Source organism: Monodelphis domestica, chromosome 1 (assembly GCF_027887165.1).
Source record: "Monodelphis domestica isolate mMonDom1 chromosome 1, mMonDom1.pri, whole genome shotgun sequence".
Lineage (NCBI taxonomy): Eukaryota > Metazoa > Chordata > Mammalia > Didelphimorphia > Didelphidae > Monodelphis > Monodelphis domestica.
Genome location: NC_077227.1, coordinates 308,349,755 through 308,493,933, shown reverse-complemented (window position 1 = coordinate 308,493,933; position 144,179 = coordinate 308,349,755). Strand labels below are relative to the sequence as shown.

The window sequence follows — 144,179 nt, the reverse complement described above, 5'->3', positions numbered from 1 at the left end:
AACAATTACCAAATATTTAAAATAAGGAACATATTCTATTCAGGGTCCTTTACTAACATTAGTAGGTTAACATTACCAACCTTAAAGTTTTTATGATGAATAAATTAATTCTCTGTAATTCAAGAATTACATAGTTTGGTGTTTTGGTTAATGAAATATTCTTCCTAATAGTTCATATGGACTATATATTAAATCTATTTTTCAAATAATTCATCTGTATTGAAACAATATTATACTGAGCACAATTTATTTCTTTTTGACTTATCAGTTATCTTTACTGTGAAGTGACCAAGTGCCTGTTATATTTAAGAAGTTAAATTGACATAATGCTGGATTAAAGTCTACTGTAGTAATTACATTTTACAGTGAAGGGTTATATGCAGAAAAGCTAAAAAATAGTTCTGTTTCTTAATGCATTTTCTTTTGTACTGGAGAGGATGTGTGCTCAATTAGAAAGCTATATGATGTTTATAAAAGTCAAAGATGAAAATGTATTGTCATAAATGGAAAAAAATTCATATTTTTATTCCCTATGTGACACCAAAACTTAATGAAAGGGAACAAATAACTTTTCCACAAACAGTATGATAGAACTATTTTCAAAACTTTAGGGTTTATGTAAGGTCATATCTTTTATATTGCTTTCTTAAGAAGTTGCATCTGGAATAATTGGAGAACAAAGTTTTCCAAATAAGTTAATTTTCCAGTTAACTAAATATGCTTTTTAAACACTGTAACTTTTAAAAAACTTTTTGGGGAACATTTTCTTGGCTTAAATATTTTGAGCAGAATTTATTATTTTCTTAATAATTCAGTGTTTTAGTTAGGTACTGTACTGATGAAAATAATTTCTGTATTTGGTCTATCTCTCTTTAAAAAATGGATTTTCCATTTTAGATCCTATAGTTACAGGTGTCAGTTGTTTGGTAGCAAGGAATAATAATGAGTCAAACTGTAAACAGCAGCAAACTTTCCCTCGCTGTCCATTATTGTATATCTAATCGAATGGTAGTACCTTCAGAAGCTTTTGCAATATGTATGGCTTTTAGTAATTAAACTAAGTCTGTCCAGAGTCCGGTGTTTTTAAAGTTTTGATATCATCGTTTTTTAAAGTATTTCTATAATATCCTAACATCATCTCCTAATCTGCTGTGGAGACCTGCTAAAATTTTATCAGAAATAAGAATAAACCAGTACTAAGTGAAAACCTGAAGAACTATTTGTAGATTATGGGAACCTAGATTTTATGAGTTTTTTTTTTTTAACATACCTATAAATTCTAATTGAGATTTGAAAAAGTTTCCAAGTAACTACATAAAATGTATTTACAACACTTGTCTTTCCTTTCCTCCTATGTCACCCCATACAGACAAATAAATAAGTACGCATGCGTATGTACACATTTATGTATATTTGAGAAGTGTTATGGTATATATAAACATGTAGACAACCATAGTATACATGTGGGAATATATGTATGCACATATTTCTATACATATACAAGTGTGTATGTATTTCCACATAACTTTTAAGCTATCGCATAAAGGAAAATTTTTTTAATTTGAAGTGACAATCTGTTAAAAAGAAATTGACTTTTGTCCAAATGTTGTCTTTAAAAAATTTGCAATATTATCTGTGATTAAAATTCCTTTGTAATCCTCACCTTTTTTCTATAGTAACAGTATTCTTTAAAACAACCTAAAATAAGGGGGCAGCTCATGAAGAGACCTAGAGATAAGAAGTCTGGGCTCAAATCTGGCCTTAGACACTTTCCTAGCTGTGTGACCCTGGACAAGTCACTTAACCCCCATTGCCTAGCCCTTACTGTTCTTCTGCTTTGGAACCAATACACAGTATTGATTCTAAGATGAAAGATAGGGTTTGCTTTTTTTTTTAAAACAAAATTTATTTTTATTTTATTTTTTAAAATTTTATTTAAATGATTTAGAATAATTTTCCATGTTTACAAGGCTCATGTTCCTTCCTTCCCCTCTCCCCAACCCCCCTCCCATATCTGACATGCAATTCCACATGTGCCATCATTGATCAAGACCTATTTCCTTATTATTAATATTTGCACTAGGATGAACTTTTAGAGTCTACTTTCCCAGTCATAGCCCCATCAACCCATGTGATAAAGCTGTTGTTTTTCTTCTGTGTTTCTTTTCCCACAGTTCTTCCTCTGGATGTAGATAGTGTGCTTTCTCATAAAAAAAGCAAAATTTTAAATTAAACATTTTACTCATGATTTTAAGTTGTATTTTGTAGTTGGTATTTATTTGATTTAATGTGTTTTCCGAATAATTTGTATGCTATCAGCTAATTTTCTCTTTTGTCTTTTCAGTCCATATTTGCTCCATTTCTTACTTTGCAACTTGCATTCATGGGATTATCTAAGTACTTCCCAAAGGTAAGTTCATTCATATCTAAAATGTGTGTAAATCTTCTGATTCTGTTTCCATGAAGGTATATTCAGGTTTTGCTTAGGTAATTTTAAAAAGCTAATGACATAATATTTTTATAACTATTTCAATATTTCAATTGATTTCCTTTGTAATCCTAAGTATTTTTTTCATACATTTAAAAATATTATTCTGAAAAGGGATCTATAGACTTTACCTGATGATGAAAGGAGTACAAATACAGAAATGTTTAACAACTCTATGAAATGGATTGTGTGCTTCAGTATCAGTAATTTAAATTCAACAAGCATTTTTAAACACACACAAAGAAAAAATGAAAATGATTCTTGTGTTCAAAGAAATAAAATTCTATGGGTAAGTAGATATTTAATATTCAGTGACTAAAATCATCTCAAAAATAGCTAGGACCTAAAGGGGAGAGAAAAAAATATTTCTTGGATAAGATTTGGGTACTTTGACTATAGAACATTGAATTTACTTCAAGATATGAGCAATATGTTGTTTGATTTTGCTGACTTATTTTTTTCTCTTTCTTAAAAGTAAAAGATAGCTGGGGGCAGCTGGGTTGCTCAGTGGATTGAGAGCCAGGCCTAGAGATGGGAGGTCCTAGGTTCCAATCGGTCCTCAGACACTTCCCAGGTGTGTGTGTGACCTGGGGCAAGTCACTTAACCCCCATTGCCTAGCCCTTACCACTCTTCTGCCTTGGAACCAATACATAGTATTTATTCCAAGACGAAAGGTAAGGGTTATTAAAAAAAATACAAAAAATAAAATAAAAGATAGCTATCTAATGGGATATAAAACCTAAAGCTATCAATTAAATTTTTAAATAGTTTTTTAAATCACATTGTGATGACAGTAATAATAAGGCATTGTCAAGGGTTTTCTGTGACTGCAATATATCACCCTTCCTTGAAAAGAAGGAAAAGAAGGAAAAACAAAAGCATGAGACTAATATCAGGAAAGAGAAGAGAATAAAGTGTTGGAAAACATGATAGGATTGCTTTGTTAGAAAGATAGGATGAGTGTGCTTATTTAATAGAACCTTTGTTTTGAACTCTGAACAAAGCTCCTCCGTGCAAAATTGCATTTCTGTTTTTCTAAAGGATTTGAAAGGGAGTGTTTATTTTGTAAAACAAAAGTTTGAAATTTCAAATCAAGATGGCTAAATGAGAGTTTGGAAAAGATTTAGACTTACATCTCCTCTCAAAAGAAAACCATAGAAACAAGAAGAAAAGTAACTTTAAACACAATAAAATAAATGAATTATAAAAGAATTCAATTCTAGTGAAATACACTTATCATAATATATTTTTTGAAATGCAAATGCACAGATGCCAGGTTAAGAACCTTTAGCCATCTTTTGGTTTTCCCTGCTCTCACCATGTGACCAGCTTTTTTCTTTTTCAAACATAGGCTATCCATATAACATCCTATATACTTCTCCAAAATTCCCCTTTTGTAGTCTGTTGCAGGATGCTCTTGCCTACCCAGGTTCCTCTCCCATTGCCCCTTTTTTCTTTTAAATCCTTACCATCCATCTTAGTTCCAAGGCAGAAGAGTGGTAAGGGCTAGGCAATGGAGGTTAAGTGACTTGCCCAGAGTTACACAGCTAGGAAGTATCTGAGGCCAGATTTGGACCTTCCTTCTCTAGGACTGGCTCTCAATCCACTGAGGCACCCAGCTGTTCCCCCTCCCCCACCCCTCTTATTGCCTTTTAAGTGATTCTCCCTTTTAGGAAATGAGTATCCCATAACTCTTATCTTAATTGAAATAAAAACTTAAATTAGAAGTGTTGTCAGAAGCATCATTGTTTTAAGAGATATTGCTAAAAATGAACAATATCTCTAAAATTAAAGGAAAACACATTTTTTAAGTTAGAGAAATCACACATCCAAAAAAGGGACATCTGGAACCTTTGAGCAATGACTGTTTTTAAGAATAAGTTACATGAAGGGACTAGGTAGCTCTTTGCATAGAGAGCCAGGCCTGGAGTCAGGAGGGCCTAGATTCAAATGTGTCTTCAAACATTTACTAGCTTTGTGACCTTGGACAAATCACTTAATTCCAGTTGCTTAGGAGTTCTGACTCAACCAGGCTCAGGAAGATTCTGTCTCACACCCTATCAATCATTCCTGCACCCTGTAATTTCCCTTGCTACATTAGTCATTATCACTCTTCTGCCTTGGAACTGATACCTAGTGTTGATTCTAAGAGGGATATTAAGGGTTTAAAAAAAATTAAGTTATAGGCCTCCAGCAGAACAATGATAAAATGACCCGAAGGAGGAAAGATAAACTGTTTATAACTTCATGAAATAATGATTTGACGTAATAATTATGTATAAATAATCATATATATGAAAACAACTTAAATCCATCAGAAAGCAGAATAGCAAAAAGATCTAAGATTGACAGAGCTACAAAAGTAGTTTATGACATTGTTAAGATTTTATTCTAAAGATTTAATTTCCTGAAAAATATTTGTACCTATCCAAAAACATTCATTTGCTATATCTATTTCTGATGGCCAAAAAAATAATTAACATTTGAAGAATGACAGAAAAAAAAATTTTTTAACACCCTTACCCTCCATCTTTGAATCAATACTGTGTATTGGTTCTAAGGCAGAAGAGTAGTAAGGGCTAGGCAATGGGGGTTAAGGGACTTGTCCATGTTCACACAGCTAGGAAGTTTCTGAGGCCAGATTTGAACCTAGGACTTTCTGTCTCTAGGTCTGGCTCTCAATCCACTGAGCTACCCAGCTGTCCTGACTCTTAGCAAAGGCATCTCTAAATTTGTTGCCTGCTGATTTGTTCATATCTAACCTGTTAAGTGCCAATGGTTTTATATGAAATTTTGTTTCATATTATGTAAATAGAAAAAGTAAAAAGAAAAGAGACAAGTAGTTTCACTTAAACACTTTAAATTGAATTTTAAGTGAATTTTAACAGAGTAGAGCATTTTAATAGTTACAGTTATATATTCCTTGTCTGGAGTAGGCTTCATAAATTGATTATATTTAGTCTTTTGCTTTCAATCTTTTCTCATTTATAACTCATTTTTCAGAATTTGGAAGATTTTTGTTTTGTTTATATTGTTAGAATGAATTACAGTGACAGGTTAATTAAAATGCTGTCTGCTTGTATATCTTTTTTTTTTTTAAATAAAAAAAATCACAATATATTTTACTGCTTCCTATTTTCAGTTTCTCACTGAAGAATTGAACATTTGCTCATCTTTGAGCCATCTGCTTAAATCAGTTATAATTGCCATATATACATATAGAGAGAGAATCTTTAGCATTAAGGTTTTTTTTTTTACTAATAGCTGAATCAAGCCCATCAAGACCTGTAGTAAGTGATGAGCATTAATTTTTTTAATTATGATTTGGAGAACAGGAAAAATAAGGGCAATATCTTTTTCTTTAATCATTATAAAATCACAGTATTGCTACTGGAATGTTTTTTAATATTTTTTTTCTTGAGTACTAACTATGTGAAGGTATTAGTAGACTATTTTTTTCCTATATCCATTCACCTTGTAAATAATGAGTGGAAACATTCATAAAAATTAAATATATCAGTCATGATGAAAGAAAGCATGATGAATTTTCTACCAAGATAAAGTAAAGATCATCACTGAAGAAACAGATGTTTAAATAAGAGAAGGAAAACCTTAGCTTTTATTCTAGACTCCTTCATCATTTGACATTGTCGACTGCCTCCTTAAAACATTTTAGTTCCTTAACTTTTGTGATGCTGTAGTATCTTTGTTCTCTTCAATTTAAGAACCTTAGAGTTAGTTAGAGACTTCAATGGGCAGCTAGTCTTACCACTCTCTGAATAAAAATTCTTTCTATGATATATCCAACTAATGGTCATTCAGACTTTCCTTGACAGCTTTTTTCTTAGGGTAAGCATATCAATTTGAAGGTAGCTTGTTCCACTGTTAGAACAGCTCATTTGTTAAGAAGTTTTTTTCCTTACTACAAACTTCTGCATTTCAGCCTGTTTTTTTCTGTTTCTTATTCTACCTTGTGGAACTAAGGAGAACAAGACCTATCCCTCTTCTACATTGTGAATCTTAAAAATTCTCAGACCCTACTTCAGAACACTTGGTTAAGACCCCATTCTAAACAATGAAGGGACTTAGTCAGGAATGTGAGAACAATACTCCACCCATGCAAGATAAAGTTGTAAACTCTTTACTGAACAATGAAAAAGTACTTAACTCATACATAAAGTAAAGCTAAAAAACCTTAAGCTAAGTCTATTTTTAGGAAGGTGCTAAGTACCTATGAAGGTCAGGCAACTTGCAAACTTGTAAGGGACAAGCCATAACAAAAGAGGTGTGAGGTTTTAGTCTACTCAGGTGTGAATTACTAAAAGTTTAGTCTACTCAGGTGTGAATTACAAATGGTCTGTCCTTTGGAAAACATCTACTGTGATTGGTAGATGTGAGAACTTAGGGGAAGTGACATAGGAGAAAATTCTCTTTAAAAGGAGGTCAGAAGCTGAGAGAAAAAACTCTCTCTGAGAGAACTCTCTCTGGAGGGATTCAGCCTTGGAAGCTGGAGTGGAGCTCAGGAGCTGAACATTAGAATCTTGCTTGGGACAAATCTTGTGATGAGTGGATTAAAGACTGACTGGTCTCTCTCTTAGGGCTTGGGCCTAGGCTGGCCTGGGCTGGCCTAGCCCTTTTCTCATTGTTTCCTCTTACACTCTCTCTCTTTCACTAATTCCTTATTTGTATTAATTAAAATCTCCATAAAAACCCTGACTTGGGTATATTTCATATTTGGGAATTTTCCCCTGGCGACCACTTTATATTTGATTTAACTCAAGACAATGTCTTGAAACCATATTTTCGTGGTCTCAGTTTATGCCAACCGTTCTTTTAACTGTTACAACATGAAAGTCTTCAGATACTTGAAAATGGCTGTTATTTTCCCCCAGTTTTTTTCTTCTACTAACCATCTCCATTTCAACTCTCACATGGCATAATTTCAGTGCCCATCCATCCTGGTCACATTAACTATGGATGCTCTCCAGCTTTTCAGTGTCCTTAAAATGTAGCACCTAGAATTGAACTTTTAGTGTAGTCTGACCATAGCTGAAAAATAGTGGGCACAATTGGATGCCACATTTCTCTTAATGAAGTCTAAGTCTATTAGCTTTTTATTTTTTTATTCTGACATACTCTTGACTCTTCAAACTTGTCATCCCCTAAAAATCACAGATAATTTTTCAGGTGAACTATTTCATACCCTGCCCTTCTTGTATTTAATTAAAAAAAAAACAAAAACGAAGTTAACTTATCTATATCAAATTGCACCTTTTTAGAGTTAGCCCAGTGTTTTTTCCTTTCAGGATCTTTTTAGATCCTGATTCTGTCATCCAGTTCATTTACTGCCCCACACATGACTATAGCAGTAGAAACCAAGCACAGAATCCCTGAGCATTAAATGGAGATCTTCCAAGTTGAAATCAAACCACTAATTACTGTTTTTAATACTTGTCATTCAATTATTTCCATATCTCCCTGTCATCTAGTCTATATCCTGTTTGTTAATAAACTAGTCTTAGAAACTTTGTCACATGCTTTGCTAAAATGCAGATACAGGGGGCAGCTGGATGGCTCAGTGGATTGAGAACCAGGACTAGAGATGGGAAGTCCTAGGTTCAAATCTGGCCTCAGACACTTCCTAGCTGTGTGAACCTGGACAAGTCACTTAACCCCCATTGCCTAGCCCTTACCCCTCTTCTGCCTTGGAACCAATACCCAGTATTGATTCTAAGAAGGAAGGTAAAGTTTTTTTAAAAAAATACCCTTGAATATTTTTCATCTGTACTTCATCAAGGATAACTGAAAGTTCTCTTACTATATATCTTTCCACTAATCATTGGTATTAGTTTTCTATTAGATCATTCTCTTTGGAAAAAGAAAAATTAGAAGCAATTAAGAGTTATATTGCTCTTTCTTCCCTCACTTTTCTGCTCTTATTGTCCCTTCTATTTCTGAGCAAGTCCTGTTATATCTTTGACGCTTTTGTCTTTCCTATGTTTCTAATCATTCTTATCTGCCTTCTCTTTTAACTTTTGTGAGTCTTCCCCAAAATTAAGTCCTTGGCTCTTAGCTTTTTCTAAATTGCCCAGGTAGAAATCTCATCCACCTCTTTCTCATGATCTGAACCTTTCTATATAGGCTGGTCACATCTGTATCTTCAGTCCTGATATTCTGGTTTTTGATCTATTTCTTGGATGTTTCCATTCAGGTTAGTTTTCAGCTGATGTGTCTTAAAACCTAACATATTCATTGCGTTGAATATTTCCTCTAATACAAGTTTGAATCTATCCATCCTTTTCTATCCTGTATGAATCTTATCCATATTCTCATAATATTGGAAGCCTTCCTTCCTTTCTCCAAACATCAAGAGTATATTAATAGAGCACTTGAGCTATCTACCTATCATTTGTATGCCCATAATTAGTCCATCTACTCTTCGTAGCATATTTTTTTTTTCTGATGACAACTTTTATGCCAGTTTTTCAGAGTTCATCAATACATTATAGCCTACTCATATACATCATATACTTCTCCTTTGTCTTCTGATTGATGTACTTTTTCAATACTTAGAAATTTTTGTTCTATGTCTGGCCTGGCAGTAAAACAAAACTAATAGAATAATGATGTTAAAAAGAATGGGCCTTCATTTCTGGGAAAATGTTAGAGTCATTTAGGAAAGTTTTCAGTTTGCTGAAGGCAATCCAACAGCCTCTCCTCATGTTTAATTCTGGGCTTAATTCATTGTCCATTTGTATTTTTTGTCCCAGATATGATATATTGGTGGATGAGATCTATAGGTTTGCCATCTTCCAGACCAAACCAAACATTTATCTTTAAATCTTTGTTGATTTAAAAGTGGAAAAGATGTGGACTAATGTGGAATTCTTTTTAAAACTTTATAATTTCTATTCACCCCCTTATCAAAGATATCCCCTATGCATGAGAAAGTAGGCATATGACTCAGTAGTTGTTCATGTTCTTTCTGTCACTTTTTAAAAATTTTAATAATAAAGCCTAGGATTTTCCTATTCATGCCTTTAGCATCTTTCCCTTCCTCAGATCCCGCCAAACCCTCAAATTTTTTAATCTCTAAAAGGACTCTTATTTGAATATATACATGATTCAATTTGGCTGCTTTCCCCATCTTTATTCTCAAATGCCTCCTCTAGAAGTATATTTGGGACTATAATTCCAAGTGTAGTGACCTTGGTAGTGAAAATTGTATTATATAAAAGTATTTGTAGATATGTTCTATTTTTCTCAGTTCGTTTACCTTCCATGTTCATCTTTAAATGAGTTTGGGATGATTTATTTACCATTTATTATTTATTTATCTTGCCAAGCTTTCTTTAAATGATTTTAACCTAAACTAAGCTTTACTAGTAATAATTATCATCATTCCTAGTAAGATTTTGCAAAGAAGTTTATATTTTAAACTTATGTCACCTCCAGCTACCATCTTGCATTACATGTCAAGTAAGGAAAATGTTAGCTGCCTAATTTGACTTCTTAATCTTTTTTTATCTCCTTGTTATAAAAGCTGATTGATATCTATTAAACTCGTATATGAAATTATAATAGGCATTAATCTATTTTTTTGCTGTCCATTACCCATTTTCATTATCAGTTTCAATTGAGTTCTTTAAATTTGCATTCCTATCTTCATCTCATTATTTTTCTAGTGTTTTGCTAATTCTTATCTTTGCTGTAAAATCAGGTTGAGCTGATTCATAGGTGACTCTCATGCTAATATTGAGAATTTTTCTGTTGGTTAAAAATATCGATTTGACTTTTGCTAGCTGATGCTCACTGGGTCCATAAGCTTCTTTTCTTGGGGAAAGCAAAATCTTTGGCTTTTCTCATTCCTTCTTTCTGATCCATACTTTCCAATTTATTTCTCATTCTCATTTATTGACACCTTTTGAAGTCACAGAAGATATTCAAATCAAAAATACGAATTGATATAATATTTGGAGGATCAAAATCTTCCTAGAAATTCTTTCTATGTCTTCACCCTTTTCATAAATATTAGTGAATAAGGTACAGCTATTTCTATGGTAGTATTTTTTACAAGTTCCTGAGCATTGCGATACAAGGTAACCAAATGCCCAATGAAATAATGTTTCTGATTGCTTTAGGGAATATAATAAAACCAACTCCACTAGTTTCTTTCTTCACTGCTCTACTGAGTGATGCTTGTGAACCACCTTTCCTTTAGGTTCAACTTCTTTCTAATGGTTTCATTTATATAGATTATCTTGGATCAATATTGTAATGATTTGGATCTTTCAGCAATATACTCACTTGTTGACAATTGAATAATGATCTTACATTTAGAGAACCAGCTGCCAAATTGAAGTCTGGATGATTCAAAATGATTCTTGTCACCTTTTCTTGCCAGTCTGCCTTTATTACTGCAGACGTAGATAGGTGCTACACAGAACTAAGGCACTTGTATTCCTCCCAGACTCTCCTGCCAGCATCCTTTTTCTCTAAAGGGTATAACCATTTGCCTACCTAACCATTTTAAAAAAAAAACCATTACTTTCTGTCTTAGAATCAATACTAAGTATCAGTTCCAAGGCAAAAGAGTGGTAAGGGGTAGGCAATTGGAGTCAAGTTATTCACCAGGATCACATAGTAAGAAAGTGTTTGCCACCAGATTTGAAGCCAGGCTTCTTATCTTCAGGCCTGGCTCTTTACCCACTGAGCCACCTAGCTGATTGTACTCAGATTAGAAATTTCATTTGTCTTTGATTTTTCCCATAGTCCCTCATAACTATGGCAGTCACCAAGTTCAGTTAATTTTTTCCTTTCCTAGTTTTGTTACTGGACAGTTCATCCATTTTAAGTTTATTCATCTGTAAATGCAGATAAATAAATTACCATTGTGCTTAATAGTTACCAAAGGGATAAATGCAATAAGAAAAAGTCTTTCTAATCATGAGGAACTTAATTCAATGTAATTAGAAAGCTTATACATAATCATTCAGAAGGAAGGGAGAGAACAGTAGTAACAACTAGAATACACAGGAAAGGCTTCTTTGACGAAGTTCTATTTGAACTAAACCTTAAAGAAAGCTAAGGTTTTAAAGGACGGAAATAAGAGGATTCATTGTAGACAATAGAGTATTACCTTTTCAAAGACATGAAGGCAGAAAATAGAATATCAAATATAGGCAACTGTAATTAAGCCAATTTGTCTGAAATGTAAAATGTATAGAAGGAAGTAATATACTTTAAAATATCATCATGAGGCTAAAATGGGAATGTGAATATATATATATATATATAGTTTATATATGTGTGTATATCTATGTATGCATTTCTGTGTGCTTATATATGAAGGACTATGTAAACATTCACAGTCGGGATTTTTTGGTAAATAAAACATACAGCATAGTGTCAACCTTGCCCATAACAGGTGCTCAGTAAACATTTGTTGATTTTATTTTCTGACCATTAATGCTATAAAATTAAAATAGCTGTTTGCATAGGCAACTTAAAAAACCACAACTGAACCGTTTTCACCAGGACTTATGTCATTTGCTGAAAGTTGTGCTTGCATGTATTTATCCCTGCTTTTCTTTTTGTTTAGAGTGAAAAGAAGATGAAGACGACAGTACTAACTGCTGCTCTTTTATTGTCTGGAATCCCAGCTGAAGTAATCAGTCGTTCCATGGATACCTATAGTAAAATGGGAGATGTTTTCACAGACCTTTGTGTCTACTTTTTCACTTTCATTTTCTGCCATGAACTGCTTGTTTTTTGGGGCTCTGAAGTTCCATGAAAGCTGTAGAACCCAAAAGAATATCTTATAAAGCCAGTTTTCTGTTCTCTACTAGTCTAAGAGAAAGGAACCAGTTTATACTTTTATAGCACTCTTATTTGATAGGAGTTGTAAAACCACTGGATTATGAATGGAATGGCAAAGTCCCCAAGTTTAAAAGTTTTGTGGTTGTACTAGTCCTGATGTGAAGAATAGAGCACAAGTGTCATTCATTGATTGATGTATTCAGTTAGAAGGTGCATTTGTTGCCCTTGCCTACATTCCTTTCAGGTTGTATTCTTTCTTTTTTGGTCTGTGATAACATAACTAAGGTCTTTGTGCTCTTTGCAGAACTGTTAAATATTGTCTTAGCCTTTGCTAAGAATTACTTCTGGTATTTGTTTTTCCTTGCCTTAAAATAAACAAGTCCATCTTCTACATAAAATTAAATTAACTGTGTTTTCTAACCTTCTTATATAAAAATGTAACATCCATTAATTGAATGAAGTAAATAGTAGCCAATTTCTTCATTTTCCTCTTTGAAAACACTTCTTTAATCTTAGTCAAGCTCCTAGTAGTTAATCAAATAAAGGACTCCATTTGTACAAATAAAATTGGAAGAGGTTTGGGAAGTTATCTGTTCTGTTTCTGCTGTTTAATTAGGAAATGCTTTATTTTGAATGATCAGAAGAAATGTGACATTCTAAATCAACTTTCATTCTTGTTGATTTAGTCTTAAACTATCATTTTCATTCAATTGAAGTGAAGAATGATCTCTACTTTACAACTTATTAGCTCAGATCTGCAACCCAAAAGCAGAGAAAAGTTTATACATTTTAACCAATTTGATAAATTTCCACATTTGGGGTGGATTGGCTTTCTTTAAAGGAGTCTGTAAAACATGAAAAAAAGCTATTACTCATATTTCATTAGAGATTTTTGTGTGGCTTGTTCATTAGAAATATTCATTAAATTCAATAGTTTTTATGTTTACTTAAATCCAAAACCTTTTTTTTTTCCTTGTCCAATTTTTTTCTTGCCTCATAAACCCTAAATAAAGTTAATGGAGTAGTAGGACTATTCCTTTACTTTCTGTCCTTTGTACAACTTGATTCCAGCTCCTGACTCTTCTTTCTAGGAACCTTGAGCTTGGAATTCAGCATTATTTCAAAACCCCAACCTTGATCACCTGAGGCTATCTTAAGCCCTTATAGCTACCAGCCTTGCCAGAAACTCCATGCCATTCTACAACCTCTGCTCTATTCTGGGGCCACATATTTCTTCCTCTCATGAAGCAAATATGAGGAGTTTCCCTTTTTTGAAACCCAGTTAAAATATTTGTGGCCCTTCCCTTTGAAACTCTCAATTCTAGTTTTCTCTGTCATTCTGCCACACCATTTCTCCTTTATAAACGATATACATAGCTCATAAGAGTGACCATCAATAATGCACAAAAACTTATATTCAAGAAATGAGCATTAAAAATAAGAACTTATTGGAAACTAAACATAATTCAATCCCAAAAAACTGGTGAGTCAAAGAACAAAATATAGAAACTGATTTCCTCAAAATAACTACAATGAGACAGCATATCAAAATTTGTGAGATGTATCAGTCCTTAGGGATAAATATATATTTCTAAACACTTTTCACCATCAAAAGAAGTAAAGAAATGATCAGTGAATTGAATATGCAACTAAAATGTGGAAGAAAACAAAACTGAACATCAGATGCCAAAATAGAAATCCTAAAACTTAAAGTATAAATTAACAAAATTGAAAGAAAAAAATACCACTGAATAAATAAAAGTGGGACTCTTTTTTGATGGCGAGAAACAATAAAATACACAAAACACTACCTAATTTCAAGAAGTAAAGGAGTCAGCTGGGTGGATCAATGGATTGAGAGCCAGGTCCTAGGTTCCTCAGACACTTCTTAGCTGTGTGATCCTGGGCAAGTCACTTAATCCCCATTGCCTAGCCCTTACCATTCTTCTGACTTAGAACCAATACACAGTAAGGGTAAGGGTTTAAAAAAATTTAAAGATTCATAAGAAATGAAATTATTAGAAACTTTTGCCCAACCATAGTCTAATAAAGTCAGTCTAATGGGAAATAAGTATTTACAAAAATATAAATGACTAGAGAACTCAATCTGAAAAAAAATTTTTTTTGAACAAGTCATAAATGCACTCCAAAATAAAAAAGACACATTGGACAAAATTTGTTTGCAAGCAAATTCTATCAAATATTTAAAGAACAGTTCTAATAAATACTTTTGTAAAGACAGTGGATCCTACCAAGTTTCTTCTCTGATAGAAATGTGGCCTGGATACCTAAACCAGGAAAAGAAAAAAACAAAACCAAAGGCCAAAATCCTTACTGAATATGGAGGCAAAAGTTTGAAATAAAATAACAAAAAGTTTTTGCTTTGGCAGCATATATGCTAAAATTGGAATGATACAAAGATTATTATGGCCCTGGTGTAAGGATGACACACAAATTCATGAAGCGCCATATTTTTAATTATGCCCAAAGGGCAATAAAAAGAATTCATACATTTTGATTCAGTAATACTACTAGGTCGGTATCCCAGAGATTTAAAAAATGGAAAAGGTCTTGTTTGTACAAAAATATTTATAGTTGCTCTTTTTGTGGTAGCAAAGAATTGGAAACTAAAGGGATATCCATCAATTGGGTAATGGCTGAACATGTTTTGGCATTTGATGGCAATGGAATACAATTGTGCTATGTGAATGATGAACAAGATGATTTCAGAAAGAGCTGGAAAGACCTATGTGAACTGATGCAGAATGAAATAAGCAGAACCAGGAGAATATTATGCATAGTAATATTGTGGAATGATCGATTGTTATAGACTTTGCTACTAACAACAATACAATGATCCAAGCCAATTCTGAGGGATTTATAAAAAAGAATTCTATTCACCCCCAGAGAAGTGTTGGAGTAAAATGGTCGATAAAAATTTTTGATTTATCTCTCTTTTATTTGGGTATATGTTTGGAGATTTTGGTTTTATAAGATCATTTAATTACAAAATGAATAATATAGAAATACGTTTTGCATGGTAATACATGTATAACTCAGATTGAATTGCTTGTCAGCTCCAGGAGGGAGAAGGGACTAAGGGAGTGACACAATATGGATCATACAACTTTGGAAAACTTATGTGGACATTTTTTAAAATACAAAATCCAAATAAAAAAATAGCAAAGAGGCCACAATGACATATTAAGAAAATTATGGACATAATAGACTCTTAATAAAAAGGACAAAAAAGGCACACGATTCTATCAATAGATGTAAGAAAAAGTCTTTGATAAAATGAAAATATTTCTATTAAAATAAATGGTTCTTGTTCTTTCCTTAAATGGTAAATAGAATATAAATAATGAGGGTGGGTTTCAGGGAGACCTGACAAGACTTGTATTGTCATTGTCACTGAGTATTTTGAATTGTCACTGAGTAAAGTGAGCAGAACTAGAATAACTTATACAATAACAAAAATGTTGTAAGAGACAAATTTTGAAACACTAATCAGCACAATAGCCCCAATTCTAGAAGACAAGAAGTAATGAAGGAAATTATTATAAACTTTTGTCCAACTATATTTCAATAAAAAACAATGACAAGGGAAATGGATGCTACTTACCATCTGATAAAGAAGTGATGAATTTGAAATGAAGATTGAAATGTGGTTTTGGAGGTTTTTTTTGTTTTGTTTTTTTAACAAGGCCATTGCAGGAATTTGTTTTGCTTTAAGTTTGTATCCCAAATACTACTTTAAGAAATGATGAGAAGGGAGATTTCAGAAAAATCTGGAAAGACCTATATGTACTAATTTAAAATGACGTGAGAGGGGCAGCTGGGTGGCTCAGTGGAATGAAAGCCAGGCCTAGAGATGGGAGGTCCTAGGTTCAAATCTGGCCTCAGACACTTCCCAGCTGTGTGACCCTGGGCAAGTCATTTAACCCCCATTGCTTAGTCCTTACCGGTCTTCTGCCTTGGAACCAATTACCTTGATTCCAAAATGGAAAGTAAGGGTTTTTAATAAAAAAGTAAAATAATAAATAAAATGAAATGAAATGAGAAGAACCAGGAGATTATTGTACACAGTAAAAAGCAATATTGTATATGATGATTATTTATTAATGACTTAGCTATATATAGCAATACAGTGATCTAAGAAAATCTTCAAGGACTCGTGATGAAAAATTCCATTTACCTCCAGAGAAAGAATTGATGGAATCTGAATGAAGATGGAGACATATATTTTATTTCATTTCTTTGCTTTTGTCTAAGTGCTCTTTCACAAAATGACTAATGCAGAAAGATGTTTCACTCTATTAACACATGTAAAATGTATATCAGATTGCTTGTCATCTCAGGGAAGCAGTAGAGGAAGGAAAGAAGGAAGATGAGAATTTGGCTCAAACTTTTTTTTAAAAGGGTAAAAATTATTTTTTCATGTAGTTGAGAAATTTTTTTTTAATTTAAAAAGAGAATAGAGAAACTTTAAAATAACTACAGAATACATAAAATATTTGGTAGTCTACCTACCTAGATGTGGGAATTCTATGAATATGAATATATAAAATGCAGAAATATAGACAAATAAATAAAAAATGTTAGTTATGTACACATAGACCAAGCCCACATTATGAAAATGATATTTCCAAAATTAATTGATTTATTCTATGACATTTCCAAAATATCAAAGCATTCTTTCATTGAGTTCAAGACATTAATTTGTTCTTTGTTTAAAACATTTGTTCTAAAGGAACAAAAAGTAAAAAATCTCAAGGGAAATAATGAAAAAGGGAGGGAAAGAAGGGTCCCTGGTAATACCAGATCTTAAACTACATAACAAAGCAGTAATCATCAAAACTATTTGTTTCCAGTTAAAAAATAGGTTTTGATTCATGGAACAAATTAGACTTCTTTGATCCAGCCATATCACTGCTGGGTTTGTACCCTAAAGAGATAATAAGGAAAAAGACATGTACAAAAATATTCATAGCATTCTTTTGTGAATCTTATAATTTCTCAGACTTGTGAATGTTAAAAATTCTCAGACTCTACCTTAGAACATTTGGTTAAGACCATTCCCCATTTTAAACAATGAAGGTGCTTGATCAGGAATGTGAGAACTCTAACATTACTCCACCCATACTTAAGCATACTTTAGGGGAAGATAAAGTTGTAAACTCCTTACTGAACAATGAAAAGTACTTAACTCATACTTATAGTGAGGCAAAAGCCCTTAAGCTAAGTGTATTTTTAGATCTAATACAAAAGGGTGCTAAGTACCTATGAAGGTCAAATTAATCACTAAAAGGTCAGGCAACTTGCAAACTTGCAAGGGGCAAAAAGGTGTGAAGTTTTAGTCTACCCAGAGAAGTTGAGAACTAAAGAAGGTGTGAATTAAGAATGGTCACTCCTGTGAAAACATTTACTGTGATTGATAGATGTGAAAACTTAGGGAAGGTGACATAGGAGAAAATTCTCTTTAAAAGGAGGTCAGAAAGGCCTCTGAAAAAAAAAATGCAGCCTTGGAAGCTGAAGCAGAGCTTCCTGAGCTAAACTGGAGGGTCTCTCTGAACACCAGAGTTTTGCTTGGAAGGATCTTGTGAGTGATTAAAGACTGACTGATCTCTCTCTTAAGGCTTAAGCCTAGGCTGGCCTAAGCTGGCCTAGCCCTTTTCTCATTATTTCCTCTTACTCTCTCTCTCCCTTTCATTAATTCCTTAATTTGTATTAATTAAAATCTCCATAAAACCCAGCTAACTTGGGTATTTCATATTTGGGAATTTTTCCCATGGCAACCACTTTATTTTTAATATAAAATCAAGGCACTGTCTTGAAACCATATTTTTGCGGTCACAGTTTAAGGCAACCACTCTTTTGTCTGTAACACTTTGTAGTGGCAAAAAATTAGAAAATGAGGGGGTGTCCATTGATTGGGGAAAGGCTGAATAAACTGTGGTGTATGTTGGTGATGGGGTATTATTGTGCTGAAAGGAATAAAGAAATGGAGGGATTCCATGTGAACTGGAAAGACCTCCAGGAATTGATACAGAGCAAAAGGAGCAGAACCCGGAAAACTTTATACACAGAGACTGAGACATTATGGCACAATCAAATGTAATAGGCTTTTCTACCAGTAGCAATGCAATGACCTAGGACAATCCAGAGGAATTTAAGAGAAAGAATGCTATCCACATAGAGAAAGAACTGTGAAACCAGAAATGCATTAGAAAAACATATGATTGACAAGTAGTGCAATAGGGATGTGTTTAGGGTTTTCATGTTAAAGAATTGCTCTGCTGCAAATGTAAACATGGAAATATATTTTGAGCAATGATACATGTATAACCCAGTGGAAATGCTTGTCGACTTCAGGAGTGGAGAGGAAATACTGGGGGTGGGGGTGGATCATGAATCATGTAACCATGGAAAAGTATTCTAAATTAAAAAAAATTAAAATAAAAAAATTAGACTTATGTCAACCCAGTATTCAAAAAAAAATAGTAACTAGTGTTTTAAGGTTTGCAAAGCACTTTTTAATATTTTATCTTTATAACAATCTTGGGCTATACAATTGACTATTTTCCCTACTCTACAGATGAGGAAAACCTCAAACTTAAATGACTTGCCCAGGGCCACATCACTAATGTCTGGGGCTGGATTTGAACTTAGATCTTCCTAATTCCAGGTCCAACACTTTATCTGCTGTACTACTTAGCTGCCAAAATCCCAACCTACTGAGGTATGGATTCACTATTCAACCAACACTGCTGGAAAAACTAAAAAACAATCTAGCAGAAATTACATATAGACCATCAACACAGTTACTAAGACAAGTGCCAAGTGGATATAAGATTTAGATATTTCAAAAAACCTCATAAATTAGAAGAGCTAGGAAGAAATTGCCTTTCAGATCTATCCAAATAAGGGAAAGAGGCATACCAAAGGCAAAATGGACAATTTTGATTACATAAAATAAAAAAAATTTTTTTGGATAAACAAAGCCAGTGAAGTTAAGGGAAACTCAACTAGAAAAATATCTTGGTAGTAAGTTTTTCTGATTAGGTTCTCATTTCTAGGATATGTAAAAAAAATTAAAATTTATGGGAACAAGAGCCATTCCTTAAGTAAAAAATGTTAAAAAAAATATGAACAAGCACTTTTCAAAGGAAGAAATCCAAGCTATCAATACATTTTTCAATGTTTTTTTTTAAACCCTTACCTTCCGTCTTAAAATTAATACTGGGTATTGGTTCCAAGGCATAAGAGCAGTAAGGGCTAGGCAATGGGGATTAAGTGACTTGCTCAGGAACACACGTCTGGGAAGTGTCTGAGGCAAGATTTGAACCTAGGACACCCTCCCTTCTCTACGCCTCACTCTCAATCCACTGAGCTACCCAGCTGTCCCCTTTCAATGTTTCTAATCATTAATAATTAGAGAGATGCAAATTAAATCAACTGTCATGTTTCAACTCTTCAGATGGATAAAGCTGATATAAAAAGAAAACATTTGCAATATCTGTGAAAAATGAGAGAGGGGCATTGCTCAGCAATAGTTGTTGAGGTTTTTTTTAAGATTATATAGGAAATGTTTACTACTTGGAAAAAAATCTTCAATGCCAGCACATTCCCCATTTAATAGACAAACTCTCAATGTTATCTGTGTTAAAATAAACAAACAAACAAATAAGAAAATGATAAATATTAGAGGGGCTGGGGCATAATAGCAATATTGATGTATCAATGGTGGAACTGTGGATTACTACAGCCATTCTGAAAAAAACAATTTGGAACAATTCCTTCCAAAGGGACTAAAGTCACACCTTTTGACCTAGATGTACCATTAGTAGGACTATGTACCAAGTAGATGAAGGAAAAAGGAAAATGTACAATATACTTTCTGTAGAAATTAATGTAGAGAGGGCGGAGTCAAGATGGCAGCCTAGAAAGAGCAGAAATTCAGACCTCTGAATACCCTTCCTAACCAATCACAAACGGAATGCTCCCAGCAACTGAAAATCAAACTTAACAACAAGACAGAGCCAAGGAAACCTCCTGCTGGACTTAATTCAAAAGGTATGCCCTCCTGAAAAGCCGGAATCCGAGAACACTCTGGTTTAAAGGGGAAGACAGAAGGAAGGTCCCAGGACACATCCCCCCTAACACCCAGAGAGCTGAGATTCCAGCGGCAGTGAGAACTTCTAGGTGGGCAAAGGTGCTGGTCTGAAGGGCATACCTTTCGCGCAGGGTTGGCCAAGTTCAGAGCGTCCAACACAGATGGCGGGGAAGGAGCTAGAGAGGGAGCATAGAACTGGCAGCCTGGCCAGAGATGTGGAGATCCTCCATATTTGCTTCAGCCTTCCAGGAAGTTTTGGACTCAGAGCACACCCAGTCCAACTAAGCTGAACTTAATCCCATCAAAAGTCTCCAGAACTCAGGGAAGCCCAGGCTCCACACCCATCCTCATTGACTGCTGGATTTTAATCCAATCAAAAGCCTCCAGAGGACAAGGAAGCTCAAACCCCAACAACCCCCCACCAGAGACTACACCGAGAGATCTCCTGTTAAAGCTCCAAGAGGGGAGACTGACAGAACCCCCAAAAACCAAAAAAAATGAGAGAAGCAAGAGCACAGACAAATATGGGGAGTAAAGAAGGGGTGAATTTGAGCAAACAACAGAAAAAGAAGAAAGAAACTACAATAGACAGCTTCTACTCAGCAAACGGAACAGAGGGGGAGAGATCAGCAACTGATAAATCAGAAATTCCAGTGAATTGGATACAGGCTGTGGAAGAACTCAAAAACACAATTAAGAGACACTGAAGACAATTGGGAGAAGAACTTAAAAATTAAGATAAGTCATCTGGAAACAGAGGCACTTGAACTAAAATGAGAAAATAGTGTCTTGAAAGCCAAAATCAACCAGCTGGAAAATGAGGCAAAGGAGATGAAAGATGAGGCAAAGGAGATGAAAGACAAGGTAAAGAGGATGAAAGACAACCTTCAAAGAAAATCAGACCAGAAGGAAAAGGATGACCAAAAAGCCAGGGATGAAATCCAGTCTCTAAGAACCAGAATATAACAACTGGAATTAAGTGACCTCATAAGGCAGCAGGACACTATAAAACAAAATGAAAAGAATGAAAAACTTGAGGAAAATATGAAGCATCTCATTCATAAACCGCCGATTTAGAAAATCGTTTGAGAAGAGACAATTTAAGAATCATTGGTCTACCAGAAGACCATGACAAAAGAAAAAGCCTGGACATAATACTACAGGAAATTATTCAGGAAAACTGTCCTGATATCCTAGGACAAAGGGGGAAAGTCGAGATTGAAAGAATCCACAGATCACCTCCTGTATTTAATCCCCAATTGATAACACTCAGGAATGTTATAGCCAAATTCAAAAACTATCAGACCAAAGAAAAGATATTACAAGCTGCCAAGAAGAAGCCATTCAGATACCACCAAAACACAGTGAGGATAACACAGGATCTAGGTGCATCCACACTGAAGGACCGAAAGCCATGGAATATGATATTCTGGAAAGCAAGGGAACTAGGTCTACAACCAAGAATCAAATACCCATCAAAATAGACTATATTCTTCAGGGGAAAGTATGGTCATTCAACATAATAGAAGAATTCCAAGCATTTGTAAAGAAAAGACCAGACCTGAACAGAAAATTTGATGTCCAAGCACAGAACTCAAGAGAATCATCAAAAGGTAATTTAAAAAGAGGGGGAAAAGAAAAACAAAACAAAATGACAACAAAAAAAACTTTAAGAGACTCAATAAGTTAAAATGATATGTATCCCTATAAGAAAAGAGGTCATTGGTAACTCTTAAAAACTGTTGCTATCACCTGGACAGCTAGAAGAATTACACTTAGAGGGAACAGTGACAAACTGTATAGGATGAAAGGACAAGACATAAATAGGTATATAGATATATGCATGCAAAATACATAAACATGTGTGTGTGTGTGTGTGTGTGTATATATACATATATATATGGGGTGTATGGGATGCTCAGGGAGGGGTAGTATCTCTGGTGTGGAGGGCTTGTCGTGCCCTTCTAGGGCAGCTCTCCAGCCTCTGACCCCCACCTGACACCCAGTTCTCACTTGTGGCTCCTAGTAGCTGCTAGCATGTGGCAGCGGCCACACCCCGGGCAACGGCTTTGACAGGCCAGCTAAACCTTGTGAGAGTAGCCATTGGGTCATAGACCCCTGGTGAACCAGGGCTTTGCTCACCCAGCATGTGAAGATTTCTTTGGCCGAACAGATGGAAGAAACCAATAAGAAGGTTCAACGGCTGAGATGGCGACGCAGCAAAGCACTGTGGAGTGCTTAGGGCGTGTTGGAGCACAAAAGACAAAACGGCCATCCAATGCGGCTGAGGAAGTCTCCAGGTGTAACTACTTTTCGTGCCACTGGACCCAGGCTTCCAACGCCGAGAGAGTGGGACTGTCTCTGTGCATCAACTTTTCCACTTAAATCTCCTTCACGCACAAGTGTCTTTGTGCACACTCATCTATCATAGATAAAAACGCACAAAAACAATCGTCATCCTCGGGTAACGAGAGACTACTACTATATACAACCAGAGCTAAAAAAAAAAGAGAGGTTAATACTAAAAGAAATGGGAAAAGAAACAAATGGGGGTAAATTTATATGTCACAAAGAAGCTCATGGCAGAAGGGGGGAGAACATCGATACACTGGAAGGGCAAAGAGGTTGGAGATAGGAAATACTCAACTCTTACGTGCTTTGAAACTGATCCAAAGAGGGAAGAGCAATCCAATCCATTGGGGCCGAGAATAGATTTGTGCCCTATAGGGGAGTAGAAGGGTAAAAAACGGACTGGTGGGGAGGGAAGCAGTACAAGGGAGGGAGAAGGTGGGTGGGCAATTTTAAAAAGACTCCAGGGGAAAATAAAGAGGGGAATAAGAAGGGAGGAAGGGAGAAAGGGAAGTAAAATAAGGGTGGGAACTAGGGGGACTGATTATAAACAAACATTGGTATAGAAGGAAATAGTGAAAGATGAAAAGGCAGGACCAAGAGTAGAAATCAAAATGCTGGGAAATACACAGCTAGTAATCATAACTCTGAATGTGAATGGAATGAACTCACCCATAAAACGCAAGCAAATAGCAGAGTGGATTAGAATCCAAAACCTTACCATATGCTGTCCGCAAGAAACACACATGACGAAGGTAGATGCAGTTTTCAGCCAAAGAAATCAAAACTATTAATAAGCACATGAAAAAGTGTTGTAAATCTTTTATAATCAGAGAGATACAAATCAAAACAACTCTGAGGTATCACCTCAACCTAGCAGATTGGCCAACATGACAGCAAAGGAAAGTAATGAATTCTGGAGGGGAAATGGCAAAGTGGGGACACTAATTCATTGCTGGTGGAGTTGTGAATTGATCCAACCATTCTGGAGGGCAATTTGAAACTATGCCCAAAGGGTGATAAAAGACTGTCTGCCCTTTGATCCATAGCACTGCTCAGTTTGTACCCCAAAGAGATAATAAGGAAAAGGACTTGTACAAGAATATTCATAGCTGCGTTCTTTGTGGTGGCCAAAAATTGGAAAATGAGGGGATGTCCTTCAATTGGGGAATGGCTGAACAAATTGTGGTATATGTTGGTGATGGAATACTATTGTGCTCAAAGGAATAATAAAGTGGAAGAATTCCATGGAGACTGGAACAACCTCCAGGAAGTGATGCAAAGTGAAAGGAGCAGAGCCAGGAGAACATTGTACATAGAGACTGAGACATTGTGGTACAATCGAACGTAATGGACTTCTCCATTAATGGCAATGCAATGACCCTGAACAGTCTGCAGGGATCTATGAGAAAAAAACTATCCTTAAACAGAGGATAAACTGTGGGAGTAAAAACACAGAGGAAAAGCAACTGCTTGAGTACAGGGATTGAGGGGATATGATTGAGGAGAGACACTAAATTAACACCCTAATGCAAATACCAACAACATGGAAATGGGTTTGGATCAAGGACACATGTGATACCTAGTGGAATCGTGTGTAGGCTAGGTGAGGGGTGTTGGGAGGGGGGAGAGGAAAAGAAAATGATCTCTGTTTCCAATGAATAATGTATGAAAATGACCAAATAAAATAATGTTTAAAAACTAAAAAAAAAAAAGAAATTAATGTATAAAAATATAGTGCTTTTTATCTTAAAGTAGAATGGACATGACTTCTAACCAGTTTATGTCTCAAAAATCACAGATCATTAGAATTGGAAGGAGCATAGCGCCATTTAGTTCAACCTATTAAAAAGAATGTCTATGTTCAAATCTGGCTTCAGACACTCCCTAACTATGTGACCCTGTGCAAGTCACTTAACCCCCATTGCCTAGTCCTTACTATTCTTCTGACTTCAAACCAATACACAGTATTGAATCCCTATGACAACATACCCAATCCATGATCATCTAGCATTCTGCCTTTAAAAAGTCCCAAAACAGTCCATTCCACTTTGGGATAATTAAATTTGAGGAAGTATTCCTTTATATCAATTCTAAATTTTTATTTTTGAAATTTCCCTCTGAGGCCAAAGCCAAGTCTGTTTGGTTTTTCAAATGACAGTCCTTCAGATACTTAAAAAGAGCTACTATGTTCCCCCTTCCCCTGAATCATTGGTTCTTCACATTAAAGATCCCTAGGTCCTTCAACTTCATTATATCTTGGTTTTAAGACCCTTAGTTCTGGTTGTCCTGTTCTCTCTAACTTAGCAATGTTCCTCCTAAACTATGACACACAAATGTAGGACAACAGGACTAGGGGCACTAAATTCTGAATGGTTTTAATTGTAGTCCAAAATCACATTGGTTTTTGTAGCTGGCATATTTTTGGCATATATATTGGCATTTTGTAGCTGTTGACTCATCTTGAGCTTGAAATCCATTTAAACATTTTTACTTCTTTAAAAAAAATTTTTTTTTCAAAAAAAAAAAATCCCCTTCTATCTTAGAATCAATACCATGTATTGATTCCAAGGCAGAAAAGCTAGGTAATGGGGTTAAGTCATTTTCCCAGGATCTCATAGTGTGGATGAGAGAATTACAGCCTGCATTGCAAAGGCTTGGTTTGCAAAAAAACACCAGGACAAAAGAGGATGGAATTCTGCTATCAATGGGGCATGGGGCTGGAACCTCTAGCCAAGAAAAGGAGGTCAGCAGTTGAAGACAGGGTTCTTTTCTCTTTTGAACTAGAAGAGAGAGGAGCATCTTGCTGAGCTTAACCTGTTATGGTCCCTCATTTATCTGAAGAAATATCAGATTAGCCATCCTCATTAGCGGATAGAGACTTTTCCCTTTGGGGAACAGAAGAGACTATCCACCAGAAGACATATTCTCTATCTATAATTTCTCTAGATCAGGAAAATCCAACAGCCTGACTCTACATCTCTCCAGGGACTCAGGTCCCCAGACCTGAGCCATCAATCCCTGAGTGGGAATTTAGGATTAACAGAAGTTAGGAATACCTACTTTTCCCTCTACCCTAAACCAGACATTCCTGTATACTCCAAAGAATAAACAGACCTTATTATTTAGATGAAACTGATCATCCTTTTCATCTAATGTGCTAGGGGAATCAAGATAATCTCTATCAAGCGAATAAACCAGAAACCAGAGACTGAAGGGGATTTCCTCCTTACCTCTCAGCTCTGGACCTTGGTCAAAACCTCTCCCTTCCTTTGTTAGTCCTACTTAAGAGAGGAAGTAGTGCTTTCTTTTATCTATCCCCTCTCTCCCTTAGACCTTTCTAACTTTGGTTCCTGACCCCTCTAGTACAATAGCTAGGAAGTGTCTGAAGCCAGATTTCAAACTAGGATCTCCCATTTTCCAGGCCTGGCTCTATTCACTGAACCATCTAGCTATCTCTTAAGCTGAGAGGTTTTTGTTTTTGTTTGTTTGTGAGCAGAGAGGTAGTGATGTTTGGAGGTAGAAATAACCAGATTCAGCGACTGAGGGAGGATGGAATGAGGGAGGGTAAGGAGCCAAGAATGATATCAAGGTTTCAACCTGGGTTACTAGAAGCATTATAATACCCATGTCTGAAAGAGAGAAGTTTATAAGATGCTTGGGGTAAAAAGAAAAAAAATTCTATTTTAGATATGTTGAGTTCAAAATGTTTATTAGACATCCATTTCAAAAAATTGGAGTAGTGTGATTTGATGAAAATTTAGGGGCAAAGCTAAGGCTAGGTCAATCAAATAATCGACAAGCATTTATTAAGCACTTTCTATGTGCCAATCATTGTGCTATTATATATAGATCTTGAAGTCATCAGCATACAGATAATTATTAAAACCATGGCAGCAGATAGGATCGCTAAGTGATAAATGATAAAGAGAATAGGGCACAAGAGAGAGTCTTGGTGCATATTTGTTTGTAGGTGAGGCATGATAAACCCCTATGGGAGACTAAGTCAGGGAGAAGAACCAAGAGTGAGTAATGTCATGAAAAATAAAATTGACAAGTGAACAAATATTAAATGTTTACTAAGTGCCAGGCACTGTGCTGGCACAAAAGCAAAAAGATATGCTCAAAAAGTTTACATTGAAATGGGAGGAGACAACACATCAAACAGAAGTTGAATAGTGGGAGGAAAGAGAGGAGCCATCCAGGTGGGGTCATGATGGTTAAGTGAAAAAAATGAGAAAAGGTTGATGTGGGGCTCTTCTCCAAAATGGAGGTTGAAGGAAGGATATGCTAATGGACAAAGGGCCCAGAGAAACAGTCAGGAGGTGGTAGAGATGTGGTGGCTAAATTCAGAGAATGAGGGATGGCTGGTCTGAAGCCTAACAAAGGAGAGAATCAAGAAGATTAAAAGGTAAATAGTGCCACCAAAAGGTCAAGAAAGGTAGACCAAGAAAAGACCATTGGGTCCGGCATGTAACTGGTTGCCCAATCTTGTCTTTTCTCTCTCACAGATATGTTTCCTATACTCCATGCACAGTTATCATTCTCATTAAAGCTGAAAAAAAAAAGTCAAACATTGATTTGATATTTTTCGTTTGTCTCCCCTCTGTAATTCTATTCTGTAACTCTGTCCTAAATATTATATAACAACCTAAGCCCTTTTCTCAGTCTCTGAGTTAAAAAACTCATGAGTTCAAAGATTCAGTATTCTTCTCTCAAGTTAGATGCAAAATGTAGTTTTCTCTATTGGATATTTTAATTAAGGAAAAGCACCACTTGCAATTCAGTTTATGCCAAGGAAACTTGTTATCCTTCATAACATCAGGTCTGGAAAAACTCCATGATATCTGTGTGCTATCTTTTTTTCCTTCTTTTCTTCTGTCTATCTCTCCCACTCTTCCTAGCTTTTTGTTCATTCCTGGTAGAAAAAGGCAAGCATTTCATTGGGGGATGAGTCCTCTATACTAGCTACCTATGACTATTATTTTGTACACCTCTGAAGCCACTGCACTAAAGTTCCTAGAAAGGGAAACTAGAGACTGAATATTCATTCATGGGTGAAAAGTTAAAGTCTAAGGAAAGAAGAGCATAAGACAAGAAGAAAGACACAGAGATGCAGAGAGTTTCAACATAAAATAGGTTTGACAGCAAGTTAGCTCTGGTGGAAAAGAGAGCTTTGGTGGTAAAGAGCTTCCTCTTACTGATGAAAGGGGGAAGGGAGAATGATCATTAAAGGAGTGGTCTGCCAGACAAATGAAAGGTTATGAAGTAATTATAGCTGTAGCTAACTCCCAGATCAGTTCATTTGACCTACAGCATAAAAGCTTGTCCCGTACAAATGTTAAACGATTGTTATTGGCAAAACAAAGAGACTGAGATCAGAAGACTGAGGTCAGTCTTCCTGTGGTGAAGGGTTTGAATATTACCACGTTACCATCTTTCTAGAACTCAAGGGCTTAGCTGGTCACTGCTCATAAGTGTGGTTTTTTGAGGACCTCTATAACATTTTCAAGATCTACATATGCCTAGACTGCTATGTCAACATGGAATCTAGAAGCCCCCAAACTTGTAGCCTGGAAAGATTAAATGAACCCCAGTTACTTAGCTTAAGGGTGAAGGCTCCTGGTTTGACCTTGTCACCCGAGAGTTCTTCCCTGAGGGAAAGTCCTTCTTCACTGATCTCAGACTAACAATGGTTTCTCCCCTTAGGTCAAAATCCTGTTCCTAGGTGGCCCAGCCTTAGGCTGGGTCTTTCCCCTTTGAGTCCATTGTAAAGCATCAGCCCCACTACCTCAGTTGGTAGGGCCTGAGATTCTTATCTCAGGGTCCTGGGTTTGAGCCTCATGTTTTATTGAGTCCTCATCTAGTGTGGTGGCACTCCCAGGGGCCAGGGTGCAGAGTGGTCAGAGTTCAATCCTTGAACAATCCTCAGACTCTGTGCAGTCCTGTGGCTTACAGCTCAATGTCAAGGCCTCCTATTGCAATGAACCCCTTTCCCTTGATTTTGACTATTTAGTAGTTCTGTGTTTTTTCCCAGTCAACAGCTACAACCTCTAAAATGTCCTAAATTAAAGAGAACTACTAAAGTAGCAATAATAAAGCATCTTTAATCAAGATGAGGTTATTGAAATCTGGGATTGCTACACAGTTCTGGGTGCAGAGGTATTCAAGTGGAGAGAAGTGTTAAGTAGTCTCATGGGAGCCACAGCTTCAAAATGTTTCAAACTTCAAATTTCAAACAAAATGTAAGTTGTTTCATGTAGCAAACCCAAAGTCCATGGAGGAGGCTAAGGAGACTGGAAAGGGCAGTAAAAGCTAGCGACTGGGGAGGCAGAAGAGTGGTACAATTGCCTGTAGGCAATTCATGGCTCTGGGGAACAAGCAAGATCAGCTAATAGTCAGCAGTTCACAATCTGAATTTTAAGAATTGCTTTGCTTATACATTCTTGTACACAGAAAAAGAAGTTGATTTAAAGGATCAAATTGTGTGAAATTTAACTTTGAAAAAGTATTATGTTTCTTCTGTGAATAATATAGCAACTTAATTGTTATTTTATTAAACCAGGTTTTTGAGAACTGTTTAAGGTTTTTATTATTGCTAAGAATATCTTAATGGATTCCTGAAAATTTGCAGCCAAAATTAGGACTAGAATTCTACAGTGTAAGTCTCTTTCTCTTTCTAGGAGAATGAGAGAAAGATGCCCTGAGAGAAAGGCAGACTCTTGGAGAATAGCAGAATTGTAGCCAAATAACAATAATTCAAAGATGTAATTGTTAATGACAAATTAATGGAGAGAATGGCTGGGATAGAGCCATTATAAAGGAGTAAAGACAAGGACTGACCTGCAGTATCCCAAATTCCCCATCTCAAACAATGTTAAAATAAGGCCTCAAAACAAATTCTGGAGCAGCAGAACAAAGGGTAGAGTTGTAGGATTTAAATTAATATCCAACACTCCAAGAATTATATTTTATAGAGTTTATTAATAATCACTTGAAGTAGAAGGAATAAAAAGGAAATAGAAGTTAAAAAAAAACCCTAATTATTTAACAAAATTAAGACCATGTGACTAAGTTCTCTTTGCCTGTTTAAAAATCTAGAGCAAGAGGCAGGGTTACACCAAATTTATATCCTCCCTACCTCAGCATGTAATGTGAGGAGAGTGAGGTGCTGGTAATTGTAGTTTTTAGGGTAACATATTCTAATTACACAGAGTGAAACAAGTGTGTGGCCCAAGGAAACTTGGAGTCAGCAAGAAAGGTCTGTCTCACTGAGGTGAGAATGGAGTGCAAATCACACCCTGGCAAGCCCCAGGCTTTGAGGATGACTGAATCAATTGGTGGTTTCCAGAGCTTTCATCCCACAAAGGAAAAAGGACTGGATATCTCATCAGGAGATTATAGGGGACCATTTTCTGGCACTGGGAGTAGGACTCTTGTTGCATTGCCCATATGTGGTTCTGGGTGGCAGTCCCAGATTGAGGAAAAGCATTAGCAGGAGCAAGGACTCTGATCACAGTTCCAGGGTAGACAGGAGTATTCATGATCACCCACAGATCAGGGGACAAACCAAAAGGTCAATGGCCACACCTTTCCTTGAATCATAATGCCTCAGAAGAACTGAAAACTTACAGAACCTCAGAACTAGCTCTGAGAGCAGCAACATAAGAAAATCTGAAGCTTGGGACAGATTAGGAACTGTAGCAGTCCACCCCTAGCTATGGGCAAGGGGAACAGTTGGTATGTACAGATGTCCTTAGAAGAGAGCATGCTCAGTATTGCACATGGCTGGGAAAGCCTCTGACCTGTTTAAGAGAAACCACACCTATACCTTGTCATTAACCAATGAGAATCATCCCTATGTACTGTGTATATTTGCATATCAAAGATTATATTTAGCCCAGCAAGCTCCGCCTCTCTCTCTCTCTCTCTCTCTCTCTCTCTCTCTTTCAGGCTAGCTGATGGCTGTCCTGACAGGAGCTTGGCCTCTGGCCAAGCTCCATCTTTAAATCTTCTCTATCTCTCTTTCATCTCTCCGACCTGTGCGGTATTAAATGTGGATCTCTGGACTGGTAAAAGCCTTCAGAGTGGTCCTTTGATCAAAGCTTGGCTGTGGCTTATGGAAAATTAATAAAGACTCATTCCTGCCACCTCATATCTCTAATTTGACTCCGTCATCCCCCTCGTGGTATCTAAAACTTCTCTCCTGTCTCTATCTTCCTACCTTAAAGCTTCTCTCCTCTCTGAGGAAGCTTTAGGAACTGATCCTAATTTTAACATAAGGTTAAAAGTCAAGAAATGGGTTTTTAAAAAATTGAGCAAACAACAACCACAACAAAAGAACCAGAGCACATAAAGTCACCATAATGACAGGGAAGATCCAAACATAAACTCATAAAAAAAAAAACAAAATCAAAACTTCTACATCTAAAACTCAAAGAAAAAAAATGGTCTTAAGCTTAAAAACAATTTTTGGAAGAGCTCAAAAAGGATTTCAAAAATCAAATAAGAGAGATAGAGAAAAACTGGAGAAAGAAATAATGCAATAAAATAATGGAAAAAAAGAGTTAATAGCTTGATTAAAAAGGAATAAAAAATGAAGAAGAAAATAACCCTCAAAAAAAAATTAGGCTAATTGGTAAAAGAGGCACAAAAATCCACTGAAGAGCTTATTAAAAAGTAGAATCGGTGAAATGGAAAAGGAGATACAGGGGATACCTGGGTGACTCAGTGAATTGAGAGCCAGGCCTAGAGATGGGAGGTCCTAAGTTCAAATCTGGCCTCAGACACTTCCTAGCTGTGTAACCCTGGGCACTATGTGACACTTGACCCCCAGTGCCTAGCCCTTACCACTCTTCTGCCTTGGAACCAATGCATAGTATTGATTTCAAGATGGAAGGTAAGGGTTTTAAAAACAAAAAGAAAAAAAAGAAAAGAAAAGGAGGTACAAGAGCTCAGTGAAGAAAATAATTCCTTAAGAATTCAAATTTGGCAAATGGAAGCTAATGACTCTGAGACATTAAGAAAAAATAAAGTTAAAAGAATGAAAAAAATAGAAAATATGAAATATCTCATTGGAAAAACAACAGACTTGGCAAATAGATCCAAGAGAGTAAATTTAAGAATTATTGGACTACCTGTAAACCATTATTAAAAAAATAGAATCTTTAAAAAAAATTAAGGAAGGGGGCAGCTTGATAGTTCAGTGGATTGAGAACCAGACCTAGAGATGGTAAGTCCTAGGTTCAAATCTGGCCTCAGACACTTCCTGGCTGTGTGACCCTGGCCAACTCACTTGACCCCCATTGCCTAGCCCTTACCACTCTTCTGCCTTGGAACCAATACACAGTATTGATTCCAAGACATACGGTAAGGGTTTTAAAAAAAATTAAGGAAAATTGCTCTGATATCCTAGAACCAGAAAGTAAAATAGATATGGAAAGAATCTACCAATCATCGCCTAAAACAGATCCCAAAATGAAAATTCCCAGTAATAATATAGCCAAATTCCAGATTCCCATGTCAAGGAGAAAATATTACAAATAGTCAGAAAGAAACAATTAAAAAATTGTGGAGACATAGTTAGGATAACATAAGATTTAGCAGCTTCTACATTAAAGGATCAGAGGGCCTGGACTATGATATTCCAGAGTGCAAAGGAGTTAGGATTATAAATAAAAATTACCTACCCAGAAAAAGTGAATATAATCTTTTAGGGGGAAAATTGATATTTGATAAATGAGAAGATTATCAAGAATTCCTGATAAAAAGAACAAAGCCAAATATAAAATCTGACCTTCAAATACATGGCTGAAATGAAGCATAAAAACATTGAAAAGGAAATAAAAATAATGAGATTCAATAAGATTAAATCGTTTACATTCCTACATGGGAACATGCAACTCCTAAGAACCTTATTATGATTATTAGGGCTACTAGAAGAAGGGCAAGGGTATAAGTTGACTATAATGGGATGATATCCAAAAAAATAAAACAAAGAAAGAAGGATGCACTGGGAAAGGGGGTAAGGGAGAGGCAGAATGGGGGAAGTTATCTCACATGAAAGAGGCATAAAAGAACTTTTGCAATGGAAAAGAAGATGGCAGTATGATAGGCAGTACTTAAACTTACTTTCATTGAAACTGGCTCAAAGAGCAAATAATATACACACTCAATTGGATGTAGAAATCTATCTTACCCTATTTACCCTACAGGGATGTAGGAAGGGAAGGGAAATAAGGGGTGGTGGGGCCTGAAAGAAAGGAGGGGGGATTGGGGGAAGTGACAATTAGAAGTGAAACACTTTTGAGGAAGAACACTTTTAAAGAAAGGAGAGGGGAAAGGATAAACAAGGGGAAAAGTAGAATGGAAAGAAGTGCACAGTTATTAATCATAACTGTGTATGTAAAAGGTATGAACTAGCATAAGCAAAGCAAGGAAGCAAAGAACATTTTACCTGACAAATCTATGGATATGGGAAGAATTTGTGCCCAAACAAGAGAGAGAGAGAGAGAGAGAGAGAGAGAGAGAGAGAGAGAGAGAGAGAGAGAGCATTACAAGATGTAAAATGGATAATTCTGTTCACATTAAATTAAAATTTTCTTGCACAAAGTCAATACAGTGAAGATTAGAAGGAAAGCAAAATGGAGGATGGCAGGGGGAGAGAGGGTAGGAATTATGAAATTCTTATAGCAAATTTCTCTGATAAAAGTCTCATTTCTCAAATATATAAAAAATTGAGTCAAATTTGGCAAAATACTGTAAGCCTTAAAATTTCTTAGACTTATGAATGTTGGAAATTTCCCCATTGGGAAATTTCATACTTGAAAAAATTTCCTACTGATAGTAAGAACTCTATTGGAATGTGAAACTCCTTGGCATAGGAGGATCATTCTCCTCCCTACTTAAGACTACTTTAGGACAGAAACCTTTTGTTAAACAATGGAAAGGGCTTTGACCTATGCTTAAGCACAGAACAGGAAGTTCTTTGAGTCATGATTGATTTTAGAATTGATACAATAGAGATACTTGGAATGACAGAACCAGGTCTTGGAAACTATAATCTCCACCCTACTCAGAGTAAAAGGATTTAGGAAGGGCTGCAGCAAAGATCAAGATTTAATTATTTGAGAATATGACCTTCAACAGACATGTGCAAAGGGGGCAGACCTCTGGGCGGTCCTGGGTTAAGCTAGAGCCACCATTGGCACAGGGGAGACATTGACAATGATTGGTAGATGTGAAAACTGAGGGGAGGGAACTTGGATGGTTTCCTTAAAGATAGCGGGGTCTGAGGACTGAGAAGATAGCTCTGTTGGAGGACCAGGAGAGAAGGCTGGCTCTGAAGGAGGAGAGAGGTTGTTCTGAAGGAGGACTGAGGAGGTTTTGCTCTGGGAGGTTTTGCTCTGGGAGGTTTTGCTCTGAGAGGTTTTGCTCTGAAGGAGTCTGAGAGGAGAGAGGTCCTGGAAGGAGAGCTCCTGGAGAAGTCTGAGAGGAGGGCTTGCTCTGAAGGAGGCTGGAGGTGGAGGCCCCTGAGACTGTTTCTCCATTTTGGTCACGTGAGTGATAGGGACTGATCTCTTTTCTTTGCCTCACCTATCTAAGGGCTTGGGCCTTTGGCCCAGCCTAAGCAGAGGGGGTATTTAAGCCCTATTCTCTTCTCTCCCCTTTCTCTCTCTCTCTCTCTCTCTCTCTCTCTCTCTCTCTCTCTCTCTCTCTCTCTCTCTCTCTCTCGCTCAGTCTCTAATACCTTTCTTCCTCCTGTTTGTATTTAAAAACTCCATAAAAGGTTGACTGCTGACTTGAGTTTTCATTTAGGAATTACATAGCTGAATTCCTTGGTGACCTTAAATTAATATATATCGGTCTTTTAAAGTGATTTCCATATCACAATACAAAGCATTCCCCAATTGATAAATGGCGAAAGGATATAAGCAGTCAGTTTTTAGAAGAAGAAATCAAAACTATCTATAGTCATATGAAAAAATGCTCTAAATCACTATGGATCAGAGGAATGCAAATTAAAACAATTAAGAGGTACTACTTCCTTCATATTTTACGGAAAAGGGAAATGACAAATGTTGGAGAGGGTGTGGGAAAATTGGGATATTAATGCATTGTTGAAGTTATGAATTTACTCATTCAAGAGAGCAATTTGGTACAATGTCCAAAGGGCTATAAAACTTGGCATGCTCTAAGACCACTACTAGGTCTAATATACAAGAGATTTTTTTTAATGGACAAGGGCCTATATATACAAAAATATCGCAGCTCTTTTTGAAATGTTAAATAATTAGAAATTAAGGGGATATGAATAAATTGAGGAAGGGCTAAACAAGTCATGCTATATGATTGTGGTAGAATACTATTGTAATAAAAGAAATGACTAGCAGGATTCTTTAAGAAAAACTTGAAAAGACTTACAAGAACTGATGCAAAGTGAAGTGAACAGAATCAAGAGAATAGTTTACATAGTAACAGCAATATTATATTGTGAATGATTTTGCTATTCTCAGCAATACAGTGATCTAAAACTGAAAGACATGATGAAAAATACTATCCACCTTCAGAGAAAGAACTGAAGTCTAAATACAGATCAAAGTATACCTTTTTTAAAATTTATTTTTTTAGGATATTATTTGTTTGTTTTCTTTCACAACATGACTAAAGGAAATTTGTTATGCATGACTACACATGCATAACCTAGATAAAAAAGGATTACTGTCTCAGAGATGGGGAAGGAAAGTACTTTATAGTGAAGCTAGAATGTTAAGCTAAGTCTATTTTAAGATCTTCCTGCTTTAGATGTTCAAATTTAGTCCACATACCAGGCCCATCAGAACAAGCTCTTATTTCTTTTAGTAATGCATTTCTAGCCTGGCATAGTTGTAAGTAATCTTGCTCTAAATTTGGGTCCCATTTGGGATCTTCAGTTGGCCAACAAGTCGTTCCCTCTCCCTGGGCCTGATTAACAAGAGAACGAATCTTATTTTTTTCTCTTTTTGTTAGCAAGACCTGGAGCAAATCTTCCATATCAATTCACATGGGATTCTATGTGTGGAAAATGCTTTGAACCTTATTTATGACTACAATGGACTCATTTTTGAAAGGAGTTTTTTCTTTGAATCTCTCAATATCTTGTGGAGAGAAAGATGTATGATGTCTAATATTCACTAAGTCTCCATGACTATTATAAGTAGGAACATCTCTGAGATGGAATAGGTATTTATTCAAATTGTCCTTGATAACTTCTACTTGCCCTGTTGTCTGGATTGCAGTGGAGTGGATTGTATTGAGGCTAGTAGGGAAAGGGGGAGGAGTGGGTGAATGGAGAGGGAACAGTTGGTCAGGAGGTGGGGAGGCAGGGCAAAAGGATCAGGGACTGGGCTGGGAGTGGAGTGGAGAGGAGGGGGCTGGGCCTGGGGACAGGGTGGAAATCAAGGTTGGTGATTTGGAGGAGGAGAGGAATTAAGGAGGACTGATCAGTGGTGGGGAGGAGAGGAAGACAGAGAAGGAGAGAAGTGAGGATAGACTGAGTGAGGATAAGGCTGGGGATGAGAGGAGGAGATATAGTAGGATAGGTCAGGTCGAGAGGAGGAGTCATAGTAAGGTAGGTGAGATCAGTCAGGGGAAGGAGGGTAGGGAAAAGGATGGCAAAGAGAATAAGGATAGGGATGGTTCTGGTAGGAATAGGGAAGATGGGTGGGGAGTAGATAGCAAGGAGGAGAAAAACCTCTGGGGTAAGAGTAATGGGATTGAGCGTCAAAGTAAGTTAGGGTAGAGAGGTAAATTGGGAGGAAAGGAGATGGGAGGAGTGGGGGATGAGCAAGGTCTATAGGGAGAAGGGCCAAAGGGTTCAAGTCCTGCTTTGGGATTGTATGAGGAGAACCTTTCTCATAGTCCAGGTGAGATGATAGTGTGTGTTTCCTGCTAGCTCTAATCAAGGGTTCAGGAGGAGGAATTGAAGGAGTTAATCCAGAGTGGTCTGGTTCCAAAAAAAGAATGGTTTCCTAACTAGAGGGCATCGGTAATGTATCAACATGATATGTCCACAAGAGCCAGTATTTATGATCTGTGGAGTCTTTATAGTCTTTGGAATATTTGTTTTTAATGGCTAATTTTAAATCTTTTAAGATCTTGAAGTCAAAGGAACCATACTTTGACCAGATATAGAAGTTGTCCATCCAGGATTTGCAAAGTTTTTTAGCTTCCTTTTTTGTCATCCAATCCTCCTTAGGCAGATTAGAACCACCCCACGTATTTAAATGTTTATGCAGGTGTAAAACCCAGTGGAATTGCATGTAGGCTATGGGAAGGAGGTCATGGGTGGGGAGGGAGGGAAAGAATATGATTCTTGTAACCAACAAATAATGTTCTAAATTGACTAAATAAAATTTAAAAAGTTTATGCAGGGGTGAATCTGGAGGAATTTTTCCTGGTTTCCCTTGATTTGTTGCAGTATTCTTGTCTCGACCCTGACTGCTGTTGCTGCCCCTGCTGGGCTGATTGTTGCTGCAAAGAAGCTAGGAGTCCTTGGAGTTGCTCCTCAGGGCAGATGGTAAAAAAACAAACAAACCATGGTGTATTTTTCCTTAGGCAGCAATTAGTCTTCTAACTCCATCTGGGGAAACTAGCATTTTATCTCAGGGGGAACAGGGAGAAGGAAGAGATTCTTCCCAATAGGAGGTTGATTACAAGCATGGCATATTCTATGAAAGAGCAGTGCATTGCCTATTTTAAACAGCTTCTACCATTCATGAGTGCACTGATCCTTTCACTTATCTTGCATGAGATTTAGGGGAGAAATTCATCTCCATGCTATTCTTTGCCATTTGGGCCTGCCCAGTTTAAGATTCCTAAAATGCATGTTCTCCCTTGCTATGAGAGATACCACAGTACTGACAAAAGGAATCTGAATGAATAGAGAAAGGAACTTTAAAGAGACTGGGGTGAAAAATTTTAAGCCTTTTCAGATTCCATTTTTTAAAATGAAAGTCTCTATCTCTTATTGTATTTTATTGATTGTTTTGTTTAAGATTTAACTTTGTTGTTTTAAGTTTATATATTAATGTATTCAAAAGTATTCTGTTACGCTGAATCATTTTAATGTACTGGGTTTTAACTACTGATATATTCTGTTACCTTTCACCTATACCTATATTGAACAAATATTATTGAATAAGCCCATATAAAAAATAACCTTCCCTCCCCACCCATTTTGGCTTTGTAAATTGTCATATAGATGATGATGGATGGATTTAAAAAAAAACTGGTTAAATTGTGTGCAAACTTTGGAGAATTTAATGAGCTAAGTATTTAAATGGTAATTCTAAGGGGTCTTCAGAAATAATTTTAGTAACTAATACTTTCTGAATGGATTAATTTAAAAATATATATATGCATATATATATATATATTTTTTTTAAACCCTTACCTTCTGTCTTGGAGTCAATACTGTGTATTGGCTCCAAGGTAGAAGAGTGGTAAGGGCTAGGCAATGGGGGTCAAGTGACTTGCCCAGGGTCATACAGCTGGGAAGTGTCTGAGGCCAGATTTGAACCTAGGACCTCCCGTCTCTAGAGCTGGTTCTCAATCCACTGAGCTATCCAGCTGCCCCCCATATATATATATTTTAAAGAATGCTGTATTAATGGTAGAGAAACAAAGAAAATTTCCTACCAAGGTGTTTCTATGAGTCAGGAAGCCAAAAGAAAGAGCTCCTGAAAAACTTCTGCAAGTTAATTACTTCCACCAGAACAATCTAGATTTCTTGGTGATGTTCTAGACCCAAATAAGTTTTACTTTGTTTAAAAATATATTTGCCAAAGCTGAAAGAATTGCTATGTCTGTAAAAATTGTGACAAATACCTATCAGTTCATAGTTGTTTATTTTTGTCACACAGCAACTCATATGAAATATGATACTGGGTTTGTTTGCTGTTGTCATTAAATGGACTATTATAATTTTTGGGATATTGATAGCTTTTGAATATGCATAACATACTGTACTAGTGTTCTTTATAAAAAACTGTTACTTTGTGAAAATCATTTGCTTTGCACTCACAGTGGATCATGGCCAGTTTTGAAAAAGGAAATGGATCTCATTTTTTTTTGTTGAGAAACCTTTGCATTCTACCTTTCCTTAGCTGACACAGAGTGTCAATGATTTTAAGCTATATATTTTTTATTTTTAATACGTTTTTATTATTGTTTTTGCTTGCATGTTGTGAAGATTGAATTTAGCTATTTCCTGATTATAACAATGAAGATACTTAGTTTAACAAAATCAGGAGTGTCTTGGGAACTCTAAATTACTCTACCCTACTTAGACAATACTTTAGGGGAAGATAAAGTTGTAATATCCTGATTTAACAATGAAGGTACTTAACTCTTACCTTATAGTGAAGCTAGAACTTTAAGTTAAGTCTATTTTAAGATCTTAATACAAAAAGGTGTTAAGTAACTATAAAAGTTAAATTAATCACAAAAAGCTTAAGTAACTCATAAAAGGTGAACTTAACAAAGAAGTGTTAAGTAACTCTAAAGATATAATCTGATCAAAGAAGATGAGAACTCTAAAAGATATGGGCATTTAGAGGAGACACAAGGGAGGTCTATATATTGGCTCACTTCCTCTCTCTGGTACTTTTTTCAGCGGACGGTTGACTGATAGCAGCATGCTGGACCTTTCATCATCTTAGTGTGGCTACAAGCTATTGTCTGGTTCAGTGGTGAGTTTCTGGCTGAGTTTTCCTCCTTTACTTTCTAAGTTTATCCTCTTATAATCCTCTAATCTTCTTAAGAGACCTAGAGGTGGGGATTTTAAAACTCCCCCTGGCACAGGACAGGCAGGAGAAATCCTATATCCTCTTCCCTCCTTCTCCTTAAATTCCTTCCCTCTATATTAATTAAATTACCATACATTTCCAGACTGATTTGGATATTTTATTTGGGATTTTCCTCGGTGACCAATTAAATCTAGATTTTAAGTCACAACCCTAAAATTATCTTGACAATGTGCAATATACTATTTCAGTTTTATTTTTCTTTCCTTTTTGTATTTGAAGCACGTCAACAGTATTGAGAAGATTTTTCTTTAACTTTTTTTGAATTTGCAGTAATATATTTAAAATATACTTCCTATAATATGAATGCATACCCAAAAGCTTTAGATTATGGAAACCTGCCATTTATTAAAAATAATTATGGGACTTTGCTTAATGATTCTGTCTGATTCCAGGACAAGAGTATACAAAAGGAGCTTTTTCACAGTGCAAAAGAAGCACAAAGCTCAACTGCATAGTGCCAATCAAGCACAAGGTCAAAGAGACCAAACAATCCTGATGGGATTGATTGCTGGGAGCCATCAGTCCATGATGCCTTGACAGAGTCACACGTGGTAGCTAGGGAGACCACAGAGTGGTCCTTGGCGAGATGTGACTGCTCACTCTATCCCCCTTGCATGACTTCTTTTATCAATGCTATGATATAGAAATCACTTTAAAAGACTGATATATATTAATTTAAGGTTGCCAAGGAATTCAGCTATGTAATTCCTAAATGAAAACTCAAGTCAGCAGTCAACCTTTTATGGAGTTTTTAATTACAAACAGGAGGAAGAAAGGTATTAGAGATTGAGAGAGAGAGACAGAGAGAGAGAGAGAGAGAGAGAGAGAGAGAGAGAGAGAGAGAGAGAGAGAGAGAAAGGGGAGAGAAGGGAATAGGGCTTAAATACCCCCTCTGTTTAGGCTGGGCCAAAGGCCCAAGCCCTTAGAGAGCTGAGGCAAAGAAAAGAGATCAGTCCCTATTACTCACGTGACCAAAATGGAGAAACAGTCTCAGGGGCCTCCACCTCCAGCCTCCTTCAGAGCAAGCCCTCCTCTCAGACCTCTCCAGGAGCTCTCCCTCCAGGACCTCTCTCCTCTCAGACTCCTTCAGAGCAAAGCTTCTCAGAGCAAAACCTCTGGAACCCTCTTTGTCCTCAGACCCCGCTATCTTTAAGGAAACCATCTAAGTCCCCTCCCCTCAGTTCTCACATCTACCAATCACTGTCCATGTCTCCCCTGTGCCAATGGTGGCTCTAGCTTACCCAAGGACCACCCAGAGGTCTGTTTCCTTTGCACATGTCTGTTAAAGGTCATATTCTCAAATAATTAAATCTTGATCTTTGCTGCAGCCCTTCCTAAATCCTTTTACTCTGAGTAGGGTGGAGATTATAGTTTCCAAGACCTGGTTCTGTCATTCCAAGTATCTCTATTGTATCAATTCTAAAATCAATCATGACTCAAAGGACTTCCTGTTCTATGCTTAAGCATAGGTCAAAGCCCTTTCCATTGTTTAGCAAAAGGTTTCTGTCCTAAAGTAGTCTTAAGTAGGGAGGAGAAGGATCCTCCCATGCCAAGGGGTTTCACATTCCAATAGAGTTCTTACTATCAGTAGGAAATTTTTTCCAAGTATGAAATTTCCCAATGGTGAAATTTCCAACATTCATAAGTCTAAGAAATTTTAAGGTTTACAATGCCCCATACCTATGAATTGATATGATTATTATTCCCCCTAGTCTTAAAAGAAATTATGTAAGAGTAAAACACATGTACCCTTATTCCCTAAAACATCACCAAAAGATCAGACCCTTAAACCGAATCCCAAAAGACTATTATGGGTTAACTTTTATTTAGGTACATAATTCCCAGTAAAACCGCAGCTACAGGCCAAGCCCAGAACTTTCTCATGAAGCCAGCACACAAATAAATCATAGAGGCCCATACAATATGTATAGGTACAGTACAGGTACACTAAGCTTCAATATGCCTCAGTGATTCAATTACACAAATCAGTATCTCAAACTCCCTAGTAAGCCACCTGTGACAAAATCATTTATCTTATATTCTGTCTGTAATCACAATACATAAATATAGAATGTTAATCAAGTGATTTGTTAAAAGTTAATGAATCACTTTTCCAATTATCTCTTTTTGATTTTCTGTATCTGCATGCCAATAATATGGATATAAAAATAAATCCTAAGCCTGGGAATGTTGGAGCAGCTGAGATGCAAAGCAATTCCATGGCTGTAATGATTAAGCTGTCTTCCGTTTGTTATTTATTTTATTTTATTTATTTTGACTGATTGTTCACCACCAGTCAGGAACCCTGGAGTTGCAAGTGAGGCTGGACCCTGTCTACAGCAATTGATGAAAATTGTGAGCCAAGACAAGAGGACTTGAACTTGTTTGGGGTTCAAGGTTGTGGCTGTTTAATATGTGTTAAAGGCAGGTCTTCCTTTTCCCACATTCTACCAAGTATCTCAAATTTGGCTCCTATCTGGCTCCTATAATCTGGTCCCTTTTCTGTCTTTCATCGTGTGGCAAACTTTCTATAGTCCTGGCTACTGATTGGGTAAATGTATAATTGCTTAAAACATTTTAATTGGGCCCTGATTCAAGGACCTGTTATAGGTTTATTTTTCCTTTACCTAGAATTTTTACACATAAAACTATGATAGTCTATATTTCATCCAGAAATTATCTTTTTTAATTTGGATTTTTTAAATGTTTTTTATTTCTCTTGCCAATTGATTCATATACCTCAAAACTCAGCCATGCATTCCTAAGTGATCCCTGCATTTTTCAACACCCCCTTGGGGGGGGAATGTATTATTATTTTTCTAAATTGCAAAGTTTAAATTTTTTTTGAGAGTAATTTTAGGATAAGAAACATGCTACCTCTTTGAATCCAGAAAGTGAACTGTTTGGAGAAGACACTATTAAGATGCCTGCACAGACCACATGCTGCACCAGAAGATCCAGAGTGAATTTTGGGATGTAGTGATTTGAACTATGTGGGGATGATTGCATTTGTTTTGTATGTATACTCTTATGCCAAAGGGGACTGCCCCCTAACTGGCTTTTTGTCAATGTGCCTGGCAATCATTGGTTTTGTTCTCTTTTCCTTTTATCCCCAAATTATTGTCATTTCAAAGTTGGTTATGTTTACACAATCCATTGGAGAGGCCAGTCTTCCAGGGATCTCATGGGTCAAATGTATAATTGAAAAATCTGTTACCCTAAAAAAAGAATTACATTTCCCAGAAGCCCACTGACTTCCTGTCATTTCATACTTCCTGTAGATAGGGGATATTAGGTGGGGACATGGAAGGTCCCACCTCTTTACTTCTGGTTCCATGGTAAGGCAGGTGTTTGAAGTGGCTGATCAGCCATGGGCATGTGGTCTTTATTTTGTATCTTCTTTATTTCTAATGATCATTTAATAAACCTCTAAAATATAATGTTTTTATTATGGAAATTTAATTTTAAGTTTTACAAAACAACTTTGAACATATGTGATAGAGACAGACAATGTAAATGGGAAGTAATCTCAGAGAGAATACCCATTGCAGTTGGATGAGTTGGGAGAAGAGGGAATAGGAAAGATCTCTTAAAGTAGGTAGAAAATTAATTGAGTCTTGAAGGAAACCAGGGAAGCCAATAGAAGTGAGGATGGAGAATATTCCAGGTGTGGTCAAATTTTAGTATTTAGTGTAGATGCAATATTGCTACAAAATGGGCACTATTGAAATTTAACAAAAGAGCCTTTACTTTGTCCTAATACAGTAAGAATATGCTTCAATGATGTGGCAGGACATGGCTTCTCTCAATATGGCCCCTGACTCATCTCCATATGGGATGGAAACATATTTAATTAGCAGGGCAAGGTTATGTTTAATGGACTTCAGAAATCCACCAAGTACTCGGGGCCTAGACTTCATGACTGGGACTTTTTATGTTCTTAGATGACGAGGAAACTGTCATTGAGGCCAGGGCCAATCAGATGCCAAGGACAACTTTGTTCTAGGCCTACCCCATGTTGTATGAATTGGGGAGTAAGGGCCAGAAAGGAAGTTGTAACAGAAAAATTGGGGCCAATCACATTAGCCAATTAAGTCTAGGGCACACATTTGATTTTTTTTTTTAAGCCTACCCCAGTTGTAGGTGGGAGGAAAGAAGCTACATCAATGTCAGGGGAACATTGGTCCTATCACATTGAAGATAATCAAGAGAAAAGGTCCCAAATCAGGAGACATGGCATTATGAGCAATCCAACTTCACCAGTCTCAGACTAACAAAAGATCTTAAAGAAGTTTAAGTGGGGATAGCTAATCCCATCAGGTGTTAACTATCTCTTTTGTCCCAATGGTTTCTTCACTTAGGCCAAAGTCCTTTACCTAAGTGGTCCAGCCCTTGACTGGGTCTTTCCCTTTTGTGTCCCTTGTAAAATATCAGCTCCTCACTGTTATTCCTGTCTGGAACTCCTCATTTTCCTTTGTTACCATTGTAAAGTCAATCATCCTCAGCCCCCATATTCCTCTAGAAAGTTATTTAAGCTTCCCAACTTTAATGGCTTTTTGAAATTGTCCAATCTATCGTGGTTGGCTTTCCCAGGGATCAGTGACCACAGCAACCAGAGTTCAATCCTTAGACTCTGAGTGGGAGTGTGGGGGGCAGCTTTTCCTGGAGGTCTACCTAAGCACTGTATCCCTTTCTTTAATTAAAGAGTGGTTTTCCTGACTATTTAATAGTTCTGTGTTTATTTCTCAGTTAACAGGTCTCTGTAATTTCTCTTAGAGGAACTAAGAAGTCATTGGAGCTTTTGGAGTAGGAAAGTGACATGATTAAACCTGTGATTTAGGAATAAGACTTATATGGATAAAGTTGAGAAGGCAAAGAATTGAGGCAGGTGTCCAGTTTCAAGACTATTGAGTGAGATTGATTCTGGGGTGTGAATCTTGAAATTTCTCAGACTTGTGAATGTTAAAAAAATTCCCCATTGGGGAATTTTTCATTGGGACAATTCCCTACTGGGACCATTCCCCATTTGGACAGTGAGAACTCTACTTAGATCAGAAATGTGAAGACCTCTACTCCACCCATACTTAAGCCTGCTTTAGGGGAGAAAACTCCTTGCTGAACAATGAAAAGTACTTAAACCCATACTTAAGCCATGCCTATTTTTAGAACTAATACAAAGGGGTGCTAAGTACCTATAAAGGTCAGGCAACTTGTGAACTTACAAGGATCAAAGAGGTGAGAACTTACTCAGAGATTTTAGTCTACTCAGGTGTGGATTACTCAAAAGTTTAGTCTACTCAGGTGTGAATTCAGAATGGGCTGTCCTTTGGAAAACATCTACTGTGATTGGTAGATGGAAGAACTTAGGGGAGGTGACATAGGAGAAAATGCCCTTTAAAAGGAGATGAAAAGCTCTCTCTAAGGACAGTCAGCTGGGAAAGGCTGCCTTGAAGGGTCTGTCTCGAGACTCTCTTGGGGACATTCAGATTGAGGATTGAGCTGGTGAAGTCAGCTGAGATGTCACTAGAATCCTTGCTTAGACAGATCTTGTGGTGAGTTAAGGACGGACTGATTTTTTCTCTTAGGGCTTAGGCCTGAGTTGGCCAGGACTGGCCAGGGCTGGCTTATCCCTTTCTCATTATTTCCTTTCTCTCTCTCTCTCTCTTTCTTTGATTCCTCATTGTATTATTAATTAAAATCTCTATAAATCCCAGTTGACTTGGGTATATTTGAATAATTGGGAATATTTCCCTGGTGACCACCTTATATATTTGATTTGAAACAAGACACTGTAGTGAAAACATATTTCCTGCAGTCAAATTTACTCACCCACTCTTATATCTACTACAATTTACATCTTCCACTATTTTACTCACTACAATTTAAGTCTTCAACCATTTTAACTCTTACAGTTTATGACATATACTCTTTTAAAATCTCAGAGGGTTAAGTTGAGAGAAAGAGATAGAAATAAAGATGTAGGATCTATAAGAGTTGGCAGCCAGTACCATAGAGAATAAAGAATAAAGATACAGAGTTCAGTATGCCTTCAAGGTTGCAAATTGATAGAAGAACTGGGATGCTCTTAACAAAAATAACAGATGATATATGGTCTGAAATAAGAACTTGCATTTGATAGCTTCAAGTCACCAGGTCCAATTGAATAGTGAAAAAACTGAAGCATGAAATAATATTCTAGAATTTTGCCAGATATAAAGTCAAGGCTTAAAATTTTCTATTTATGAAAATCAGGACATTTTCTTTTCTCTAGTCTTTTGGCATTTCTCTCATATTCTAAGATCATTCAAAGACCTTTGACTGTGGCATTACGATAATACAATGAAATTGTCACTTGTAATGACTCCCAGTCTCCATTAGCGCAGGAGGGGTTGCACTTTTTGGTTATGTTTACCCTTTCTAAGGGAAGGTAAGGGGAGCAGAGCTAAGATGGCAGCAGAGTAGCAGGAGCCTTCTGAATATCCTTCCCACCAATCATTGCAAAGTGTCACAAAAGGACAGAAATCAAGATGGGAAGAATGAATTGTAGGGGGAGGGAAAGAAAATGAATCACGTAAACATGGAAAAATATAAAAAAAAATAAATAGGGGAGGCAAGAAAGGTGATGTATGAAAACATGACATATAAATATAAAAATTCATTGTAGCTGACATTTATCAAGATTCTGCTACAATCCTGTTCAGTGCTTGGGAGAAAAAAAATGTTAAATATATTTAGATGTTCAAGGGCAAATGGCTTCATCTCAGCCTCAATCTCAGCCTGAATCTCTAAAATGGAAATGAAAAATTTCATATTATCTCACAGGGATGTTGTGAAGAAAGCACTTTGTAAATCTTAAGATACTACAAAATGTAAATTATTTATTGCTACTGCTAATAATAAGTAACAAGTTCAAGACTGTAATTTCTTAGCATGGGGAATTATTTTTTTAATTGAAAAATTTTATTTAATTAATTAATTTAGAGTATTTTCCCATGATTACATGATTCAAGTTCTTTCCCTTCTCCACCCCCCAACCCCCAGCCAACTTGCAATTCCACTGGGTTTTACTTGTGTCATTGATCAAGACCTATTTCCATATTATTGATAATTGCATTAGGGTGATCGTTTAGTCTACATCCCCAATCATATTGGGAATTCTTATTGTGTGAATTCCCTCCACTGATGCAGAATGGCAGCTCTCTTTTATTTTAAGCCTTTTTTTCTGGAGGAAAAAAGGGGGACTTGCTTTGGGCATTGGGAACTGACTTGCTCACGGTCACACAGTATGCTTATTTATTTATTAAAATTAAATTTTACTCATTTTTCAATTGTAAATATTAATTTTTCCTCTTTCTGATTAAAAGGAAAAACAACAAATAAGCATAGTCAAGCAAAACAAATTCTCATTACTGACCATGTCCAAAAATGTGTATCTTGTTTTGCATATTTGTCCATCACCAATTAAAAAAACCAAACCCTTACCTTTTGTCTTAGAATCGATACTGAATATCTGTAAAGACTAGACAACTGGGGTTAAGTGATAGTTTCTAGCCGACCTCCCCCTCTCTCGGCAGAACTTTGGCTCAGGGTGCCCGGGAGGCCTCCGCTCGCTAGGGGGAAGCAGTGAGGTTGCGGCGGCGCCCTCCCGCGCTCGCCACTCCCGGTGGGCTCCCGCTCCAGCCGCTGGTACTTCCGGTCATCGTTGGCCCGCGTTATAATGGCTGCTGCCTCTGTTTAGCACTGTGTCTCGTATCTCCGTCTGAGCGATCCCATATTCCGGAAAACAGAGAAACCGTGGCCTATCCGCCCGCCTACCCTCGACGCGGCGCCATGGGCCGGGAATCACGGTGAGTTGAAGGACTTAAGGTGGTCGCAGGGAACCCTATTCGAGGGGAAAGTGAAGGCGGAGGCATGAGGGGCTTTCAGGGCACTGCGAGGCCCGGGGTCCGAGGCGGCCGCGGGGCCGCTTTGCCCCGAGTGTAAGACGGGCCCTACAACCTCCAAAGAGCGGGGCATCGCCCGCGGCCCGCGCCTCTTCCCGGGCTCAGCTCACCTGGGCGCCCTGGAGTGATTCCTTCTCGCTGGCGGAAGGCCTTGTTAATCTTTATTGTCAACTGCTGGAAGTTATAGAAACCTCAAGGCTGCTTAGCCTTGAATCCTTTGCTCCAGAAAAGCACCCCAACCCCTTACACTCTTGCTTTTGGCTTCCCATCCACTTTTCTTATTTTGCCGTAGATTATGCCTTGCTTTGGGCCCTCTAGATTAATGTATTTAAGGGCCCAAATCGACCGTTTTCGTTTTTATAACTACTACTTCCAGGCCAATGCTCTCCCGTGAGTCACTTGAATTGAAAAGCCATACCAACTATAAGGGAATCATTTTCCGAACTGGACTTTATGTTACTGGTATTTGTATGCATACTTTGTTTGGCCACCTTGGGGCCTGAAGACATATGATACTTATTAAATGAATGATTCAAATTATTTCAGGAAAAATTTACTAAAGGTGTGCAAGGCACCATGCTTCCAATAATGAAAATCAACACAGTTTTTACACCCTAAAAGAGATTGAGCCCCCAGTTCTGGAGTTGGTAGGACTTGGTTTCAAATCTGGCCTCATGCTTCTGACCCTGGGCAAGTCACATAGCCCTAGTTTGCCTAGCCCTTTCCCTTCAGAGTTATTACTAAAACAGACCGTAAGGGTTAAAAAAAATTGTTTCATTAAGATTGAACTGCCCATGTCACATTATGGGTTTTCTCTAATGTTCTCTAATAAAGAAGAATCATTAAACTTCAGTGACAACAACAAAGAATGAGTGTGTGCCATCTAAAGAGATGTCCAGTGGTGATGTTTGGTAGGGTAAGCTTTACTCAGGATTGGTTTTCCCTTTGCTTTCTGATCCCAACTTTTCAAATATCTGAGAGATAAGAAAATTTCTTGATCAGAATGATTAGATCCTGTCAAAAACTTTAGGTTAGATTTAGATTGGTGATTCTAAAAGTAAAGATAATTATGCTTGTTTTCTAGCCTAAATGGAAAGGACTTGTATATCTATAGGAACTGTAGGGAACTATTTAGTTCCTTTGGATGTCATGTCTTTATGACAAGTAGTGATTCTTATTCTTATCCTTATCTGGCTTTAATTTTAGTTAAAACACAGTAAATCATCTTTATAATACAGTACAGTAGTCTTTATGTAGTCAAGTTAAATATATATATAAAGAAAAAGTTGACATACTAAAAAAATAGGTGCTACCTTCTTCATTTTAGATGCATATCCTCCCTAGGCCCATTTAATTAATATGGATTTTAAGTGGCTTACAACATTAGATGTGATATAAAATAGAACAGTTAGAATAAAAATAAAACCAGTCAGGAAAATTGGAGAAATACATGTTTTTAAGCATCTGAAATTAATTGATGACATCAGCTGGGTGTTTAATTTAATCAAAATCACTTAAATCTAAAGCAAAAGAGGAATCCTAGCACCTCTGCTTGTAATGGACTAGATGCACTGAGACCCCCTGGATCCTTACCATTGGGAAAGGAAATGGCCATTGATAGTATTCTTTCAGATGTTATAACACTCTAAGACCATGTTCTCTGCATGCCAATGTAACCTGAATGTCATCTTAAACTGAATATGGCCTCCCCCATACTTCTTCATTTCTGTAAATGACATTGCTATACTGTCATTGACCCAGATTTGTCATCTTGATGTCACCTTTGACTCTTCCTGCAACCCTACAATCCTATCATTTGCCAAATCTGGTAAGTCCTATCTTTTCAACATCCCTTGGGCTTCTTTTTCTCTCCACTCACATTCTCTCTGCTAGGTCAGGTTTTATGACCTCTCATATGTCCTATTGTAGTTACCTCCTAACCTCTCCATACTCCTCATAGCTGACAAACTAATAGTAGTAAAACACAGATCAGACCTTGTCATCCCCTTACTCAGAAATTTTCAGTGGTTTCCCATTGCTTTGAGGAAAAATATAGTCCTCACTTTTATATTTAAAGCCTTGCAAAAGGCTTCTTTCTACCTTCCCAGATTTATTTTAAGGCATTCTTCTCTACAGTACCATCTGTTCATTATAGTCAAAATAACCTGCTAACTTTTCCCTGTATATTCCATTTCACTTCTTGTCTTTGTATATAAGTGGGCCTCTTGGTTTCCCAACTTGCCTTGTAGAATCCCTAACTTCCTTCAAAGAGGCTCAGGTGATACCTTCTACATGAGACAGTTCCTCATTCCCTTTAGTTCTTAGCACTCTGTCTTGAAAATACTTAGTTTATATTTTGTGCTTATTTGTGTCCATGTTCTAACTTTGCTTTCTTCCATATCCATCTAAAACTTCTTGAGGGAAGGCCATTTCATTTTTTCTCTTTGTATCTCCAGGTCCTAGCATAGTGCTGGGATTATATTATAATAGTGTTTAATAAATGCTTGTTCATTGATTAGTATTAATGCTATGCACATAGTAAGTGCTCAGTGAAATTACTATATGTAGGAGCTGCCTGCAGTTCCTACTTAATATCTTTGTGGGCGGAGAATGGAGACTGAGGGAAAATGGATGAAGGGATTATAGAGAGAGAAAGAGCCTAACTAAGGAACAAAGAGTCAGAGACAAAGAGTTAAAGCATATGGAATCCAGTGAGCTCCTCTGATAGTATTCTCTGAGCTTCACATGTTCCCAAACTTTTATTGAAGAATCTAGGAATGTGGAGTGCAAGGTAACTAATGAAAATGTGACATGGCATATGATTTAACATTGGCTCAATTAACAACCACATAATCATAGAGGAGGGGGTTAGTCATACATGTGACTTGGTATGGAATGTGGTCTAACAAGGTGGGAGCTAGGACCCTGTGGCAAATAATGCCCTGTTCAGGAATTCTTTTTTCCTTTGGACTGAAGATTTGGAAATACAATAATCAAGAAGTAACAGGACCATGAGTCTGGTATATAAACACAAGATACAATATCAATACATCAATAATACTTTCAAGATGCTAATATACCTGGTATGCTACACTATAAATGAATGTTCTATCCCACCACTAGTCAATGAAGGAAAGAGCAGGAGTAAGAAAATCCACTTTTAAAAAAATAAATGTTCTCTCTCATTTTTCCAGAGAGTCATCCCTTATATCAAATAATAAGAGGAGAGATAGGGAAGGGGTTCATTAAAACTAATCAACATGGAGAAGCTAGGTGTCTCATGAATAGAATGCCAGTCCTGGAGTCAGGAGGACCTTGGTTCAAATTTGGTCTCAGACACTTCCTAGCCCTATGGCCCTGGGTAAGTCATTTAGCCCTATTTGCATAGCCCTTCCCCCTCTGTCTTAAAGTTACTTAGAAAGTAAGAATTTACCTCAAACAAAAACCTAACCAACATATGGGGGTGTTTCATGCCCATAGTCTGCCATTTCTCCCCCCTCAAAAAAAAAAACCCAACAAAAAACATTCCTTCTTATATATTGGCAATAAAATTCCCCAAAACTTCTTAGGCTTTCTTCTCTCCCTTATAATGATAATCATTGTAATAGACATTCACATAGTACTTTGAAGTTTTCAATGTGCTTTACATACATTATCTCATTGTAATCTTAATATGACTTTTTTTTATCATTTATTTATTTTAAAGATATTTTTCTATGTTTACATGATTTAATTTGTTTTCCTACCCTCTTTGCTCCCCCCTCCCAGAGCTGACAAGCAATTGCATTGGGTTGTACAAATGTTATCACTTTATACCTATTTCCATATTATTCATTTTTGCTATAGAGCAATTTTTTAAAGCCTAAACCCCAAATCACAATTCCCATATATACATGTGATAAATGATGTCATATATTTTGCTTTTGCATTTCTACTCCTGTAGGTTCTTTCTTTCAATGTGGATAGCATTCTTTTACATAAGTCCTTCAGGAGTGTCCTGGCTTGTTGCATTGCTATTAGTAGCAAAACCCATTAAAATGGATTTTTCCACAGTGTTTTACTTTTTGTATACAATGGTCTTCTGGTTCTGCTCATTTCATTCTGCATCAGTTCATTGAGGTTCTCCCAGTTCATAAAGGAAGCCTTCATATCATCAATCCTTACAGCACAATAAATTCCATCACCATCCTATATCACAGATTGTTCAGCCATTCCCCAATTGAGGGATACCCCCTCATTTTCCAATTTTTTTGCCACCACAAAGAATGTGGCTATGAATATTTTTGTACATATATTTTTCCTTATTATCTCTTTGGGATACAAACCCAGCATGGTATTGCTGGATCAAAGGATATGTATTCTTTTAAAGTCCTTTGGGCATAATTCCAAGTCACCTTTCAGAATGGCTAGATTAATTCATAACTCCACCAGTAATGCATTAGTGTCCCGATTTTGCCACAACCCCTCCAACATCTATTATTTTCCTTTACTGTCATATTGGCCAATCTGCTGGATGTGAGGGGGTACCTTTTTATTTGCATTTCTCTAATTATGAGAGATTTAGAACATTTTCATGTACTTATTCATGGTTTTGATTTCTTTATCTGAAAACTGCCTATTCATATCCCTTGACCACTTGTCAATTGGGGAATGGTTTGATCTTTTTAAAGATAACTGACTTAGCTCCTTATAAATTTGAGAATTGAGACCTTTGTCAGAGGTTTTTGTTATAAACCCCCCCCCCCCAATTTGTTGCTTCCCTTCTAATTTTGGTTGCATTGGTTTTGTTTGTACAGAAACTTTTAAATTTAATATAATCAAAATTATTCATTTTATATTTTGTAGTGTTTTCTATCTTCTATTTGGTCTTAAATTCCTTCCTTTCCCATAAATCTGACAGATAAACTATTCTGTGTTCACCTAATTTGTTTATATTTTCCCTCTTTATATTTAAATCATTTACCCACTCTGAGTTAATCTTGGTGTAGGGTATAAGATGTTGATCTAAACCTAATTTCTCCCATACTGTTTTCCATATCTCCCAGCAGTTTTTGTCAAATAGTGGGTTCTTGCTCCCAAAGCCTGGGATCTTTGGGTTCATCAAACACTATTTTGCTACTGTCATTTACCGCAAGTCTATTCCATTGATCCACCCTTCTATCTCTATGCCAGTACCATATCGTTTTGATGATCACTGCTTTATAGTATAGTTTGAGACCTGGTAAAGCTAGGCCTCCATCCTTCACATTTTTTCTCATTATTTCCCTTGATATTCTTGATCCTTTGTTCTTCCAGATGAACTTTGTAATAATTTTTTCTAATTCTATAAAAAGTATTTTGGTAGTTTGATAGATATAGCACTGAATAAATAAATTAATTTAGCCAGGATTGTCATTTTTATTATATTAACTCATCCTACCTATGAGCAATTGATGTTTTTCCAGTTGTTTAGATCTAGTTTTATTTGTGTGAAGAGTGTTTTGTAGTTTTATTCATATAATTACTGAATTTGTCTTGGCAAGTGGATTCTCAGTTATTTTATCTTTTCTGGAGTTAATTTTAAATAGAGTTTCTCTTTCTAACTCTTGCTGCTGGGTTTTGTTGGAAACACATAGGAATGCTGATAATTTATGTGGGTTTATTATGACTTTGTTTTAGAAGTATTATCATCCCCATGTTATTGGGGATCTCAGAGACAGTAATTATATTGTTATTTTTAAAAATATGTTGATTTTTAAGTATATGAATTTCAGTGGAAGTTATTGGACCTGGTTCTTAGTTTGGTGTCAAACAGGTAGGATGATTAACTGTAGTTGGTTTTATGTATTAGCCATGCAAAGGAATTTATGTAGGTTTCATGATTTTATATATAATTTATATGTAATATATGTATGTAATATAATATAAACTCTTACCCTCCATCTTAGAATTGGTACTAAGTAACAGTTCTAAGGCAAAAGAGTAGTAAGGGTTAGATAATTGATGTTAAGTGACTTGCCTAGAGTCATAGACCTAGGAAGTGTCGGAGGTCAAATTTGAACTTTGGACATCCTGACTCCAGGCCCTGCTCTCAATCCACTGTGCCACCTAGCTGCCCCTCATGACCATATTTTTAAGACCATGAGTTATTTGCAAATTGTTAAGCTGTGTATAATAAAATGTATTTTCTTCTAGTCTTACAGATTTGTAAACTTCTCCCTCACTCCATAGAACCAATTCAGTTGCCAAATCTTGTGTTTTCTACCTCTCCAACATCTCCCATATCTGACCGTTTCTCTCTGTTCATACAGCTACTTCCTTAACTCAGGTTCTTATCACTTTTTGCTTGGACTATAGCAATGATCCCCTAATTGGTTTCCTTATTTCACATCTCTTCCTATTCCAATCTGTCTTCCACACAGCTGCCAAATAGATTTTTCCTTGAGTGCTAATTTGATCATATCTTTTTCCTATTTGATGAACTCCTTATTGCCTCTAGAATAAGATATAATACCAGGGCCTTAAGGAACCCTTCACAACCTGGTTCCCCTGACCTATCTAGCTAGATTCATTATGCATTATTTTCCACCTTCTTTGGTCCAACCAACCTTTTCTCTGTTCCTCATACCCAGGAGAGCATCTCCTGCCTCTGTAGGCCTTTTATACTGACTGTCCTTCATTCCTGGAATTTCCTTTTTTTCACCTCTACCTCTTAGAAGCCTTCACTTCCTTCAAGACTCAGTTCAAAGAACAACTTTCTCACACAAAGCCTTTCTTGATTTCTGCAACTGCTAATATTCAGTCTCTCTTTTAGTACTTTGTATTTAGCTGTCTCATTTATTCTGTATGTACTTTTTTTACTTCATGAGAAATAACAACAGAAATAACTGACTAATTTCATTTTAAAATTTAATTAGTGTAAACTAATTGTCACAATGAAGTGATGGAGGCATGGAAAATGTCTCAGATCTTGCTAAAAGCTCAAAAAAGTGACTGAGAACTTCATAACTATTGACCTATATTACTACTCTCCAATCTATGCAAAATCTTTATATGAACTGTCTGTATACAAATCGAGGGCATAATTAATGAGGATATTAGTGAATTTTCATGTGATATTAACATAGGCCATTCTTTCCAATTCACATTTAACTAAAAGATGTAAAGAATATGAGATCCTATTGTATTCATTGTTTGTTGATTACAAAATGTATATCTTGTAGAAAACATCACCTTACAGATTGTTTTTAACAATATATTTCCCATTGTAAAAGCCAGCTTCTCTACTTATCTCTAAATTAATATAATTTCTAATTTCTTAAGAGTAATACATTATTACTCTTTATTATTATAATTGCTTAATTTTTAATATCATCCTTATACCATCCATATATCAAACTCATCCATACTCCTTGGAAAGTATAGCAACATAGATATTTTTAATGACTTTATGATAATAAGAGAGGAATAGGCAGGGAAACATAAGATCAGTCATGGAATTCGCCACTGTGATGAAAAAGAGCCAGTGCAGAATCCTTGTTGGAAAGATATTTCTGTGGATGATGAGGACCTTTAGGTGTTACAGTTTGCAGAAAATATGTTAATTATGCCAACCCCCAGAACAATATAGAAAATTTAACCTTCTGAATGAGATCTGTACTCAAAGAAGTTTAGTCTGTCCATCCATATAGGAAAGACTAAGGTACATTAAGAATATCTATTGCCCAGATTTCAACATGCATCTATTTATACAGCCTATAGAGATTATCCAAAGGTGACTGGGCCTAGAGTTGAACAGGAGGAGTAGATTAGTCTATGTGTTGCTTTTACTGACTTTTATAATATGGATATTATATGATGTTCCTATATGATAAAAAAAATGGAACACCACCACTGTAAACATACATTTTACACAAAAGGCAATGGAGTGTGAACCAGCTACAACATTTTAATCTCTCCAGGCTACCTTTCTACTTCATCATTCAACTGAAACTGTTCTGTTCAGAGTTGTCAGTCTCTTTTAAAATTCTGAACTTGACAGACACTGAAAAAGATGAGCATTTCCATGAACAAAGTAAAATATAAAAAGAGCTTTATAAATGAAAGTGTGAATCTAACATTTGGCTCTTCTTTTAAAATATATGATTAAATCAGCATATTATTTTCAAAGTTGATTTGCTTCTCTATTTACTATTAACCTACCTTAGGTCCGCCAGACTGCCCTCCAGTCCTGGGATTCTCTTTTTCGCAACTTCTGCCTCTTCGAATCCCTGGCTTCCTTCAACACTCAGCTCAGTTAATACTTTTTGTAGAATTAAAAAAAAAAATTTTTTTTTTGTTCTAGCTTGCAGAGCCTTTCCCACTAATTTTTTTTTAAACCCTTACATGTCTTAGAATCAATACTATGTCTTGAATCCAAGGTAGAGAACAGTAAGGGCTAGGCTATAGGGGTTAAGTGAATTCCCCAGGTAGGAACTGCCTGAGGTCAGATTTGGACACCAGGACCTCCTATCTCTAGGCCTGGCTATCAATCTACTGAACCACCTAGCTGCCGCCTTCTTCTTATGTTATTGTTTATCTGCTCTATGTAATAATAATAGTCTCATATGTTCCAATTCATTTACATGTCATTCCCCTATTAGAATATAAGCTCCTTGAGAGTAGAGGCTGTCATTGCTTTTCTTTATATCCCTTAGTATGGTATCTTGCGTTTTAAAAAGGGGTTGTTAACTGAGTAAAGAGAATCAAGGAATTATATGGACGTATCATGAATTTAGAATGAAGGCCGACAATTAGATGTTTCAAGTTCCTGTACCCTTATAACATGAGGGGGAAAAAGCAGAAGGCCTCCAATATGCTAGAGGGACTCCTCCATGGCAAACTTTCTATAAAATTAACACAAGTTGGAATGGGTATTGATAGTTTGAAATCTATTGGTGGGAATTCTCTTGTCATTGAAACTGTAACAATTTGTATACGTGGTATACTTTGTCTTCTCCAATAGAAAGTAAACTCCTTAAAAGCAAAAATTGTTTCATTTTTGCCTTTATATTACCTTCAACTGGTACAACTTAGGAAAGATGGATAAAAGTACTAAAGTATAATGAGTATTAAAAGATGAGTAAATAAATTGATTTTGGAATGGAAAGAACCTTAGAGATCATTTTTACCAACCCCTTCATTTTTAAAGAATAGAAACTATGCCTAGAGAGATTGAGACCTGTCAGATATCACATAGTAGCATAGACCAAGTCTCCTGACTTCTATTCCAGTGAACTTTTCTTTAAAAAACTTTTTAATATTTGTCATTTGTTTCTGACTCTCTTTCTCTTTTCCTCTTCTTGGTGAGCCATCCCTTGTAACAAAGATTTTAAAAGAAAGATTTAAAAACAATTAAAACTCAACTAACCACAGAAACAAGCCTGACAATATTTAATGATCTGCAGATATCTTTTTAACTCTGCATAGAAGGAAGGCAGTACTTTTTCCTATCTCTTTTACTAAACAGTCATTATAACGACATATTTTTATTCTTTCAGTTATATTGCTGTAGTCTTTGTGTTATTTTATTTTCATAAAAATAATTTTTATTATAAACATATCTAAAGAAAGTTAAAGCTTGATTTATCCAAACAAAAGCAAAAAACAAAAGTTTGTAATCTGTTTATAAAATAATATGGACTATTACTACCACTTTCTGTTAATTTAATACTATTAAGAACTGTTTAGGTTGTATAAATTCTATTAGATCGTTTCCCTCCCAATATGATATTCTCTCTACTTGCTTACATGATAATCAGTTGTTAATATGTTCATTCTCTTGTCCCCATTCCTTTAAAATTAATGTAAAAAAAGGTAGTCTTTTTAATCGTATACTTTTTTGTTTTGATTTTGATAAATGTAATTATTATGTATTGTCAAAACTGTAGGCACTATAGGAAACGATCTGCATCCCGGGGTCGATCTGGAAGCCGCTCTAGGAGTCGTTCTCCATCTGATAAAAGAACTAAACGTGGAGATGATAGACGTTCAAGAAGCAGAGACCGAGATAGAAGGCGAGAAAGATCAAGAAGTAGGGATAAAAGAAGGTCTCGATCTCGAGACAGAAAACGCCTAAGGTTAGTGGTGATATTTCAAAAAGGATGTGATAAACTAAAGTTAAGTGGCACCTATTCTATGGATATAGAGATTGGACCTTTTCATTGTTTGATATAGGGAATTCCCAAGTATGGAAACTGTCTATAAGGGCAGACCCATACCTTCCCTATAATTTATAAGTTACTTTGAGAGTTGTCTGGAGCACAGAGTACTTATCCAAAGGTGAGATTTGAACCTACATCTTCTTGGACTTCAATTAGGCAAGGAGTTTACCAGCTCAAAATCTCTTTATGTATTCTGTTATTTGGAGATTCTTTTAGAAATCTGGAAATTCTATAAGAATATCTTATAAAGATATTCTTTCTTTCTTTCTTTAAATTTAAATAGATTATTTAGAGTGTTTTTCTATGGTTATAAGACTCATGTTCTTTCCCTCCCCTACCCCACCCCCTTCTCATATAAAGACATTCTTTAAATTCTTAGTTCCTATTTTTAGCTAAGAAACTCTTAGATATTTAAGTCTTTTTAGTTCCTCACATAGAGATGAATCTCACCAGAAAGATAATAGCACAAACTTTCCAGCCACCTGGCTGTGAAGTTCAATAGCTAGAGCTTGCCAACTTCCCTTACCTAAGAGAGTTCCTGTTTATAGATCAATAAGGAGCAGGTCTCTACCCTCCATCTCACAAAAGCCAGCCCACTGAGATGCCTTGAGGTCTGGGAAGTAAATTACTTTTATCTTGGAGTCTAGCTGACCTTTGAAGCCTGAGGTTTCATATAGAACTAAGAATGGTTTCATATAGAACTTCCCACAATTCAAAATTAATTTTCTTTATTTCCCCTTATGATTCATTGGGAGACATACTCTTTCCCCCTGTGAATCATTCCAGATACTATATCTATACATTTCAAGATTGGCTCACCAGGATACATAAGGACCTTAAGGTCCTGTACATTTCATGAAGGGTCTAACTATGATGCTTGGATGTTTCTTAATATGATGTGAAAATTGGTTGATAAGTACATTGACACATAGCCCCATTAGGGGGCACTCCCCCTTTTGGCACAAGGATCTTACAAATAAAATAAAATAATGGCACATAGGAATGATCATATCCATGATAGAGATATGTAACACAAGCTCCACTGTTCCATTCTATCCAAGGACTCAAGAGTCTCATGATGTAGCCATCTGATTTCTGGGGACATTTTCTATTACTGTCATCTTCCCCTTAGGCCTTTTTGAATCATGCTTGGCTCTCAGAGCAGTGTCTCTTGACAGATTTTCTTTTTCTGGTCTGTAATTGGTAACATCTTTCCCTAAAATTGCTTGGAAAATAAATCAATACAATTTAATACAATCACTAAAAATTTGAATTGCCAATAACTAGGTTATATGGTGAGAACTAATTCAAACCTCAGGATTCTGAATTTATGAACATATAGGGTAACTTTAGAGTTAGATTCTCTTGTTTAATAAAAAATGATAAATACCTGTTTCTATAACTTAGCATCAGAACATGCTCAAAATAGATAATTTTTAAATGAATCTTCAGATGTGGTTCCCAAACCCCTGGTGCACCAGAGTCCCTGCACCCCCTAAACTATCCCCCACCTCTACTAATATAACTGTTTTAACAAACATTCACTCAGTCTCTTAGTAAATTACATTGTAATGTGATTTATTGAGTAAATCCACATTGTTATCTAATTGTTATCTCTTATCTAAGAGTCTACCAATTCAGGTCTTTCTCAGCAACTTGGTTTTAATCAGATTTAACTCAATTCTTGAAACAGTTTTTTGTTACTATATAGGGGTCCTCCTGGAACATGGAGAATATGAATAATTTGGCTTTGTAATATCAATTTGAACATCTCTTTCTATTGGAAGAAAAGTGAGGTCACTATTATAGTTCATTTTCCTATAGGCACGACATTCTATCTAGTAGATATTAAAATGTTATATAGGTATGAGTTATTAGCATAATTAATAATAGCTAATCACTGACATTTATATAGTATTTATTCTGTGCCAGGCACTATGCTAAACATTTTACAATTATTATCTCATTTGATTCTCACAATAAGTGTTAAGAACAATTATTATCCACCTTTTATAAATGAGGAAACTTAAGTCAAACAGGTAATAGTGATTTGCCTAAGATCACATAGCTAGTAAATTTCTGAGATCAAATTTGAATTCAAGTCTTCCAGACTCAGTGCTCTATCCATTGTTTCAGTTAGCAGCCGCCATGCTACCTGTTTTTATCAAAGGTTATACTCATTAAATGCTGAGAAATACAATGATATTGATATTTGTACAGCTTTGTTTTGCTTAAAATCTGCAAATAATAATTTTTTTTTTGTTAACCACCCTATCATTTATTTTATACCCTTGCTCTGCAAGCCTGTTTCTAGGCTTCTCAATTTTTTTTTTCCCAGAAAGATCAACATGACCTGGGTGTCTGGAGCCAATTTAATTTTCCGACTGGATCATATTGTTATTTCCCTTCCTGTATTTTCCAAAATCTATTCCTTGTCTTTCCCTTCTCTTGTCATTGACTTGCCATAGCATCCCTTCCTTAATTCTCCTTAACATTAGAACTATAAATAGCATAATAATAGTATGCTACTTTTATAGAAACTTCTTGATGGTAATTAAAAAACATTTTCTTGACTAGTTGCTTAAAAGATAAAATAATATGTTAGCTTTTCACTTGCTCCATTCTTATTTAGTTGATTGGCATTGAAGCTATCATTTTTATTCATGACACTCAAATGATGTTTATTAAAGGGAAGACAAAGGGACTAGATCTGTGATTTCATTGGTGTAGGGAATTCCTGGATGAATAAGCTCCCTTGACCAATGCAAGTTTTTCCTGATTTTAAACCTGATTTTAAAGAGTTGTTTAGAGCACTGTAAGCTTAAATAATTGACCCAAATAGGATGTGTCAATGACAGCAAACAGTCAGCAAGCTTTTATTAATTACTATCTACCAGACCCTGTGCTAAGGTCTCAGGATACAAAGGCAAAACAAAACAAAAAGGCAGACTTTGCTTTCAAAGTGCTCACATTCTAATTGGGGGAGACTGCATGCAAAAGTGTGAATCAGTAAGCATTTTTTAAGGACCTACTCAGTACCAGGCAGTGTACTAAGCAAATGGAGATAAAGAGAAAGGCAAAAGGTCGTTCCTTCCCTGAAGGTCCTCACAATTGAATGAACCCAGGCTTGCTTCAAGGTCGGCTTTCTCCATTTTGTTTAAGCTTTTTCTTGGTTATTATGAGTTGAACATAATTGGGGAAAAGCGATTTGAAGTAACCACAGGTTTCAAATGACATGCCGCTAAATTGATGATTTTTTCCTTTCTTAGACGGTCAAGAAGTAGAGAGAGAGAGAGAAGCAGAGAGCGGAGACGATCTCGAAGTCGAGACAGGAGACGGTCAAGAAGCAGAAGCCGAGGAAGAAGATCCCGATCCTCTAGTCCTGGCAAAAATAAGAAAGCAGAGAATAGGTAATATTCTTATCCATAGCATCATTCTAGCATAGGACCAGGTCATTTTTCTCATTTCTTAAAAAAAAAAATTCTACTCTTTTAACATTTTGTTTTGCCTTCTATCAATAAAGCATGAACATTAAAAAGATATGAATAAGAACACAAGAGAGAAAATACAAAAAGACCAAATAAGCAAAATAAAAACAAAAAAATGATTATATACATAATAATAATCTTTTCCCTTGTTTGGTCACTTGTTAAACCAAACATTTGAACAAAGTCAGCATATGTATCTAACATGAATTTTATTGTACTTATTTACATAATTTTATTCAGTGTGCATATTTTTAAATCTTTTTTGCTGTCATCTTGTATCTTTCCATATTTCTTTTAAATCTTTTTTTTTTTAATAGACAATGAGGGTCAAGTGACTTGCCCAGGGTCACCCAGCTGGGAAGTGTCTGAGGCCAGATTTGAACAACTAGGACGTCTCGTCTCTAGGTCTGGCTCTCAATCCACTGAGCTACCCAGCTGCCCCCTTTTCTATGAATTCTTAATGTTTGTTTTCTTAGATAATTTTTATTATATTCATGTTATAATTTTTCAACTGTTTTCCTAATCACTGCATACATAATTTGTTTTTAGCTTTTTGCCATAACATATACTACTACTTGGCATATTTTTCTACAGATTTTCCCCTATCTCAGTAGAGTTTAAACCAAATAATGGAATTTCAGGGTTACAGGGTGTGAACATTTTCTTTTTTCTTTTTAAGCCCTTACCTTTCACCTTAGAATCAACACTCTATGGGTTCCAAGGCAGAAGAGTGATAAAGGCTAGGCAATGGGAGTTAAGTGATTTGCCCAGAGTCACAAAGCTAGGAGGTATCTGAGGCCAGATTTGAACCTAGGACCTTCCTTCTCTAGGCCTTGCTCTCAATCCACCTAACTGCCTCCTATGAACATTTCTATGACATTTGTTAGATGTTTGTTGTTTTCCAAAATGATTGAACCAAAAACTATTAGCATTTTATTTTTCCGTAATAATGCTAAGCCTCCAAAAGAATAAGTTCCTTTTCTTAAAAAGTGTTAATGCCCAAGGAACCAAGCAAGTTGTCGAATGTACCATTTCCATTTAACAATTGGAAAATCCTATCTTGGATCATTTAGGAGTAGAAGTCCAGAGTAGGAAATTCTGGACAAAGGGCACTGATGTTGCTTTGAGGTGGTTACAGCTCCAGAAACTAATAGTAGTTTGGTTAGCCATCCGTAGTTACTACCAAAGACTTTACTCAGTCTGGTCATTAATGGACCCAAACTCCCAAAAACATAGGCCCCGCTAAAAAGAGGCAAACTTGTGAGTAACTTGATAAATGGGAGTAATTAGGATCCCCAGGAGGAGAATATGCGTTCCCCCAAATTCAAGGAGACCCAACAACCTCTGGCCTTCCCTTTTAGACTGGTGAAGAAAGTGTTAATAGCCCTTCTTCCACTTTAATTATGGGTTCATTTTGATTTTGACCTGCTGATTTAACACCAAATGTGATTCAGAGCCAACTTGGGCTGGTCTGGAATTTCTGGTTTTGATTTAAAATAAGATGAGACTTTTCAGTATCATGCAACACTTAACAAAAAAGAGATTTACTTAGCATTAGCATGGAAAAGATATTCAGCAAGGGTATAAGCAGTATCATGTGAACAAAACCTCCCTTGTCCCTCTAGAAACATATCTAGTCAATGTCTTGAGTTCGTGTCAGCGTAATGACTCCTGCAGCAGTAGGCTATCCATCAAGTAGAAGGATTAATAAAAAAGCTGGGCTAGCTTTTTTATGACCTTGGCAACTAGGAAACTGCATCAACAGATACATGGATAAATCAGGCCTTTGTGACAAAGTAGCCTATCTTTGTAACAAGAACCTAGTTGATATTGCTCCTACAACATTGTGCCTTTTATTTTTCTTTGTAATGGTAGTTGGTGTTGATTTCATTATGATAGATTGTAAAACCTTTAAATATACACATCTGAAATGGATGGATTCACCACTTTCAATTCTTTTTAACCTATATTATTAATGTATTTGGTAGACAAATTTATGAAAAGTAGGTTGTGTTATCTTTATTTAACTACTTGGGAATTTGTTGTGTAAATGTGTAAAAATATTTTCATATGAATGTCCTAAAAAGCATATAGTTGATCTCAGATTAATGTCTTCTTTTTTTCTTCAGGTCAAGATCTAAAGAAAAAACAGATGGTGTAGATGTTTCTAAAGACAAGAAAAAAGAAAAAGATGACAAGGAAGAAGAAAAGGAAAAAGATGTTAGCGTATGTGTACTAATTTATAACTAAAAGTATTATTAAACTGCTTCCAGAATGACAAGAGAGAATAAACTAAAGTTTATTTTTCACTCCCTTACAGAGAAATTCAGAACTAAAGCTTATTTCATTTGGGTGTCACAAAGATCACAAGATCACAGCTAAAGAGCTAGAAGGACTTTAGTCCAACTTTCTCATTTTACAGATAAGGAAACTGAGTCTCAGAGAGACTGAGTGACTTATTTAGAGTCACAAAGGTATATGGGGTAGCTGGATTTGAAACTCAGGTCTCTTAATTTAAGCTCAGTGCATCTGGTAAACTTTAAGTACTTTAATGGCAATATACTTTCTTTTAAAGTAATTCTAGTTACCTGTTTCAGGAAGCTAGCACCAAGAGTTAGTTTTGTAGTTGGATAGATGACATTTATGGAAATTGCCTTTTCATTTATATGGATAATTGTGGTTTACTCACAGCTTTGTAGTGGGGAAATAGAGCTTTACGTGGAAGCAACATGAGAAGACTGTATAACTTATAGAATATGATTCTACTCTGAATTTAGGTAAAACTATTCTGGTAAATTTCTTTGAACTTTAAAGTCAAATTCCTTAGTTGAAGAGACTTTTAAACTAATATAATTTAGTGTGGATAACATGTTCCTCATGTATATTTAGCAGTTGTGTATAGTTCTTTTCTTATGTTGTAAACACAGTTGGTATATGTCACATGAAGTTTAATTAGCAACTCTTTTCTATTTTAGAACTTTGACCAGAATAAATTAGAAGAGGAAATGAGAAAACGGAAAGAGAGAGTGGAAAAATGGAGAGAAGAACAGCGCAAAAAAGCAATGGAAAATATAGGAGAACTGAAAAAAGAAATTGAAGAAATGAAGCAGGGGAAAAAATGGAGTCTTGAAGATGATGATGGTATTTTCTTAATTTGTTGGCTTAACAGCCAGTTTGTGAATCAAATTAGTGAAACATTTAAGAACATACTATATGCTAGGCAGTATGCTAGGCAGCTGGCATATTAAGACAAAAATTAAAGTTTTTTCTTTAAGTACTTAAAAAAAAATCCTACCTTCTGTCTTAGAATCAATACTAGGATCAGTTCTAAAGCAGAAGGAAAAGCAGTGAGGGGGTAGGCAACTGGACTTGAGTGACTTGCCCAGTGTCTGAGGCCAGATTTTACCCAGGACCTCTCAATTCGTGGCCTGGCTTTCCATCCACTGAGTTGCCTAGCTTCCCCTAACTTACATTCTATTGAAGGAGATGATGTACAAAATAAACAAGGGAATTTGGTGGTGTTGGGTAGGGGGAGTGCTAGCATATAGGGGAAATTTGGAAAGCCACATTTAGAAGGTAATTCTTGAGCTGAGGCTTGAAAGAATTGAGGGATTCTATGAGTGCATTCCAACATGCACCTTTTGCAAAGGTGTGGGTAAGGGAAATAGAGTAGGGGTGAGGAATAGCAGGAATGCCAATTTGGCTTGATGGCAGAGTGTAAAGGAAAATAAGGTAGTTTGGAACCAGGTTGTAGAGGTTTTTAAATGCCAAATAGAGGAGTTGGTATTTGATCTTAGAGATTAGAAAGTCATTGGAGTTTACTAAATAGAATGACATGACAGATTTACATGTAAGATAGATTGGAAAGTACAAAGACTTGAGGCAGTAAGACCAATTAGCATTGGTTCTTGCAGTAGTTGTGAAGTAATGCACAAGGATAGTGACTGTGAAAAGGGCAGATGGGAATAGAGATGTGAAATTGTAGAAGAAGGGATAAGACTTGATAATGGATTGGAAATCTAGGGTGAAGGTGAGAAAGTGAATGAGGTATCAAAGGTGATTGAGTTTATAAACCTATATGCATAGGAGAAAGATGGTGCTACCAAGGGAAATATTAGGACTAGAGGAGAGATTTGTTTGTGGAGAAAGATAGTAAGTTCTATTTTTAGATATGATGGGTTTGAGATGCCTATGGAACATTCAGTTTAGAATGTACATTAAGTAATTAATGATGGGAGGCTAGAGCTCAAAATAGACAGGCTGAGTGTATAATTCTGGGAGTTTTTTTATATAAAAAAGAGCTAAAGAGATCACCAAAATAGAGCAGAGAGAGAGAAGGACTTAAGACAGAGCCTTAAGTTATGGCTCTCTTTGGGAGGCATGATATGGATGATGATGTAGCAAAGGAGATTAAGAAATTATCATCAAAGAGTAGGAGGAGAATCAAAAGAACATTGTAGCAAAAATCCAGAAAGAATATTCTGGAGAGAGAATGTGGTCAACATTGTCAAATGTTACAGAGAAATCAAGAAGGATGATTAAGGAAAAGCCAGCAGATGTAATAAGCAATTTTGGGAAGTTTTAGAGTAATAGTTGTAGATCTAGAATTTTTGTCAAGAAAACCCAAATAGGGTCACGGAGAGGTTCATGACTGAAATGACTAAACAAGAACTATAGAAGGCCATTAGAAGCTATATATACTAGCTGCCTTATTTTACAAATAAGCTGAAATTCAAATATAGGTTAAGTGCTGATCCAGTTTCACACATGTAGTATCACTGATGGAATATGAATATAGGTCCTCTGATTCTGAAGCCACTGCACTGTCCATTCCATTGCACCAAAGAACAATTTCAGTTGAATTCTTAGGTCAAACGCCAAATATAAATGAGAGAGAAAAGGAAATGCAGGCAACTATAGATTAAATAACTTAATCTGGGGATTTGGCTGTGAAAGGGATAAGAAATATGAGACCAATAGCTAGACAGGATTATAGGGTCAAATGGTAGAAGGAGCTATGTTTGTAGGTAGCAGGGATGGACCCATTAGAATGGAGGAGATTGGGAATTAGAGAGGAGGGTGGTTGTTAAGTCTGCTGGAGGAGATGGAAATGGATGGAATCAATGGTTTATGTAGGCAAAGTTTGTCCTTGATGAGAAAGGCCACTTCAGGGGCTGGAGTAAGGGTGAAAAGAAGGTATGTTGATTTCAGGGGGTTTCAAAATGTAGGAAAGGGGTATCAAGGAAGTTCACATTAATTAGTCTTTATTTTCTTAGTAAAATATGAGGCAAAGTCCTCAGTTGAGGATGAGAAGAGGGGTTGATAGTTTGTGAAGCTTAATTTGGAGATTTTTTGAAACGACCATTGTGAATTGACCAGTCAACAGTAGATAACATTCATTTATACTGGACCCAATCAGCACAGTGGGAGTAGTAATAGAGGAGGATAATACAGAATTGTACTTTGGTGAGGTACGCATGGTGACAGGGCAAGAGAGCAAGGGATCAGGCTAGGAAGTGTCATGTTTGTTAAACTGTTAGCTCAAAGGTCAGTTTTGGGAAGGAAGAAAAGTAAAGCCAGAGTAGCATTGATTGATTTTCCCGTTAAATCCACCTTTTAGATTATAGATAAAAGTATTCAATAAATAATTTTTAATGAAGGGTCACTTTTTAGGAATAGGACAAGTCCAAGATAGGGATGGCATAGTATATAATTTAGAATTAAGTTTAAGGGTAAATTACTTATGACACTTTTGGCAAAAGTTGCATATAGCATAATTTTCAGTGGTGTATAATCCATTTGCTGTTTGGGAAACTGATACATTCCAGATAGTATCAGCACCTCCACCCCTTCTGACATAACAGGAAAAAACTGACATTTACCTAAGCACACTTTAGAGTTCATAAAGTTTACATAAATTATCTCACATTTACATCAGTTGTCTGGTCTGGTGGTAGTCTCTCGGTAACCAAGGATGACGATTGTCTTTGTGCGTTTTTGTATCAATTGTATGAGGTTGGAAATCCACTGTTCCCATTTTACCAATGAACAAACTAGCACAGTAAAATTTATGTGCCTTTCCCAAAGTACTGCAACTGGGAAAATGTACATTAGAGGGCTTACCTATGTCTGGTCTACTCTAAATCTCTCTCCATTTTTTTCCCAACTTTCTAATTTTTGAAAGGTTTTTGATCCCCCAGTCTAAATAATTTTTCATGGAAACCTTTTAAATCCAGAAATTAGAAACCAGAAATATGGGTAAATAAAACTGAATCTGTCATTCTTCCACCCTTCCCACCAACTCCCTCATCTCTTTCAGTTGCATCACCTTTGTTGTTGTCACTTAGGTCTGAATCAAATGAAAGTAAAAAATTCAAATCTGTATTTATATATTCTGTTGTATTTTAGATGATGAAGAAGAGCCTGCAGAAGGAGAAAAGGAAGGGAATGAAATTGAAGATGAAGAATTAGATCCACTAGATGCATACATGGAGGAAGTAAAAGAGGAGGTCAAGAAATTTAATATGAGGAGTGTTAAAGGTGGTGGTGGAAGTGAGAAGGTAAATTGTCTTTTTCATTATTTCTTGTTTGGTCGTTTTAAAAAATATGTAACTTCAGGGAATACCAAGAAGCTAGAAGAGTGAAAAACTTCAAAAGAAATCGAATTCCTCAATATCTCCATTAAAAATACCAAATGGAGGAAATAAAGTGCTCAAAAGAATATATTTTTAAGGGTACAAATGCTCAAAGAAATAAACATGAGTTTTAAAACAGTGAAAAAAATATGAATTTAAGAAAACTGGAGACAGCAAAGCCCGAAGAAAAGTATACTTAAACTATGTGAACAAGAACATTAGGAATGAGAGAGAGAGAGAGAGAGAGGGAGGGAGGGAGGGAGGGAGAGAGGGTTGGATGACAAGGTGAAGGTGATACTTTTTGACCGTGTATATTTCAACCCACCCTCCCAGCCAAAATGAGTTTGTCCTGGGCACCAGCCATGTGGCTAGGTCAAGATTCCATTCACAAATATCAGAGTATCACCTTGTGTCTGGAGACACAGTAGACATACAATCATTTATATTTCAGAGATGTGAATATGCTACTGTCGTGTTTGATTAACCCAGGGGGAGGGAGGGATAAACACTCATTATTAAGAACTACTAAAACTAGACGGGAAATGGGTTTTAACCAGTGTTTCATGCCATATACCTCAAGATTCCAAATGGCTGCCTAACTTTAATATAAAAGTCCACCTTAGAAAATGGTATTTGAAGGTTGTAGAATATAGAGACTGGACTTATCATTTCATAGGTATAATGAACTAGTTGAGGAAACTTCTCCAATCAGGGCAAGTTGGCAACTTCTCTGAAACTTTGTTCTTTGAGAAATGCCCAGAGATAAGCAGAAGTAATTGTTCTTGAGGAGAGAGCTAGGACAGAAAATTTAGCATGTATGAATCATCTGAAAACTAATGTTGGAAAGCAGTCAAGCCATTATTTCTAGATTAGCACAGTGCACTTATTTAATAATTATTGATTATAAATGTATAGAATAGTTCTCTAGAAATGGTGGAAAAGAATGATAGATTCCGTGTGACAAAATTGGTAGAGGGTAAACATCAAATTTAACTCACTGAGACACACTATTTTCCAGGTTCAAGACTAAAATGACATGGATAGATTTTATAAGCAACCAGGAAAAAGAATCATTTCAAAGCACAGAAATCTGAATTCTATAAGATTTTTTACATAAAAATAAGAAACGATTTAAGGTGGATTAGTATAGTACAAAAGAGAAGATTTATTGGATTTCAGCCCCATCTTAGCAAAGATAACCATTCTTGTCAAAGACTTAAGATAGCTATATAAGGATTCAGTTGCATTTTTACACTTTGTTTTGGCCAGCGACAATATTAAGGCACCCTGCAAGATAAAAATAGTTTCACAGAGATTGAAATATAACTAGACTGAGAATAAAATTTTTACTGAGAAGATTGGATAATTTAAAAAATGTAGTGTGTGTGTGCATACATATGTGAATGTGTATGTATTAATTTTAGGACAGAATGCTAAGAATGCAATTGTATTTTCTGAAAAAATGAATAATTTTTTCAAAAAATAGTGTTGATACTACAACATTTAAAACATATACTCTTTCATGTAAATTAATTGGATTGTCTAATAAGAGTCAAGCTAAAAAATTCGTATTTAACAAATAGAAAAAATTATAGAAGAAAAAATTAAAGTGTGAGATATTTCCTTATGTCTAATAAATTGGCAAAGTTAGTTAAAAAATAAAATCTAATCCTGATAGGTTTGTGAAGAAACAAATGCACTGTTTTATTACAGTGGAAGAACCTTTGATATTATACACATAACCAAAAATTGAATAATGACTAAGCTCATTGTGGCATTTGAGTGAAATGAATATTATATGTAATATTCTACCATAAGAAATGATAAATACAAAGAATACAAAGAAAAATAGGAAGATACCTAAAATGCTGTAGTGTGAAGAAACAAATTTAAAATTATATATTCAGTGATTATACTGGGAAAATAACAGCAATATAATCTGGGAAGATATAAAATATAAAAATATAAAACCAAACTTCAGAAGAGAACATGGAAACAAGATGATTTAGTTTCTATGTTTGGTTCTAATTGTTGTTTGATCAAGTTTCTAAGGTTATATAAATTACATTAAAAAAATCTTACCTAAGATCTTGGTTCTTTTATGAACTCCACTATTAATCTAATCACTTAAGTAATCTTAGAAAAGTTTATTCATATTTCAGTTTTCTCTCAGATCAAAAGTGTGCTGTAGGACTAATAAATTGTACAAATATAGTATTGAAAAGTTTTTTACTTTTAAGTTAAATATATTTGTACTATTAGTAAAAACACATTAAACTTTTTTTGGTAATACTGCTTTGTGGATTATTGTATTTTATTACACTGTATAAACTAGTAAAGATTATTTTATTTGTCATTCATTAACTTGCCCACAAACTAATCTAAGTCATTTCTATTGAGCTTAGCTGGTGTCGAATATCATTTGTGGGAGATTTTATGTCTTCTTGTGTTACAGAAATCAGGACCAACTGTCACAAAGGTTGTCACTGTTGTGACAACTAAAAAGGCTACTGTAGAATCTGAAAAGAAGAAAGGAGAACTCATGGAGAATGACCAGGATGCAATGGAGGTAGTTCATCATTAACCAAAGTCACATTGGGTTCATGATCTTTTGTTAAAAGTATTCAAGGAGATGCTCTTACAGTAACCTTGTCAGTTCCTTAATATAAAATTAGAAAAGATAGTTCTTCTGTTTTATTGTCTTATTTTTCAGGGGTAGATTAGTAAATTTGTTGGCTAAATTTGTAGACTTTTTAATTTTATTTTATATTTTAAACCGTTAGCTGGTGCCTTGGAATCAATAAAGCAGAAGAGTCATAAGGTCTAGAGTATGGGAGTTAAGTAACTTGCCCAGAGTCACAGCTAGGAAGCGTCTGAGGGCAGATTTGAACCCAAGACCTCCCATTTTTAGGCTTAACTCTCAATACATTGAGCTACCCAACTGCCCCCTGTAAACTATTTTAGAAAAGAGAAGGTGGAAGTCAACATCATTTTTTCCATTATGGGTTCCAAAGTTTTATGGAAGGAAGAATAATAAAGCTGGTGTTTTGAACGTTTTGTATTATAGTTTATTTCATAATACTAAACCTTATTTTAGATTTTGCAGCAGAGCAGGAATAGAAAAAGTGTCCAAAAAAAGCCATCTACTTTATTGCTTCTTAGAGGAGGGAAACATTAAGTGTAACAGTTGTATCTTACAACCTACAGTTTAATATTTTAAGATAAATTTAAGACCATTTTCTTTACTGCAGCAAAATAGCGCTTTTCTAGAACTCCACAGAAAATATTAGCCAAGACTTTTCCCTTTTAGAGAGTCTTTTTTTCCTCTTTCTCTTCCAGTAATATTTTGTTACGTTTTTCCCCCAATTATACTTAAAGACAATTTTTTAAACTCTTTATCTTCTGTCTTAGTATTAACTAAGACAAAATTGCTGCAAGGGCAGCAATTGGAGTTAAGCACCTTGACCAAGGTCACAAGCTAGAAAGTGTTTGAGGGCAGATTTGAACCCAGGTCTTCCTAACTCCAGGCCTGGCACTCTGTCCACCAAAAACATTTGTTTTCTGACTTTTTGCAATCCAAATTCTCTTTCTTTCTTGTTCTCTTCTCCCCTCCCTGAGATAACAAACAATCTGATATATGTGCTATCATGCAGTACATATTTCGATATTCACGTTATGAAGGAATGCACGTATTGCCCATAAAACAAAAAACTCATGAAAGAAATAAAGTGGAACATGGCATACTTCTATCTGTATTCAGACTCCATCCCTTTTAGACAGTTTTAAGAAGTCTGAAGTATTGTGATTACCATAAAATCCAAGTGAAAATATATAGGAAGAAGAGAGACTGGTATTATTGCCTTCTAGTGAGTTAAAATTTGGGGAAGAGCCATCCTTTCAAATGAGTCATTTTATAATTTCCTAATCTGCAGTATTCATCAGAAGAGGAAGAAGTTGATCTTCAGACAGCCCTGACAGGATATCAGACCAAACAAAGGAAGCTCCTAGAACCAGTTGATCATGGAAAAATTGAATATGAACCATACAGAAAAAACTTTTACGTTGAAGTTCCAGAGCTGGCAAAAATGTCTCAAGATGGTAAAATAAGTTAAATTACCATTTTCTTTAGTGTTGGGAATATCTTGATATTGTTCAAAGAATATATAATATTTTGAAAGAAGCAAGAGCAAAATTTTTCTGTTGCATTTTCCTTGTTTTGACTTAGGAACACTAAGGGGGGGGGAAACTGGTGGTACCTTTGTGACCTTGATGAGATTTTGTCATTTTTAGAAATTTATATAAATATTATTTCTCAACTACTTTCTTTGTAAATTGAATTAAAAAAAAAACAAACCTGAGTAGGCATTTAGTAGTAACTACCACTCCCTTTCTCTATTAATCCATGTGTCTTTCTCTAGCTCTTTTATGGAATAATCACAGGGTTAAGTCAAATAATGAGGGGAAATTGATTCAGAATGTCACTGTACCTAATCAAAAATTGTCAAGAAAGTTTTGTTTATATAAGAAAACATTTTACGGTCTTTAACCTAGATTATGTTTTGCAGAAGTGAATATATTTCGATTGGAAATGGAGGGCATTACAGTCAAGGGAAAAGGCTGTCCTAAACCAATCAAAACTTGGGTTCAGTGTGGAATTTCAATGAAGATATTAAATTCCCTCAAAAAGTAAGTGGGTTATTATGGAGTTTATATTAGCAAAATCATTAGTCCACATTTTCAGATATTTGGTAGTGTATTTCTTAATAGTATAGATTTTTCTACCCTTTAGTTTGATGTTTGAAATGTGATTAAGGGATTTATAGGATATAAGAAGATTTTTATTAACATTTTATTCTCCTGTTTTTCTTTTTAAGACATGGTTATGAAAAGCCTACACCAATCCAGGCCCAAGCCATACCAGCTATCATGTCTGGACGAGACTTGATTGGCATTGCCAAAACAGGAAGTGGAAAGACGATTGCTTTTCTCTTGCCCATGTTTAGACACATCATGGATCAGAGGGCTTTAGAAGAAGGAGAAGGTCCCATAGGTAGATTCCTTTTCTTAAAAATTTTTCTAGGTTGTGTTGTGTTAACCAGATAAGACCTGATAATCTATAATGTTCATAAGTGTGACAATAAAAATGTCTTTGTGTACATTCCCTGTATCAATTTGGCACTTTGGGGCTGATTTCCCCTTACCAGCAGGTGGAGTGAGAATCTTCCGAGCTCTGGAGTGACACCTCAGAAGTACAAAAACAGCCTCTCTCCTGGCACAGCTCAGTTATTAAACTCTGACTCGGCAGGTAGACTCCTTGTGCATCTATCTGTTTATTTATGTTGAGATGTTCTTAGCCAATATCCATGGATCTAGAAACTCGACGCAAAACATAAAAGGGAAATTTGTTTTCCCTTATATTTTAGCCGTGGAAGCATTTAGTGCCAGAATCTTTTCATCAGGTCCTCAGGAACAGAATTTTTGATTCACTGTCAGAGATTTATTTTTTAAACATCAATAAGGTTTTGGAAAATTTTATACATCCTCTCTTGGAAACAGAGGGGAATCTGTAGTTCTTCTTTGTCTATAATCCCTTGAAGGTTGTCTCCTGAAACAGCATTGTGGATTCTGGCATCACAGTGAGTGACTTAATTTTCTTTTGCTATGGTTTGCACTTGAGACATTTACATTCAATTTGAACAAGACTTCACATAGGTGGACTGAGGAATTTTCCCCCTCATTTATCTTTCAAGTAGTCTGTTACTAAAGCTCCAGTTAAATTTTATTTCATCCTTTATGCAAGCCTCTGTTACTGTAAATCTTTTGAAATTCAGCTTTTAAAGCTGCATAAAGTAAATTAAAATTTAAACCATAAATGATCTGAACTTCATTTCTGAGACTTCACATTTACTCTTTAAAAGAATGACATCTCTAACATTTTGATGGTTAGACTTGAAACATATTTATCTTTTCAGCTGTCATCATGACTCCGACTAGAGAGCTGGCTTTACAAATTACAAAAGAATGTAAGAAGTTTTCCAAGACATTGGGACTTAGAGTTGTATGTGTCTATGGAGGGACAGGAATCAGTGAACAGGTATTGTGAAAGCATATTCAAAAACTCTTTTTAAAGCTTGCCTGAAAATATTAAATATTTTCCTCTAGCCTTTTCAGATTCCTCCTACACAAAGGAAAGTGTATGGGACAAAAGCTAGGGCCTTTCTTAGAGAAATGTTTGATTAAAGGTGATAATCAAACCCAGTCTTGTCTAGTTAAAGTCATTGTCTGTCCACCCATCTGAAATGTTTGGAGCCATGTCCCACCTAATGTAACAGAAACTCCTTTTCAGTCCCTGAGGAGGTTAGTCAAGAAAGAAACTGAGAAGTGACTCCTGAAATACGAGCCTGTTCTTTATTCAAATTTACTATAAATGTTACCTCAAATCATCCTGAGTTAGAGCATGCCAGAGAAATTCTAGTTTGGACATTTGTTTCACTAGACTAGAAATGTTTGTATTTAGAGTAATTCTAACTGAAATAAAATTCCTTCTTGTGTGGAGAAGGGCAAAGAAAGACGTATAAAAAAAGTAAAAGATTCCCCCCCACCCCCTTTTTCTGCAGTCAAGGTGTTAAATGATGCCACCTCAGGGATAACCCTACTTTATTTAGTGCTTCATTTATTGGTACTGAAGTTTCATAAGAATGTCAGTAATGAAAATAAATGTCTTTGTGCTTCACGGTTTCCCAGTACTTTAGTTAACATGCTCTCTTGTTGATTATAATAAAAGCCTTGTGAAGTAGGCAGTTTAACTTGGCTTAGAGCAGTGAACTGACTTTTCTGAAGTTCTGTGATTAATAGTGGCTGAGCTGGAACTAGAACTTCTGACAATATTCTCTTTAGGATACTAATCTGCCTTCCAGAAAAAAAGTCATAAATAAAGATATATAAGTTAAGTAAATGTTAACTAAAAAATATTTCAAAATGGCAGCATTTTGATGCTTTATCCTGTAGTACATTTGGTATATAAATATCACTTAATTTGATACTTGTTTTAATATTTGAACCACTCTTTTAAAAAATTCATTTGAAGTCTTTTAAATTGGTATGACCTTGTGTTAAGTTTCTTCTGTTTGAAAACCAGCGGGAAATGAAAATAATACTAAAATAATTCCTAATTTTCCTTATAGCTATTAGGACATTTGTATATGAAGCTGCCCATCAGCTTTGAGTTATTGCCTTCAATAGTTTATTTTACAGAATGACCAAGTGACATTTTTAAGTTTGTGGGAACTGTGCTTAGGAAATGACCAGTGTTTTTTTTTTTTATAACTCCTTACCTTCTCTCTTAGAATCAGTAGTGTGTATTGGTTCCAAGGCAGAAGAATGGTAAGGGCTAGGCAATGGGGGTTAAGTGACTTGTCCAGGGTGACACAGCTAGTAAGTGTCTGAGGCCAGAGTAGAACCTAGTACCTTACATCTCTAAGCCTGGCTCTCAATCCACTGAGCCACCCAGCTGCCCTCAAAAGTGACTAGTGTTGACTGTTAATTAATTTGTAATTGTATTGTCTTTTTGACTAGATTGCCGAACTGAAAAGAGGTGCTGAAATTATTGTTTGCACACCTGGCCGAATGATTGACATGTTAGCAGCCAATAGTGGTGAGTAAGAGACTTTTTTCCTTCAATTTTTTTCCATATTATGGAACTCTATACATTTTTGCTTAAATCAAAACATATTCAAGAAAAGTTTAAATGACTGGATTTCTGGAAATCACCTCTTAAAGCTGTAATATCTTGAATTGAATGTTTGACATTTTGTTACAGAATGGACTTCAAAAAATGAAATCAAAGACATTGCTTACGGTGAAGAGATTGTGAAAAGTTTTAATTTGAATTCATACAATACTATTTAATTTAAGATTTCTATAGTAAACACTTGGGCTTGGTTTATTTTTTAACATTTCTCATCCAATAATTCTTAACATTAAAAATTGTCAGCTTAGTTTTGTTCTAAATTTATTATTTTTTTAAATGAAAAATATTGCCTTGCTCTTTTTGGTAAAATTGAAAAGTTTTTCCTTATTCAGGAGCTGGCATTAAGATGTTAATTAAATCAAGATATTGCAGCTTCAAGAAATTTTGTCTTTTGTAAATATTGCATGTTTTTAGACAAATCTTAATGCTTTATTAAAGTACTCCAAATCAAAACTATTACTAAACTGTTGACATTATTTAACTTCTGTGGAAAAAGGCCCGTCAAGATTTATAGAACTGGGCTTCCAAGACTTTAACCATCAAAGGTAGGTAACTTAATGCTGTTCCCAAATTTTGCCCAACTACTTGGGCTGTGAATATTAAATTGTAAGATGGGTAACTTTTAGAAGTCGCTTCTTTGTTTTAATACTATGAAGAAAATATTTTCAAGAGTTTGCATTGTAGTATTTAAACAAAACAATTTAAGGACTGCTAGTAGTAATGCTTTTTTTCTTTAAGAGTTTTATCAGTTTCTTAATATCTGAGTTTTATTTGAATTCAGGAAACTGATAATCAAAAGATACTAGAAAATCATGCCTGCAAAGAACAATATATTAAAAAGTTTGAGTAGTGGTGCATTGCTTCAAACACCTTGAATTTGACTGTTTTCTTTTGAAATCTGTTTTTTTCTTTAATAGACCTTGCATTTGCCTTTAAATGCCAGCTGATTTAAAGTTAACATTCCTAGAAGTGCTTATTATTCTGTGCTGTTTTGTTTGTTCATTTTTCATTGTTAATATTGTACTTATTTGAACCAGTGGCAAAATTTAAATTGAATCCTCATGCAAAAAATGGTTTAAAATGTTTCCTCTACATTGATATTAATAATCCCTAGAAGTTATTTCTAAATATATGGTCATAGGTTATAGACTATTTTGAAGGGAGATTTTCTGAGACTGGATCAGTTAGCACTGGAACTTTGCCTTCCACACATACGCTGTAATCTCTAATATGTTTTTTCCTAGGTGATGCTGTCAGATAATGGCTGATGTGGCTCGATGCTTCATCTCAGTCATAGTTTTATGATGTGTTTTGGAGAGGGCTGTTTTCTGAGTTTTACAGGTTCTTCAGGCCCTATGATGGTATGCAAGAGAAGAGTTTGAAAAAATAAGGGCCTCATATACCCATTGCCAGAATATATTTACCATTAGATTAAGACAACTAAGATTGAAAACTAATTTACTGTTTTAAAAATATTTAACCTATCCCCCTCTGTTTAAGTTAGTTAGATTAGTTCCCTTACTGTTTTTTAAAGTCCTTGGTAGTTAAAAGATGACTTGCAATTGATTTTTGGTTCCTGTTGTTTTTATTTTTCTTCTTATTGTAGGTAGGGTGACAAATCTTCGAAGAGTAACATATGTAGTGCTTGATGAAGCAGATAGAATGTTTGACATGGGTTTTGAACCACAGGTAAAAATTGAATTTATTTATTTTTTAGTTTGTACATTATACTCATGTGAACACATGAATCCTCTCCTTAGATTGAGCACTCCTGAGTCACAAAGAAAAAACAATGAAGCAAAAACATACGTTCCAGTGATTGCATTTATAATATGTGGACTATTCTATACTAGTAGTTCTGTATCTCTCTTCTATGGAGAGGGAATTAAATTTTCTTTATCTAATTTCCAGGGACCATCATTTATTCAGTTTGGTTTTCCTTTAACAAGCTTTCCATTTAGATTATAGGAGTCATTGTGTAGATGGTCCATTTTGCTCTGCTTATTTCACTTTCTATCAATTCATATACATTTTTGCAAGTTTAACTGAATTTCTCATGTCTTATTGATCAATAATATTACATTAAATTTATGTAAAATGCAACAATAAAATTTATATATATGTATCAAATATATTATCATACAACATATAATATAAATATATAAACATTAATATGTTAATATATGAAATTCCTTTATATGTAAATATTCAAAAAATATAGTTTTCAAAAGAAGAAACACAAACTTTAGACCACTATTTAAACTGGAATTTCATAGGATTTTGAACTATCAATGATTGAAATGGGTAACAAGTATGAGATTAATTCTTGGAGTCACATGAATGCCAGTCTTGATACTGTATAGCTAGCCTTTGTGTAGTAGAGGATAAGAATTGGGGAAAAGCGGCATTGTGTTTGGGGATGCATTGAACTAGAATAGGCATTTACTTTTTGGATAATATATATAACAGCTTGCAAAAACCATACACACATATAGAAATATGTAGGTATAAATACATGTGAGAGAGAGATTTATATAGACCTTTCATTAGAATAATACGTAAGGGGAACTTAAAGACATATCATTTGGTACATTTATACCCTGAAGATGGTGCTTGCACTGGTTCTTAAAGGAAACTGGAGTTTCCAAGGAGCAGAATTAGGGTGGGAACTACATGTCAAGGATGAGAGACATAGAGTCCAAAGGAATAGTGACAGGAAATTTAGTGTCATAATGAATTCAGAACAGCAAGTAGGCAATTATTGTTAGGTTGCATAGTGCATGGAAGAGAGTAATATGTAAAAACACAGGAAGGATAAAAAATGGGACTAGGTTCCGAAGAGCTTTAAGTACCAAATGAGAGGTTTGATACTAGAGATAGAAAGTTCACATGACGGTATCTGTTCTTCATGAAAATCAACTTGGAGCCTCTTTAAAAGATGATTTGGAATAAGAAAAAGCAATTGGCTATTTTAATAGTCTGTAATAATAGCTAGTTTATATAGGTTTGCAAAGTGCTTTACAAATTAATTATCTCATTTTATTCTCATAACCTGGGGGGAAGTGCTATTCCCATTTTATAGGTGAGGAAACAGACACACCAAAACTAAATGAGCCACTCAGGGTCATTCATCTAATAAAATGTCTAAAGGCAGATTTGACTTGGGTATGAATGACTCCAGGCCAGATACTGTAGCTATAGTACTACCAATTGCTTCAAGAAGAAAGATGAGGGTTTGAACTAGGGTGATTATATGGATGGAAAGAAAGGGACTTATGCAGAGATGTTGTGGTGGAGAGATAGTATAGACTTTCCCCATTGCAGCTTTGAACAGGTTGGCACAAGAAATTAAATGGGAATTTGGGGGAGTATTGTGGAAGCTGCAGATGACGTGAAGACTGTTTAGAAACTTAGAAATATATAAAATATAGATATAGTATTTAATGACATCAACATAAATATGCTTGCTTTTTTTTAAGTTTGTGAAAAGAGCATGAAAGCCCCAGACAACATATAAAATCTAGACATATAGAGTTATTTTGAAAAGTTTAGTAACTCATAAAAACATGAAGTGCTATAAACACCCCAAAAATAAAAAGGGGAAATTCAGACTTCTCTGGTACAAAGGGGAAGGCCAAAAAATTTTATGTGGATCTTCCAGATCATTAAAGGGTACCAAGCCCTTAATCCCTATGATTTGGAAAGGATACCTGTATATGCAATATTTTATTCTTGTAGTCTCCTTCCTCTTTGCTGAGATCAGGGAAGAACATCAGATATTCTCTAGGACCAAAATTGATTGTTGTAACTAATCTGAGTTTAGCAGTATTTTAGTATTATTGTATTCATTGTATATTATCTTAAAGGCATAATATTTAAAATACAGATTCAAGCTTTGTTACTTGAGTGAATTAATAAAACACTTATTAAGCGTTATTGTTCAAAGCACTGTTTTATGTGTTGAGGATACAAATAGAAAAGTAAGGTCCTGTTCTTAAGGATTCTAATGAAAAAGGAAAAGGTGTACAAGGAAGATTTCAGGTGTAAGTCAGATGGAAAATTCCCATGGTCCTTAGGGTACAGTAACAAAGTAGATGTTAATACTTCTCTAGTTCATTTCCACTGATACTTTCTGGGTATTTAGTATCTCTGGCTATAACTGATATAGGAGCATTTAGTTATCAGGCTACATCAGGACTGCTTCTCAGGATGAGGGCTAAAGGCACTGGGTTTCAAGAAGCATTGCTATTCCCAGTACTCTGGTGTTCTTGATCCTGGAATATTGGGAATGAGTTAGTGGTTAAATGGTGGTGAGGGTCTGACTGGCCTGGCACACGCTACCTCCTGTCTCTTCCTTAGAGTGCCATGCTGATTCAGCTAGGTTTGCCTGCCTTCTACATGATGGCTGGTTGGCATTTGGGCATGCCTGATTCTTTCATAGGCATGGCTTCACCCAGTGATGAAAATGAGGACTAGACTAGCAGATCCAGTGATCTGAGAGGAACTACCAGTGTCAGGTCTCCTGTGCATGTCTGGTAGCAGTTGATTATTTACTGTATGACCTCAGCAAGTCATTTAACTTGTCCATGCCCTTGTTTCTTCACCAAATAACCTCTAGGACATCGCAGAGCTATTAAGAGAATCAAATGAAAAATGTATTAGAGCATTTTGTTAACTTTTTTAACTGTGTGAATATTGCCTATTATTACTGTGTGCTAGGAATAAGCGGCTAACATTATGATATTGCTTAAATGTGCTATTTTCTCCAAAGAAATTTTGGGGAGACACTGGTCATGATTATTTGTTTGATATATTTCCAACAGGTAATGCGCATCGTGGATAATGTCCGACCTGATCGGCAAACTGTTATGTTTTCTGCCACTTTCCCTAGAGCAATGGAGGCTTTGGCCCGTCGGATCCTGAGTAAACCAATTGAAGTTCAGGTTGGAGGCAGAAGCGTGGTTTGCTCTGATGTTGAACAGCAGGTGGTAAGTATATATAAAGAAATATATATAAGTATATATATATTTTATATATATATATAGAAGTATATATAAAGAAAATATATAAGTATATATAAAGAAATATAAAAGTTCATAGCTGAACTTTAATTATTGTATCTGGCCTTAGAGATAAGCAATGGAATTTATTCCTTTAGGACACTGCTTTAATCAGTGGCTGACCTTCATATCTGATAACTGCTTAGCTGAGGGATGGACATGGGGGAGGGAGCCAGCATTGTTTATCACCATGCCCCACTTCCATTCCAATGCTTTCCACCATGATACAACTTACTCAGAGTTAGAGTGCTTGAATTGAGTCTTAATTCTGATATTTACTATCATTTTGTCAAACCTCTAAATCAAATTATTATCTGCATCTTCTGTTATATGTTGCATTCCACATCCAGGCTCTGTTCTGTTAACAAAATATGTTACATTTATCTAGATATTTATTATTTTCCAAGGACTTTATGACCATTCTCATGTGATTCTTTTAGCAATGCTATGTGTAATAGTTAAAATTTAGAAATATGGGGAGACTGAGGCAGGTAGAAATTAGTTTCTCTCTGCAAGGAGTATTATATTTTTTAGAGGTTTATTAAGGATTAAGGATTAAAGAAAATACAGGATAAGGAAAACGTGCCTAGGCCAGAGGCCTAGACAAAATAACCTCACATCATGGAAGAGACGCCTCTGCTCCAAAACGGAAGTCCAAAAGAGACCCAAAAACCTTTGCCACCAGCTTAAATCCTTCCTCGATCTCGGCCCACCTCAGAATTCCCGTGAGATTACAAAGCATTTTGGGGAAGTGGAGCAAAGGCTTGTGGGGATTGTAGTCCTGTATTCGAGTCTATTTTTTACATCCCCCTGTTTGATCCTCTGGGAAGAAGTCCTTCCCCAAAGGATCATGAAAACAATCAATTTAAAGATTACAATAATTTGAGGATAAGAAAAAAAAGAACAAAACCAATAATTACTGGACGCATTGACAGAAAGCCTGTTAGGGGGCAGTCCCCAAAATGTTCAATCAACCACACCCAAAGTTCAATTTTGTGCAACTTGTGGTCTGGAGGCTTCTTCATGGTGGCTTCTCCAACAGTTCAGTTCTGGATTCAGAGAGGTAGCATCTTCTTTACCTAAAATTCTTCTCAAAAGGAATTTAAACTTTGAAATTTAAAATAATAATATTTTTTTACATTCCCCCCATTAAGAGGGTGATTAAGAAACTGGGATCACTTAGGGATGCCTGGCTGAGGTATATGAATCAATTGGCAAGAGATATTAAAAAGATATCAGAAAAATCCAAAAGAAAAGGAAAAAATTTCTGGATGAAAATATAGACTATCAAAGTCTTATGTGAAAAAAATTCTAAGTAAAAGGAAAATAAATCTGTAACAGGTCCTTGAATCAGGGCCCAATCAAAATTATCTAAGCAATGATGCATTTACCCAGTCAGTAGCTAGGACTATAGAAAGGTACCACACTATGAAAGGCAGAAAAGGGGACCAGATTATATGAGCCAAGGTTTTGGGGATACTCATCTGTATCTTCAGAGTGAGTGTGGACACAAGGAAAGCCTATGTCTTAACAACATGTTAAACACAGTAACCTTGAGTCTTCACACTAGGTTCAAGACCTTTGTATTGGCCTAGAAGTGCATCAATCCATCCTGGATTGGCTTTTCTTTGGCCCTGTGCAATGGCTCTGTTGTGTATATCTTGTCCTGGAATCAGACAGAATCATTAAGCAAAGTCCCATAATTTTTAAAATAATTAGTGGCATCATTTTTATAGTCACAAGCTTTAGGGGCATTCTCTGATAAATGTATTTTAAACTTATAGTACTGAAAAGTCAAAAAGTTAAAGAAAATCTTAATGCTGGTGACATGTGCTTCAAATATAAAAAGGAGAGAAAAAATAATAAACAAATAGTATATTGCACATGCAAGAAAAATATAATAAAAGAGCTTTAAAAATTCAAAAATATAGCTTATAATCATTGACACTCTTGTCAGCTAAGAAAATATAAAATGCAAGGCTTTCTCACCAAAAATGAGATCCATTTCCTCTTTGTATCTGGCCATGCTCCATTGTAAGTGAAAACAAATGAATTGAGACAGGTAACATTTTTTCATTTATTTAGTACAAATATGTAGATATCAATATCCCCAAAATTCTCAATAGCCCAATTAATTACAATAGCAAACAAAGACTATCATATTTCTCATAAGTTGTATGAATTTAAAAGCCTATGAATTGATGGATATTCGTCACAATTTTTACAAACGTAGTAAATCTTTCAACCTTGGTAATAAACATATATATATATTTTTTAAACAAGGTAAAGCTCATCTTGGGTTAAGAACATAATCAAGAAATCTATATATCATTCTGGTGCAAGTAAAGTAGTGAGCTGAAGAGTATAAACAAAGGGATGCTCCTTTTTCTTGGAGGCTTATAGGGATACAAATGCCCTGAGATTAACTGCCCCAACTTCCATTCACATATTTAGAAATGTGGGAAGGTTGGGGGTTATAAAATGTATTTCACTTCAGCTACTAGAATGGGCCTTACCTCGTGCTAGGGGCAGGCAAAAATAACCAGAGACTGTTAAAAAAATTTACAAAAATCATATTTAAAAAAACCCTTAAAATCATTTGAGGTATTTAGCACATTAAATTTTTCAAAGTTGTTAATACAATTATAACCAGTTCTGAAGTCCATTTATCCTCGGCAAAATAAAAAAAAGCTGTTTTTTCATATATGGGCTTATTCACAATAATATTTGTTCAATAGTTATAGGGGGAAAACAACAGAATTTTTAAAACTAAGTACATTCAAAATAAATTCAATCAACCTTCAGTTCAAGCAGAATAATATTGAATCCGGTAATATATGAACTTAAAATCACAAAGTTAAACCTTAAAGGAAGCAAATATCAAAATGAAATAGAAATACAGAGATTTGTATAAACTATTGGAGTCTGAAATGCCTTAGAATAAATAGCCTTTAGTCTCTTCAAAGTTCCTTGGGTGGGTTTTTATTATCCATTTAGATGCCTATTGTCGGAAGGCAGAGTGGTAAAGGCTAAGCAATGGGGTCCGAGCGATCTGCTCGGGGCCCCACAGCTGGGGAGTATCTGAGGCCAGATTTTAACCCAAGACGGCATGTCCTCAGGTCTGGCTCCCAGTTGGTTGAGCCACCCATTTATTTGCCCCTTCAAAGTTAAAGTTGAATCTTTGGGTTGAATCTTTCTTCTGGTACGCAGGTGAAATCAATGAAATTACCAGAACAGTCAAAAGGTATCCTTTTAAATAGCCCATTGCTTAAAAGTCTGTTTGAAAAGCCTGTTTCTTCTCTCCTGCTATGAACCTCTTGTGGTCAATACCCCTATCCACATGGAGGCTTAGCTTAAGGGAAAATTACCTGTTCTCCTTTCTAGTCTCTCCCCTCCGCCCACGTGGCCAATACTGTTACCAGCTGGTCGCAATGAGTCCTGAGCGATCTGCTCCAAGGATCTGGGTGACGAGCCGGCTGGGGTCACGCTCGTGGGTCTGGGGCTGGGGTGATGAGCCGTCTGGGTCCAAGGCCAGATGGGTGAGAGACAGACCGCCGGGGTGGGTAGGGCTGGGAGCCGGAGTGCAGACAAGCAGGGCCGGGAGCTCGGGCACCAGGTGAGAGGCCAGGAGCAGAAGCAGGAGAAGGAGAGGGCCGCAGGCAGGAGCTGATCAAGATGGTTTTCTAAAGCGCATCTTGGAGAAATGTGGCTTTAAAAAAATCATTATCTAGGCTAAAAAATTTGAGAAGTTCTCATCCAATCTAGTGGTCACCAAAAACTGTAACAGTTAAAAATTTTAGGAATATGGGGAAACTGAGGCAGGTAGAAATTAGTTTCTCTCTGCAAGGAGTATTATATTTTTTAGAGGTTTATTAAGGATTAAGGATTAAAGAAAATACAGGATAAGGAAAATGTGCCTAGGCCAGAGGCCTAGACAAAATAACCTCACATCATGGAAGAGACTCCTCTGCTCCAAAACGGAAGTCCAAAAGAGACCCAAAAACCTTTGCCACCAGCTTAAATCCTTCCTCGATCTCGGCCCACCTCAGAATTCCCGTGAGATTACAAAGCATTTTGGGGAAGTGGAGCAAAGGCTTATGGAGATTGTAGTCCTGTATTCGAGTCTATTTTTTACATATGGCAAGGTAGATAATTACTTTCAAAAGTTACACAGGAATTGGTTAATTCAATCTTGATCAGACATCTGTGTTCAGGACTTTATGCTTAGTTATTAGTAGCTGGTTTAAAGGTAATTTAAGGCAGTTTCTTCCCACAGAGCTCATAGACTAATTGGGTAGATAATATATTATCACACAGTTAATACAGAGCAGAAGAAGATGAATGCATAAGAAAGAGGTAGGGAAAAAGTAATATGGAGTATGTGTTTAAAAAAGGTATGATTGGGGGCAGGTGAGTGACTCAGTGAATTGAGAGCCAGGCCTAGAGACAGGAGGTCCTAGTCTCAAATCTGGCCTTAAGACACTTTCCTAGCTCTGTGATCCTGGGCAAGTCATTTACCCCCCATTGCCTATTAAAAAAAAAGGAATGACTGGAGGCAGCTAGGTGGCTCAGTGGATTGAGACCCAGGCCTAGAGATGGGAGGTCCTGAGTTCAAATCTGTCCTCAGACACTTCCTGGCTATATGACCCTGAGCAAATCACTTATACCCCATTGCCTAGCCCTTACTGCTCTTCTGCCTTGAAACCATTACACCAGTGTTGAATCTAAGATTTTTAACAGAATACATAAAAATTGAAAGGGAATGATTATATTTTTGTATTGTGAACCCTTTTAACCGTGAACATCTAAAAGCTAAAATTATTTCTTTCAACTCAGTGAAATAGAATTCAACAAAAATGTGTTTAAGACCTTCTATGAAAAAAAGCATTTTTCTAGCTACTATGGATGTAAAAACAAAAATAGTTCATGCTTTCAAGGAGTTTAACTTTTATTGGGAGAATACAAATTAATAAAATCACTTAACTTTTGTGAGCATCAGTTGCCTCATCTCTTAAAGATGAGGAATTGGACTAGACAACCTTGATCCTTCCAGCTTTAAATCTCTTTATTAAGAGAAGATCTATAATCATAACATGATTTGAGGAAAGAAAGAATATTAACACCCAAGGTCTAAGGGAAGATCAGGAAAGTCTTCACAGAAGATGTGATCTTTGTATGGGTATAAATTGAAAACAAAGATTCTAAGAGACAGATGTTATGAGTAATTGCATAGAAGTGACTCTCTCTGACACTTCATTTTTTTACTTCTCTCTTTTGCCTCCCACACCAATGAACTTATGGGTGGAAAATCAAAATTAACATAGCTAAAAGGTTATATATATCTTGATCTGTAACCAACATCTGCCCATGTTATGATGGCATAAGGAAAAGGAGCAGACAGTGATTATTCTAGATATTACCCACGTTTTATTGGTGTAATCTAAAAAATTCAATAACCTTTTTTTCTTTTGCCTTAATAGGGACTTAAAGTATGTTTTTGACACAAATAAATGTCAATGATGATTTTGCCCCCCAAAAAGTAATAGAATTTATATTAATTTCTTGGTATTTTCAGATTGTAATTGAAGAAGAAAATAAGTTTCTGAAGTTACTTGAGTTACTAGGCCATTACCAGGAATCGGGATCTGTTATCATATTTGTAGATAAACAGGAGCATGCTGATGGTCTTTTGAAGGACTTAATGAGAGCATCTTATCCTTGCATGTCTCTTCATGGAGGTAATGAATATGTATAGATTTGTTTGCAGTGAATTTGGTTAATGTCTTTATATTTCCCTCCAGTGTTCTGTGTAAATTATATGTAATATAATTGGAAGAGGTTGAGACTGAGGATAAACACTTTGGGTCACATTTTTAATATTTAAAATACTGATATTCAAAGTAATTTTTTTCTGTCATTTCATTTTTATTTCTTAACTACTGTTTTGGTCAACATTTATATAAATAATCTCATGTAAAACAGTTTAGATGATTGAGTATTTTCTTTATTACATGCTGTAAAAATCTTTAAGCAAGTTTTACATTATTCCATGAAATGTCCTCAAGTTATCCATTTAGTTTTTGTTAAGAGTTTTTACTTATCTTTGGCTTATGAATTGTATGAAAGCTTGTCATCCAAGTGTCAGTGTTGAATGACATTTAAATTGTATCTACTATGATGACATCATTGTACTGCATCTATTTTTGCAGATGGCATATTTTTTAACACTCAAACCAAACAAAGTATATGGTATCCATGTCTGTATTTTAAACCAGTTATTATATACAACAGATACATTTATTTTAGAAAGAAATGCATTTCATTTACATATTTGAAAAGAAACAAAAAACAAGGAAAACCAAGCCACCAAGCTTTTCTCCTCCCCCCCTTGCAAAAAACAAACTTTAAAAAAAGTTATAAATGATGACTCATTTAGCTAGATCATTAATAAAAAATGTTTTAAAAAAGACATGCCTAGCTAGCATAGATTACTTGGGTCTTGTATCAGAGACCTTTCAAGTTGACACCAAACCATTAATGATTATGCTATGAGTCTGTCTAGTCATTATTTTCAATTTTTCCATAAGAATATCTTGCGATATTTTATCAGATAAATGCTTAATAATTTATATCTCTAGCATTCCACAATCAACCAATTTAAACTTGCATGAGTAATGTTAGTCTGTCCTGGTCAATTCTTGCTGAATCTGTGACCTTCTTTCTAACCACTTCTTTTAAAATGCATTCTAGAATTTTGCTAGGAATTGCCAATTTTACTGACCTATTGTTTTTAAGACTCTTCTTGTCTAAAAATTGGAATATTAGCCCTTCTCTTAATCCTACAGGATCTTCCATCAGTTTTGTAGCAGACCTCTCATATCTCCCCAATTGGGTTATATCAACAAAATGGAATATTATTGCACTGTAAGAAGATATTAGAGGGGAAAATTCAGGGAAACTTGTACAAATTAGTACAGAGTGAAATGAGCAGATCCAAGGGCCCAGATTATACAGTGAGTTTAACTTTGTAAAGAAAGAATTTACTCCAGAGTAGCATGCTTCCCTCCTCTTGAGAAAGACGTGATGTTCTACAGATGTAGACATACTTTTTAGACATTGTTGATGTCTGGCTGGGTTTTATATATCTAAGCTTGTTTGTTATAAGGGAGATTTTTCTTATTTTAGGGAAGGGATAAATTGAGAATAGGAGGTGATAACTTTCAGAAAGAAAGACTGAAAGAAGAAAGTATCTGTAGTGGTAGTCTCTTGGTGACCGAGAATGGCTATTGTCTTTGTGCATTATCATCTATTGATGTACCCTCATGTGGCTTTGAAGTCCAAAGACTGAGGCACAGAGTTTAGGGCACATGGGGCATGGGACGCCAGTTGTTAAAGGAGGTGCGGTTGTGGCCTGGTGTTGGCGTTCACGCGCAACGGCAATCTGTAAGACATTTAAAAATGCACAGAACAAGGTCAAAAAGAGGTTCAGAGGGAAACATTGACAAAGGGTTAATTTCAGGAACTAATGGGTATGAGGTATGGGTAACTTAGAGTTAGCAGTAGACCTAGGTTAGAATCCAGGCTTAGAAATTTCTTAGCTTTGCAGTGCTGGGCAAGTCACTGTAAAATGAACAGTTTTAAGTTACTTTCTAGCTCTTAAATTAATTTTATTTATAATGAAAGACATTTGCAGTTTCATATGTAGTATTCTTTTTATATTCATTTTATATGAACATATGTATGTTTGGTGTTTTTCAAGTTCAGAATAACATTTAAAATTTTTTAACAAAAGGGTAAGCTTAATTTAATGATTTTTCTTGTATAATTTTAAATTGTCAGAAAGGGCTTTTTTATAATCCTTTCAGAAAGGAAGCTAAAAATAGACTGATTTTTGAAGATGACAAAGACACTTGATACTTAATTTTAGTCTTCTCTTTCCTTCATTTATTTCACGAGTTGGGAGAGTGGCCAATGTAAAATTGATTTTGTCTCATTCTTTACTCTCTGTTATCCTGTTAGTGTCCAATGAAATGCAATACTTGATCTTATATGATTTCACATTTCTGTGTGGTTTGTTTGCAGGCATTGATCAATATGACAGAGATAGCATCATTAACGACTTTAAGAATGGGACATGTAAACTTCTGGTGGCCACCTCTGTTGCTGCACGAGGACTTGATGTGAAACATTTAATCCTCGTAGTGAATTATAGCTGCCCTAACCATTATGAGGATTATGTCCACAGAGCAGGCAGAACTGGAAGAGCAGGCAACAAAGTAAAAGAAGTTGCATTATTTTGCCATTTTCTATAAAGTATTCTGTTTTGCTTTTAAAAATATAATTGAAATAGAGGTGAGCAAAGAAGCTCAGATCACCTTTGAAAAAGTCTATATGTAGGACATAGATGGTAATAATTGAGATTATTGAGAATGTTTATTCAGAAAAGTGTGAAAGCTTTCACTGATTTAGTTAGAATTGTTTAAGACTATACTCTTATTCTTTATTCTGCCATACAAATTTATTGTACAAACACTAAATTTGAATTGAATAGAATCTGAGCTTGGCTGATGCTCTAAACAGTGTTCACTATTTTACTAAAAATAATGATATTTTAAAATTCAGTTCAGTATTCTAGCATTATTACAATGCAACATTACCACTACTTAAAGTTTTAATTCTGAGCCATTATCTTGCTCAGCATTCATGTTTTATCCCTTTTTTAATAGGAGATAATGCCTTGATTCTCTAAAGATTGTTTAGCACTTTGAATGTGGCTTCGAATAAAATTGCTAGTGAGGTTTATCTTTTATCACTTCAGTAGTGAGAAATTCATGAAGACTTCCCTTTTGTTCAATATTGGGTTTAGACCTTAAGAATTCATTATATATATAGTTTTAAAAAATAACTGTTGTTTACAGTCTGCTGCTACTTTTAAGTTCTAATGCATCAGATTTTTAAAATTTCTCTTAAATAATCTTTTTTAAGATTTTGACTATTTTAGTTGAAACTGTAGTTGTGAAAATGGTTCTATTTGTAACCTTAGTATTTTCTCCTATAGGGTTTGTCTTGCATTATGTTCTGTTTTTCTTAATCTGCTAGGGGTATGCCTATACTTTTATCACAGAAGACCAAGCAAGGTATGCAGGTGATATAATTAAAGCTCTGGAATTGTCAGGGACTGCAGTCCCTCATGATCTGGAAAAACTTTGGAGTGATTTCAAAGATCAGCAGAAAGCTGTAAGTAAAACCTTTCCTCTCCTGCTTTAATTTTGCCCAAATTTTTATCTATTTTAATATTTTTCATTTTGATATTTACAAGTCCATCTACATTCCAATCATTGTAGACTTTTTTCTTAGAGGAATAATATCAATTTTAGAGGAAAATGAATCTGAAGATTTAAAATGTTTTTCTTGAGATTTTTAAATGGCTTTAATCTGTCTTTACATGTGAAGGTATGACATTAGCATAGCACATTGGGAAGTAGCTCAATTAATACACATTAAAAATAGTCATAGAATGATGTATGTCTTTTTTCCCCCTTCTTTCTGATAGGAAGGAAAGATAATTAAAAAAAGTAGTGGCTTTTCTGGAAAAGGATTCAAATTTGACGAAACAGAACAAGCTTTAGCCAATGAGAGAAAGAAGTTACAAAAAGCAGCACTTGGTTTACAGGATTCAGATGATGAAGATACTGCAGTCGATGTAAGTATTTTCATCTTAAATCTAATTTTCATCAAAAGGTACTTTAAAGAATGTTGTTTCTTCATATTATTCAATACTTGATGACATCTTTCCCAGTGCTTATCAGGGATATGGTTTTTTCTATATTATTATTGAACAATGACTCCTTTATTAAAATGCATGTGTAACTCTTGGATTAGTTAATACAGGTCCCAACAAATCCCACATACTTGATATTATGATATCTAGTAATTTTATCATGAAAGGTTGTATTTTGTTTTATTTTATTTTTTTAACCCTTACCTTCCATCTTGGAGTCAATACTGTGTATTGGCTCCAAGGCAGAAGAGTGGTAAGGGCTAGGCAATGGGGGTTAAGTGACTTGCCCAGGGTCACACAGCTGGGAAGTGTCTGAGGTCAGATTTGAACCCAGGACCTCCCATCTCTAGGCCTGGCTCTCAATCCACTGAGCTACCCAGCTGCCCCACTGTATTTTATTTTTGGTTGAATTTACAAAACTGTATTTGTGCACTTTGTTCTTCTCACTTAGGAGCATTTGTCTGATTCTTACAATACCTTGGAAGGATATGGTCCCTAGTAGTAGCTCCAACTCCATATCTAAAGCTAGGGACCCACTTCCTATTGGTTACTCAGTTTTATGTTCTATTACTTAAAAACACATGAATAGAAGATAGGAATGTCACAAGTAGGGTAAGAGAAAGAGACTTAATTAGGAGTTGAAGGGAATAAGGGGGAAAAGCATTTATATAGCACCAATCATGTGCCAGACCATGTGCCTAAGCACTTAAAATATTATCTCATTTCATTTTCACAACAACCAGGGAGGTAGGGACCATTATTGACCCCATTTTACAGATGAAGATACTGAGGCAAACAGTCCAAGTGAATTGTCTGGGAACACACTCAGTGTCTCAGACTAGATTTGAACTCATCTCTTCCTGACTAAATCTTTCAGTTGATATTCTTCCACAGAAACTGTCTCATTTACAAGTTGTTAAATAGGGCCTGCTTTTCAGTAAAATAAATGTCCTCTACACACATATACCCTTCCATCTACACTTTATCCCCTTGTACAGATGATAAAACAGTTTCAGAAAGTGATTTGCCTAAAGCCTTCTAATTATCAAGTATAATGGTTGTTCCACGAGACCACACTTGTGTCAACTACAATAACATTCATGAAAAATAATTAGTGAGTTAAAAGAACAGTAAGTTTAGGAAGTTTTGAGTTTGTTTTTTTTTAACCCATACCTTCTATCTTAGAATCAATGCTCAGTGTCAGTTCCAAAGCAAAAGAGCCATAAAAGCTAGTCAGTTAGATTTGTCCAAGGTCACACAGCTAGGAAATATCTGAGGCCAGATTAAGTAAGGTAGGATGGGGAAACAAAGGCAAAAACAAAACCTGTTCTCTCTCTTTTTTTTTTTGGTGAAGATAAATTCTACTATGCCTTGAGCAGGCTACTTAACTTTTTTGGGCCTATTTTGTCATCTGCAAAAGGGATCAGTTAGACTAACTAGATTCTTGAGTTTTCTTCCTCTCTAAATCTGTTTTCCTCTGAACTAAATTGATTTAAAACTGACTTATTTAATAAAAGTGTTTTTTAAATTAACTTCATTTATAAAGTCTTGAATCAAGTTTTTCTTTTCAATATGGGTGTTAATAGAAAATATTTTTCCTTTGTTATAGCTAGTGAGTTTTTTAGATAAAAAAGAGAATTTATTTTTTTTTAAACCCCTACTTCAGTCTTAGAATTAATAGTGTTGGATCACCTCTAAGACAAAATTGCAATAAGGGCTAGGCAATTAGAGTTAGGTGACTTGCCTACAATCATATTATTACTAGCCCAAATTTAAACCCAGAATCTCCCGTCTTTAGGTCTGTCTCTCAATCCACTGAGCCACATTGCTGCCTCCATGGGGATTTTAGTCTTTATTTAGATTAGATATTTTTGAGTTATCTTCCAATGACTGAAATGCCCCAAGGTTATTTTTTTCCAGACTAAATATATGTGTTAATGTAAAGAAGTTACTTATAAAAATAAATCATCATAATCTTTAAATTAATACATGCCCTTTTTTGAGATATGCTGGCAAATAGTCAGAAAGATGAAAATACAGTGGAAATGTTGGGTACTCAGTGGAACCTGGGGGATGGAGACTTTCAGCAATGGCCTTGAATTAACTTAAAAACCAATTTTCACTCTTTTCTCTCTTTATTTCATTAACATTCTCTTGTCAAGCTAGGTGGCACACTAGAACCAGAGGCAGGAAGGGCCAGGTTCATATCCTGCCTCAGACTTACTAGGTGTGTCACTGGACTCAGTTTCTTCATTTGTAAAATGAAGATAATAACAGTACCTCCCAGGGTGATTATGAGGATCAAAATATTCATGAAGGGTTTCACAAACCTTAAAGTGCTATAGGAATCCTAGCTATAATTATTATTGGGAAAAGATATTCAACAACTTAAGTAAAAATCAGGAACCCTTGCATTTAACTTTCCATTTGTATTTCTCTTTCCATTTTCCCTGTATTTAGTTTTCCTAAGTATGTATGCTCCTGATTTTCCCACAAGTCATTGAGTTCTTCAGCTGAACTACTAGGCTGCTTTGTTTTCACTTGGCTGCTGCCTTCATAGCATACTGAACTAATAGGTCCTCTTTGAATGTTCATGTAAAGATGCCAAATTTCCTGCCCTTTATCCTGACTTACCAGAGAGGACTGATTCTTTATATGTTGAGTGGGGACAAGTAGTCTAGTCTAGCATATAAATATTTTGATGAGGCCCATATTTTATAATCTACTAGGCTTGAATAGCAAACAGGTAAAACACCATAAAATAACATAAAGTTAAGTCAAATCTTTTTTGTGGGGAAAAAATAATGTTAAATCAGCAATTCCTAGCTTGGGGCTCACAGTCACCTTTGCCCTACAAGGAAAAAAAAAGATTGCATATTTATTTTCACTAACCTGTAACTGAAATTTAATATTTCCTTCCATTTTGAATAAAAAACAATTCAAAAAGAGAGGTTTGGGAAGAAAGAATATTAGTATGATAGTCTCAGGTACAGTTAATGATTAATTGTGAAATTAATAAAGGAACAAAACTGGAAGCAAAAATAATTAAACCTTGGAATTTGTTTGCTCTTGCTTTGGCAAGTCACTTAACCTTTTTCAGCTTCTATTTCCTATTCTGAAAAAAATGGGAATCATTATACTAATGGTACTTCACTGAGGTTTTAAGATTCCAGTGAAATAACATATAATTGGAAACCTTAAAGCTCCACATAAATCTCAATTATTACCAGATGATTTCATAACTTTACTTTCTTTCTGGTCCAGATTGATGAACAAATTGAAAGCATGTTCAATTCAAAGAAGAGAGTGAAAGACATGGCAGCCCCTGGAACTTCTAGTGTCCCTGCTCCAACTGCTGGAAATGCAGAGAAGTTGGAAATTGCAAAGAGGTTGGCTCTGAGAATCAATGCCCAGAAGAATTTGGGAGCCGAGGCTCAGGTATTAAGTGGTTTGTTCAGTGCCTCAGCTCCTTACTTTTTACACCATTTAAAAATGCTGAATTTTATAGTTATGTTCTAATATTTAGTAATTATAACTGTTAATTTATAGGGAATTTGACATCTTTTTCCCCAATGTAGTTACTTACATGGTACCTATGATGGACTGACTTATCACATCTATAATGGATTATGGCTTATGTAAAGAATATATGGGTTGCTAATGCAAACGTTATAGAGAAATAATGTTTCTGAATAACAGTGCATATAGCATGTTTTTCATGGGTGACTTTATAATAATGTTTAATAGTCTTTATTATGTTAATAATTTTTTAATCAAGTATGTGAACTTTAGTAGCATTCCCAAAGAATGGTTTATTAGTTTCTCCAATATTCTGAAGACTTTAGGTAAGTCAAGTCAGTTACTGTAAAATTCTTGTTGGTTGGGTTGGGTTTCCAAGGGGTTGTGGTGGTACAAATATTCTAACTCAAATGAACTTCTGGGCACTAGTAGCATCTACTTCATATGTTAACAATTTAGGAAAGATCAGGGGAAATGATCTAATATGACAGATAAGGAAGTGAGTATCACTTGTATGTCAGTAGCTTTTTTATTAGAAACCTCAATGTTATTTCTTTTTTTAATTTTTCCAAAGTAGTGGAGGTACACTAAAATGAAATGTGAGTTTCTGTGTAGTTGTCAAATCTGTAGCATGCTGTTATGTTGAAGACTTAGTTGAACAGGAGAGGAAACATTTAAGGGATTTGAACAAGCTCAGTGGGTCATCAAAGAAGAATTTCTGATGGGTTTAGTCCGCGGTCCAATTTCCACATTAGTCCGTGATTTGATTGTAGCCCTTCTTTAATTACAGGATGTAATGCAACAGGCTACAAATGCAATTCTAAGAGGGGGTACTATTCTGGCCCCTACTGTATCTGCAAAAACCATTGCAGAACAACTTGCTGAAAAGATCAATGCCAAGCTCAATTATGTGCCTATAGAGAAACAAGAGGAAGAGAGGCAAGATGGTGGACAGAATGAATCTTTTAAGAGATATGAGGAAGAATTAGAGATCAATGACTTCCCACAGGTAAGCAATTTCTTTTATCCCATTTAAATGAATAGTATTAATCTCTTTCACTCAAGTCCTGCTGAGTCCAGTTCATGTAACCATGAATCAGAAGAAAAAAAAAACTTCTGATTTTTTCATTTCCACCAGTTTTTCACTGCTCAGTCTTGACAGTAGTAATCCATTGAATCTAGCAATTGAAATTACTGTCAGTTAAAGAATGTTGATATCAGTAACTATAATTTGTATCATCTAGTTTTATATTTCAGGAGGATCACTATGGTGATCCTGGTGCTTACTTGTTCAAAAATAAAAAAATAGCCTTGCTTGATAAAAATTTCATATTTTTAAAGCTAATTCCCTTTTTGATGAGATCCAAAAAGTTAGAAAGTGAGAATAATGGAAATATTTTACACACAGACACACACACAGACTCTAATGCTTGTTAATGTAACTTTATTTGTGATTTCAATAGAGCAAATTGTTCTTATGTTATTTGATATGTTTTTTCATGTTCTAAATAGTTTTCCTAGTATAAAATAGCTTTTCTTCCTTTTTCTTTCATAGACTGCTAGATGGAAAGTCACCTCTAAAGAAGCTCTACAGAGGATCAGTGAATATTCTGAAGCTGCTATTACAATCAGAGGAACATATTTTCCACCTGGCAAAGAACCCAAGGAAGGAGAACGAAAAATTTATCTGGCAATTGAAAGTATGTACTGCCTGAGTTAGAACATTGTTAAATATGAATGAAATAGATAATATAGTATGGTCAAAGTCAAGAGAGTGAAAATTAGGGAATTGTGGGGTTCTTTTTTTCCTTGTGCCATAGGAAACCATTTTTTCCTTCTTCATCCACAAATAGGAAACTTAGATATGTTTGAATGATTTAAGCCCTTTGTTTAAATGCAATCATAAGTACTAAGGAGTATTGTTTAAGCTTTTAAGACCTTCATTTCCAGTGCTGGCAGATTACAGCCCTGAAAATAAATTTGTGTCTCCATTTGAGAAGAAGGCCATGGAGCTAGGTGGTTGATAGTTCCAGTGGGGCTACCAGTTTGTCCAGGGCTATAGAGCCTAGCACATTTAGGGGTGTGAGTTGTCTTGTGAGTAATGATTTGTTACATGGGGTAGGGGTGGAAGGGAGAGACTGAAAATTGAAGTGTGAATTTTTTCTAAAAAGTAAAAGTTCTTTTTTACACCTTAAATTATATATGCATAAAGCTGTAGGACTTTCTTTTTAGAAACATTTCCCTGTGATCTATATTTAATTTTTAAAACCTCATTTAAAATTTTTTAAAGACTTATTTAATTAGAGTATTTTTCCATGGTTACATGATTCGTATTCTTTCCCTTCCCCCTCCTCTAGCTAACAAGCAATTCATCTGGGTTTTACATGTATCATTGATCAAAACCTACTTCCATATTATTAATATTTGCAATAGAGTGATCATTTAGAATCTATATCCCCAATCATATCCCCATCAAACCATGTGACCAAGGAAATGTAAAACCTCATTTTAAAAAAAATAGAAGCAGCAACTTTCTTGCTGCATAAATAGCCAGAGTAAGAGGTTGTTGTGATGTAGGCTAAGCTAAAAGATCATCTTTGCCGAATATGGCTATTGTTAGCTACACATAGAGAGTTGTGGCTTATTATCTAGTGTCATTTCAGGATTGTCAAACTGAAATATGGACACAACAGATTGAAATGTTTTTGAGTCATATATGTTGTATTATCTGGGACTGAGGCATTTCTTTTGTCTGCAGAAGAAGTTAGGAGCCAAAGAGTTGATAAATATTATGTAGAACTAAATCTACTAGTTCAGCAATCATTGATTCTCATGATGTATGCTTTCCTTTGTGGAGAATGCTAATTCTTCAGTCGAACTCAAATGCCTTTTTGTTTGACTTGCTTTATTTTCCTTTTATACCCCTCTATAACCTATAACAACTTGAGGGTGTAGTACACAGTATTAATTCAGTACACACATTATTAATTCTCTTGGCTAGAATCTTGCTCTTAAGCTGTTGATTTGCAACAAAGCTTACCATAGTAGAATTATGGTATACTAATAATTGTACTGTGACCATGCCCTTAATTTCTGTAGCATTTGGCCCTTGGAGATTCAGGGCCCAGATGAGTAGGTAGCATAATGGATAAAACACTGGATCTAAATTAGGAAGACATGATTTCATATCCAACCTCTGACACTTAATAACTGTGCAATCCAGGGCAAATCATGCTGGCTGCCTCAGTTTTTTCCATTGTAAAAAGGGCAATAAAAAACCATCTACTCTACAGTGTTGTTGCAAGGATAAAATGAGATATTTGTTAAATGTTTGGCTCAATCCTAGAACATAGTAGGTACCTAGTAAATAGTTGTTCCCTTCCCCAAGGAACCACACCATATTTTCAAAGGGCCTAGAGAGAACCTAAACTCTATACTTCTCTTTCCTTTTATATGAATCATTTTGGCAAGACACTCGAAAGTGATGGGGCTGTCCAAAAACCTGTGATTACATTTCAAAGTTTCTGTCCATTTTTTTCCCCTATAGGATTTTACTCGATCTTGCAGTTATTTTTGGTTGCATTATCTATTGCTTTTTAGAATATGGTATTCAGGATTTTTTTCTTTATTGTAGTTGTACCATAGTTTTGTGTGATCTTGAAGGAAGTTTTTAGATACTTGAACTTTCTCTGGATAATTATTATATTTTTTCTTTGACTGGAAATGCTACATTTTAGCTATGATATTCCTCCGTGTTTTCAATTTAAGATTTCTTAGGTGATCAGGGAGTGATTGATATGTAATTTCTACTTTTCCTTTTCCTCTGAATCTAATAGGTGTAGGTAGTTTTCTCTTATGATTTCTTGTGATAGGATATCCAAGAATTTTGTTTGGTCATGGTTTTCTAGAATCCAGAGATTCTTAAAATTATCTCTCTTTTAATGTTTTCCAGGTCAGTTTTTAAAAAATTAAATACATTATATTTTCTTATATTCTTTCAATCTCTTGCTTTGTTCAAATATTTCTTGTTGTCTCATGGAGTCTTACCCTCATCAAAACTCCTTATATCTATCAAAATTGTAATGATTCTTCTCCCAGGTTCATAATCTTTGTGTTATTCTCAAACCCTCACCCATTTTTTTCTGTAGATCCTCTCTGATCTCTCAGACTTCAGATCTATTCACTGGGGGGTTGGGGCTGGCTTTCTTTACTACAGAGAAATTTCACATCAAAATCTGGGCATATCTGGAAATTACATATCTAGAAATTATTGACCAGTAAGTACTTGAGTGGCATACAGATAAATTATATGCTTTTGAAAGATTGCTAATACTTGTATCCAGTCAGTTTCACTGAGTATGATTTTTATCATTTAGATGAAATGACAGTGGAGAATATGCAAAAATTACCTTATAATAGAAATATCCCTAGCTGTAGAGTCTTCTTGTACTGCACAATCATCCTTTATTCTTAAATTTAGTAAAATACTGAACATTCTTAATTTGTCACAAAATAATGACCTCAACAATAATATTTTAAAGCCTGTAATTTAAAGTTTTCTTTTGTGGATGACCCTCCATTAGGCAGCCACTGAAAGCATTTCTTAGAGCTTATGTGGAATGCCTGAAATTGACTTGCAATGTGTGTCTGTAAACATCACATGAGATACTAATAATACTTTGTCACTCATTCTCCTAGGTGCCAATGAACTGGCTGTGCAGAAGGCAAAAGCAGAAATTACTAGGCTTATAAAAGAAGAACTAATCAGACTAGTAAGTAAAAATCTTTTGGTTGGCTTATATTAAACTGGGTTTAGAAAAGACACTGCTTTTGAAGGCATTGTATCCCCAGCTAAGACTTGAGAACATTAACCTAGAAAATTAATGGTCTAATCAATATCCTTTTGAAAAATTGCCTTTTACCTTCTTTTAAATATGTGTTCTTGGGCTTTTCAGTTCAACTATCTCTTAAGAAGCATTATTCATGTGAGGCAAAAAAAACAAAACCCAACATGCTATTAATTTGCCTAGTGAACTATTTCTATACAAAGATAATGAAAGAAATTATATAAAATGCCACAAGAAGAAAGAACCTTAAAATAAGATCTTAAGCTAGTTTTCCACCTGCATTTGGCATTAAAAAATTCCTCTTCTTAAGTGAATGAAGATGCATAATGAATAACCAAAGTTCTTGGGTCCAGGTCTTGCCTCTATTGTATACTGGCTGTGCAAACCTCGATAAGTCACTCTATTTTTCAGTGTTCTAGGCAATTCATTTGACTATAAATTTCAGAAAATGTGCTTACAAGCACATAGAGAAATTTATTCTTCTGGAAGTTCTCTATTCCAATGAAAAATTAGAGGTCTAGGTCCTGTCCTTATCCTCTCCTAAATGTGCTTCAGCATCTTGGTATGTCTACTAATTATATATGTAGAATTTTCTGATGAATGAATAATTAAGTGACATAAAGATTAGGCTCTTGAAAGATTGCCAGCATTTTTTCCATTAAAGTTAATATTTTCTCCACTCGTGGTCAAATTATTTAGATGAAATATCAAGTAGAAAAGATGTAAAAATTTAATTAGTCTAATTGAGCAGACATTTATTATTGTGAAGTTTTGCTATTGAATTTATAATAGGGGGTGGTATTTCTTTAGGGATTTGGGAAGGTTTTTTGCTCTCTCTGATTTTGACAACTCTTTTAATTACAGCAAAATTCTTATCAACCAACAAATAAAGGAAGATATAAAGTTTTATAAACATCTGGAGAAAACTTCTTTACCAGTTGCTGGTGTGTGAAACTTTGTGACTTCTGTTATCTTTGGAGTTTACAGTATATTGTAAATTAAGATTTTTTAACATTTGTGTTGCTGATTTTTTTTATTTTTATTTTTATTTTTTTGGTATCAGAAAAACCAGTATTTGCTTTAAAAAAAAATCTTTGTCTTCTACCCTAGGATTATCAGACTTAAACTTAAACTTATTTGCAGAATATGATTTCCTTTAGAACAATGTTTATATACTTATAAGTATGGAAGTATTGATAATAGACTTTAATCCTGACAGACTCCAAGTTAATAGAAATGGAAAGAAAAATTTGGACATTTCATTGGAAATTAGTAAAGTACACTTAACTTTGGTTTTTGGAATAATTCACATTACTAACTTACAATGAAATGTTGATTTATTTCCTAAACAAAGGGTAACATTCTCTTTCTTGGCTTGTTTTTACCTTTCTTGGCATAAATCTAATTGGCATACATCAAAGAACATGAACTAGAAATGAGGTTGTTATCCTCAAACATTAAAAAATGGGTTCAATCTTTGTTTTAACTTTTATCATAGTAAATGGACAATAGTTTGGACTATTTTGTGTCTTGTACAAATTAAAAATATGTATAGCATAATAGTTTTTTCTCTGCATGTGAAATGATTTTTAATATTTGATTTTTAGATTCCCTTTAATCTCTGAATTTTTTTAATCCCCACAATTGATTTTTATAACCAAGTCTATATAAAGAGTAAGATTTTCCCCAACTCTTTTAATAATTTGTTTATATATCTCTACATTTGATATATACAAACATCTCCAGAACTAGATTGCCCTTAATAGAATGTGTGTTTTTCTTTAAAATTATGGAGCAAAATTATGACTGAGCATTCATCTTGGGCTTGGCCTCTCTTCGGGGAAATAAACTGCTTATTTCTTGGGTTAGTCATAAATGTATTTGTTTTTTAGCCCTCAGATGACATAAATTCCTGGATCTGGAGCTTCCATGGTGTTCTTCTGGTTTAGGCTGTGAAATTTTGATCACCCAGGGGCCTATCTGTACTTAGTACAAGTCTTTCAAATTAAGACAATGTCTGAATGGAAAGAGATTTTCAGGAGTTGAATGCTTTGGTAGAAGATTTTTATTAATTAAGAGACAAGAAATCCTCTTTACTTGGAGTGAAGGACAGTTTAAATAATAATAAACTGTAAATAGCATAAACTCAGTTTTCTTACCAGTATGTTAAATAGCTTTAAGTGTCAGAGGATGTCAAACTGTTATTACTTCAGGGTATCATTTTTATCTGAAAAGTTATCTCTTAGAGATTAATATGTTTCTGATTCCATCTAGCCCATTGTTCACTTGGTGGCACATTAAAAGAACCACCTACTATGTGTACAACAACACACAAACAAAACTGATAATTTCAAACTTGAGCCATCCTTTTGGTCTCTTTTTCTTAATATTATTTATTTACTTATTTTCTTCAGTCTGTGATGGCTTATGCTTCCTTTTGACAGTATATTCCCATCCTATACACTTGACAATTGGTGCTGCTTTCAACCAGCATCAATCATTTTGGGGTTGAGACTTAAAAAAAAAATCATTTTAAGAACTCTATTCATGTTTGTCATGCTAGTTATCAAGAGAAGTCATGCTAGAAATATTATTTTGTTCAGAAAGCAAACTATGTTAGTCCATTGTTCCTAGTGTCACACTGGCACAGATGGATTTTTAAGATTTGGATGATGTACAGACTTTAACTTTTTTTTATGCGATATATCAATATTTGTTCATACATTTTCTAAATTCCTCCAAAAATAAAATAATAAAATAAGTGTGCATTTTTCTTTAAATCATCTTTGTTCATTAGTTTCCCATCATGTTTTGCTTTTATAATTTTCTTTTAGTTGAATGAGAAAATAATACTGTCTTTTGAAAAAAAAAACAACTTTCTAGCAAAATGTCACCTGAACCACAGTATGTTCTTTCATCTTCATAGCTGTCTTGTGTCTCTTGGAGTTAAACAAAGCTGTGCAAAAATCTACCTTTACAAGTAAGAATTGGAAGGAAAACAGATTGAAAAAAGAACTGTTGCATTGGTGGATTTCAAGCTCAATATGAGACAAAATATATGTCAGCCAAAAAAAAAGTTAATATGATCTTGTGTGGAGTAGAGTATAATCTTGCAGTCTGCACCCTAATGTCACTCTAATGAGCAGACAGGAGACTGGAAAAGATGCTTGCAGAGAAAATCTAGCTTTTATTACAGAAGGGGAGAGAATGAAGGCACTGCTCTGAGTGGTCAATTCAACAGCAATGTCCAAGGATATTCAAATGAACTCAGAATTTATAAGAAATTAACACAGTGCTTCTCTTTTGGTTGCCTAGCACTATCTGTGTATTGTATAATGCCTGCGTATGTTATATTTTTCTTTATCTTGTCCTACCCCCCTCCCCTTTTCCAAGTGTTCTTGAACTCATGGGAGCATTCCTTAAGTTTGCAGTTTCTAAGTTGAGTCAGTTTAGACATTGCCAAGTTCTTTCATACTGAAATATTTGATAAAGGGAGTCAAAATTATATAACTTTAGGTCTCTTGGGAATTTTCCATCACCTCTGTTTTCTAACCTCTTTTAACCTTTTAAATCCTGACTGTCAGAGCTATGTGGAATCCATAAGAAAAAGGAGAAATATGAGGGTTTTGGGCACATTAGCAAAGAGTGAATTAAAAGTGTATATGTAGATAAGGGTGTTTGGGGAGGGGGGTTTCTTTACTTTTCATAAGGAGAGATTGGTATCTCTTCTGAAGGACAACTGACTTTCACTAATTTTTTATAGGAAGTTGCCAGTCTAGGATTACTAATACTAACTAATATATATGCTGGAGGATGATACAGAATTTGAACCCACACAATCTTAAGCTATATTAAATTAGTAATATTGTCCAAGACTAGGGCATTGTAGTTCCACTGTCCTTTCCTCTGGAGAATTTCTGTTCCTATTAGGAATGTCTTGGAAAAACTAGAACAACACCAAGAAGGATGCCAGATTAAGAGCCTTGAGTTTGTAACATCTAGGGACTAATTGAGAAACTGGTTGTGATCTGCTCATGGAAGAGAATACTGGGTGAGGTGAGGAAGGGAACATGATCTTTATCTTTGAGTAGTTAAAAGATTGTTACATAGAACAGAAATGGGACTCTGCTTGGTCCTAAAGAGCAGATGGAAGTTGCCTAGGGACAGCCCTAAGTAGGAAACCATCCTAAAAATAAGTTATTTGAAATGGAATGGACTTTCTCTGAAGGTAGTAGGGTTCCTAGACCTCACTGATGATTTTCAAGCCCAGGGCTGGTTGACTGTTTATGAATTATATGATAGATGACACTTTGGGATTCTTTTTAAGCTATGAGATCCTGTGAAGGAGCCCAGATGGCTTAGTAGCTCCAAAAGTTGAAATCACTGACAAGCCTTCTTCAAAATGACAGGAGTCAAAAAATCCCAGCAAGTCAGAGGCTCTCCCGCTGAACACAAAGTAGGCAGAGTTGATTTTCACGGGATAAAAGGGAACAGGAAGCAAAAGTGCACACAGGATTGCTGGCCAACCACTCCCCTACCTACTGCTCCAGGTTAGGCAACTGGGCATAAGTTAACTTTGGGATCATAGGATGCAAGCTACACCAACAAAAGAGCACCTTAGACCCACCCCTTGAAGTTCCATGCCCTGGCATCAGCCTTTAATGTGGTCTGAAAGTCCACAGGGCTAGACCTTTTTAATGCTGTGGTGAAGATCTAGCCCCAGGGCAAAATAGCTTACAGTAACAAATCTGGCAAGCCAGCAGCAGAGAAGACAATCAGTTTTCAGAATACCCAGGCAGGCCACAGGCCAAAAAAAGGCTGGGAAAATGAGTAAACAGCAAAAGAAATACTTAAAGCTTGAAAATTTCTATGGGGACAAAGAGCAACGTATATAACCAACAGGATGGTGAGATCCAAACAAACACATGCAGAACTTCAAAGAAAAATGGGAATTGGGCTCAAGCTCTGGAAGAACTCAACAAAGAATTAAAAAATTAAGACAGGTCAAAAAATGAGGGGAAAATGAAAGTAATGCAAAAAAGAAAATAGCTTAAAAAGCTAAATTGATCAATTGGAAAAGGAAGCAAAAATCCAATGATGAAGTGAGTGCCATGAAAAGTAGAATGGACCAAATGGAAAAAGATCAAAAGGTCAGGGAAGAACTTTTTTAAAAATTAGAATTAGGAAAATAGAAGCTAATATCTTCACAAGACATCAAGAAACAACAAATAAAAAAAAAATTGAACTGTCTCATTGATAAAACAATTGACCTGGAAAATAGATTTAGGAGAAACAATTTAAGAATTATTGGACTACCTTAAACTCATGTTAAAAAAAACACCTAAACATATAAGAAATTATCTAAGAAAACTGCCCTAATATTCTTTAACAAGGGGATAAAATAGAATTAGAAAGAATATATAATGTTAGAGCCAAGTTCAAGAGCTCCCAAGCCAAGGAGAAAATACAGCAAGTAACCAGAAAGAAACAATTCAAATATCACAGAGCCTCAGGTTTATACAGGATCTGGCAGCTTCTACATTGAAGGATACGAAGTCTTGGAATATGATATCCTAGAAGGCAAGGGAATTGGGTTATAACCAAGAATCGCCTACCCAACAAAACTGACTATATTCTTTCAGGGGAAAGTATGGTCATTTAATAAAATGGATTTCCAAGCATTCCTAAAGTAAAGACCAGACTTAAGCATAAAAATTTATGTCAAAACACAAAATTAAAGAGAAGCATAAAAAAGTTAAGGGCTTTACTAAAATCAAAGTGGTAGTTTGCCATTTAGGATGATGTAATTTAAAAAAAACTAGGGGAGAAAAAGAATTGTATTAAGAAATGAGAAAAGAAACAAAGTGAGATAAATTATATCACAGAGGAATTGGGGGTACCATTACAGTGGAGGGGAGGATGAGGATAGTGATGAGTAGGTAATACTCTCATTGGAATTGGCTCAGAGAGGGAAGAACAGCTAGGGTATAAAATTCTATCTCATCCTACAGAGAAGTAGAAGGAAAATAAAAAGGTGTGGTAGGAAGGGGAGTAATATAAGTGAGGGAGAAGTTGAGGGGGTGATTTTAAAATGATAAGTAGAAGGGAAATAAAGGTGGTAGTGGGAAGGGGAGTAGTGATTAAAAGCAAAACACTGGTGGAGTGAAAGGAGAAAGGGCAGGATTAAAAGAGGAAATCAAGATGGAGGGGAATACATAGATGGTAATCATAAACATTTGAGGCAGGTAGAGACAGTAAAACTAACAGGCAGTATCTATTGGACTTTAAGTGAGACAAAAGGAGGAGTAGCAATCATGATCTCAGGAAAAGCTAAAGCAAAAATAGATCTGATTAAAAGAAATAAGGGAGGTAATTACATCTTGACAAAAGGTAATATAGACAACGAGGAAATATTAGCACTTAACATATGCACCAAATGGTATAGCATCCAGATTTTTACAGGAGAAACTAAAGGAGCCTAAGGAGGTAATAGATAGTAACTAATAAGACACCTCAACATTTTCCCTATCAGAACTAGATAAATCTAAGAAATAAGAAAAAAGTAAGGCAAGTGAATGAAATTTTAGAAAAGTTATATTTAATAGCTATCTGGAGACAATTGAATAGGGATAAAAAAAGAATGTCTTCTTTTCAGCAGCACCTGGTACATATATAAAGATTGACCATGTGACCATGGGCATAAAAACTTCACAATGAAAAGCAGAAATAATAAACATAACTTTTTAAAATCATAATGCAATAACATAATCAAGGATTGATGGAAAGGCAAATTAAAAAATAATTGGAAATGAAATCTAATTCATCAAAATAGGTGGGCCAAAGAACATATTATAATTTATCGGAAACAGCCAAAGGGGAAACACACCCAGGGGAAATTTTATATTCTTGAACATCAATAAAATAGAGAAAAGGGAGATCAGTTAATTGGGCTTGCAAATTAAAAATTCCTAGTTAAAGACAAAATTGGAAATCCTAAAAATGAAAGGAGAAATTTTAAAAATTGAAAATTAAAGAACTACTGAATTAATAAATAAGACTAGAAGCTGGTTCTATTAAAAAAAAAAACAACAGAGATTGGTCAATTTGATTTAAAAAAAAGAAAATCAAGTTACCAGTATCAAAAATGGAAAGGGTGATTTTACTTCTAATGAAAAGGAAATTAAAGTAACTATTAGGGGAAATGGATGATTATTTATAAAAATATAAATTGCCTAGATCAACAAAAGAGGAAATAGAATACTTAAATAATCCCATCTCTGAAAAAGAAATTGAGCAAGCCATCTGTGAACTCCTCAAAATAAAGAATAAAAAAATCCCCAGGGTCAGATGGATTCACAAGTGAATTCTATCAAACATTTAAAGGACAATTAATCCCAATAATATACAAATTATTTGGCAAAATAAGCAAAGAAGGGAGTCCTACAAAATTCTTTCTATAATACAAATAGTTCTGATACTTAAAGCCAGGAAAACCAAAAACAGAAAGAAAATTACAGACTAATTTCCTTAATGAACATTGATGCAAAAAGACTACCATGATATAAGGATTATTCACTATGACCAGATAGGATTTATACCAGAAATGCAAGGCTGGTTTAATATTAGGAAAACCATCAGCATAATTGATCATATCAATAACTAAACTAACAGAAATTACATGATTATCTCAATAGATGCAGAAAATGCCATGACAAAATATAACACCCATTCCTATTGGAAACACTACAAATCAAAGAATAAAAGGGCCTTTCCTTAAAATAATAAGCAATATTTGTTTAAAACCATCAGCAAGTATCATCTGCAATGGAGATTAGTTAGAAGCCTTCCCAATAAGATCAGGACTGAAGCAAGAATGGTTATTATCTACCACTGTTATTTAATACTCTACTAGTGATGCTAGCTTTAGCAATAAGAGGAGCAAAAGAAATTGGAGGTATTAAAGTAGACAATGAAGAAACTAAACTATCATTCTGGCTGATATGGTATACTAAAAATCTAGTTGAAATAATAACTAGCTAAGTTTCAGGATACAAAATAGACCCAAATAAGTCATCAGCAATTCTATATATTTTCAACAAAGTCCAGTAGCAAGTGTTAGAAAGACAAATATGGGAATTATACGAATACAATTACAAAACACTTCACAAATAAAATTGGATCTAAACAACTGGAAAAACTAATTGTTCATGGATAGGCCAAGCTAATATAATAAAAATGACCATCCTACCTAAAGTAATTTACTTAATTAATACCATACCTATCAAACCACCAAAAAAAATTTCATGTAACTAGAAAAAATAATAACAAACTTCATCTGGAAGAAGAAAAGATCAAGAATTTCAAGGGAATTAATGAAAAAAATGTGAAGAATGGGGGGCTTGCAGTACCAGATCTTAAACTATAGTATAAAGCAGTGATCATCCTAACAAGCTGGTACAGGCTAAAGAATAGAAGGATGGATCAATGTAATAGACTAGGGGTAAATGACCTCAGTAATCTAGTGTTTGATAAACCCAAAGATCCTAGCTTCTGGGATATTTGACAAAATTGCTGGGAAATTTGGAAAGCAGTGACAAAAATTAGGTTTATATCACTATCTCACACCCTATACCCTATATTTTGACCATATCTTTATGGTCAAAATGGGTATATGATTTAAACATAAGGAATAATATTATAAGTAAAATTAGGGGAGCATAGAATAGTTTACCTGTCACATCTATGGTGAAGAGAATTTATGACTAAACAAGTGACAGAGAATATTACAAGATGTAAAATGAATAATTTTTATTACATTAAATTAAAAAGGGTTTACACAAACAAAACCAATCCAACCAACACTAGAAGGGAAGCAATAGTCAGGGGTGGGGAATTTATTACAAAGTTCTCTCATAAATGTCTAATTTCTCAAATATATAAAGATCTAAGTCAAATTTTTAAGAATCCAAGTAATTCCTCTGTTGATAAATGGTCAAAGGATATGAAAAAAAAGTGTTCTAAATCCCTCTAGAGAAATGCAAATTAAAACAACTCAGAGGTACCACTTCACCCCTATCAGATTGGCCAGTATGACAATATATCTCTGTGCATGCCACAGAGAGGTCTCTGTGTGCCATCTTTGGCACACATGCCTTAAGTTCACCACCACTGCTTTAGCTATTCTTCAGTATCAGAACTTAAAGATTACAATGTAATACAGAAATTACCAAGCTTATTATAGAGAACTTAATGTAATGTGCATATTAAATATAGGAGTTTCATAACCTTTTTTTGCATTAAGGGTTCCTTTGACAGTCTAGTGAAGTTGATCAACTCCTCTCTTCTCTGCAAGGTTTTTCTTTTCGGTCATCAGATTGAGTATGTTGACTTGTGCAAGGGGCCCCTTCTCTTTATGACTGGGAATTTGTATGCCTATAGGTGAACAAAGAAATGGGTAGGATAGTTTTGTCCTTTTTTTTGTCCCTCTTTTTAGAGAAAGCTAATACAAGTCACAAGAAGAAAGGAGAAATAATTTACCCTTTGTTGTGGATCAGGGGAAAGAAGTTTGGTCAAGGAAGCAAAAATCTGTCAAGTCTAGGACCATTTTGTCTCCTTTTAGGGAAACTTAATCTATTTCTCAAGAGGGAATGAAGGACAAGCTTATCCCACTTTATGGGGAATTGCTGATAGATATTAGTCCTGAACACCTGTTAAGCATATAACCAAAACAAGTCAGCATATTGGTAATTTCCCAGGAGAGATACTAAAGAATCAGATCTTCTACCTTAAAAGAATGCTTACCATGAGCCAAAACTATGAATAGCAGACACTTTGGACCAAAGGTAGCTAGATATTTTTAATGAGTAATTTCAGATGGAGACTTGGGTAAAGGCCATATAATAAAATGTCTACCTGTTCATACACTCCTAAAGAACTAAGTCTTAGGCTATTGCTAATGTCAACTAGAAAAAACACAGAACTATTAACTAGTCAAAAATCACTCTTTAATCAAGGGAAAAGGGGTTAGCGCTACTAATACGACAACAGAGCTGCTTTCCAAGACTGCACAGAGTCAAGACGCCCTGGTCACCAGCCCCTGGGAGTGCCACCGACTCAGGATGGACTCCGGGGAACAAAAGAACTTGGGGAACCTATATACCACTCTAGGTGACCTGGGGGGTTTAGGATTAGAGGGACAGTTGATTGACTTTACAATGGTAAGAAAGGAAAATGAAGAGTTCCAGACAGGAATAATAGTGAGGGGCTAGGGCCCTACAATGGACACAAAAGGGAAAGACTCAGCCTAGGGCTGGGTCACCTTGGTCATGGACCTTAGCCTAGGGGGAAGAAACCATTGGGACAAAAGGGATGTTTAATATTGGATGGGATTAGCTGTTCCCACCTAGACTACCAGGAAATTCAGTCTGGTGAAGAGGGACCTTCCCTCGGGGGAAACTCTCCTGTGACAAGGTCAAAACCTGGGGTTTCTACACTCAAACTAAATAAACTGGGGATCTCTAGATTTCCATGTTGACACTAACTATGCTAAAATTTTTTTAATGATTGGTTCCTTTAATTTTGTGTAAGAATTCTGATCAACTCACATATTTTAATGCATGTAAGAAAATTAATGTTTTGAGAATTTACCAGAAAGAAAGAAGTCTTTTCCTCTAGTTCAATCATGGCTATTGTTAACTGGGAAAAAACACAGAACTATTAAATAGTCAGAAAAACCACTCTTTAATTAAGGAAACTGGTACAGAACTGAGTTAGGCCTCTACACAGAGCTACACACCACACGCCTACACAGTCTGACGATTGAACTCTGGATTCTCTGGTCCCTGACCCTCTGGGAAAGCCAACAGGGCTAGATTGGACAGTTCCAAGAAACAAAAGAATCTGGGAGACCTGTATACCATTTGGGGGAGATCCAGGGGCAGGGAAAGATGATTGACATTACTATAGCTACAAAAAAAAATGGGAGTGTTCAAACTGTACTGACAGTATATAATCAAACTTGGGAAAGTACCTTAGAGCTCATTATTCAGTCTGAAACTGCTAGCCTGAGATTCCCTTCAGGGTGGATTCCCATGGGAACAGGGAACAAGTACAAGCTTTGGGGTCTCCAACTTATAAGCTAGTCCTAAAACTTGAAATTCATTAGATTTTACTAGGCTACAAGTTTGGGGCTTCTAGATTCCATGTCGACACTATTAAGAGAGAAATCCAAATGAAAAACTAATTTTTTACCTTAACAAAATCTCAGATATGATGCAACAAGTGATTTAATATCTTCCCTCTCTTAGAAGTCCCTAATCTATCCACTCAAACTGTTTCTCATGATTATAATTAATATTTAGATAGTGTTTGAATATTTGCAAAGCACTTAAAAGTGGCTAATTTTATCCTCATTTCAATACTAAGAGGTTGGTGTTCTTACTATCCCCATTTTCCAGATGAGGAAACTGAGGCAGACAGGTTAAATGATTTGCCTATTATCACATAGCTTAGTACCTATAGCTACATTTGAACTCTGGTCCTTCTGATGAGTGAATTAGAACAGCAAGTGGTAGGTAACAGCAATTGAGTAAACCTCACCAATTCGTCTTGTGATTCAATTTTGGAGCTAGTTCAATTTCCTTTCTATTCAATTATGCATATAGCTCAATTTCTGCCTCATGGGAAAACTTTATTCAATTGTGAGAATTGTAAGAAAATCATATTGCATTGTTTGAACCTAGCTCTGTATGACTGGGAATCTAGACCACCTCTCCCTGCTGCTTAGAGAACTAGGTTATGAGGTCCAGAAACCCAGTCAGATCCAAAGACAAGATCCAAAGACCAATGAGTTTTCTCATGATTGCACATTTCAAGCAACTTATATGTCTTATCTGAAAACTGGCTCCATACTAGTGTGGGGGGTGAAAATTAAGGGGACCTTGAAAATGTCAAAGTACACCCTCCTTAAACACTATTAAATAAATATGACCTGAGAAATCCATTCCTTAAAATGTAATGCTTTATTGAGAGAGAAAGGGAGAGAAATGGGGGGAGGGAGGACTGCCTCAAGCAATTGACCCAAGACAAATGTCCCCAGAGAATTACAGAGAGATCTGGTCATATCTGCCTCCAATGTACCAGGGGACAGTCTGACTAGTCCTTGATACAGTCTACCAGGTAAAAAAAAATGTCCTCTGGTTTCCAAAGACACTCCCAACTTACAGGAATAGAGAGCTTGGAGACAGAACTTTGAATAGCTTTACAATGACTTTTCAATGGACACATTCAAGCACATTAACATCTTCAAGAAATTGGGAGAATAGCTTTACAGTGGGTATATTCAAGCAAATTAATATTTTAAAGAAATGGTCAAGGGTTGGAAACAAAGGTTTTGATTCAGAGATAAAGAGCAGGAATATTATTCAAAAAGAGGAGGAAGTCAGAACTGAATTATCTGGGAGGGGCTGATATGAGTATCATTCCAGCCATTGGGCTTGATACAATGGAAGCCTCTAGATATAATGGAAGAGACTTCTACAACAAAAAGGTGCTCAAGATTGGTTTTTAAGATTTGGTCATTGGGTACTATTAGGATCTAAGACCATCAGCCTGGGACTCCTGCCTAAGGTAAATTCCCAACAAACTCACTTAAAGCTGTAAAATCTTTGTAAGGATGGGGGTGGGGGACCAAATTTTACTAATTTTTTGGAAATATTAATAACTATTATGAACTTAAAAATAACACTAATTTCTCACCCCAAACACTAGTCAATCAGTCAGTCAGTTATTGTTTCCATGTTCCTTTGATTGGCTGCAGACACATTGGAGGAGTGGGACATCTCTTTTTCTGTATTTAGGGAATTGTATCTGTTGATTCTCCTCTTCCCAACTTGGAAAGTTCCTAATATTTCTTCCAATTAGAAATAAGATTACCTAATTTTGCATCCTACTTAATTTTTTCTTTTGATTAATCGGTCTTGGTTAAGTTGTTTTTAATGCATAAAAATTGATTTCTACCTGGATTCTGGATCTAGTGCCAAAGCCAAGTGGGGTCAGGGCCCAATCTGTTAGGCATGTGTTGCTCAATAAATCTTTATGCTTTATTTTTTCAGTCATTTCATCTTTCATCCACTGCAGTGACTAGATCTAACACACTACTCTACACTACTAAGCTACTTTCTCATGCAGTTAAGAACATTCTAAAAGTAGCTATACAGTTTGATTTGTTGGTTAATATTTCAGTATTTTTTTTCTCCTTTTCCACATCACTTGCAACTCAATGGATGTCTTAGAATGGAATATAGGTAGAAATGTAAACAGATATATGTGAAGTGAAAAATGAGTGCATTATTCTCAAGTTATTAAAAGTTGTTAATATCTAAAGGTTGGTGTTCCCCCTTCCCCCATTCTTACCAAAGCTTTGCAGATTTAAGGGAGCCTATCTGGGAACTGATGAAGACTAGTCTCTCCAATGGGTCTTGTAAACATACCAACTTTGAAATTAAAATAATTTGAGGATAAGAGGAAGAGAAAACAAAACCAATAATTGCTAGGCACATTGACAAAAAGTCAGTTGGGGGCAGTCCCCTTCAGCATAAGAGTATACATACAAAACAAATTCATTCAACCCCACACAGTTCAAATGATCACATCCCAAAGTTCACTCTGGATTTTAAGGTACAGTGTGTGGTCTGTGGAGGCATCTTCATGGTGCCTTCTCCAAATAGTTCATTTTCTGGATTCGGAGAGGTAGCATGTTTTTTAACCTTAACCTAAAATTACTCTCAAAAAGAATTTAAACTTTGCCGTTTAAAACAATAATAATTATACATACTCCCCTGAAGGGGGTGATTGAAAAACACAGGGATCACTTTACTATAAGAGAGAAAAAAGGACTGATAGGGAAGTGTCATTCTCTGGTCTGATTTTATGTATTTTTCTCAGTGATACTAGAGCCAGAAAAATTGATGTTATATATTGATAGTGAATGTGTGTTACAAGGAAGTCCTGCATTTAACACATGTTAAATAGTAACAACCTCTAGTCTCACACATGATCAAGTCCTTGTGTGCTCTTTGCACAGAATGTCATCAATCCATGTAGGATTGGTTTGATCTCTTTAACCTTGTGCTCTATTGGCACTATTCAAGTAGTTTTGTGCTTCTTTGTTACTGTGCAATGGCTCTTTTTGTATTCCCTTTTCCTGGAATCAGAAAGAATCATTAAGGAAAGTCACATAATTTTTTCAAATGACCAGTGGCATAATTTTTATAGTCTAAAGCTTTATGTGTATGCATTACATTACAGCAAATTTATTTTTAAACTTACATTACTGCAAAATCAAACAAGTTAAAGAAAATCTCAATATTCAATACATGTGCTTCAAATGCTAAAAGGAGAGAAAAAATAAAACTGAAATACTGTATTGCATCCATGCAAACAGAAACAATAATAAAAGAGTTTTAAAAAATAAAAAATGTATAGCTTATAATCATTGACACACTGTGTCAGCTAAGGAAAGGAAGAATGCAAAGGGTTCTCACCAAAAATGAGATCCAGTTCCTCTTCAAAACTGGTCATGATCCACTGTGAGTACAAGCAAATGATTTTCACAAAGTAACAGTTTTTAAAAAAATAAAATATAGTAGTACAGCATGAAATGAACATTCAAAAAGTATCAATATCCCCAAAATTATAATAGTCCATTTAATGACAATAGCAAACAAACCCACAATTATATTTTGCACGAGTCTACTGTATGACATTTAAAGAAAAAAAAAACACCTTAGAAGCTAATGAATACTTGTCACAAGTTTTTCAGGCATAGCAATGTTTCAACCTTGGCTGAGATATTTTTTTAAAAATTCAATTAAACTGCTATCATTACGAAAATGTGGCAGGAGTCTAGAAAAACCAGACCTCTGATACTATTGATGTTGGGTCTAAAAAAATGCCACCAAGAATCTAGAGATCATCCTGGTGAAAGGGTAAAGTGAACTGAGGAGTTACAAATAGGTGATGTCCCTCTTTTGGTAGCCATCCAGGGTTTTTTATTTTTATTTATTTATTTTTTTAGGAGTTGTTAAAGGGCAAAGATTTCATTTTATTCCACTGTTTTTGGAGCCTGTTAGTGTTGGCTCAGTTGGTAAAGTAATACTTATTCACCCAGCTGGTCATCAGGGAGACTGATGACATCCTGCTCCTCCTGCTGGTGCTGGCAGCAGAGAATCATCTGCAAATATGGTAGTTGGCCATCCTGCTGCAGGTAGTGGTGGAGGATCTGGGAGTGTGACTGCTGATGTGGGGTCAGGATGTGCATAAAAGGGGCTGGTGAATAGGCAGCGGCTGTGACTGGATTGATGGGCCCTCCACTCCCCAGCTCCTTTGGTATGAGACTGCAATGTCCCATCCATTCACATTTTTACAAATGCAGGAGGTGGGGATTATAACTGTACTTCACTTCAGCTACTAAAATGGACCTTACCTCCTGTTAGAGGCAGGCAAAATGATCAGAGTTGTTGAAAAAAATCTAAAAATCATGTCTAAAGACTCTTTAAAATCAATTTGATATATTTAGCTCATTAAATTTACCAAAGGTTGTTATACAATTGTAACCAGTTTTTGATGAAGTCCATTCATCCTTTATGTGACAATTTACAGAGCCAAAATAGAAGGGGAAAAAAAGCTGTTTTTTTATATGGGCTTATTCAATATTTGCTCAGTATAGTTATAAGGAAAAGGTGACAGAATATAACAGTAGTTAAAACCCAGTACATAAAAATGATTCAGTGTAACAGAATAGCATTGAATACTTTAATATATGAACTTAAAACCACAAAATTAAATCTTAAAACAATCAGCAAAGTATAATAAGATACAGAGACTTTGTATTAGTGGGGAAATTGAGAAGGAACCAAAGTTGCCAGATACTTGGAGAATAAATATAAAGTAACACCGCTTCCTTCCTCCCCTTCCCCCAAGTTTGGCTATTAACAAATGGAGTCAGTTCTGACTGGACTAAAAGGGTAAGTAAAATTTCCCCTCAGGCCTCATTCTTTAAATGATGTTCTTTGAAGCTCCCCTCCTATTACATTGAATCTGATTGAAGTCTATTAAAATCAAGATGTCTATTTATTTAGGTATAAAGGGTTGAAGAGTAATGAGGACAGAGGGAAAAGGAAATCCCTATTTCCTATATAGATCTTGGGGGTTTTAACCAGGGAGTTGTCTTTAGAATAGGCTCTGAGGTTCCCTTAAGGGGAAAAAGTCTTTATCCTAAAGGTATCACCAGTTGAAAGATAAGATCTTCTGTTGCTCAAGCAAAAGGATTGAGAAAAATGGGTATCTTCACAGCAAAGGGCAGTTCCCTCTCCTCTCAGCTCATGTTGCAAAGAAACCTTTTGCTTCCCAACTGCTGTCTTTTTGAACTTGGCTGAAAAGTTCCATACCATCCCCTGATGTCAAATGGGTTACCATTTCCTCTTCTCCTGAGACAGTCCTCCAAATTCAAATTTTCCATTGCTTCTGGTCTTTCCCTCTTATACAAATCCCCATTTTCTGTTTGAACAGAGTCAATCAGACTTCTGTACCAGAGTTCAGTACTTATCTTATTGATTAACCATGTATTTTAACTATCTTATAAAATATACCATCCTAAATATTCTACCACCCCCCAAAGTAAAAAGTCTTAATCTATTCTCAATATCCTAGTCTCTCTAAATTCTATTTTAAGATTAGGGTTAAAGGAAAGTGGGAAGGTAGGAAAATTAATTCAAATACATAAGTATTTTGAACATAGCAACAGATTTCAACAATTTTAACATTTTTTTCTGTAACAAACTAACACTTCCTATCAAAATGAACAATAACAATTGTACTACCAACTCTTATGAACTCTATTAACTCCTAAATTAACTGTATTTCTTTTAAACTTATATCATAAGATATAGTGTCATTCTGCCCTTAAACTATCTCTAGTTCCCAAACTTCCCTAAGCTTATCTTTCCCTGTGTGTTAATGATTAATATATTAGTGTTCTTAAGCTATATTAGTAAGTTAACTCATTAGTATCATACAAATGTACATTGTTTTCCTATACAAATTTTACCTATCTACAGCTATGATGCATTCTACATGAGTCCTGACCAGAAGTCATTCAGACAAGAATCTTTGTATCTTCTTGCCTGCATGAGTCCTGCAGAAGCTCAAATAGGTTGATCTTATGTATGATATAACCCCAAAATATCAGTGTGAATAAATGTATGCATATTAATTATGTACTGTTGCTGTATGCTTACTCCATCAGTGAATCCTTTTCATGTTATGATTTTAATGTATATATGAATGCATTTGCATGGACAACTGTGAAAGCATAAACAAAATCCATGTATAGATTCACTCTTTTGCCTTTTGCTAACTCAAGAGCGTGAAACAAAGCTTTTAACTTGACACCCTGGGCGCTGACATGACTAGGTAGAGAAGCATGCCATAGCGTCCTATCATTAGTCACTATGCTGCACCTGTGACCCTTTGTCCTCTAAAGATGTATGAGGATTCATCTGTATATAACTCCATCTCTGGGTCACTAAGTGGTGTATCTTTTAGATCTTCCCTAGGTTTATATGCCATTTCTATAACCTGGGTGCAGTCATGTAGTGGTTCACCTCCCAAAGGCAAATCAGGAATCAGAGTAGCTGGATTTAGAGGTGCAAAACTATGAATAGTTAGATTATCATTCCCTAGCAAAATGATCTCATACTGAGACAGCCTGGCAGATATAAATGCATGCATATTCTGTGATCCTAAGAGTTTTTCAATTTGGTGAGTAGAATATACATTTAGCTTACATCCCAGTACAATGTCATTTGCTTTTTTACCATGAGTGTGGCTGCAGCAATACTCCTCAAGCAATGTACCATTCCCTGGGCCACCTTAATGAGGATCATACTATAGAATGCTATAGATCTTAAATTCAACCCAAAATATTATGTCAATACCCCTGAAGCTATGCCCTAAGCTTCAAGAACATACAAGTGGAACTCCTTGTCATGGTTTGGTATCCCTAATGCTGGAGTTGTTACAATAGCCTGTTTTAACTTTGACAAAGCATGGAGGTGTTCTTTTGTTAATTGCAATGGTTCTTTTATTTCATTCTTTGTCAAGCCTGTTAAGCATTTTGATATATGGAAATACCCTATGATAAATTGTTGAGAGAAACCTGCAATCCCTAGGAATGCTCTAAGTTGTTTCTTAGTTCTAGGGATTCCTATCTTTTGTATATCAGCTATCCTTTTACTAGAGATTTTCCTGGTACCCTCTTCCAGGATAAACCCCAAGTACTCGACTTTAAGGAGTAACCACTGAATCTTCTTCTTAGAAGATTATAAAATTATATCTCTTATAAAATTATATCATCAGCCTTTTTCAATATTCTAAGCATGTCTTTGGATGGAGTGATGCCAAAAGTAAATCATCGACATAGTGCACCAATTTGCTGTGCTTGAACGTGATAGTTGCTAGGTCTCTGAAGTAATTGGCAGAGAATAGACACAATTTCTGAACATCCCTGGACTAAACTAATTCACCAGAGTTTGATTTGTCCCCACAAGAAAGCAAAAATGTTCTGGGAGTCAGGGTGCAAAGGAATTGTAAAATATGCATTGCAAAGATCATTCACGGTGTGGCGTACCACCAGGCGTTTGGTGGAATTTGTGTAATAATGTCATTTAGTGAAGATGTAATAGTATGAGTCTTCTTTATAAAGTTGTTTACTGCCATATGTGAATTTTAAAACTACTCCACCCAACTCAGACCTTACTTTAGAAAATTTGATTTAGCTATTTCCCGATTTGTAACAATGGAGATACTTGGTCTAACAGAATCAGGTCTTGGGAACTCTACATTTCCCCACACTACTTAGTTTAACAAGGTCAGGAATGTCTGCACCCATACTCAAGGATTAAGTATCTAAGAAGATGGCCTTCAACAGACATGTGCAGAAACAGCTGACAGACCCCTGGGCTGCCCTAAGTCAAGCTAAGCTATCATTGGTACAGATGAGATGCAGGAAAGTTACATAAAACCATCTATATAGGGCATGTCACTTCCTCTCTTCACCCTCTTTTCCCAGAGAGGTGGCTCTAGCTGGCAGCTTGCTAAGTATTCCAACATCTTGGAGTGGTGGCAGCTATTTGTCTGGGCTTTGGCAGTGAGTTTGCCCTTGAGCTGATTCAGGTTCATGCATTTTGGCTGAGCCCTCTTGGAGTTCAGGCTGATTCCTTCCTCCTTTACTCTCCAAAACCTTACCTTCTAGAGCCTCTGGTCTTCCTCCTGGCACAAGCCAGGTGGGAGAAATCCTACACCCTTTCCTTCTTCCTTCTTCTTAATTTCTTTCCACTATATTAATTAAATCACCATAAATTTCCAGCTGACTTGGGTACTTTTTATGTTTATATATATATATATATTATATATACATATATAATATATATATGTATATATATATTTATATATTAATATAGTTTAGGTCACAATGCTAAAATTATTCTTTACAGTTTTGGCTGACCACGTCGGTTGTGATGAAATACCCTCAATCTTCTTAACTTTCCTAAAACTTTTCTCTACTATGACTATCCCTAAGTTCAGCTTTTAATAGCTTATTTTGATCAACTGTAGAGGTAAGTAAATTTGGAATTTTTCCCCCTCTCTCTTTAAATTATATGGAATACAGCTGTTTTTTTCTTTTCTCTTTAAATCCAAAGTGGCAGGACTGAGAAAGCTGTTTGGCTACAAATCCCCTTTCCCTCAGGGAACAACTGCCTAGATTAGTCTTAATTAGGAGTGAAGGGGACCTAAAGAGAGTTTTGGCCTTGCCCTGTTCCCCACGTGTTTTGTGAAGCCCGCTAGGAAAATAATGACAAAACACACACACACACACACACACACACACACACACACACACACACACACACATATATATATATATATAAATGAATACTACATTCTTTGACATTTTTATGGCAGTTGAAGAATTAGGGACATTGAGGAATTCAGCATACCTCCATTTTTTTATATTATTAGGTAATGTCATTTTTGTACTCCTCAGTATTGTGTTTAAAGATGCTAACATAAAAAATTATTTGAAGCTGAAATTCAGAAAAATATGCAAAATTCTGAAGCAAAAATGCAAGAAATTATGCAAGAATCTGAAGCTAAAATACAGACAATTATAAAAATCAGGCAAGACAAAACAAGTCCAATTGGATAATCTAAAATGTTTCTTACAGGATTAATTGGCAAACATCCACCCCACCAGAAACAGGTCTGGACATGACAGACCTGTTTCTGAACCTCTAAATGAGGAAATTTCCTTCCTCGAAATAGAGATGGAAAACACCTTGCCTATAGCTTAGTTAACAGACTTGTTTTCTCATGGTCTGCAAATCTTGGCTGAACTTAATCCCCAAGACCCTTCCCCTGCAATCCCAGTTTCTCATGTTCCCTCTCCTACATAAAACCAAATTCCAGCCCAAAGGAAATCTCATCCCTCTAAAGAAACTTGTCTTAGTCAAACTGACCCATAGGTACAAAATTCAACTAGAGGCTTGTTTCCTCTAAGAGAAGTACCTGAAATAGGATGGAATGGGGATGTGGTGACTTTAAGGCACAATATACCGTTTACTACCCAAGGAATAAATGAATTTACACAAAATATCCCCACATATGAACAAGATCCCTTTCTAGTAACAAAAAAGACGACAGACATATTTTTTCAGTATAATTTATCTTACAAGGACATTGAAAACTTGCTACAGGCTTTTTTAACTGAATGTGAGAAAAATAAAATAATTGCTCATGTCAACAAAACCCGGGGGCACAATGCAGCACATTGGCCATCTCAGGATCCCAAATGGGACTATAATGACAATGAGGATCTTTTACAACTATACTGTTGTAGAGAGGCCATCTTAACAACAATGAGAGAGTGTGCAGACAGTACAAATAAGTGGACAGAATTTGAAAAAATTAAGCAAAATGAGGAAGAGACATCCTCCAGATTCATGGACAGAATAATCGAGTTTGGGGGTAGATACCTGGATTTTGACCTATCTAAAGAAAATTGCATAAGAAAAATTAGAAGGTACTTTGTCAATAACTCTTGCAAAGTGATTAGGGATTATTTTAGAACACATTGCCCAAGATAGACAGAGGTGGACTTTGAAGAATTGTGGAAAACAGTTCTATATGTTTCAAAGGGAAACAAAGAAAAAGAGGAAAAAATAATGATGTCATGGAGGAAATAAAGAATTGAGATGTTTAAAAGATAAGATGGCTAAATCAGAAAGTGGGCATGATACTCAACCAATGATACTTGCCCCTCTCCAGGAATCTAATTATGGATTCATTATCTGCCAATTCTGTGAGAAGGGCCACAGAATGATAGAGTGTAGAACTTTACTCAAGATTATCAGAAGGAATATGCAGTTTAATAACAACTACAGAAGTGATAATTATAGAAATAACTATAATAATGATAATGGAAACCAAAACTTTAGGAATGATAACTATAGGAATAGATATTGGGAAAATGATAACTCAAACCAAATGACTCCACAACAATATAACTTAAGTGGTGCTTGTCCAAAAAATACTAGGGGTGTTAATGCCCCTCAGGGGCATGCCCTTCAGGGGGGTGCCCAAGGAACTGCCCAAATACTATGAAGGTGTCAGGGGGGGCTGGGGCACAGGAATCAGAGGATACAACCTTTGATTTCCTGGACCCTGATGTCCTACTACCCGTTGTCCCTATCCACTGCCCCCCCATACTAATGAACCCCATGTTACCTTAAAGGTGGGTAACACCTATTATGATTGTCTATTAGACACCGGAGCTTCCAAGTCTACATCTGATTTACATTGTTATTCTGTTGGCTCAGAGAATGTAATGGGAGTGTCAGGAACACCCCAAAAGGTTAAAAAACTTTCCCCTAGAATGGTGTCTATAGGACCCCTAAAGGTACAACATTCCTTCTTTTTGATGCCTGACTCCCCTTTAAATTTGCTGGGGAGGGACCTTTTATGCAAACTCAGAGCCACAATAACTTGCTCCCCAGATGGTTCCTTATCATTGGAAGTACCTAAGGAATCTTTAAATCTACTCCCTGTAATTCTCTCAGAGAGTCAGGAGGGGAAAGAGCATCCCACCTTTGTAATACCTGAAGATATACCGGAGTCTCTTTGGGTCACATCTTCTTCCAATGTAGGCTTACTTAAGTTGGCTGTTCCTGTGCAGATAACTAAATCTAGCCCACCTCCTTCCATTCCTCAATATGCACTCTCAAAAGAGGCAATTGAGGGTATTACTCCAGTAATAAACTCATTAATTGACCAGGGAATAATAATCCCTTGTAAATATGAATACAACACGCCCATCCTGCCCATTATAAGGGGCTGTGAACTCTTATGTTATAAACCCTTATGTTATGTTATGTTATGTTATGTTATGTTATGTTATGTTATGTTATGTTATGTTATAAAGAGACACTGTAGTTTCCAAAACACATACGATTATTTCTTCTATTCCTAGCACAGCTACATACTTTACAGTAATAGGCTTGTGCTCAGTCTTCTTTTCCATACCCATACATGAGAACTCCAGGCATATCTTTGCTTTCACTTGGTAGTGGTCTCATATACATGGAGTCATCTGCCACAGGGTTACATGGAAAGCCCGAATTTATTTGCACACATTTTGAGCCAAGACACAGATAATATAACACTTAAAAATAGCAAATTAATCAAATACAAAATGATCTACTCTTGGCTTCAACGAAAGCCATGTCAGGAAGATAGTAAACACCTTCTTTTGGAATTGCACAAAAGAGGACATAAGATCTCAAAGAGTAAAGTTCAGTGGTGTCTCCCTAAAGTAGAATATTTGGGGTTCATCCTGACTGCGGGTGCCCACTCTATTTCTCCCAAATGAATAGAATATTCAAAATTTATGCGCTCCTACCACTAAGACACAATTGAGAGCAATTTTAGGAGCAACAGCTTTTGTAGACTATGGATTCCTTGCTATGGGGAAATTACTAAACCCCTTATAGCACTAACAAGAGATTTGGTCCCTGAACCCCTGAAATTAGAGCCAGAACACTTGTCAGCTCTATCAGATCTAAAACAGGCTATCCTGTCTGTCCCCACTCTAGGCATCCCAAATTACAACAAGCCATTTACTTTGTATGTACATGAGCGAAGAGGGGTAGCTTCAGGTATTTTAACTCAGACTTTGGGGCCTTCTCAGCATCCAATTGCTTATTATTTTGCCCAACTGGACCCAGTAGCATCAGGAGCACCACCATGTCTTAGAGGAGTAGCTGATAAAGCCTTACTAGTGACAAAAACTGTTGATCTAGTATTGGGATGCCCATGAACAATTATGTGCCCAAATGAGGTAGAAGCATTGTTGCTAAGGCATAGAACACAGCCATTCTTGGATCAGCGAATTACAGGGTATGACATAACCTTGTTAAACAGCGGAAACATTAGCTTGAAACACAGTACAACTCTTAACCCTGTCACCATGCTTTCAGATTTACCAACTTCAGGAGAACCATTACACAGTTGTGAAACACTAGTGTCCATGCCAGAAAAGTCTCGAGATGATCTCTTGGACACTCCCCTAGTTCCTCTTTTATGAGGGATGGCATACACTACACTGGAGCTGCTGTAGTCACAGAATTTGCCACTGAGTGGTCAGCTTCACTGCCCTCTAATATTAGCGCTCAAGGGGCAGAACTCATAGCTCTGAAACACGCCTGTATAATTGCCAAGGATAAACAGGCAACAATTTATAAGGATTCTAGATATGCTTTTGGCATTTGTCACTCAGTTGGGATGCTATGGCTCCAGAGAGGATTTTTTAACTTCAGCTAGAAAATCTATAGCTAATGCAGAAATTATTAATGAAGTTCTTTCTGCTCTCCAGCTGCCTGAAGCCCTAGCTGTAGTTCATTGCTCTGCCCATACAGGTGGCACTGACCTTGACTCTAGGGGAAATGATTAAGCAGATGCCACTGCAAATCTAGCAGCCATAGAATGGCATGAATTAATTTTAACATTAACAACCACTGATGACTTAAATTTATCACTTTCCTATAATGAAAAGGAAGTGGAAGAATGGAAGCAAAAATTCAAAGCAAAACACTAATGGAGTATGGGTATCATCTGAAGGAAAACCTCTGCTACCTAGAAGTTTCTATCACCAAATTTACCAATCTATTCATAAAAATGGTCACTTTGGTACCCAGGGCATTGTGTACTCTGTTAAGAGAATATGGACAGCCCCTGGTACAACTACTATAGCCTCTAAAGTGTGTACAACCTGCTCTATCTTCCAAGTATAGAGCCAACATGCCTTTTGTGGCAAAGCCTTTGGTGGGCATCCTCTGACTTACACACTTTTTGAGCACCTACAGATAGATTTCATAACAATGCCAAAGGTTAGACATTATAAATTTTGTCTAGTTATAGTATATCAACTGACCAGATGGCCAGAAGCATTTCCTGAGACCCAATCCACAGCGGCTTTTGTTGCTAAGGTGCTTTTAAAAGAAATTATTCCTTGCTTTGGCCTGCCAGCATGTATTGATTCAGCTAGAGGAAGTCATTTTACCAATTTTTCCTAAATCAAATATATTCTTGCTTAGGGATAACTCCCAAATTCCATGTTCCATATCATCCCCAGAGCTCAGACCAAATTGAAAGAATGAACAAATTACTTAAAACTATGATTGGCAAATTATGCACTGAGACACATTTAAAATGGCCCAAAATTCTCTCTCTGGCCCAATTTTACCTTAGAAGCAGGCCTAGAGGAGACCTACACATCTCACCATTTGAGATGCTTTTTGGACATCCACCTATATAGGCTAAGCCTTTCTCCCCTGCATATATATCACTATAAGGGGGAGATACTACTATTGCTTCCTATATACAGGAATTACAGCATGAACTCCATGAATCTGGAGCTCCAGTACAAGCCAAACCACTAGACTTACCACTTCACTACCTGAACCCAGGAGACAAGGTGTATATTAAGAATTTCCAGCATACTGGAGCAACTCAACCTTCCTGGGAAAGGCCATTCCAAATATTTTTAACTACTCCAACATCTATAAAGATTGGAGAGAAGAACTCTTGGATTCATTGCTCACATGTAAAGAGAGCATCTTCTATGGATACTGATTGACTGTATCCTATCACATGCATTGGAGATAATAATCCATTGACAAGTGGATACTGCTTTCAGTAACACATTGAATTCCTGATTTTTCCCTCTTATTTTTATTATTGCTTTCCTTTTATTTTGATTACAATATTTGATTTTTCCCCCTTTTCTCATTTCTTGTACTTAAGGTACATACAATCAATATTAATTTTATTCTACAATAAGTTAAAAAATATATACTTGCTATATTGCTATAATTTTCATACATACCCAAATAGCTTTAGACTCTGGGAACCTGCCATTTATTGATAATTGTTATGGGACTGTGATTAATATTTGTGTCTGATTCTAGGAAACGGGATCAAAAAGGAGCACAGACTTAACCTGAATAGTGCCAAAAGAGCACACAGGTCAAAAAAGAAAAGAAAAGCAAAGAAAGACAGCAATCCAGGTAGGATTGATGCACTTCTAAGTCAATACAAAGGACTTGAACCTAGTGTGAGACTCGAGGTTGCGATGTTTGACACATGTTAAGATGTAGGCCTTCATTGTATCCACACTCTTTGTGAAAATACTTACAGACAAGTACCAAAGTTTGACTATCATCCTGGCTCCCTCTATCCCTGAGAATGAAGGAAAAATCAGACGAGGGAATGACACTTCCATATCAAAATAAAATTCTAGTTCCTTTTCTTCTTATAGTATGGCAACTTCCTGTAGTCTTGGCTGCAAATGGGTAAGTGAAATATTACTGCATTCTGTCCTACAGACTTGCGGGATAGAAATTTCTTTAAATTGGACCTATATAAGGGCCTATTATGAATTTATTCATGCTTACTCAACATTTTATATACATAGATTTTGGTATTTTGATTCTGATTTTGAATTTCTTTTCTTTCTCCCAAAAGTTTAAATTTCTTACATTTTTTTCCTTTATATTTTTTGTTTTTTGGTTTTTTCCCCCAATTCTTTTAATAATTGTCTCATACACCCATATAACTCAACTGTGCAGCCTGACCTGAACTGGATCTTTTTAAACACCCACTTCAGGGGGGAATTGTATTTTAATAAAAATCCAAGATTTTGAAAGTTTTTTGTTCGAGAAAGATTTTCAAGGAAGAAGCTTGATAACTCCTAAATCCAGAAAATGAACTGTTGCAGAAAGATGCCAGAAAAGCTACACTACATCAAGAAGATCAAGAATGAACTTTGGGTGTGGTTGATTGAACTGAAGCTATCATTGGTACAGATGAGATGCAGGAAAGTGACATAAAACCATCTACATAGGGCATGTCACTTCCTTTCTTCGCCCTCTTTCCCTGGAGAGGTGTCTCTGGCTGTCAGCATGCTAAGCATCCCAACATCTTGGAGTAGTGGCAGCTATTTGTCTGGGTTTTGGCAGTGAGTTTGCCATTGAGCCGATTCAGGTTCAAGCATCTTGGCTGAGCCCTCTTGGAGTTCAGGCTAATTCCTTCCTTCTTTACTCTCCAAAACCTTACCTTCTAGAGCCTCTGGTCTTCCTCCTGGCATAAGCCAGGTGGGAGAAATCCTACACCCTTTCCTTCTTCCTTCTTCTTAATTTCTTTCCACTATATTAATTAAATCACCATAAATTTCCAGCTGACTTGGGTATTTTTTTATATTGGGATATCCCTGGCAACCAAATAATTAATATAGTTTATGTCACAATGCTAAAATTATCCTTTACACATAAGATTCTCCACAAATCTCCAGGAAAATGAACCATCAGCATTTGGTTTGTTCTTCTTGATGACTAAAATTGGACTATTAAATTCAGACATTGTTGGTCTTAAAATGCCTTGCTCCAGTAAACTGTTGATAATAGGAGTTATGCCTTGAATAGCTTCCTTACTGAGGTTATATTGAGGTATCTTACAAGGTACACAATCCCTGACTTCTATCTTTACTGGTGTTGCTGATTTAATTCTACTCACATAATTCTGATGTTTTGCAAATACCCCTTGTGGAATTTCATCAGGAATTTCATACATTTATGTTAATGCATATAGTTGTTCATATTTTCCCCCTAATTGCTCTAGGTATAAATATGAATAATGTTTGAGTGATTGCTTGGGTAGATGTAAATATATGTTCCCAGACTGTTCACGCTGAAAAGTTGCCCTGATTTTACATTAAGAAATTGTGTCCAAAAAGCTTATCCGGACATGCAGGAATTAGGAGGAGTGTATGATCAATGGTGAGAGGACCTAATTTAACCATTGTGCTTTTGAGCTCTGGGACCTGTTGTATTTCCCCAGTAGCTCCTGCCACTGAAACCATACCCTCTATGGTAGTATCTCCTGGGAATGACTTTAGAATAGACTTGGAAGCACCAATATCAGTGAGAGCCTTATATTCTTTCTTTCCCATTTTAATCCATACTTATGGTTCAAGTGTATCAGTTCTTAATGAACCAGTCATCATGTTGTTGATTTGCACTGCCCCTATATAAGCTGTTGTCTATATGTTTGGACTAATTAAAATTTCTTGGTTTAACTCATTTCTTGACTGTTCTCCATTAACTCTATGTTTTTTAAGCTGTTTTCTGGTATATGGTTTTGAATCAGGACCATGGCCAGCTACCTGCTGTTTCTCAAGTAGTGGGTCAGAAGTTTCCCCTGCTCTCAGAATGTTGGGACCATGCTGGCTGTTTGAACACTGAACCACCTTGGCATTTGCTATTTTCTGAATTCTATCCATGTTTCCAAATATGTCTGTTGTATATTCTGGTAATAAGGTTAACATCCCATGACTTTGAATTTGACTGGTCATGTCAACCCCTTTCCCAGGTTTACAATCACTTAGATTTGACCTTTCTTTGTTACACAGTAATGGAGGAAATATTTCAGCATCAGGAATCAAACTAGTCCCCTTTTCCACAAAAGTAGTCCCTAAACAGTCTTTTATCCTTTCAATTAGTCCCAGTGGAAATCTCTTATAATCAGAGAGATGCAAATCAAAACAACTCTGAGGCATCACCTCCACCTACTAGATTGGCTAACACGACAGCAATGGAAAGTAATGAATGCTGGAGGGGATCTAGCATTGCTGGTGGAGTTGTGAATTGATCCAACCATTCTGGCAGGCAATTTGGAACTGTGTCCAACAATCTTTAACTATGTGTCCAATCTTATTGCACAGAAAACATTTCCTAGTTTCTCTCTGACAACTTTGAGTTTGGTAAGTAGGTCTAGAGTATGTTCTGATGATATTTAAGTTTTTCGCCTCTTCAATTTCTGTTTCAATGTGTCTTTAGTTTCTTGCAGTTTCTGCTTTAGCTCATCTGTCTCCCTTTCCTGCTCTTTTTGAATCTCATAGAGGAATGTGTTCCTAAGTTTAGAGATCATGATGGAGTCATATTTAGGGAAAAATTTTCTAAAGAAATTCCTCATCTGATGGTTACATCACTTTAGGAACTGCCTATGGATATGGGCAATTGAGTCCTGTGAGTCCTGACTAATTCCCATTATAGATTCAACACTTTCAGTCAGCCTGTTTATATAACAAGCTGGGTGTTCATTTTTATCTTGGACCATCCTATCAAACTTGGTCCAAGTGCTTGGCCTATCATAAAATGATCTTATTGCTAGTAGGAGATCTTCCCTGTATCTTTTGAGATATGTGAAATTAGCTGGTCTTGCCAAATCAAAATCCTCATGTTCATGTGCCCTAGGCAAGTTAGTCAAGCTCTCATCCTGTCTGGTCTTTTCCACAAATTGTCTCTGCTCATGGGGACTAAATACTTCCCCATTATTAATTCTTTTTTTTTTTTTGAATGGCTGGTCAGAGCATTACAGTTTTATTTTTTTTTTATTTTTTTCCATTTGAATAAGTTTATTTAGTCAATTTAGAACATTATTCCTTGGTTACAATAATCACATTATTTCCCTCCCTCCCCTCTACCCACTCTTCCCACAGCCAATGCACAATTTCATTAGGTATTACTTGTGTCCTTGATCAGAATCTATTTCCATGTTGTTGTTTACACTAGGATATTCATTCAGAGTCTACATCCCCAACCATATCCCTCCGACCCATGTTTCAAGCAGTTGTTTTTCTTTGATGTTTTTACTCCCGCAGTGTTTCCTCTGGATGTGGAGATTGGTTTTTCTTGTAAGTTCCTCCAAGTTATTCAGGGTCATTGCATTGCCCCTAATGGAGAAGTCCATTACATTCGATTGTACCACAGTGTGTAAGTCTCTGTGTACAATGTTCTCCTGGTTCTGCTCCTCTCACTCTGCATCAATTCCTGGAGGTTGTTCCAGTCTCCATGGAATTGCTCCACTTTATTATTCCTTTGAGCACAATAGTATTCCATCACCAACAGTTACCACAATTTGTTCAGCCATTCCCCAATTGAAGGGCATCCCCTCATTTTCCAATTTTTGACCAGCACAAAGAGTGCAGCTATGAATATTCTTGTACAGGTCTTTTTCCTTATTATCTCTTTGGGGTACAAACCCAGCAGTGGTATGGCTGGATCAAAGGGCAGACAGTCTTTTAGGCCTTTTGGGCATAGTTCCAGATTGCCCTCCAGAATGGTTGGATCAATTAACAACTCCACCAGCAATGAATTAATGTCCCTACATTGCCACATCCCCTCCAGAATTCATTACTTTCCTTCGCTGTCATGTTAGACAATCTGCTAGGTGTGAGGTGATACCTCAGAGTTCTTTTGATTTACATTTCTCTGATTATAAGAAATTTAGAGCACTTTTTCATGTGCTTATTAATAGTTTTGTTTTCTTTAACTGAAAACTGCCTATTCATGTCCCTTGCCCATTTATCAATTGGAGAATGGCTTGATTTTTTTTCACCTGGTTTAGCTCTTTATAAATTTGAGTAATTAGACCTTTGTCAGAGGTTTTTGTAATGAAGTTTGTTTCCCAATTTGTTGCTTTCCTTCTAATTTTGGATGCATTACTTTGTTTGTACAAAACCTTTTTAATTTGATGTAATCAAAATTGTTGATTTTACATTTTGTGTTTTTTCTAGCTCTTGCTTAGTTTTAAAGTCTTTCCTTTCCCAAATATCTGACAAGTATACTATTCTGTGTTCGCCTAATTTGCTTATAGTTTCCTTCTTTATATTCAAGTCATTCACCCATTCTGAGTTTATCTTGGTGTAGGGTGTGAGATGTTGATCCAAACCTAATCTCTCCCATACTGTCTTCCTATTTTCCTAGCAGTTTTTATCAAAAAGGTGGATTTTGGTCCTTAAAACTAGGATTTTTGGGTTTATCATAGACTGTCTTGCTGAGGTTATTTACCCCAAGTCTATTCCACTGATCCTCTTTTCTGTCTCTTAGGCAGTACCAAATTTTCTTGATAACCACTGCTTTATAGTATAGTTTGAGATCTGGGACTGCAAGTCCTCCTTCCTTTGCATTTTTTTCATGATTTCCCTGGATATCCTTGATCTTTTGTTCTTCCAAATGAACTTTGTTATTTTTTATCTAATTCAGTAAAAAAGTTTTTTGGCAGTTCAATGGGTATGGCATTAAATAAGTAGATTAATTTGGGTAGGATTGTCATTTTTCTTATGTTAGCTCATCCCCCCCCCCATGAGCAATCAATGTTTTTCCAATTGTTTAGATCTAGTTTTAATTCTGTGGAGAGTGTTTTGTAGTTGTGTTCATATAGTTCCTGTGTTTGTCCTGGCAGATAGATTCCTAAGTATTTTATTTTGTCTAGGGTGATTTTAAATGGAATTTCTCTTTCTAATTCTTGCTGCTAAACTGGGTTGGAGATATATAGAAATGCTGATGACTTATGTGGGTTTATTTTGTATCCTGCAACTTTGCTAAAATTGTTGATTATTTTGAGTAACTTTTTGGTTGATTCTCTAGGATGCTTTAAGTAAACCATCATATCTTCCACAAAGTGTGATAGCTTGGTCTCCTCATTGCCAATTCTAATACCTTCAATTTCTTTTTCTTCTCTAATTGCTACTGCTAGTGTTTCTAGTACAATGTTAAACAATAGAAGAGATAATGGGCATTCTTGTTTCACTCCTGATCTTATTGGGAAGGCTTCTAGTTTGTCCCCATTGCAGATGATGTTTGCTGATGGTTTTAGATATATGCTGTTTATTATTTTTAGGAAAGGCCCTTTTATGCCTATAATTTCTAGTGTTTTCAATAGGAATGGGTGTTGTATTTTATCAAAGGCTTTCTCTGCATCTATTGAGAAAATCATGTGATTTTTGTCAGTTTGCTTGTTAATATGGTCAATTATGTGAATAGTTTTCCTAATGTTGAACCATCCTTGCATTCCTGGTATAAATCCTACCTGGTCATAGTGAATAACCCTTGTGATGACTTGCTGGAGTCTTTTTGCTAGTATCCTATTTAAGATTTTTGCATCTATATTCATTAAGGAGATTGGTTTATAGTTTTCTTTCTCTGTTTTTGTCCTGCTTGGCTTTGGGATCAGTACCATGTTTGTGTCATAAAATGAATTTGGTAGAACTCCTTCTTTGCTTATTCTATCAAATAGTTTGTATAATATTGGGATTAGTTGTTCTTTGAATGTTTGATGGAATTCATTTGTGAATCCATCTGGACCTGGGGATTTTTTCTTAGGGAGTTCTTTGATGTCTTGTTCAATTTCTTTTTCTGATATGGGATTATTTAAGAATTCTATTTCTTTTTCTGTTAATTTAGGCAATTTATATTTTTGTAAGTATTCATCCATATCACCTAGATTGCCATGTTTTTTTGCCATATAATTGGGCATAGTAGTTTTTAATGGTTGTCTTAATTTCCTCTTCATTTGAGGTGATATCTCCCTTTTCATCTTGGATACTGTCAATTTGGTTTATTTCTTTCCTTTTTTTATTAGACTGACCAGTACTTTGTCTATTTTATTTGTTTTTTCAAAGTACCAGCTTCTAATCTTATTTATTAAATCAATAGTTCTTTGACTTTCAATTTCATTAATTTCTCCTTTGATTTTTAAGATCTCTAATTTAGTCTTCATCTGAGGATTTTTAATTTGTTCGCTTTCTAGTTTTTTAATTTGCATGCCCAATTCATTGACCTCTGCCCTTCTTAATTTGCTAATATATGAACTCAAGGATATAAATTTCCCCCTGAGTACGAGTCCCCTAACTAAAAATAGCTCGACCAGCAGGGAAAGCAAGAAACCAGGCAAAAAGTAGAAAAAGAAAAAGGCAGAAGCTCCAAAGAGAATTTGAGTTCCCTTGTAGTTTGTGAGGATGGATGGGTGGGGTGAAAAGTCTTGACAGGAGAAACATGGGTTTAAAAAAATTATCTAGGCTATCTTAAAAATTGCGAGTTTACTTGTCCCTTCTGGTTGCCAACTGTAAAATTTAAAATTTAATCTCAAATAATAAAAATACTATATTTTAGGAGGTTTATTAAAGATCATTAGAAATCAAGGAACATAGAGTATACAAAATAAAAAACCACGTGCCCATGACTTATTAGCCATTTCAAAATCCCCACCTCACCACCATCAGGGCTGGCTGCAAGTCAAAAGAGATGGCAGAGCCAGCCTCAATGCCCACTCACTTTCTCCTTTCTCTACAGGAAGTACGTAATGACAGGAAGTCAATGGGATCTTGGGATATGTAGTTGTTTTTTAGGGTAACAGAATTTCAATTATACAACCCTAATCTTATGTACAATGTATGTACACACTGTTACATATTTATAGACTCTATCACTATGTTACCAACCTAATTACAGTATATACAGTATATACACATTGTTCCCTAATCCTGATGTTAGTCCAATAGAAATATCTTTTTGAATTTTCTATTTGCCTAAGACCTTATGGAACCAATTATATACAGATTTACATTTTGCATAAATGCAAGTTTAGACATTTGTTTATTTACACGAGATCTCTAAATATATGTCAATTTATGATTTTGTGTGTTGTTTCTATCATGTTGTGTTAAATGGATATACTTACCAATTTTATTCAGATTTCCACTTCTCATGTTCCCTGATGGATCCCTTCTTTCTTCCAAGTTATGTAGTGTTGCATTCTATTTCCTAATATGTGAAATTAATTTTGTTTTATGCTCTTGCCACACTTAATCTTACATATAAGTCCCGTTTTCCATATGTCCTCTTCTTATATGTACAAATTTACAAAGTTCAAAGTCTTAGCTGTCCATTTCAGATTTTAATCTTTGTTTCTTCTTTCTGGCAACTTTTCTTGATGCTTTTCATCTGGTATTCTGTCCTGTCTTCCTCTTGTCACTGTGGCATGCTTGACTATTGTTTATGAGTTGATTGATGATATCTTCTTCTTGTACTGAACATTATGTGGCACTACTATTTATTTGTGGTGTATTCTTTGATTTTAATCAGTTTTTGTTTTCATCTCTTGGCACTATCTTTTGTCTAACTATCTTCTTCTATGTCTGTTACAGTGGTGTTGGGTTTTCTGGTTTTATGTGGGAACAGTGGAACTATGAGTCTTTCCATGCAATTTTTATAGCTATTGGTGTAGTCCATTTTGTGTCTGTAACCAATTTTCTATTGAAATTTTTAATGTATACTTTGTTTCCTGGTTGTTTGTTGTATTAAGCCCATTTCATGCAACTCTGCTCTTCTTGTTTGTGAAGCTTGTATGTATTTTGTTAACTGACAGTCTCCTTCTATCATTGCTATGTAAGCTGGTTTGCAAGTCCTTCCCTGCCAAATTGTGTGTCCATATAGCATTTCAAGTGGAGAGATGTGCAGATCTCCACTGGGTCTTGTTCTAAGATGGAACAAAGCTAATGGTCTGCACAAAATTTCCCTATTAATGTTTTGATGTCTTTGTTTAATCCAGTGGTTCTCATCCTATCTAATGCCGTGACCCCGCAATACAGTTCCTCATGTTGCAGTGAACCCAAACCAAAAAATTATTTTGGTGGCTACTTCAAAACTGTAATTTTGCTACAGTTATCATTCGGAATGTAAATACCTGGTATGCATTATGTATTCTCATTGCTACAAATTGAGAGGTTGACAACTGCTGGTTTAATCTCTCCACTCACCCTGAACTTTGGAGATGATATGGTGTGTGGTAAGTTGCTTCTATTCCTAGATTTTTATAAATTTCATTCAGTATTGATTGAGTAAAATGCTTCCCACAATCTGAGTCCAATTTGGTAGGAGTCTGAAGACTAAGTATTATTTCTTTTAATAGGATTTTGACCACAAACATTGCATTGTTCTTTTTGGCAGGAAAAACTTCTGATCATTTAGTCAGTCTGTTTATGATCACAAGGCAATACCTAAACCCTGTGTCTCTTGGCATGTTGATAAAATCTATTTGTATGCATTCAAATTGAGTATATACTAAGGGACAACCTCCTAACCCTTTGGTTTTATTTACTCCCTGATTGAACTGCATATAGATTTTACATTTTTGACAGACTCTTAAGGCATATGAGGATATTCCATGTGCGGTCCAAAATCTTCTCACTGAATCAATCATGGCTTGGATTCTATAATGTCCTTGTGCATGCATTGCATTGCACACATGATAAAATAAGGTTCTAGTCAGGATAAGCTTGCCTAGCTGTGAAAACCATATGCTCCCTATTTGTTTTACTCCTAAGTTCTTTATCCCTGTTTGAATTTACCATTCATGGTAGGCGTTAGTTAGATTGTCCATTTCAACTAGTGAAAAATTTAATACATGGAGGGGTCCTTCTCTAGCTCCAAATTTGGTTCTATGGTTTCCTAAGGACATATGATCTTTATTACCTGTATGTGATCTGCAGTGGATTATTGCCACTTGCTTGAGCAGTTGTACAACCTCAAGAAGTTTCATTATGACTTTGGCATATGCGATCTCTTTGCAATTGTCAAAAATACTCTATGTTTCCACATTTCTGCTGTGACATGAATTACTGAGAATGCATACTGGGAAATGGTGTAAATATTGACTCTTTTATCTTTCCCAATTTGACAAGCTCTGCCCTTTGGGTGCTCAGATTCTTTGGTAAGGATGTATAACATAATGTCTCTGTTTGTGTTACTACTGCCACTCTGGTGTACCTTTCCCCACTAAATATCAGGCTCGAATCATCTATATACATTTCAATGTTGGATTGTTCCAGTGGAGTGTCTTTTAAATCGTTTCTGGGTTTTTCTACTAATGATATTTTTCCTGGCAATTATGTATGGGTTCCCCTTCAAATGTCAGATCTGGAATCAAGGTTGCTGGATTCAATGGTTGGTTACAGTTTAATGTGATGTTTTCTTTGCTTGGTAACACAATTTCATATTGAGAAAATCTCTGCTCTGTGCATGCTTGCAAATAACATTTCTTCAACATGAACTCTAGTTGGTGTGAAGAGTAGACATTAAGTTTTGATCCTAGTACCAAATCAGATGACTTTTGAATTATGGTTGCTGTGGCTGCAATTGTTCTAAGACATAGAATCATTCCTTTCCTGATTATGTATAGCTATGTACTGTAATATGCCACTGGCCTAAAATTGGGTCCTAATGTTTGGACTAACACTCCAGAAGCTATGTCTCTTGCTTCAAGTACCAAGAAATAGAATTCTTTGTTGTAGTCTGGAATACCTGAGACTGGAGCTGTTATGATTGCTTCCTTGAGCTGTGCTAAGGCTTGGAGATGCTCTTTTGTTAGTTTCAAAATATTCTGTGACTGTGTTTTTGGTTAAGTTTGTCAGAAATTTTGTTATTTGGCTATGGCCTGGGATCCATTGTCTACAGAAACCTGTTACTCCTAAAAAGTCTCTTAGTTTCTTGTTTCTTAGTCTTTGACACGCTAAGCTTTTGGATGTCCTCTACTCTCTTCTTGTAAATTTCTCTTGTCCCCTTTTCCAAGATAAATCATAGGTATTTCACTTTAGGTATGACCCATTGTAGCTTTGTTTTGGAAACTTTGTGACCTTTCTTAAATAACTCTAAGAGGAGTTTTTTACTGTCTTGAAAACACACTTTAGCAAATGGGGATGCAAGAAGAATGTTATCCACATTGTGCATGATTTTGTTTTCTTTGAATTGTATAGTCTTTAAATCTTGTTGCAGGATTTGGCAAAATGCATTAGGGCTATCACAGAAACCCATGGGCAATGTTCCCCAGGTTAAATGAGACCCATTCCAAGTGAAAGCAAAGATTTTTTGGCTTTCCCTTGCTGCTGGGATGCTAAAAATATGCGTCACAGAGATCCATGTTGGTATAATATCTGGATTTGATGGGCTTGGAATGACTTCGTGGGACCTTTTTATAAAGTTATTTACTGCTCTTAAATCTTGGACCAGTCTCCACTGAATTCTTCCGTGAGAGTCACAGTTTGCTTTCTTTATGGGTATAATTGGTGTGTTGTATTCTGAAATTGTTGGGATTAGAATTTTCTGTTCTTAAAAGCTCTGTATTATTGGGTTGATTTCATCTAGTGCTTCCTTGCTTAATTTGTATTGTGGTATCTTTGGTGATATCCCTTCTTTAACTTCTACTTTTACTGGTGTTTCAGACTTAAAAATCTGTAGAATGTGTAGCCCAAAGCTTTTCTGGTAAATCATTTGGTATTTAATATATTGTACCTTCATTCTGATCTTGTGCATCATCCACTTGCCCCATGAACAGCAATGGAAAATGTTTTAAAGAGTCTTTGGGTAGATATAGAAAGATTTTCCCTGATTTATCACACTGAATGGTTGCCCCAATTTTACACAAAAAAATCTCTCCCAAGAAGGGTGGTTGGGCATTCCAAGATTAACAAGAATGTGTGTTCTGTTGTTGGGGGTCCTAGAATTACTATTTTTTATTTTAATTTTGGTACTCTCTGTTTTTTCCTTGTAGCCCCCATTATTTGTAAGTAACTTGTGATTTTGCTGTCTTCAGGAGATGTTTTTAGAATAGATTTAGATGCCCCTATATCAATAAGGGCTGGGTAGATTCCATTACCCACTTTGATCATGACTTTTGGCTCAGTGTTTTCATTTTGTTGGCATACTTCGACCATAGGTGCTTGTATTTCTATTTTGCTCATATCCCAGTTTTGTTCTTCAGTTATAGACTTCTCTTTTTGTTTTGAACATTCATTTTGCAATCCATAATTAGTTTGCAATGGAATTGCATTAGCATGGAGTCTTAGGGATGGTGTAATAATGTCGGTTTACTTTTCCCTGGGCAATTGCTATTGGTTGGAATTCTTTGACATTTGGGTTTAAGGTTGACTTTGCTATTATATCATTGGTATGTTCCGTAATATCATCCTTTTTTTCAGTGTCTCCAGGAGGTCTGATAATTTGAATGTTCTGAGATATTGCTTTATCCTCCCCATTGTATCATCCTGTTGTTTGCCTATATGTTTCAATTAATCTCTAGAACACTCTAATATTTGTGTCTCATATGGTTTTGCTTTTGCTTTTGTTATTACTATTTATTCTGTACTTTCAATTTCTAAAGTATACTCTTTTTTTCTGCTAAGTTACTTTTATCTTGTGCCAAGAAATGTAGCAATTCATTGTTGCTTGGATCTAATCCTTTGTGTTCTTTGCTTTCTATCTTATAGTTTCCTAATAAATTTAAGGTTTATGTGTTAGAAATTGTTGCATTATCTGTTTCTTCCCCTTTCTTTGTATCTTTTTCCACTATTCCAAAGATTTTCTTTCTAATTTCTGTTACATCATTATCTAATTGGATTTCTTTCTCTATCTGGTCTTTAGTTTTGTGTTTTGCTTTTGGATTTCCTAATTCTATTTCTATGCATTCTTTCCCCCCTTTATTTTCCTCATTTCTCTTTCCCTTTTTGTCTTTTGATGTTATCCCTTGTACCTGGCTTCATAATTGGCCTTGCTTGTCCCTGACACAATTTGTGAGTAATGTAGCTTTGCTCCCTGTTGTATGTATTTTTCCATAGTATGGCGATTTGGCACATGAAAAAAACTTTTACATGTGTGATCACAGCATTAGGAATGATTTTGTTTTGTGTTGTATCTTGTGTTGCTATTCCATGGTCTTTTGTTATTGGTTTTCAAGTCTAATTCTTGTTTTAGGTTGCAAAATCTCACTATATATCCAATTTTTCCAAAAAGGAAACATCTTTGATTATTGTATCTCTGCCTAAATTGTTGTATATTGCAATATTTATTGACGAAGAGATGGGGAATTGGGAAAACAGGGGGATATCGGAAGGTTTGTAGCAGGGTATGGAGGAGTTGAGGGGAGAGAAGAATATTGCTTGGTGAGGCCAAGGAGAGAGATGCCCCCTGCTGAGAGGAAGCAGCAGGGGTCCAATAAGGACTATTTGTTGTTGAATGACTGAACTGATGTTCAGTGCCCTCTATGCCCCAGAAAAGATAATCCACTTATCTGACTGCTAATTCAAATATGATAAAGTTTAATAACCAGTTTGGATTTTAGAGGTATCAGGAAAGAGGGGCAAGGGATGTCCTTAAATAAGGTTTGAGTTTTCCCCAGCTTGGAGCTCAGGTCAGGCCTCACAGGCTGGTGGAGGGTTTCTCTCACTCCTGTCCTCTGTACTAGTTTTGTCCACTTCAGAATCTTAGCACTAGACAGAAAGGAACCAAGGAAAGTTCTAATAATCAGAGCTGATTGGGCCTGAATCTTCGGGCTGACCCAAGAAGAGGCACTCCACTCCAGACTGGACAGAATGAGTTCCTCACTTCTCCCACCTCCAACACCAGGAAGGAAGTAAAGCCCAGCAGGAAGGAAGTGCTAGTCACAAGACCCAACTACCACTCCCAGTTGCCCCTTCCCCCACCAACTGTCAGTCTTGATAATTTCTTGTCTCTTGATATTCCCACTGTTGCTTGTTCCAACACAGTGGCAGGAAGTTCAGAACTTATTTCTAGTTTCCTTTCCACAATATCTCTCCTTGGTCTATAAGCTTGTAGTGTAGCTACGTTTTTAATTTCATCAATTTCCTTTTGCTTAATGGTTGCATTAGCCTCTTTAAGTTGTTGCTTTAGATCTTTAATAATCTCATATTTTTCCTTTGACATGAATACAGGATACAGAAATGATAGTAATAAAGGTTGACCATGGAAGTGTCAATGAGGAGCAAGAAATATTCAAACTCCCCCACTTTAACTAATGAGCCAGGAAGAATTAGTGAGTATGCAGCCAATTGTGGAAAAGGAGGCTAGGGATACTGTATCATCAGGAGGGAGCCAGGTCCAGTGGCAGGTATAAATTTTAATTGTTTAGAATTGAAAATATCTCCTTAAAATTCATCTTTAACACATCCCAATAAAGCAGTAAGTTATCAATTATTTATTAAGAAGCCACTATCTTCCAAGCACAGTACTAAGAATTGAGAATACAAAAAAAAAATCCAAAAACCCCTGCTCCCCAGGAGTTCACAAAATACAAACAACTATGTAAGATATGCACTTGATAAATTGGTGATAATCAATAGAAGAAAGCTGGAATTTTAGCTGGTATCCAAGGGAAACTCAGGAATTCCAGAGGTAGAGATAAGGAAGGAGAGAATTCTAGGTTTGGAAGGTAAGTTGAGATAGAGGGTCTTGAGTGTGAAAACCAACAAGGAGACCAGTATCACTACATAACAGATGGGGAATAAGGTATACAAGGACTGGAAAGGGAGTAGGGTTCCAAGTTATAAAGAACTTTAAAAGTCACACTGGGAAAATAAACAATTTTGATTACATCAAATTAAAATGTTTTTGTACAAACAAAACCAATGCAACCAAATTGAGAAGGGAAGCAACAAATTGGGAAACAATTTTCATAAAAAAATCCTCTGACAAAGGTCTAATTACTCAAATTTATAAAGAGCTAAATCAATTGTACAAAAAAACATCAAGCCATTCTCCAATTGATAAATGGGCCAGGGACATGAACAGGCAGTTTTCAGCCAAAGAAATCAATACTATTAATAAGCACATGAAAAAGTGCTCTAAATCTCTTATAATCAGAGAGATGCAAATCAAAACAACTCTGAGGTATCACCTCACACCTAGCAGATTGGCTAATATGACAGCAAAGGAAAGTAATGAATGCTGGAGGGGATGTGGCAAAGTAGAGACACTAATTCATTGCTGGTGGAGTTGTGAATTGATCCAACCATTCTGGAGGGCAATTTGGAACTATGCCCAAAGGGCGATAAAAGAATGTCTGCCCTGTGATCCAGCCATAGCACTGCTGGGTTTGTACCCCAAAGAGATAATAAGGAAAAAGACTTGTACAAGAATATTCATAGCTGCACTCTTTGTGCTGGTCAAAAATTGGAAAATGAGGGGATGCCCTTCAATTGGGGAATGGCTGAACAAATTGTGGTATCTGTTGGTGATGGAATACTATTGTGCTAAAAGGAATAATAAAGTGGAGGAATTCCATGGAGACTGGAACAACCTCCAGGAAGTGAAGCAGAGTGAGAGGAGCAGAACCAGGAGAACATTGTACACAGAGACTGACACACTGTGGTACAAGAGAACGTAATGGACTTCTACATTAGTGTCAATACAAAGTCCCTGAACATTCTGCAGGGATCCAGGAGAAAAAAAAAACACTATCCACAAGCAGAGGACAAACGGTGGGAGTAAAAACACCGAATATAAGCAACTGCTTGACTACAGGGGTGGAAGGGACAGGAATGAGGAGAGACTCTAAATTAACACCCTAATACAAATACCAACAACATGGAAATGGGTTTGAAGCAAGGACACATGTGATACCCAGTAGAATCAAGCGTTGGCTAGGGGAGGGGTTGTGGGAGGGGGGAGGATAAGAAAAGGATCATTGTTTCCAAGGAATATTGTTTGAAAATAACCAAATAAAATAATGTTTAAATTGGAAAAAAAGTCACACTGGGGATTTTATATTTGATCTTGCAGGTGACAGCCAATGGAGTTTGTTGAATAAAGGGTGGCATGATCAGACCTGCACTTTAGGAAGACTCATTTGGAAAGAAATGGGGAGAGCCCTGAGGCAAGAAGGCTAACCCCAAGGCTATTATTGCAATAGGCCAGTCATGAATGAGATGATGACTTATACTTGGGGGTTGGCAGTGTCAGAGAAAGAAGGGAGCACATACAAGAGATGTTTTGTTTTGTTTTTTTAAACCCTTACTTTCCATCTTGGAACCAATTGGTTCCAAGGCAGAAGAGTGGTAAGGGCTAAGCAATGGGGGTCAAGTGACTTGCCCAGGGTCACATAGCTGGGAAGTGTCTGAGGCCAGATTTGAACCTAGGATCTCCTATCTCTAGGCCTGGCTCTTAATCCACTGAGCTACCCAGCTGCCCCCACAAGAGATGTTTTGAAAGTAAAATCACCAGAACTTGACTACAGATTGGATATGGTGGGGTAGGTAGTGGGGAGAGAGGGGTGAGAGAGTGAGAAATTGAGAATAGCACTTAGTTTGTGAGTCTGGGGTAACTGAGAGAATGGCAGTACCCTTTACAACAATACTAAAGTTAGGAAGAGGAAGAGGTTTTGGGGAAAAGAATATTATTCAGTTTTTGACATGTTGAGTTTAAGATATCTGAGACATTCAATTTGAGCTGTTTTTTAATGTGGAGATTTTTCTAGAGGTCAGAATTGGATAAGTAGATTTCAGAATTATCAGCATAGAAATGATAATTAAATTCATGGGACCTCATGAAATCACCATGAAAAAAATAGTATAGAGAGAAAAGAGTGCCTAGGCCTTGGGGAACCCTCACCTTCAGCAAATATGACCCCAGCCAAAGATCTAGAAAGGGGATAAGAAAGAGTGGGCTAGTAGTTAAAAAGAGAAGCAGGAGAGAGTAGTGTCAAGAAAACCAAGAGAGGGAAAGAATCAAGGAGACAAGGGTGCTATAGTGCAGTGTGGTCCACAGGTTGTGGAAAAGTCAAGAAAGTTGAGAAAAGTCTATTAGATTTGGTAATTAAAAGAACATTGGTAATTTTGAAAAGAATAGTTTCAATTGAATGATTAGGTCAAAAGCCAATTTGTAGAAAATTAAGAGAGGGAAAGGAAATAGAGGCATCGATTGTGAATATTCTTCTCAAGCAAGTTAGTCACAAAAGAAAAGACAGATTTGGGGTGATAGTAAATGAGGATGAATTAATCAAGTCAGGGTTTTTTGAGAATTGTGGAAACTTGGGCATATTTATAGGCAGTAAAGAAGCAACCAGTAGACAAGGAAAGACTAAAAATAAATGAGAGCAAGGATGAGAGAAGGGACAAGCAACTGGAGAAGATAGGATTGAATGGGGATCACTTGTGTTGGTAGAGAAATTTATTTGGCAAGGAAAAGAGCCACCAACCCTGAGAGAGGGTTGAAGGGAGGGAGGGCCATGGGAGGAGTGGAAAGGGGTGATATGGAAAAGCCCCTGGAGTGACTGAGATACTAAGTCATTTAGAAAAGTATTAAAGGTTTGTATTGATGCAATGAGGATACAATTGAGATTATGTGTTAAATTATATAATTACATAAGTTTGTAGTGTACCTTGTCAGCACAGTTTCTTGAGTTTTTTAGCAGAATGAGTAGGAGTAAAAGCAATAGATGATGGGAGTAATCAAAGGCTGAAACTTAGCGAGGCAATATTACAAATGGAAGGAAGTTGAAAGAAGAAAACAGTATAGAATTTAATTAATTCACCAAAAGGTCAAGATGGAAAAAGGAGGAAAGTGTAGCTAGTGCAAGGATAATGACCTGAAAAGAACTAAGGAGTCAAAGGATTGGAGGTTATGGTGAAGAAAAAGAACAGAGTTTGAGGTTGCAAAGGAAAGGGAGAGGTATGAGGACCAAAGATTCTGATCAGAGAAGGGAACTTTAGAGATCATGAATATGGAAGTGGTGCATTTGTAAGGGATGGCAAGATACGTCTGTATATAGCAGACTGTATATACGTCTGTATATACGTCTGTATATAGCAGAGATGGGACAGAAATACGAAATAATGAGTACATAACGAAATGAGTAAGCTGAGGATATGAGAGGTTAGGGTGTTTGAGGGAGGATAAATATGTATGTTGAAGTCTCCTTGTATGAAGGCTGGAGACAGGGAAGAGAAGAAAAACAGTTGAATTTGGCAATGAAGTCATTGAGGAAAAAAAGATAGTATACTGGGGATGGATGTACCGAAGCTACAAGAAATCTGCTTGGGTGATAGATATTGATTATTGTTTAGTTATGTCTGTCTCCTAGACACCCTATTTGGGGTTTTCTTAGCAAAAATACTGGAATGGTTTGCCATTTATTCTCCAGCTTATTTTACAGATAAGAAAACTCAGACAGAGTTAAGTGACTTGGCCAAGGTCACATAGCTAAGAAGTTCCTGAGGACACATTTGAACTAAGGAAGATGAGTCTTTCTTACTCCCAGGCTCAGCACTCTATCCATTGTGTTCCCTAGCTGCCCAGATATGAATTGAGTGAACCTTAAATGTATATAGGCATGATATTAATTACAGATCAAATCTAATTTATTAACTGTAGTGCAGGTGATTCAGGTGGTACAGCGGAAGGAGTGGGTAGCTTTAGAGCAGGATCCAGAGGGTAAGGATAAGAGCAAAAGTTGAAGAGGATGGGAATATAAGAGTGGACAATGGAGTATTGAGAATAATGATTCTAAATAACCAGGTGGAAGTTTGTTAATCCTTGATGAATGAGTTTAAGTTGATTATCAATATCTTTAGGGGTTAGCCTCTTGATGGAATCTTGGGGCTTCAACGTGTTGAGCTGGTAACAGTTCCTCTTTTTCCCAAAGTTAAGAAGACACAAGTGAGAGACTAGTCAGCAATGGAATGACAAGATAAACAACATGAAAATGAAATTTTATTTTTAAATATGGCATAGGCTTCTTTTTTAAAAGATATTTTATTTTCCCAGTTACATGCAATAATTTTCAACATACATTTTCCAAAATTATATGAGATAAACCATTTCTTTCCTTCCCTTCTCTCCCTCCACTAGGATATGGTGAGCAATTTGATCTGGGTAATACATATATTATCATCATGCCATGGGCTTCTAAGCAGCAGGAACAAAAAGCATTTTATTTGGATTTAGGAGGACCTGGGTTCAAATCCTGCCTCAGACAACATCTGTGTGACTCTGGGCCCCTCACTCCCCCCAACCTGACTGCTGGGTGCCTCCTGCCCACCCACCCCCTTACTCCACACAGGGGAGGGAGGAAGTGCTCCCATTCAGTTGCTGGGCAGAGGGGTGGGTGAAATGAGGATTGTCCTCAGTGAGTGTAGAGAAGGGGAGGGGAATGGTCCAAGTGCTCTGCTCCCCACTAGCTCTGCCACCTGCAAGCCACCCACCTTACCCCTTGTGCACTCCCATTGGGCTGCTGGTCAGAGGGGTGAGTGATGTGAAAAATTGCCATGAGATGCTGTGGAGAGGGAGAGAGGAGCAGCTCCACCTGAGTCTCTCCTTCTTCCTAGTAATGAACTGGGTGGGTTGGAAAAGGCAGACATGCCCACAGAGAGCACCCTGCACACCATCTTTGGCACCTGTTGCCATAGGTTCACCATCACTGCATTAGGGCATTAAAATTAAGAAGACACAAAAATGGAAAATAATTATTTTTAAAAATATTATACAGTTTAAAAAATTGTTACATTTATATTTTGACAGAAATATCCATATTTTTTATCCACTTTATCCATATTTTCCCTGCTTCAAGGCTTTTCCTACACTAGTCCCTGATTTGCTTAGTTTCCAAAATTATCTTCTAATGTCCAAGCCTAATGATGTTACCTATTATTCTCCCCCAACCCTTTACCCTCTTATCAATGAACTAAATTAGCTGCCTCCTATACAGATTGTGGGGAAAATATTGCACAGAAAGGTTTTGGAATGATAGAGTGAAGATTGATGGACAGCAAAGGCAGTTGGAGGGGAGAGGGGAGACTTGGAGAGTGACAGTTACTCTCAAATGATACTCTTTCCTGGACCTCAGACTGGAAGGAGCTCTTCCTGCCTCTCAGAATAGAAACCACCTCTAGTCCTGGATTTTTCCCAACTGTTTCGTCTATTTGGATTCCTGGGGATCATGTCATTGAACAAAAAGATTTTAGAGGATCAGCTTGAACTGTAAGGCCTGTCTTTAGGGGCATTAGCCAAAGAGACAGACCCAACTAGCTCTGAAGATCAGATTCTCTTTTCCCTCTTGCTGT

The 144,179-nt window shown here is 35.9% G+C and overlaps 2 protein-coding genes and 1 pseudogene across 4 annotated transcripts in view; all 3 read left to right on the top strand.

The window, feature by feature from the left end:
• The window catches only part of CAMLG (calcium modulating ligand), a 16,237-nt gene extending 3,362 nt beyond the window's left edge, over positions 1 to 12,875 (top strand). For both annotated transcript variants that reach the window (XM_007473375.3, XM_001370531.5), the window contains exons 3-4: positions 2,345 to 2,410; positions 12,091 to 12,875. In XM_007473375.3, the coding sequence (XP_007473437.2) occupies positions 2,345 to 2,410; positions 12,091 to 12,282 (258 nt within the window). In that variant the 3' untranslated portion in view covers positions 12,283 to 12,875. The remainder of the gene's footprint in view (positions 1 to 2,344; positions 2,411 to 12,090) is intronic.
• Positions 12,876 to 14,686: 1,811 nt separating this feature from the next.
• LOC130456651 (U6 spliceosomal RNA) lies at positions 14,687 to 14,786 on the top strand (annotated as a pseudogene).
• A 32,475-nt stretch (positions 14,787 to 47,261) lies between these two features.
• On the top strand, positions 47,262 to 101,604 carry DDX46 (DEAD-box helicase 46). 2 transcript variants are annotated; one of them, XM_056811105.1, is made up of 24 exons: positions 47,262 to 47,467; positions 57,472 to 57,660; positions 61,014 to 61,154; positions 63,362 to 63,458; positions 64,208 to 64,373; positions 67,641 to 67,792; positions 70,323 to 70,436; positions 71,800 to 71,965; positions 72,433 to 72,553; positions 72,742 to 72,917; positions 73,840 to 73,961; positions 75,443 to 75,521; positions 77,224 to 77,306; positions 80,441 to 80,605; positions 86,253 to 86,415; positions 88,760 to 88,953; positions 89,777 to 89,914; positions 90,231 to 90,380; positions 93,723 to 93,896; positions 94,768 to 94,986; positions 95,533 to 95,677; positions 98,676 to 98,749; positions 99,689 to 99,768; positions 100,717 to 101,604. In XM_056811105.1, exons 1-23 carry the CDS (start codon positions 47,451 to 47,453, stop codon positions 99,734 to 99,736), a joined length of 3,093 nt encoding a protein of 1,030 aa, XP_056667083.1. In that variant the 5' UTR covers positions 47,262 to 47,450; the 3' UTR covers positions 99,737 to 99,768; positions 100,717 to 101,604. The 2 variants fall into 2 exon arrangements, with proteins under 2 accessions (XP_056667083.1, XP_016283327.1); XM_016427841.2 differs by having other exon boundaries at positions 99,689 to 101,604.
• The last annotated feature ends 42,575 nt before the right edge of the window (positions 101,605 to 144,179 follow it).

Coding starts and splice junctions, on each gene's coding strand:
- DDX46 (XM_056811105.1), top strand. Junction 70,437..71,799: donor ATGACCAGGATGCAATGGAG/GTAGTTCATCAT, acceptor CCTAATCTGCAG/TATTCATCAGAAGAGGAAGA. Junction 90,381..93,722: donor ATGAAGATACTGCAGTCGAT/GTAAGTATTTTC, acceptor TTTCTGGTCCAG/ATTGATGAACAAATTGAAAG.